This window comes from Cololabis saira, chromosome 9 (assembly GCF_033807715.1).
Source record: "Cololabis saira isolate AMF1-May2022 chromosome 9, fColSai1.1, whole genome shotgun sequence".
NCBI lineage: Eukaryota > Metazoa > Chordata > Actinopteri > Beloniformes > Belonidae > Cololabis > Cololabis saira.
In genome coordinates this window covers 17,301,104-17,428,639 of record NC_084595.1, presented here as the reverse complement: position 1 = coordinate 17,428,639, position 127,536 = coordinate 17,301,104, and the positions used below count along the sequence as shown (strand labels likewise).

The window sequence follows — 127,536 nt, the reverse complement described above, 5'->3', positions numbered from 1 at the left end:
ACTGCTATGCAGATGACATACAGCTCTACATGTCATTCCCACCGGACGACCACGCAATCCTTGTATGAATCTCATTTTGCCTCTCTGATCTGTCTGACTGGAAGTCCTGGTCATCCCTGTCCATCATTCGTTCAGCCTCAATATCAATATAAATACTGCACCTGCCACTGTTGTCCCCACAAAAGTTGCAAAGAACCTATAGGTGCCATGTTTAATGACCAGTTATCCCTCCCTGACCACATTGCCTCGGTGTCCCGGTCGTGCTGCTTTGTTCTCAAGAACATACAGAAAATAAGACCATACCTGACTCACTGTGTAGAAGCTTCAGAAAAAGAAAAGCCCATTTACACCCATAACCCCACACAGATGCTGTGGAGGGACCTCAAGAGAGCTGTGTACACCAGACATGCCACAAATTTGTCTGAACTGAAGCAATTTTGGAAAGAGGAATGATCAAAGACTCCTCCTGCAGATTCTTAAAGTTCTTGTTTGACGTTTGAAAGGAAAAAAGGTTCAAAGGAGGTTTGGCCAGTTGTTAACTTCAAGGGTTCACCTACTATTTCCTCCAGTACAGTTGAATATTTAATGGATGTGTCCAATAAAGACAGAATAAATAGTGATATTTGTGTCTTATTAGTTTCAGAACAATGCGTTTCACCGTTATTATGACATTAGTGAAATTCCAAGGAGTTCACATACTCTCCCCTGCATCTGCACATTTCTAATTTCTTCTGCTTTTGATAATTAATTGCTTTATTTTCATTGCACTTTGACAGGTGCTTCTGTGTTTGATTTTACTACACAACATCAAGCGCAAATTACAGTGGGTTGATTAAAACAAAACCAACCTACTAATTAAACCCTAAGAAAGAAAGACAGACTTGTTTCCTTTGTAAGACAAATATAATGAGCGTGCACTTCTGAGGGAATGATTGTCAGCAGAATTTAGACTTTCATATCTCACTGAATGAGATTATGAGCTGCAGAGAAATCCATTCAACACAACACAAACACATCCATCTTCCCCTTGTTTATGTATAAAGGAACCTGTCAACGATGTGTTAATCAGCTCAGCCAGTTTTCCGAGCGGTGGAATAAACCGCAGACGGACGCTTCGTCACAGGGACCCGGGGAGGGAAAATTCACATATCCTTTGTGGCCTACTTCAGCCTGATGAGGCTTCTATTTCGGGCGGTTGTTAAGACAGGTGGCATCACCTGGGAATTACCAGGAAGCCACAGAGTGGCGATAAATCACAGCCGGATTAGATTTGTTCAGCAAAACGAAGCTCGGCGGGAGAAAGGATGAAATTATTCGCAGCCATGAGGTCGAAACAAAGATGGCTTATAAAGCTGAATCGCAGGATGGTGCTTCGTCCTCTCCTGCTGTATATCCAAGATAGTAACAGCAAAAAACATCAATATTTAAGTGCATGTGATAACCAAGAGGATGGTCTTTCTTGACATTTCTGTTGTCGTGTCCAGTAAATCTCCAGGGGATAAATGCAACGGGACTGAGGCCAGGGAGGAGGTCATATGACTGCACGGTATGCAGAAGGTGTGCAGAAGTCAGTGAAGATCACGCTATGATACTATCAGAAGCCTTAACAGGCTAAAAGAACAAAAATCAGTACATTTACACCTGTGGAGATGTTTGTTGGCAAAGAAAAACCCAACAACGGTCACTGAAAGATTTTTCCTGAAAGAATCTACCTACTGTACCTGCCGACCTACCGACCTATGTACCTAACCTACCAACACACCTACCTATCTATTCTGAATTAATTTTCTTTCTACAAGTGTGATTGGTATGTTTTGCCTTCTACTTCTCAAAGTCTAAAGGGAATGAATTCAATTTTCATTTAATTTGTTAAAAATAAATGTTTTACGTCTAGATCTGCTCAGTGTTCTCTAAAACAAGTTGGAGTTAATCTAATTTGTAGGATTTCTTTCACTGTACCATACTTTTTCATGGAATCAGGAACATACGATGAACAATGCAGTAAATGGTCAGCTTACATCCGTGAGATCGATTACTGGGGAAGTTTTGTCCTGATTTAGTTGAACAAATAATTGGAGAACTTTCTTTTCCATGTTCCTGCATAAAAATGAATCTGGATCTAAATGTTGAAAATCACAAAATGTAGAAAATAGAACGGATCCGAATTCCTCCACAAAAATACTCTTTTCACACCTGCATGCCTGTGATTGATTGTCATCTGTCCCCCGTGCTTTACTCACTTTTATCAGCCCCCACAGCGTTTTTAATCGGTGTGCTGTCATTTGGCATTTTTTTTCCCCCAATTGAGCCAAGTGGAGAGAAATAAAACATCATAAATTAGCAGGTTTACAGCTCAGGGGGCCAGATGGTGTCGTTAGTTGAGGGACTCATTTTAATTTGATCAACCAGATGTTCCTTGGTTCTGCGAGTCTATTTGTGGGGAAGTGGGCCCGGTGTCGGCCGTCTGCTGGGTTAGCGAGCAGAGGGGATCAACAGGAGCCACTAAACGCTCTCCTGTACCTGGAGGCTTTCTGAGCCTGGAACTGACCTGTGAAGTGATTCTTAGTGTTTTCTGTCGTCAAGTGGCTGAAGCCGACGTCACTGAAATACGAATCGCCGACTATATCCGACGAAGCAACATCCTGCTGGTCTTGGATCAGGTGACGACACGACTGACCCTCAGAGAAGTCCTGATCTGACCTCATTCATGACAAAACCGACAAAATCCTCATAGCAAAGCTGATTAAAATTCATCCGATCAAAGACAGAAAAGCTTTGATTGGTGATTATTAGAAAATACTTCAAGAGAGTGGTATTTTAGCATTTTGTGCAGAGATTGAATCACATTCAGCAAATTATGAAAACTAATTTTCTACTTAACTGTTTGCAGCTGCAGTTCAGTTTGAGATGTTCTGAATATTTTGCAGCATGTCTGTTAATCCAGCGTTTTTAAAGTTTTAAATCTGACTAGGAGCTGTCGTAATTATCACAATCGATGCAAAAACTCTTATATCATTTAAAAAAAAAATGCAGACTTTGTTAGGAACTCCTTTGATTTTAGAGTGAGACAATTATGCAAACAGCCATTTAAATTCAACCAAACTTTAACATTTTATAAAGAAATGTATATGTTCACATTTTCCCACCATGCATAACCAGGTTTTAATGGAAGACAGCACCTATTTTTCTAAGAACATTGCTTAGGAAATAAATGAAATAAACACACTTGTGAAAGATTCAGAACAGAAAACTGCCAAAATATCTGCTTTTATCAAGGTCTGCTACCCTACTCAATGATCAATTCAGACAGGCCTGATGATTAACATGACTGCACAACTGTCCTTATACTATACCTACTGAACACACAAAGTTGAGCTCAACAAAACAAAAAATATAGCCTAAAATATGATAAAGTGGTTCATTTTCATCTGCAGCATCTGAAAACATCAGGAGCTCAGTGCTGCTGTTGGCAGCTGGACTTCCTCTCGGCTCTGCTGTGGGAGGAGCTTTGCTGCCACCTAGCGGTCACTACCAGAAAGACACGCGTTCACAAGAGTCAGCAAGAGCTCTCCTAAAAACTCGTCATTGATCTACTTGTATAACAACCTTTGTTCAACTGGTCAATAGCTGTGGTTTATTGCCCTTTTTTTCTCCAGATTTAAACATCTTTCAGCAACTTTTGACACCGTTTGACACCATGGAACACAAGTCTATGAAGTCTATGGGTGGCTCATCAGGGTACCTTGGGGATGGGGAAAAAAGTGTTTCCTATACTTGGTGAAACCCAAACTCCTGAGAACCTCAGAGTATAGCCTTGGCTGACTACAGGTGCAGACTAGTACTCTGCCCAAACAAAGATTAACAGTGGGAACACCAATGTTTTGTCTACTAGATGGACTCATCCTCTACGCTTTAAAATCATTATGCTTCCTTTGTCCATTGTCATTCTTTTGCATGCATTTGCTTGATTCAAGCTTCTGGAATATGAAGCATCTCTCGAGTCTTATTCTTGGTAATTCAAGGATCACAGGGGGAAGGTTCTTCTTTACCCACTACAAGTACAATTTAGTTTTTTTTTTTTTTAGTTTAGTTTATTTTCGGTCATGACACAAAAAAAAAATAAAATAAAAACCAAGAATAAAACTGACAACAAGAAAACGTTCAATTGTTCAAAGAAAACATAGCAAAAAAGTTTCCAGTATACAAATAAACAAATAACATCTAGACCGAAAAAGGGGTAGGCTGAAGCAAAGCTTATTATTTGCCTACCCTCAAAAAGATTAATTAAATTAATAAAATAAAAGCAAAAAGTAAGAGAAAGACTGCCCGTAAAACAAATTGCCTCTGTAGGGATAACAAACATTCCTCAAAAAATAAAAAAGATTTTTAAAATAAAGGTGCAGTCTACATGTTACCTTCATCCTTAAAAAATCAAAGCAAATCACCAATTAAATAAATACCCAAATCAACATCAAGCCACTCATTAATTTAATATAAGGAAATCATCCTTCTTTTCAATGTTTTTTTAAATAAAGTTAAAGTTCTACATAATTTCAAATCTTTATTTAATTTATTCCATACATCCACCGCTGACACTGTAATGCATCTCAGTTTAGTGTTGGTTCTGATTTTTGATTTTCTGTATATGCTCTCCCCTCTGAGGTTGTAATGGCTTTGTCTTAAATTGAACATATTTTGGATACAGTCTGGCAGCATGTTATTGTTGATTTTGAACATGAGCTGTGCAGTTTTGAAGTCCACCAGTTCATTGAATTTAAGCTCATTTGAATCTATAAATAATTGGTTAGTTGGGTGCTTGTATCCAACTTTGTTTATGAGTCGCATTGCTTTTTTTTTTAAGTAAGAATATTGGTTTCGTGATTGTCTTGAATGTGTGTCCCAATACCTCTCTACAGTATGTTATATATGGTTTTATAAAAGATTGATACAGGAGTTTTAATGCGTTTAATGTTAGAATATTTTTACATTTATATATTTATGCCAAGTGATATGTGTTTTCTAGTCCCTGTGATTGACATACCGCCTTACCTGGACTCTGCCCCCGTCTGAATGTGCTGCACCAGTGACCTTTACCTGCTGGACCTCAGTCATCAGCTCCTGTGAGCTTCGAGGTTTCTATAGATGTTAGGCAATAATTCAGAAACATGACTTACTCGGCACCGGAGTTCATTTGTCTGTGTTGATGTCTTGTTGGAGCTGCACAGCAGCTGTTGTACGCTGCAGACAGTAAGTCAGTCACAACTGCCAGCTGGAAAGCTGCAGAGTTCACCAGCAACAGACCAGTCAGTGTGAAAGGATGCAAAACAACTCCGAAGAAGCATGATGAGGTTTTTATGCACACAGTTGTGAGTACAAGCTTTTTTAGTTTTCTCTTTTTTTTTTTTTGCATATCAGGACTTAATAATGATAAATCATTAGGTCTCACCAGGTTTTAAACCTCAGATAGGAAACAACACCACATATTTCACTGACAGCTGTAAACGTTGTGGAGGAACTTCTTATTCTCAACATTGCTTCAGCTTTTTGAGGTTTGTGGGTCTTTGCACAGCTCTGACCATCCCACCGCAGCATTTCAATCCATCTGAGGTCTGCATTGACCTTGAGCCTAATTCGGCTCAACTGCGTTGAAATTTGAACTTGTGTTGTTGATTTCAGAAAAAACACACAGACACCAATTCAGACGCCAGCTGGATGAAATGGTACACGCTACAAGTTAGAAATTAGGAAATACGTTTCTTTCACGGCAAAAATTAGACTGTAAAAGACGATAGTTTGATGGTTGGTACTCGTTAATAACTGTGCTTCCTCTCACTGACCACCAGGGGGAGTGATCCAAACTTCAGACTAAGTACCAACCATCTAACTTCCAGGTTGAGTCTCATGTACCCCGTTTCCACCAAACCGGTTCCAGAGCTGGTTCTGGGCCAGTGCTGCTCGTTCAACTTTCAAACCAGCTGAGAACCGGTATTGGTATTGGTGAACTAGGATTTGTTGTAGTTCCTCGACTGACCGCTAGGGGCTGTCAATCTCCATCGACTCCTGTGTTAAAATGTCCAATTTAAGAGTAGAAATATTTACAGCCTGGTTCATAAAAACATTTTGGTCTCAAGCATTTGATTTCATACCCATGACGACTCTCATGGGGGTGCATTTATTTGCACCACACTAGGAGAGTTTATATCGAGCGATACACTTCTTTCTAATATGATAGCCATCACACAATCGTTAGCCATCACTTCCTCACCACGCTACCGCACTTCACAAAACTTCATAAATTTAAAAAAAATTATAAATCTAAAATAATGGATAAATATAGAACACTAATATAAATTATCTTCATATTAAACTGTCTAAATTATGCAACTTTCCTCCTGCAGCTATCCTCAAATCGTGAGTGACCACATTTATTTTCGTCTCTTCTTTGTTTATTTTCTTTGTTTTATTCGTTCGTTTCGTTTTCTTCTTATTAGTATCTTTTGTTTCTGAAGTTTGCCTTTGTTGAAAAGGATAGGCAAAATAAGCCATGAGGCTTCAGCTTATACCTTTTTGGTCAAAAAAAAAAAAAAAAAGGAAATGTGTACATATATATATTTATACCTGTGTGTATACTGTACATATACAGTGTGTATATGCAAACATCTTAAAATGTAAATGACCAAAACAAAATAAAAAAATAAAATAAACTAAACAAAGCAACCACCCGTGTGTTTTAACCCGGCGTCGACTGACGGCAGCTCTGCAAATACTTCGGCTGAAGGAGCTGGGAGCAAAGCTGACTGATTGACATGCGTTGGAAGCATGTGGAAGCAACATGGCGGCCCATGCAGATACAGGAGAAAGCGACAGCTAGACTACTTTCAATAAAAGACAGCACAAAGTCGTGCAGCTGAGTAGTAACATCAGCAAATACGCAGCTGTCATTGGTTTTGGAGCAAAATGTTGTTGAACCAAGCTGTGCATGCAGCCCACTCTGACGCCTGCTGCATTTGGTTTTCTACGTTCTGTACCAGTGGCAAAAGCAGCAAACATGAGCGGTACCTGCAGACCCGTTTCATGGCAGAGAGAATATGGCTCCATGGCAATTAGGAGCTCTTTGGGCATCAAACCATCTGCAAAGGGTTGTTTGGATATGCTGTTACATGTTGTTAGAATCTTGTTTTTTTTTGTTGTTTTTTTCTTTTTTTACATAATCTTTTAAGCACCGTCATCCATCCGTGTTGAAATCAGGTCCGTTTGTCTTCCTGTGGTTTATTAAAAAACAAGCTTTTCTGGTCATCAACTGGAGGTTTGAAGCTTCGAGAGCTCCTCCACAGGTTCTAGCGACCTACATTTCAGAGCAAAAAAAACACCACCATCACCTGATTGCACAACGTGAGATGAAACTACTGAAATTTAACCCCCAATGCTTCCGCTTTGCTAAGGAGGCAGGAAGCAGGTTCAGCGTAGAGTAAAAAGCATGAGGCTCATTATCACGCTGCAGGAACGGGTGACAGACGCCTTACGGCCGTTTTAAAACACATCTGGATATTGTTCTACCTGTCAGCCATGAGCAAAAAAAAACTGAGTAAGTTATAGCTTCTTATGTTTTCTCATACCGTAATAAATTAACTTAAATGACAAAAGGAGCCTGGTGCCCTTGTGAAAACAAGATAATGCACATTTATTTCTGAGCTATTGTGTTTTTGTCTTCCTCTAATGGTTTTGCCATTTTAAAAATCATACTTACGTTCAAGTTACGAATTAGGATAAAATATGAAGTGTCAGAAGTAAACAAAGTACTAGAAGATATAAAATACTGTTTATGAGTTCAGGAGTTTACTGATGATGTGCATTTATTTCTTTCCTACCTCAGGGTCGAGCCCTTTAAAAGATCCCTTCAGGGTTCTGAGATAACTTCTAAAAAAAACAACAGCTTATAAGGTTTTTGTAGTTCACCAAACCACTTGTGTCCAACATTTTTGCTCACTTCTCTTCAGTCTTCATCAGGACGTTGATCATCTGAAGGTCAGTTGAGCTTACAGAGCAAAATGCAATACTTTGAAGTCAAAATGATGAAGACAGAATAAAATGTCAGATTTAAAGTGATTTAAACAATAAGGCTTAAAGTGATACACCAACATTTTGACATTTAGCTTATATCATCCCCAGAGTTTGATAACTCTCTGATAAGGATGTATACTGTTTTCTCATCGGTGCAAAATAAACTTCCGAAAATATTCAGACAGTTCTTATTTACATGTTATGAGTTGCACATTTACATCCTGTAGAAGCTGATTTTATCTGCGCTTGGGCCTCGAACTATAAAAACACATGATTGCAACCCTTTAGTGTCCTGCCCAGTGATCAGAGTGATAGATCTCCATCCCCCTGATGATCAACTATCAATAACGACATCATATAATCTCATATAACGACAATAAAGTTCTATTCAAAACTCAAAGAAAAAAAAAAAGTAGGAATTTCAGATCAGAACAGGAGGTTCAGACAAAACTCCTAAAGTTATGGGAAACAGCCAGGTGTATTGATGAAGAAGTGGGAACGGCCCTGCCAACACGATTTTGTGGATACAACGGTTTTGGGTTTATAACTGTTCCTGTTTTATTTTGATTTGATTTAAGTCTGTGTTTTGTTATGGTTTGACTCCCCTTGTTCCCATCTGCCTTGATTGTTTCCACCTGTGTCTCGTCAGTCTTGTGAGTACTGTATATCTCGTCCTCCATCCTGTTTCTTTGGGTTTTTCCATGTTTAGATTTTATTTGCGGGTTTCAAGTGGGTTTTTTTTTTAGGGGGGGGTGTCTTCAGTTCTGTATTGAGTTTAGTTCTTTAGTTTCCCTGCTGTGCAGCGCTTTTTGTACGGCTCCTCTCCTACACTTGGGCCCTGCTACAATCTCCTTTCCGTGATACAAATGGCATCAGTCACATGTAGTTTTTAGTTTGATGGGCCCAGGTGGGAAGCCTATGTGGGCCACATAAGTGGGATCTATAAGGAATTCTGGTGGACTAAACAGGCAAGGAGGGAGGGGGAAATTAACTATGTGGGCTTCATATGAATCAAACGGTTGGATACTGCCTAAAAACCAGGTAGATCCCACTTGGGGCCCGATTTACTGAGATCCTAAATAAAGAGTACTAAATTGCGTGTGCACTGAAAAAGTTTGCGCGTGCTGTTGTTGTGTGTTTTGCGGGTGATCAACTAACATTGCGTGCGCAATTGATAACAGGTGCAAACCTCAGTATTTAAATGAGGTGTTGCGCGTCTTGCGGTTTGCGGCGCAAACTTTGCGCCATGTAGAGTCTGGATGGAAAGCAGGATATAGTTGCAAGTGCAAAATGAAATTTGACGAGTTGGAGTTATAGAGATATTAGTGGAAGAGGCAAATTGTTTTATTCAGCACCCCTGCCGTGAAAAGCACCCCCTCGTATATTCAATGATAAGTAGACCAAGAAAAAAAACAACACACTGACACTTCAATATATTTATATATACACACTCACACAAACACATACTTAGGAGTTTATATTATATATATTTACAAATATTATGGAAGACAACACAGTAAGCAGGCTATTAATTAATGACATCAATAACCATTCACCCAATTTTTTTTTTTTTACCCGAATCCATGAGCGCATTTAAACATGAATCATTAACACAAAACTGGACGCTAAACAGAACATGGACAACAGAACATGAACAGAACACGGAATGAGAATATATTTTTGTCGGACGAGGGGGTGCTTTTCACGGCAGGGGTGCTGAATACGGCACAACACCGGGGTATGACTGCAGAACAAGTATAGGCGCACAATAAGAAACACTTTTTTCTCCATGAAAACACGTGATTTATTTATTATCACAAATAAAAAAATGAATGTGCCTCCTGTGGCAACTTTTTGCTGAATAATACTCGATTTAACATTCAAATAAAATATTTCTCCTTTTGCACGTGGAGATTAGCACTTTCCTTTCGAACGTATAAATACAGACGCAATCACAATCCCCGCAATTACTTTCAGGCTTGGTAAATCTCATTGCGCATGGTAAATGGACCAATTTGCATCTTTCCCTCCCAGTATTTAGCGATTTCTGGTGGGTACGCCCCATATTGATTATTCATCAGGGCAAAAGTACTAAATGGATTGCGTGTGCTATTTTGCGCATTTGAGAGGCGCAGTCCTCTTTGCACGCTGTTAGTAGATCAGCTTGCACTTTGGTTTGCGGGTGCTGTCAAGTTTGCACACGTTTTTACACACGCAAACCTTTAGTAAATCGGGCCCTTAGAGTCCAAATGGATCAAACGTGCTCAAGGCCACCATGAAAGCTGTGGACAAACTCTCCAGGGCCGCATTTAGGCCCCGTTTACACGTAGCCGGGTATTTACAAAAACGGAGGCGTTTTCATGCGTTTTGGCCGTTCGTTTACCCGTAAACGCAGCTCAAAGCCCCCAACAACGATCATTTCTGAAAACTCCGGCCAAAGTGGAGATTTTCAAAAACTCCGTTTTCACGTTTGCGTCTAAACGGAGGAAAACGGAGGAAAACGGAGATTTAAGCTTCAGAACGTCACATTATGCACCAGAAACTCACCAGCGACCTGTGTTTACAATTAGTTTGGCCACCGTCAATATTTTCTTGTATTTTACCTGTTTTATATTCTAAAGTCACACTTAAAAGTAACTCCCCCCCCCCCCCCCCCGTGTAGCCTCCTGCTCATTCAAGCCTGTGAGCGCGTCAGCCAGCAGCATGAAGCCTGAATTATGGTTCCGCGTTAAATCGACGGCGTAGGGTACGCGGCGACGCGCACTAACGCCGTAGGCTCTGCGTTGGTGTAACGCGGAACCATAAATCAGCCTTAACTGGAAGTTACACACGTGTCATTTGTTGATGTTTTTCCAGGATTCTGATTGGCTGGCATGACGTTAAGAGCGTTTTCATGCGGGTCCGTGTAAACGAGGATTTTTTTGAAAACGTAGAGGGGAAAATATCCGTTTTTGTAAATACCCGGCTACGTGTAAACGTGGCCTTAGACTTTTAACCCATGTCGGGCTGGCTTGAAGGAGATGAACCTCTGCTGAGTCCAAAACTGACCCCTGAACCACTGACACAATATTTTATGCAGGAAAAAAAAAGAAAAAATGTTCAAGTTTAGTAAAGGGTTGTGTGGTAGGTGGGAGAAGATCCGTAGCCTACAGCAAAAGATAGAATATTACAGCTCCAGTAAATTCTGAATAAACACAGCAAACAAAAGACCCCAAAAAATGCACATTAATATAAAGCTGACTTACCTAAGGTACTTTAAATTACCACAACTGCATGTTTGAGGAGGGGCTGTCTTAAATCAGCTTTCCTAAAAGAAATACGGAGATATAACATACCCATCTAACTTCAAATTATGACACCTGAAACCAAAAAGATCAATGCATGTCTTACCCTGAATCTGTGTGTGCCTCGAACAAGGGGTGCAAACAAAGAGGAGACAAAGATGCCTTTTCTCACCTCAGCACCTCCCACTAACACACCTGCTCTTACTTCCTCTGACCCACTAGGATCTCCTCCCACCTACCACATTTGGTCCATTTATTTATACCGTATGTGTTTGTGTCACAGATGGTAAATTACATACCAATATGCATTTGTAAACACATTTTTGTCACTAGTGGGGCTCCATACTTGTACTCTCAAGTATCAAGACAATTGAGTTTTAAAGACTTAATGGATTTGTTCAGTCATCACTAAAGCTTTTATTATTAATCTGGTTATTTGAAAGCAGTTTAAGATAATTTATGAAAGTATTTATCCCAACTTTTGGGCGTTGAAAGAGCCAGACGAAGTATAATTCCTGAAAAGTGTCCAAGTGTTGAGTAAATGTCCTTTTTGTGTCTCTTACAGATCAAATGATTTCTGTTGTGAAGCTGTGTGGAAATCTTAAATTACTTTTGGAACTTCTGCAACGCAAGAGCAGCCAAGTGTCAGAAAAACGAACATAGAGTACATTTAATCTGCGCTCAACCACGTTCTAGTACAAACAGGGATGAGGCGTCTACAGTCAGTGCATTTGTGTCATCCTGGAGCTGAATGTGATGCATTGAGACTCGTCTCTGAGTGTCTGCTGTTTCTTTGTCCTCTGTTTAACTAACAGATATCTTTCTGGTCCATTGTAAACGAGGCACAGAGGCATCTTTGTGAGGCTTTGACGCAGCACAGAGTCGAGCTCAGAAACAGTCGTGAATGTCTGCAGGGACCACGGCTCTCTTGTCTTGCTGTCTTACTTCTATTTGTTATATATTTAAAGCTGAATTTTGCCCATGATGCAGCTGAAGGATGTTTATTCAAACGCTTTATTCAAAGCTTCAGGGTGCCAAAAGACATTTTTAACAGAAGTATAACTCGTTCTTAGAATTTCAGAGCTCGCTTGAAACAGTTCAGTAAAAGACGATGTCTCTTGACATTTTATCGATCATATTTCTTTGCCGAAGAAGCAGTTCAACATTTTTCAGAAGCTGTTGTGTCAGATGAACTGATGGATATCAACTTCTCTTCCGTCTTTCTGAGCAAAAACGTTGAGGCACTTCTGTAAATTCTCATCCAGCTTTGGGTTTTTGATCTTTGTTGGAAGATTAATTGATTTCAAGTGAACTTTAATGATAAAATGATAATAATAATAAACTAAAATTTTGTGTGTAGAATCAGGCTTTGAGGACTGTCAAGGGGGCTACTACATCCATCTCGCTCGTCTGTAATAAACCCATAAGTTCCTTGAATGGCCACTAGGGGCGGGCTGTTAAAGCAAGTCGGTTCATCCTCAAACCAGTCAGCAACAGTCGGTTCACTAGTCCTTGTTTCAGCTTGGCAGCCCTTGTTTTAGGTGTAATTCCTGTATATAAAACTTTACATAACGTAAACTAACCAAGTCAAAACTTGTACGGTGGATGTGTTCCAGTTGGCTTACTAATCATTCCTGGGTTGTTCTTCCCGTTTGTCCATATCTGGATCAGAAAACCCACGAGTGACATCATGGGGTTAAGTTTGGCCTGTTTTTGGACCCCTGACTTGGCTTTCACATCCGTCCTGGCAGAAATGCACAGCTCTGAGTGTGTTTGTTTTAAACCTGGCATTACCATGCTTCTCCACGTGTGTCTTGAGCGCCAGCTTGTAACATCAGATCTCACTTTCTCACCCTATAAATGCAAAAAGACAGGTACATGATTTTCACCTTTTATTTAAAGACGGTTTCTATGGCAAAACGCTTGTTGTTTCACACCTTTTAAAGTGCCCCCACCATTGTGTGAATGAGCTCATCCTACCACTGAGATCGGTTCAACGCGACTGACGCTGCTAAAAGAAATGTGGTTCTCATGTGGCTCAGGCTACCTCTGAATGTGGTTCGGGGATCATCTCTGAATGTATTAATATTCATCCTGGATGCAGTTACGTCCATCCCTCCGCCCGTCCCTCAGCCCGTCCTTCAGCCCGTCCCTCCGCCTGTCCCTCCGCCGGTCCCGCTGTGACTGGACCACTCAGAATGGATGTCAATTCCAGGTTTAAACATGGCCTGGGATAATTATCCAGAACCCACCACAGTGATGACGTTTATCTTTACGTTAACCTTTGACCCAATTGTGGAGCTCTCTGCATCTGTATCTTCCCTCCCACCTCCGTATTATAATGCTCCCACCACCGTGCTCTGCTGCAGGGATGCGAGTGTTGCTTACCGCTTACGAAACGTGACGTAAATTCCACCCGAGGATTGCGTTCATAAGACCGGATAATCTTCGTTCGTTTCCTCCTGAGTCTTCAAAGACGTCTGAAATTTAGCAAAACAATCTATTCAGAGTGGGTTTAATACGATGCTTTAAAGATAGATGTGTACCATGTGTATAAAAACTTCAAGCAGCTCAACTGGACACATGCATATCTAAGGAAACTTTTTTAGATTCTCTGAAACTGAGGCGATAGTGAGCACGCCAAACCCCAAAATAAGATATAGGAACTCAGAATCGTTGAGGCAGCAGGTTACCTTTAAAATGCTTATTGATGAACTTAAAAGTCCTACATTATAAGAGTTGAAATATTTGGATTGAGTATTATATGGCTATATATCAAAGTTCTTATTAAAGCAAATTTCTTTAGTTTGTGTCATTTTGAGGGCAATAACGTTCATGTTTCAGAGTTGCTAATGTCTTAGAAATTAGGTTTTTTAAATGTTCCTGTTAATCCTGATTACTCAGCTGCACACCCCACCTCCTCTGATTGTCAGCAGTGCTGATTCAGCAGGGGCGGTGGAGGATGACCAAGGTCACCAGAGGTCACCAATCAGAGCAGAGCTTCCTTTTCTCAGAATGACACAACACCATAGAGCCAGCTCATGCAGTGTCTTGGAGCAGCGTTGCATGCCTGCTTTCACCTCCCTGGTTCGGTTATATCAGTGCTTCTCAATCCTTGTCCTCGTGGGCCCCTGTCCTGCATGTTTTAGATGTTTCCCTGCACCAACACACCTGATTCTAATTAAAGGTCCTCATTAGCTTGTCACCAAGGTCTGCACAGCTCTGTTGATGACACAGGTACTTTTATCACGGTGTGCTGAAGCAGGGTAGCATCTAAAACAGGGGTCGGCAACCCAAAATGTTGAAAGAGCCATATTGGACCAAAAACATATGTCTGGAGCCGCAAAAAATGAATGGTCTTGTATAAACCTTAGAATGAATACAAATGGTGAAAGGAGAAATGTCGAAAAAAAAGTCAAAATGTGGAGAAAAAAGTCAAAATTTAGAGAAAAAAGTCAAAATGTTGAGATTAATGTTGAAGTACAATCTCGAGAAAAAAGTTCAAATGTTGAGAAAAAAGTCGAAATGTCGAGAAAAAAGCCGAAATGTCGAGATTAAAAAGGAAAGGAAAAAGGAAGAAAAAAAGTGGAAAAAAGGAAAGAAAGAAGAAAAAAGAAAAAAAAAATCAAGAAAAGAAAGAAAAAAAGGAAAAAAAGGAAGAAAAAAGGGAAAAAAAGAAGAAAAAAGCAAAAAAACAAGAAAAGAAAGAAAAAAAGGAAAAAAAAAAGAGAAAAAAAGAGAAAAGAAAGAGAAAGAAAGAGGATAAAAGGAAGAAAAAAAGAAGAAAAAGGGGAAAAAAAGGTGAAACATTTTTGAAAAAGCTCCAGGAGCCACTAGGGTGGCGCTAAAGAGCCGCATGCGGCTCTAGAGCCGCGGGTTGCCGATCCCTGATCTAAAACATGCAGGACAGGGGACCACGAGGACCAGGATTGAGAAACACTGGGTTATATAGAGGGCCGATGGAAAGCGGTTAAACTCCTCATTGTGAGAGATGATGGACCAAAGAACCTTAAAACATGCAGGAAAAGAAGACAATCCACAGGCCGAGTTCATGAAATACTCAACTCAAGTCCCCGGCAACACTCCCAGACCAACGTTAGAGGAGTTTTTACAATTTTTATAACTGACAGTAAAATGACGCACTGATCTCGCAGCCTTGCTGGTCTAAAATAAAACTAAACACAACAAAGCTTTAGTTAATGTTCTGTTAACTTAATGAGTTTGATGTCGTACGCATTACACTTTAGATAGCGTTTATAAGACTTCCAGCTCCAGAAATTCCCAGACAGATGGTGCTTCTTTATCAATAGATAAACAAATGACAGATGGCCATCAGCGTTTATACCCCTTCCTTGAGTCTTGTGATCAAACTCAAACAGCTAATAGTTTCGTCAGCCAGTTTAGTCCTTTCCCGTCAACATGTGAAGTACACGACCTTTCAACACATCAAACGTTACACTATCCACTATGTATGTGACAACAAAACTAAGCTAAATTTCATAAGCAGTGTTTGGAATAGTAAAGTACTCCCTTACTGCTTCCACAGGAGTTAAGAGGGGTCGTAGCCACTGGGTTGCTAATCAAAGGCTCTCGGTGAAGTCATGATCAGCAGGTGTGGAGACCTTTTTATAAAAGCAGAAGTCTTAGCAGTTTGTTGGTCGGTTGCATTCAGGTGTGTGTCAAAACGGGGGAATTGCGACAGTTACCATTTACAGTGAGAGACCTGGTAGGATCTACTGATGGTGGCAGAGCATCGCTCTTGCTGGTTGCAAAATAAGGCAAAGAAAGCAAAGAACAGCAAAAGCTGAAGCAGAAACAAGTAGGAAAGATAAAGTCATGGTCACTGCACTTCTGTTTGCTGTTTGCTTTCACTGCAATGGCAGTAATGACTAATAAGAAACAACCTGAGGCAGCTAAACAGTGTCTGACTTATCCGGTCAGGAGCAAGTTTCAGCCCTGTACAAGTTCCCAAAACTCTTAATTGCAGGGTGACTCCTTGAAACACGTATCAGCGATTTTATTAAGTTATTTAATATCATCTTTATCTGATATTGGGCTGAAACGAAGGACCTTGAGTGTTACATTTTGTGCCATCTCATATGTAAATGTGTGCTGATATGACAATAGAGCATCCTTGCATCCTTGCATCCTTGAATCCTAGAACCTGCAACCTATCCCAGACTCTCACTGATGGAAACTGGCCTCATACAGAAGTAAAGGCCCCTGCCTGGTTCACACCAAGATCAGAAAATTAATCTACAAAGGAATGACTTCAAGGAAATGAATCAAGGTGTTGCAAAGGCTCGGTCAAAGTCCAGTGATGTGAGAGGCTCATAACATCATACTGAAAGTGATTACATCAATTAAATTCTGATAAAGGTGCTTTTACAAGGTGGTGAATCATTGGGTCTATGTCGATTAACACGCTGCTCCTGCATTTTGGTTTAGTTTTGGTTAGATAAAAAGTAGTGCAGTGCAATATCTCTGCACACAAGAAGTAACAGACAAATAAATCTAATAGGTCAAAAAAGCACTTTTATGAGGCAAATCTGCAGGAAAACATATTACTAAAAATATGAATGCATTCCCCGTTAATGTATCTCTGCATGTGCACCATCACCGTCTCCTCCTGCCTCGTTCTCAAAATCATTAGTCTGTGTTCAGCTGAGGAAACAAACATCCGTCAGTGTTTTCGGAGCCTAATGGGTCCCCAGGGCAGAAACATAATCAAACACTGCTGGGAGCTCGAGGAGCTTCACGTCAGATAGAAACGAGGCCTCAACAACATTCCTCAGATGTCTCCAACATAAAGAAAACATTCTTGTTTTTCCGCCAGAGCGGGCGGAAATGTAACCTTTTGCAATTGCCGGTCTAACTGGAGATATAAAGGTCCTACATTTTTGACGGTCAATTTTAACCCAATATCACAATAAGCCGAAGGTTTCAGAGGACTGGGCTTTGAAGACCGGCTTGTGGTCGACATAGAAACAAGTGCTGGTCCGGTTTGTCGACTTGGAGGGATCGTGAAATGACCTGCGACGAGCCGTGAGCTAGAGTTAGCATCCTCAGGTTTATTCAAATATGAATGAAGATGGCTGCTTTCACTAAGCTTCAGCGCCGATCCCTTCCAGGTCAACCAACTAATTTATTCATGGCTCAGAAGTTAAGCCGAGACGGCGCTCGTGGCATGATGACAGCTCGCTGCTAGGACCAGCCATCAATAAAAGGACTGTGGCCTAATTATATACATTTGTGGCTTTATTTACTTTATCTGATGAGGAACAGGTGTCATGGATGTAGAATCCATGGTAACTCTTCAGCAATAGTCTTCTCGATCAATAAATAACCTGCCCAATAAGAATGAAAAGACTTTGTTGGAGTCATTTTAGGGTTTTCCACCTTTACATCTACAGTATTTTTATTAGGTCACAGGTTGTGTTTTCTTGTTCCACGTCACTTCCTGGGTGTCATCACTGTTTCTCACTTCATTAGTATTTCAACGTGACGATCGGGGCAGAAATGTGTCAGAACGTGTGAAAGCAGATGTATATGATATGAAATTAAGATATGATGAAAGAGAATAACCTTTTTTTTAGGAAATTTGAGAAACCCGCTGCGATCTGTCAGGAAACAGATTAGATGTGTCCAGTCATACGTGATGCGTTGACGTCAATGACAAATCAAAAAATGTGCAAACTAGAGGACTGAGTTGAGGTTTTCTCAGGAAGGTGGCTGCTTGTGGTCGACTACTCATTTAACACATTCCCCGAGTCGCGGTTAGCACTGACACTAAAGAGGTTTGGATCACGGTGGGGCCTTCCTGTCTCTGCTTCTGACGCCTTCTAGGACTCGACTTCAGTCCTAAACACCCACGAGACGTCGTTTCTGCAAGGTCAAGCCCGACTCTCGCCCCATTACAGACGGGCTACGCTTCAACAAACTTGACACGCAACCAAATCCAGGGTTTATAAAATATAAAGGTCTCTTAAAAGGTGAAACTAACTCTTTCAGGTGTTCAGATGTAAAAAAAACAACAAAAAAAGACAGAATACCATGATCTGAAAATCCCACAAATACATATTGAATGTTAAAAGTGCAGCATTTTAACATGTCATGACAAAAATACGATCTTGTCTGGAATTTAGCAGCAGAAACGTGTTCAAGACATGTTAGAAAATGTGCAGCAAAAGACATGAGAAAGTAAGGGATGCTGAAAGAAAAACCCCTGGAGGAACATCTGGGAACTAATCAGATTAATTGGCACCAGGTGATGTAGAAGTTTGGGCTTAAAATGAGCATCTGACGTCGAGTCTGTCTCAAAATTACAAACGTTCAGAAATTCCCCCAAAAAATTTTGCAAAAATGTAAAGAATACTCCTGGAACCCAAAGAAAAGTCTGTGCACACGGGCCGAGGCCGGATAAAATCGATATTGGATCTCTGAGTCCTCACTGGAGTAAATACAGGCGTGTTTCTGTTGCAGGGATTCCTTTACACTCCCAGAAAACCCGGTCACACGGCTGCACGTACGAACACCGTCGCCGAAAAGGGTCGAGGCAGAGCGGAAGATGAGGCTCGTGGGAAATGTTTATTTGTTTTTAATTTCAAGCAGATGCGACTCCTCGCTCTCTTGTTTTGTGTGTCTCCTCACAACACTCCTGGTTGCTCATTTTACATTTATTCAACACAAAACATGAATGCAGAATCTATCATTTGATCGTGTGCAGTTTGTATGTCTTGTGTGGCTTGGATCAGGTTTTTCACACATCCCAGGCATCGTGTCCGTCTCTTTGAAGCCTAATAAGCTCTCTCTTCCTCCCCAGCTTTTAAATGGTTTGGGAAGCTCAATAATTTCTCCTCCTGCTGCGACAAAACTGCCCCGAGTGTGAATGCGAGCCGCTGTAAAGCCAAGGCGGCGGCGGCGGTGGAGAACCAGCAGGCAGTGGACGACATGGAGTCCTGCCTCCGGAGCCCCGGCTACGCCCGCTCCAGCGACATGTTCACCCACATCGGCACCTTGCCCCGCAGCGAGAGGCAGAGCTCCTTCAGGGAGCCGACGGAGAGAAAGAGGTCTGAGAAGGGAGAGCGGGGAAGGACGAGCGAGGGGCAGAGCGAGCTGAAGGCGGGGGAGCGGGTCAGAGACTCCCCCCTGCTCAGCGCCCTGTCCAGCCTCAGTCTGACCAGCATGGAGCTGCAGCCGCCGCTCTCAGACCGGCCGCTGCCCTGCACGCCGAGTCCCACCCGGGTGACACCTTTGACCCCTGCACCCGGCGGCTCGGAACCTCCCGTCAGCGGCCCCGAGGCATCGGGGGGCAACCCCGACAGAGAGCTCTCAAACAAGCACGGTGGCAAGACCGTCTCCAAGCAGGATGTGTATGTGCCGATGGACCCGATATCTGGACCGGCTCCCAGCCCCGCGGAGCCCCCAGCGGAGAGGCGAGGTCCACTGGGTGCTCAGGAAACCAGCTCAGAGGAAGTGGGGGCTGTGGACAGGTGAGATCGTTTATTTATGACTCTTTCAGAGGATGCAGTTCAGAAATAGTTCCTGTCAGAATCTGAGGCCCGGTCTGTGCACGGACACGTTTTCAGTCTTTAAACACAGTTATTTTCAGCACACTGAATATGTGATCCCCATATTTATGTATTAAAAATAAAGAAACAAACAAAGAAACCAAACCCTTCCTTTCTTTGATGATTAAATCCAAATGAATGCATTTTTGGAACAAGTTAAAATTAAATGATAATAATTTATATCAGCTGGATCAGATGGGTTTTTGGACTTTATCAACTCAGCTGTTTGTTTTGGTAAATACATTAATATTTAATGTTTAAATTAGTGTTAAACTTAGTGTTGTACAATATCTTTCATCTGAGGAAAAACATATTATTAAAAGAAAATACTATACCTACTTTTCAAGAAAATGGTACGTTTATTATTTAATACTTTATTGATTCTCGTGAGAGAAATTGTTCTATTGTTAGGAGTTATTTCTCCTAAAGCTTATTTTGTTTTGGTTTTTATTGTTTCTATTTTGTTTATAATCTTAATTTATTCATTGCATTAAATATTGGATGAGAAAGAAAATGCATTTGGATTCTCCTGCACATTCTTGACAACAAATGGATCACTTAATCATGGTGATGATTCAATAGCTAAGACAACTGCCAATCAACAGTCTCCACCGCTTATTATTGTTTACCCATCTATTAACCCCCAGAGCCCGCCCCTAGTGGTCTCTTGATGAACTCTAACTTTTGTAAATTTTTCACATTAAGATTAAGACTGTTGTAAGTAGCCTACTTTACTTTCGGTGGATGAAACCTCCTAAAAATAATCAATATTGCTTTTAAATGAAGTTATAGTGACGTTTACCATGAATAAGTCCTTCCTCCTTCGGGAAAACATCCCGTTCGTTGCTAAAAAAAAAAGTAATTCTATGCAAAAACAATGATATAAATCAGTAGCTTGGTGTTGTTCGGTTTGGATAACGATTAAACGTGGTGGTAGTGAGCATGCGCAGGAGCGGCTCGCCCCGCGCTGCGCTCCAGTCCGCCGCGGTGCGCGCTGGAGGATGAGCGGAGTCCGGGACGGGAGCTGCGGGGAGAGGGCGACGCAAAGGTGAGAGAAGGTCTCCTCTAAAGCTCAGCCCGTCTTTTTATTTAAATATCAGAATCAGAACCGGACTGGGGGAAATTTGTGGCCGGCGGAGCCGCCTGTCATCCGTGACCCGCTTTTCACAGACCACCAGCGGCTCTGCAGGTCCATCTGCGCTCATCATTTTATACTCCTTTTCTCTCTTTTTTATACTCTTTTTCTCTCTTTTTTGCGTGTTTAAACGTGGACAGGGGACTTAGTTAAGCCGGAACCATAAACATAAATAAAGTCCCAGCAGGTAAAACATTTACCACTCAGCTGCTGGACTTTGGAGACGCGTGAGAGGCAGAGCTGTGGGAATGTGGACCGTCGGTGTTCTGCCAATTGCTGCTTTGCCAAAAAATGCTACCTAATGGTTTTCTACCTTTTGTAGAGCTACAATTCTACTGTGTTTTACTCCCTGGCCCACTTTCTTTCCCCCAAGTGGCCGTCATTGTAAATAAGAATTTTCTTAATGACCTGCCTGATTAAATAAAGGCCAATGACTGAATTAATATCAAATAAAGCGATAGAATTGTTGTTTTTTTTCCTCTTTATCGTATAATGTTCACAAAGTGTAATGTCATTCATGTAATGGATAGTGTATTTTGAAGGATCATATACTCAACATCCCATATTATCCATTTTACATGATTCGTGCAAGAAATGATGGTTAATCAAACTTTGAAAATCGACTGTGCGCATGCGCAGAACCACAAAGTAGCATTTCTCTGCAGGGAGCAAGGATTGGCAGAACACAGGCCCTTATGTAAGGGGAGGAATGTGATCCAGCTCTGGCTCCAGTCACAACACAGATAACAGCGTTTGGTGGAGGAGCAGAGGTCCACCAGAACCACCAGAGCCGCTCCAGTTCCCACGAACACCTGTCACCGGCTCTGAGGTGCCATGGGCCGAGACCCGACTGGACCAGCAAATTCAACCGCGTTCACGTGATTAACACCCATTAAATCACTAGAATAAAGTCAATATTGGCAGAGAAAAACTAAATTCATAAATAACATCAAGGAAAGAATCAGCAGGACTTTAAAAAGTACATTGTACATGTCGTACAACTCCAGCAACTTCAAATTACATAATAATGTTATGATAAGATTGTAAAAAAATGGGCAAGAAAAAGTCTCCAGGATACAGCCGATAAATACACCAGAATGCATATTACAGTAAAAACTACAGTTAAAACCATACACAAGACACATATTGCCCATGAACACACACTGAGAGGCTTCTTCTTCCTCTGTGGAGCAGACCAGCCAGGCTGGTCTTCAGATTTTTCTTTCTTGCATCAGCAGGTGACATGATGCTAAAAAATGAAGACATTTGCTTTTCTGTAGGACGCAATGGAATAGGCCCAACCCGAGGACTTATTCTCCCACATAACTCCTCAAAAGTTTGGCAAGTCGTCCCAAAGTTTTGATTTCACTGCTCATCTGAACTTGTGGACAACGACCTCCCAGAAATCCCTCGGATGAGGCCTAACGTGACTTGTTGGAAGTGTATTTGTCTTTTTTTAACATAAAACAACGGCTGGAGAGGTTAGCGGAAATAAAAATTAACAAAAACCCTCAAATTTAGTGTGGGAATACCTCCCGAATATGGGGATAATGAAAGAAGTTCTTCAAAATATAAACATAATTAAATGAGGTGAAGTGTGTATTAAAAAATATTTAGTCTAGAAAATGGTAATAAAAACAATTAATACACTTCACAGATCCAAACTTTGTGTGCAGAAATCATGAATCTAAAGCATAAAAACTCACATCATCCAACATGATTCGGACCAAATTAGTGCAGTTTTAAGTCAGAATGAGAAATATGCATAGGAAAACACTGCAAACATATGAATTTATAATCTCAGTTAGATGCAAAGTGAACAGAACAGTTGTGAGAAGCAGGTACTTCCAATATTACACAATCTTCCAGTTCGAACTAACCAAATAAAACAATATCAGAGTGGAACCGTCACTCAGGTCCAACAAAAGTGGAAATATTCTAGTGAACATTTGAGGGGTTTAACTGAACTTGCAGCCACTCGTCAAATCGCTCATTCATCAGCTCTGTCAGTAATATTTACGTTCCCAACAGTGTTTGAATGTTGCATCCGATAATTGCAGCATCCCGGGCTCGACGATTGCACAGTTGTCAAAACAGCGTACATGTGTAACCGAAGCAAAATGATGCAACACAAACACACGGAAAAAAATCCTAAATGACCAAAATTTCAATGCTGTTAAAAAAGTCACAGACGTTTGGCTTTAAAAGTTGTGACAGGACTGTGTTTTGTTGTCACTCAACCCTTTACTGGGCGATGATCTCTCTTGGTCAGTTTGTTCACTTTTAAACGTGTGTCTCTCAATTCAACATGGGGCGGGGTTGCGCGTGATGAGCAGATAAATGAAAAATATAACGAGGCGAAAGGGCCAAAGTAAGTGTGAGAGACAGAAGAGGGGATGGCAGCTTTAACTAGTTTGGATACTTCCAAACATCTCTTCTCATAGCCGGAACATGTTTCCCCTAAACTTAGTACTGTTTTTTTTTTCCTTCCCAGTTGGTGAACCTCACCTTCATTTGAAAAGTCAAACCGGATTACGGACCTCTTTTCTTCTTCTCCCTTTTGTGTTTATTGTCAACAGGCTTTTAGTCTGGAGAATTTGTCACTTTTGTTTGGGGTTGTTATGCAAGCGTAGAGACAGTGTTTTCCTGTCTGTGGAGATTATTTAACGGCGTCAGCTCAAGCAGCAGGACGCGCCGTAAAAGTTAATGCTGGTTTTGGGTAAGGTGTGCTTCAGGGTGGACAACGTGCCCCCTCGCAGAGAAACTCTCCTTCTCTTTACTTTTTAACTTTAATTGTAGTTTGTGTGAGGAATAACAGGGATGCAGATGTTTATAATGAAACTGAGATAAATAAGTCAGGAAGGTGGTGACCCTTATATCATATTCAAAACTGATAGCAAGCATAACACATTTGCTATTATATTTTTTAATTCTCATCTACTTTGTTTACAATGGTACATTTATTATTTATTGATTATTATTGTTCTTTTTTTATGTTATTGATTCATTGTTCTTCTGTTTTATTTATTTATTTATTTTTTTTGTGCGTATGTTCGAAATAAAAGATAATCAATCAATTGATCAATGTTAGAATATAGAAATTTTTAGTTATTTTAGTATTTTTAAAGAATAAAATATTCCTATAAAACAATGGGGTTTCAGCATTTTGGTTGTGTGGCCAAAGTATTAAATAAACTGCTGTCTCTCATAGGGGGATTAGCTCAAGTGGTAGAGCGCCTGCTTTCCATGCGGGGGGCAGTGGGATCGTAAAAATAATTATGTCACATGATCCAGTGGTTCTGAACCTCTTTTTCTTCCCTCTGTGCATGTTGCTCTGGAAGCTGACGGGAACACACATATGTCAATCAAAGTTAGCTGTAGCTACCAGCTCCTTCAGCGCCGGTATGGCTGCAGAGCTGCCGTCAGATGTCTAACTTCTCCCATGATTCAATAACCTGGTGTAATTTGGTGTGTGAAAACTGTGAATGATTCTCTTGTAGGGGAATTAGCTCAAGTGGTAGAGCGCCTGCTTCGCATACGCATGCGGGAGGTAGTGGGATCGATGCCCACATTCTCCAACAACACACCTTCCTTCTTCCCTCCAGCACCAAGGTGGTGGCCAGGGTTAATCCCACATCTGGTTATATTGGTGAGTGCATAGTGGCACTGTAAAAGTAGTTATATTTTGAGGTGGTAATTGCATAATAAACCCACTTTTGAATGACTTTTATTATGTTTTTATACAGAAAGGGGGGTGCTACCTTTTGCATATGACTCAGTTATAAAAAATTACATTACATTTTTTTTAGATTGTTTTCAGAATCTAAAGAGAGTTTGGCAGATGCCTTTGACCAAATAAAGTTTTAAGATATTTTTTTTCAATGAGTCTTTGCTGAGCCCTGCAGAAGGAGAAAAGGCTTCTAGTTTGATTTTTGCTTTGTGTGTTTTGGTCTGGGATGTTGGTGTCAGCATCTGCTGGCTCCCAATGTTGTTTTGCACAATAATAAAGGATTATAAAGAAAACCGTAGGACAGTTTCAGTCAGAGCCAGTTGTTGATTGTCACAAATTTATTGTCACATTGCAATTTGGTGCAATTTTTCTCTTTTTCCTCCCTCTGTGCATATTGCTGGGGAAGCTGACGGGAACACACTTATGTCAATCAAAGTTAGCTGTAGCTACCAGCTCCTTCACCGCCGGTATGGCTGCAGAGCTGCCGTCAGATGTTTAAGTACTCCCATGATTCAATAACCTGTAGATCGACCCGTAGAAGCAACAACATCAAGTTTCCTGTATGACTTTATCAGCGTCTCAGGTGGTTCTGGAAGAATTCTACTTGTTTCAGTATTTGCCTGCTTCGATTCAGCAGGTTTGGTCACCAGTGAGCCTCAAGATCATCGTCTTGTTGTGTGATCCCACTTTGGATGAAGCTTTATCCTCAGACAATTAAATTTCAGATAATTCAGATAATTCTGACCTTCAAGCATCACGCAGCCCTGCAGAAGGAGAAAAGGCTGCAAGTTTGATTTTTGCTTTGTGTGTTTTGGTCTGGGATGCTGGTGTCAGCATCCGCTGGCTCCCAATGTTGTTTTGCACCATAATAAAGGATTATAAAGACAATCATAGGACAGTGAAGTTGCAGTCAGATCTGGTTGTTGATTGTCACAAATTGATTGTCACATTGCAATTTGGTGCAATTTGGTTTCTGTGAACTGTGAATGATTCTTTCGTAGGGGAATTAGCTCAAGTGGTAGAGCGCCCGCTTCGCATGCGGGAGGTAGTGGGGTCGATGCCCACATTCTCCAAACATAAAGCTGCTGTAAACGGGAACCTTTGGGTCAAAACAGTCTGATATATATGGGTGAAGTTTCCAAAAGCGTTACCTGTAAAAATGATGGATGACAGCATTTTGAAACGTCTCTTTCTTCCCTCTGTGCATGTTGCTCTGGAAGCTGACAGGAACACACCAGCCATATGTCAATCAAAGTTAGCTGTAGCTACCAGCTCCTTCAGCGCCAGTATGGCTGCAGAGCTGCCGTCGGCAGAAAATCCCGTTTCACAGGTTGACTCGATGACGCCATTGGCTGAGTCAACTGTCGTATTAGAGGATACATTTATTACTTATATAAATTCTCATGATTCAGAGTTATCAGAGGAGTCAGTGGAGAGTGACTCGCTTCTGCAGCCGGCCTCCAAATGATGTCAGTGTAATGTGTCTGAACTACTGCATAACGTTGCGTAAGAGATTGAAGTAGTAAAAAAAAAAAAATTTACTTTATGATTCCCAATAGTGACTTTGGAGGTGTGTCTGTCCATAAATACGATCTCTGACATTTATTCAAACAACAGGCCTTAAAGTCAACCATCTTGTTTTAATATTTAATATACTCTAGAGCAGCATAACTCAAAAGTTAATTATTTAAAACCAGCAGTTACAAGGTGAAACACTGAGAAAATGAGAGAGGATTTACCACAGGCAGAGCTCAGTCAGCAAGCATTAGCTTAGGTAAGTGTCTCCTCGTGTTTTCTGATTGGCTGAATTCCTTTAGGTCCACAACCTGGAGACCATGACTACTACTACTACCACTACTGTCATTTAGTAGACGCTTTTATCCAAAGCGACTTACTGTACATCATGACCATATGAGGATTTATCTTAGAGCTGACGATTTCACAAAGTTCTTGCAAGCTCGGATCTGTGAAATCTCCTTGATCTCCTTCTTTGTTCAGTCCTGAAGAATACATTCCCCTCATTGTTGGAGCCTCCGTTTATGTGTAACATTATAAATCCTTATATACCCTTGTAGACGAAACTTGTTTTTTATTTGTGCATATGACGGTATATGACGGAAGTGAATTAAATATCTTGTGAGGTTGGAAAATGACAACAATACTTTTGTCTTCACACATTGGGGCGTGTGAGACGTTTCTGTGAACACTGAACCGTCGTGTGTGGTCTGTTTCTAACTTTTTAATACCACATTATCACATATAGATATATTTATTTAGTAGTGATCGGTTGGTGACTGGTCACAGTGCTCAGGGGGAAATAAAGCCGACCAATGGCTGCATTAGTTGTAAATGTTTCACAAAGAGCTAAACCTAACTTCAGTAGGGATTCAAATAATCTCATGCAGATGACTTTGAATTAGCAGTTCACTGCTTTAACTTTCTTATCTGCAGAACTTACCGACTTCATCATCGTCCTTGACGCCTGCAGCTATGAGGAAAAGTAATTCAGCCTAAAGTAATGCCGTAGAAAGGGGCTTTCCAGCCTGGTTATGTTACACTGGTTGTCTTTACTCCGCTTGTGGGTGGTTAGGTGCAGATAAGATGCAAACTCTTATGTGTTTTAATGTTTTTATTTGTTTACCTTTATTTAACCAGGAACATCCTCACCAGTCAGGAGCAATATACATTAGTCAATCTAAGATATAATTTAAAACATCTACATTCAGAGTCAGCTGACTCCAAATAATTAAAATTTGCCATAAATCCCTGTAATGAGACCGGCTCTCTGGGATTCAGGTAACCCTGCAGCTGATTCCAGGCAGAAGGTGCCGCATACTTAAACACCTTTTTTCCCCAATTCAGTACAGACTTTTGGAACAGATAATAAATAAAAGTCTGGGAGCGAAGATGATCATTTCCTGTCCTTTTTTGATGGGTATAGTTTTTCAGATAAGACGGAAGCAGTGCTAGAATGTCCTTATAAATAATTGATAAAACAACAAGTCTCTTTTTGACTTTGAAAGAAAGGTGAAACTTGATGCTGAACTAAAAACCCAAGTTTCACCTCAGTTCTTTTTTACAGATTGTTGAAAGTGTAAAAGAGAGAGAATCATCAATAATAAATCCAAGATATTTGTATCGGGATACAGACTCAATCTCATGGCCTTAAGAGTTTGAATGGATGGAAGGTTCAAAGACTTTGAATTTGCATTGGAAAACAACATACGTTTTGTTTTCATAGTTCAGAACTAGTTTCCAATCGTTCAGTGGACGTTGTACAGAGTTAAAAGCTTGTTGAAGCTCATAGAGAGCCAGGTTTGGTGTATATGCTGAGCAGTATATCACTGTGTCATCAGCGTAAAAGTGAAAATTGGTGTTGGAAACATGCAGAACAGAGTAAGGCATTACCTTCCTTCATATCTCTGCTGAGAGTTGCACATGTGTAATACAGTACAGTGCCAGGTAGACAATATGGCGGCGACCGATGCAACACCAGAGCGACTGGCAGCAAAGTGCATTAAAAGATGTATTTTTGAATTAAGAGGCCATCTTTCTCATCTTATAATGTAAATTAGCACGTAATTTAAAAGACCTCGTGCAAATTTTAAGCGCTGAGAGCTAAATAAGAGCCATTTTATTCATTAGTTGACTGATTGTTTTAATAATTGATGACCAATCAGAATAGTCGTTAGTGGTTTTAACTTCATGTGCTGGACCGTCCCTACTCATTAGCACAGTATGGCCGCATGGGAGCAGTTTTGAGTCTTTCATCAAACTGAAGAAAATGACCCCAAAAAAAGGGCTCTCATAAGCTTCTAAAAGCCGATACACTAGACAAAGAAATAAAGAAATGCTGCAAGTAAATATGCTGTAAAAGTCTTGATTCATAAGGAATTACCTACCATCATGGTCAGTAAGCGGCATGAGTGGCTCAGGATGAACATACTGCTGTTGTTATCACTGAGAGGGAAGCGGTCTGCTTTGCAACACATCAGCCACACTCGTCCTTTCACTTTCAGCCAAGACGAGATGAGCAGTCAGCATGGATCTGATCAAAACTTTACTAGGCCCACTTCCTGCTGAAATGCCATTCAACCTTAGCAATGGATTGATTGATTATGGAAGAAAACAAAAATGATTGCTTTTGAAACATTGTTGCTTTTATCACCATTAAAATTTCTACTGCTAACACGTTATGGGCTAATTAATTGTTTGGATTTACTTATAATAATTTGGCCAACATAGCCAGAGGTGGTAGAGCTACTTAAATAATCCTTTATAGAGAGGACTATGCATGTTTAAAGCATCATTACACCATTCCTGTGATTACTGGGAGTCAAATATGAAATCAATGTGTAGTATCTGCTCAAGAGTTTCAGGGGACTTAGGTCAAGTGGTAGAGCGCCTGCTTTGCATGCAGGAGGCAGTGGGATTGATGCCCACATTCTCCAATGTCCTGCTCTTCTCTTGGAGAGACACCAAAGTGGAGTTACATCTCTTTGTTTGGGCCTCATTTTCCCTCGGTGTATAATTGAACAGTGAAAGTAGTTATATGTTGCACTTGAGCATATGTATATATATATATATTTTATATATATATATATATATATATATATATATATATATATATATATATATATATATATATATATATATATATATATATATATATATATATATTTATATATATATATATATTTATAGCAAGGCCTTAACCCTAATTGCTCCATGGTTTGTGTGTCTCAGATCTAAGTCGCTTTGGATAAAAGCGTCTGCCAAATGACAGTAGTAGTAGTAGTAGTGTCCAAACTTTTGGTCTGTACTGTACATACATATATATATATATATATATATATATATATATATATATATATATATATATATATATATATATATATAAATTCCCTTTGGCTTTGTTTCTGTTCATTAGCAGAGAAAGATGCTGGATGGAAGTCCTGGAATCTCTGGTATTTGGAGTTGTACCACCGAGCAGCTTAAAAGCATCTTCCAGATCTCCTTTAATACATCCGCAGGGTGTCTGGGAGCTTTAATGCGCGTCTATCAGCCACTTCCTGTTTGTTCTACTAACATTCACAGAAAACACTGACGTTAAATGGGGAAAAAAAGGAAACTTCATGTCCAGCAGTGTTTTTATGCCTTCGGAGCCTGAATGTTCAGTTTCCATCCGTGTTTGTTTTGAGAAAATAAACATAGATGTTCCGTCCAACCCCCTTCAGGGTTTATCAACGATCTTATTAGATTATTAACAGTTTAACAGCTTTCACCCAGAAGCAGAAAATCTGAAACTAAAATCAGCTGCAGGAGTTTTGTAAACTCAGCATTTTAATGTGTGTGTGTGTGTGTGTGTGTGTGTGTGTGTGTGTGTGTGTGTGTGTGTGTGTGTGTGTGTGTGTGTGTGTGTGTGTGTGTGTGTGTGTGTGTGTGTGTGTGTGTGTGTGTGTGTGTGTGTGTGTGTGTGTGTGTGTATTCTCAGAGTTTGTGTTTGGGAACAAAAGGTCACCTCCCTTGACTCCTGCAAATATGCAACAAATTGAGAAAGAAACAGTGAGAAAGAGGAGAAAAAAAAGGAAGTTTCAGACCGCCGACACGTCTGGGAGTTTCTCTCCTTCTCCAACGCTGGTCGGCACCGGCCCGCTCGGGTGCCGGGCTGAGCTGCGTGACTCCCCGAGCCTTCGGGCCCCTGCAGGAGGGACACTCAGAGATATTCCCTGTTTGTTGTGTTGCACGTCGTTGCTGGGTGGCGTCGCATGAACGCACGGCTGCTGTCAGAGAGTTGCGTAACAGGACGGAGCAGGACGGGGTCACGTGGGGCTACAGCTCCTGTTGCTGCTCAAACCCTGAAACTCTCCTGCACTCATCTCCCAGACCTTTAGCGTCCACAGGACTGCGGCCGAGCTGAGGCTTCTGGGAGGAATGTCCTCTGGACGGATGAGACAGAACTGGAGGTTTCTGGCCGACATCAGCTCCATGTTCACCAAAATGAAGACTATGAAACCTCGAGGAGGCGTGGCTTATCTTCTGGACCTGTTGAGCGCTGAAATCTCAAGACAACAAGTTGTCCTGGGGGGAGGGGGGGTGTGTCACTAAACCTGGCCTCGGCTGCAGGTCCCGCGTCCTCCAACAAGACCTAAAGGACTCATCTTGTCTTTACCTTCCACTCGTCTTCGAGACGCGTTATAGGGCTGGGCGATATGGACCAAAAGTCATATCTCGATATTTTCTAGCTGAATGGCGATACTCGATATATATCGATATTTTTTCTGTGCCATAATTGGGGTTTCCCCCAAAGCATTATAGCATAACGTCTCTGTTAGCTTAGTTTTTTCTGAGGCAAACCCTTAAAAAAAACTGTCAGTTTTAATACAAAGCCTCGTGCCAAATGTCACACAGGTTCCTTTATTAACAGAGGTCTGCACAATATCAAAATGTATAAAACAAATGAAATAAAAATAAACTGCCTGCATATATAGAATAAAAATGATTCTTGAATAAAATAAAACAAATATCCCTTTCCTGCATAACAATTAAATTAAAATACACTGTGCAATTAATACAATGTAGACAGTAACAGGCAGACTTTTCCACTGAGGTTGACAGTTTTGCGAATAACAAAACATTTGTGCAAATCTCAAATAAAACATTCAAGTCAATTTGTCACAAAATAAGCTATATCAAAATCATAAAAAAAAAACTTTTTTTTTTTTTTTTAAATCGATATAAACGATATTGTCTCGTACCATATCGCGTTTGAAAATATATCGATATATATTAAAATCTCGATATATCGCCCAGCCCTAGCGCGTTATGTGAGGCTTCATCATGAGGACCACAACAGAGTTAACTTACAGAGACTTACAGAGATCCATCGGTTGCAGCGATCGACCCAGAATCATATGAATCACGGTCCAGCAGCTCCTCTGCGTCAGCAGCTTCCGTGGAAAAACTGCGTCGAGTGTCTGACGGTATTTGTTGGGCTGTTTCCTTGGGTCACCATGGAGATGCTGCCGTCAAGTCTAGTCAAATCAAATGACACCCCTGCAGTGATGAGAAAGTTCACCGTCAAGGTGTTTGGACAAGTCTGATCGTGATGGCTGATATTGATATCAGATCAGTTCTTGTTCAAACCAAATCTGTAAAATTAGTCGAACCGAAACAATTTAACCAAAGAAGCAGAAATGAACATTTTTAACCTGGAATAGAATTTTGTTGCCTTAATTCAGAAATGTGTGATTTGTGTGTAGAATAAAACTGAAGTATTGTGATTAAGTATTGATTTGGGTTGAAATCTGTGGTTTCCTTTTGTTTTGCAGGTGTTTACAGATGACCGACAGCAGTGGAGAGTACGTGAAGGTAAGTTTATTTTTACGCTCCTCTCTTATCTGGCTGGCGTTCAGCGTCCTCTTTCCTTCTGCTTCTTCTCTCACTTCCTCTTGTCAAACGAGGGACGGCCCTTTCTTCTCGGCCCACCTTTCTCGGTCGACGCCTCCAAACTGAGTCAGGTGGGTTCTTATCGCGATGACACAACAAAACCCAGGGGAATGGGACTCGGGGAATGGGACGGGCTTTGAATCGGCCTCGGTTGCCAGTGGCAACCCCCCTGGCCTCTGCTCGACCGGCGGCTCTGACGGGAAAGAGAGCAAGAGAAGAAGTCCCACTTCATTGACTCATAATTGGACACTTGACAAACACACTTGCCTAAATGGGAAAAGCTGGCAACCAAAGATAATGAAATTAAAGCTTTTGGTTGCAGCTTCCAGGGCAGCTTCACCTCGCGACGCGCACAAAGACGGACCGCGCACACATGCACCCGCTTACACCCGCTTACACCCACTCCTCTTTTGTTGTGAAGTGGTCCTGGCTGGGTGCCCAGCTTGTGATTCACGGTCCAGCGGGACGGGCCGAGCACATCGCGTCCCCCCCCCGAAGACTCGTCACTAAGAGATGAGAGCGCTTTCTTTGAAAAGAAAAGCATTCCCGGTCCGTTCTCAGCGTAAAACTGGTGATATACAGTAGCTGTGTGTTTTTGTTGTGCTTGTTAAAAAGACAGCAGACAAAGAAACGCTGAGCGATGACCCGTCGTCTCACAGTGACGTTTCCGTGGCAACAAGGCCGGGACTCCAGCATGGGTCTGGGTTTCGTGGGCCCCCGGTGTCGCCAGTGTGGGAACGCCACGGCCGCCCAGCCCCCCCCCCCACCATCACCCCATTCCCCCCCACGTCCTCTTTTAACACACAATCTCAAAAAAGCAGAACAGAAAGGGCTGCGGTTGGACCACACTTCTCCTTCGCCTCATATCTCTCGCTCCAAACACGCTTTTAAAGAAAGAGGCAACAGCTCTGGTGGAGGGAAGGTGGCCACGCCCCCCAAAGGTCACATGATTGTCTAAAAAAACTATGTTCTTGTTTATTTTCTTTCTCTTTTCCTTCTCTCGTCCACCTGTGATGCCTTTTCAGTTCTCCAAGGAGAAGTTCTGGTCGGAGCCGCGGACGGACAGGCTGAGGAAGCAGCTGGAGGAGGAGCTGAAGCTGAGCGGCACCAACCTGAAGAGCCACGCCTGGTACCACGGACGCATCCCCTGGGAGGTCGGCCTTCATGTTTGACTCCGTCGTTCCCAAAATGTCTTGTTTTGAAGTTTATCATCAGCGTCCTGTCTGCGGGAGGTCAGCAGTGTTGTGCAAGTTCATACTTCTCATGAACTAGTTCAAAGTTCAGTTCATTTCAATATTTTTAGGTGAAAAGTAAGAATGAAACGCAGATATTTTCTCCCACTGGACGGATGCTTTAACTCCACATGACGTTTCAAATGTGAAGTTGACGAGGCAGACGCTCGGACTTGTTTTCTCAGCGCAGGTGGACATAATTTGCACAGAAAGGTTAGTTTCCTACCGTCAGACTCTTTGGGAGACGATGTGTAAAATTCCCGCAGATAATGATAAGCGGATCATCATCTGACGGCTCGCTGACGCTGCGTCTGCAACGTCTCTCTTCACCCGTCAAGGCTGATTTATGGTTCCGCGTTAAATCGACGGCGAAGACTAAGGCGTAAGGTACGTGGCGACGCGAACCATACGGTCCACACGCCGCGTACCCTACGCCGTAGGTTCCGCGTTGGTGTAACGCGGAACCATAAATCAGACTACATTCGTAAAGACTGCACCAGGCTCGTCGAGCATTTTAAATGTGCCGCCCGCTGGTGAAATGAGAAGGATTATTCCGTAATAATTGGACCTAACCAGTGAAGCTGCAACTCACATAATCTGAACAGTTCAAATTCCAGTTCATGATCTGCAGAATGAACAAGTTCAAGTTCTTTATTTGTAAATACGTTGCGTTCAGTTCAACGTTTTCACAGAAATGAACGTGTTCAATTAACGTGTTCATTTGAACGCGTTCATGCACAACACTGGAGGTCAGAAGGTCAGATCAGGGCAAACACTTGAAGTGAGACACGAAAACAAAGTGAGGTTGTTCATGTGTCTTGTGTGAATATATCTAACCACGAACCCGAACCCCGAACGGGGTCGTGAGAACCTGGTTTTCTTCTCTGCGGTGTCACTGGGAATCCGACCGACGCTTTCTGCAGAATTTCACCTGAATGCTTCAAAGTGTGTGGTTATTTATGGATCATATGTGATCATGTTGCGCTGAAAGTTTCCCGTTAAAGTTTCCCGTCAGTAGTGAAGGGTCCAGATTAAATGTCCCTCTGAAAGCACATCCTCAGTCTTTACCAACTATGAATGAATAGAAAACCTTGTTCAAAAGTCCCCCAGTTGCTGAGATTGTGATGGAAGATTCCTTTCTGCTTGTGGGACCTTTTAAAAGCTTCCCAGAAATAAAGATTACCAATAAGCGATCCGCCGACAGATGAGCCGTCGGTGATCAGAGACACCACAGAAGGGTTTCAGTTCCTGCAAAGACTTAGATGGCATTTGTGATTTACTTTAGTGAGATGTACGGTACATTAAAATAGTGCCATGTGTGTGATTGACACCTAGAGATACCTGAACGACTGGACCAAAGAGCCACAGGATGGTCTGACAAGCCTCTTGAACCCACTTTGTGCCGGAACATAAACGTCCCTGGGATATTCTACTTCCTTTTGGTCTGGACCGGTGTTGATACGTAGTACGAGCTTTAAGGCTTGAATCATTGAATCATCACATCTACTTCCTACTTGGATGGATGGGTGGATGGATCATCCACCCATCCATCCATCCACCAGTCCAACTGTTAAGCACCTAGATAAAAAATATTGATTATAGAATATAAAGAAAGGAAGAGAGTCCATACTGATGCAGGCCGGCTCCACGTCGCTAGACCCGAACATCTGCTACAGCTAGGGCTGCAACTAACGACTACTTTAATAGTCGACTAGTCACCGACTATTGAAACGATTAGTCGACTAATCGGATAATTAGTAATTTTTTTTAAATTTAGTATGAGGTTGCTTTAATTATGTGGCAAATGATAATAAACACAAGAAAGATGGCACTAGAGCCCTGATATAGTGGGACTGGTTTCTTCATCCTGCTCCCGCCCCTCCCGCAAAACTCATGAATTCATGCCCGCACGGCGCACAATAGAGATGCATTGATTTAGTGTCTTCTCCCGTCCCGCAAGAGAAAAGTCCAGACAAATCTATCTGATTTATGTTAACATCATCATTGTGGAGCTTGATGGATAATTGACAGTTCATAGGCACCTGACTGAAAGTTAGATGCAAATTCATCATTGTCATCAGCGCACAAGCCTTTTTTCGCCTTTCGCGCTGCATCAATTATGTGATTGAGGTTATAACGAGAGTAGGCTGTGAGTGGCTCAAATAATACTAATAAATAACATAAAATAAACAAAGTTTAGAATGAAACAAATTAATTTAACAAATGAATCGCTTGGCCATTACATTGCTGTGGAGGGAGAGAATGCTGCTGACCAACTGCGGTCCCAATCCCATGCGTCTCTCTTCCAAGATGCACCACAGACACTAAACGCAGTTTCTCCAAATATCTGACTTAATTTAATACTTTGTGAGGCATAACGTTAAAGCTTTCTTTTAAAGCCAAAATACACTTAATATCTTACCAAGGCGAGTCCGTTTCGTTCAGCACTCGTGCTTTCTCTTCAAATGCATTACCGACGTGCTCCCGTGAAAAGTAACGTCAGCTTTGCAAACCTTTGCAGGAATTCATTGTCGACAATTTTGATTATCGATTTTTGTCGACAACGTCGACGAATCGTTGCAGCCCTAGCTACAGCCTGGTCAAATGGACCAAACAGTCTTCTCATCTTCATCTTCAATAGGGCTGAAACGATTCCTCGAATAATTTGAGTAATTCGATTACAAAAAATTTATTTGAAAATTAATTTTCTCTGCCTTGAGGAATTGTTTAATTTCACCAGCTCAAAGCAGGGTGTTTCGCCCGGACTACGTTTAATGCGGCACAACGCGCTGACGCCACGCTAGTAAAGGTAGAAGAAAGATGCAGCGGATATGTTTGGTTTTTGTAACATGCCATGCTCAGGCTTATATATATATATATATATATATATATATATATATATATAAAGTGCTCAGACAGTCTGCAATGGCCCAGACGGGAGACACGTGTAGCTCAGTGCTTAACTTTTATTTTCAATCCACGCTATATTCTTCTGGTCCGTTCTCCTATATGTTCCCCCTCTAACCTGGTACATACATAGGTTCCTCTAAACATCTGTTCCCGCTACAGTTTTAACTAAAAGAAAATGTGCTCCAATACAGCAGCTCTCTGAAGTTTATTTTGAACACTGCCAAAACTCAAAATCTTATACTTTAACTTAAAACTTAACTAGAACTTAAAATGTGCTTGACACAAATGAAAGTTCAATTGAAACACGTGGGAAAAACACCTAACCTTTTAAGTAATGTGTGTTATCAGGTGTAGGTTAGAAATCAGAACATTTCTTGGTAAGATCCTTAGTTTTTTGAGTGAAGGCAGTGAATTTGGTGTAAGTTCAGGGTTTTTAAATGCACAGCCATGAACCTACTGGATTATATAATTTAGTCTTAGTAATATCAATTAACATCTAACATCTTATGTATATTTATGATTGCTCTTTAACTAAACAAAAATATGTTTTATCCGATTACTCGATTAATCGATGGAATTTTCAGTAGAATACTCGATTACTAAAATATTCGATAGCTGCAGCCCTAATCTTCAATTCTCCAACATTTGGACACCTTTGACCTCGGACAGAGTGAAAACCTGTCGATGGGATCCGGAGATTTGAATCGGGTTCGACCCAGTAAACCCACTTCCATCATGACGATTGATCTACTGTAAAAAAGGGTGTATTTCAGTGTTTCATCGTGGATCATAGAACAGGAGCCGCTGCGTCTCTGCAGGTGTCGGAGAGCCTGGTGGTGAACCACGGAGACTTCCTGGTCCGGGACTCTCAGTCCAGTCGGGGCGACTTCGTCCTCACCAGCCACTGGGAGCAGAAAACCCGTCACTTCCTCATCAGGAAGACGGCGGTTCCGTCCGGCGAGACCTACACCCGCGTCCAGTACAGCCTGGAGGGCGAGGCCTTCGACTCGCTCCCGGCCCTCGTCCACTTCTACGTGGGCAGCCGGGCGGCTCTGACCCGGTGGAGCGCCGCGCAGATCCAGCGGCCGGTGAACAGGATGGTGCCGCTCAGCTACCTGGAGGCCAGCCTTCATACCGACGTCGGACCCAAGTCCTGCCGAGGAGGCCCGAAGGACGACAGCAGGAGAGACCAGTCTGTCTGTCCGAGAAGGTGGGCTTTTATTTCACTGGAAATTTATCTAAGCTTTGTTTTCTTTTCTTTTACAGACGTTAGAGATGAGAAAAATGTGATTTTTTTTTTTTTTTTTTTTTTTTTTTTTTTTTAAAGATGACTTCTGATATAATGCACTAGAATGTTATTAATTTTACTTTTGACAGTTGAAACATCCAAAAACACTAAAGAGGATAAACTAAACCTTTTGAGAGGACAGACGGACAATTTCAGACTGCTTCTTCCCCCTTTAACCCTCATTTTTTTCATTGCTGCTAGTTTAGTTATGCACCTCAGTTTAGTGAAAGAAAGTCAGCAGAATTATTGTTTGAACCCAGATGATGAGAAAACTTAAAATCTTACAAAAATGGTTTAACTTTTTTTATCAAATACGCTTACGAATGGCCTTTTGAACATTACTGGCCAGAATACAGATTCGGTTCATATGGAAAGACCCTCGTCCTCCTTCATACTTGTCCTGGATTAGTCAGAGAAGATAAGGGTTTACTCTGAACTGAGGTTCTACATGACCTGTCAACCTTATTGACCTTTGTGAGTCAACTGGAAACCAAAAATGTAATCCTCTTATTTGTATTATCGAATGTTTTATCTCTACCTCTGTTTATGTTGTTTGTATTCTCCAGACTCTGGAACACGTGTAGCAGAAATTAAAATCCAGCATTTCTGCTCCGGGAAGTTTGCTTCTGTTTCAACTCAAACAAAAAGAGGACGTTCACTGAAATCATTAATGATAAACATTCTTGCTCCTTTCTTTACGATTTTAGTCAAGTTCAGGTATAACTGATAAAAATTAATTTGGCAGCAACATAAAACACAAATAGTTTCCTCCTTGCATTTATTTTTATTCATCTGAAAGTAAAGAGAGAACAACAGGACATGTGAGAGTATAATCATGTTCACTTCTCTCGTTCCTCCTGCAGTCCTTCCTCTCTCCACCAAGAGGGGGCAGACGTTACCTGGGAACAGGACCACGCAGCCCTGACGGCCGCTGAGGGATCGTCCCACATCACTCCGTGCAGCCACAGTGAGTTTAGACTTAAGCATAAACTTAAAAGCAGCCTTTTACAAAGACCTCAGAAAGGATTCACAATAACACAGAAAAAAAAGAGAAGTGAGGGAACTCCAAGACTTCTGTTGGTATAAAATGATTAAATCCTCCACTAGTGTTATAAATAAACCAACAACTTATTTTCAGTATACTGTTATTTCCTTAGCAACAATGGAGCCAGTAATACTAATAATAATAATAATAATAATAGCAATAATGATAGTAACTTGTCCAGTATAAATACCCCGTTACTGCTTCCATAGCACTGAGGAGGATAAGCTGCAGCCAGGCGTTGCCAATCATCAGTCCCTTATGACCTGATCACCTGCAGGTAGACACACTTCTATGAAACCAAGCACTCTGGCAGGTCTGTGTTAAAACAATGCTAAAAAAGCAAGACATACAGTAAGTTTTGGTCTTAGAGAAGTCATTGTCACATCAATCTGGAATCATTTATGAAACCATTTCCAAACAATTTGGAGTTCGGTGTTGGACAGCGAGAAGAATGTCGTCCAAGCATAAGTTATAAGAGCCGGACAACCTTCCCCAGCTTTCTGAACAGGCCAGGGAAGCAGGCTGGAACATGCCCACCTTAAGTCAATCACAGTTAATCTCCATTCACACTGCAGGTCTTAATGCTCAAATCCCTTTTTTTTTTTTTTACCACAATCCCAATTTTTTTGCATGGTCTATCACATTATCATTTTGATGTTTAACGTCTTTATTGACATTCACAACAGGAGTATACATAAAGTGAGCGCAGTGTATACAATAATGATTAGATGTCGTATACAACATTAATACACAAACAAACAATCAAACACACCAGGGGTTGACAGCAGGACAGAAAAAAAATTAAATAAAATTTACTCAGGAAAAATATTGTACAGCTTACATAGATCATAAGTTTTAACAGCTTTTTTATTCTCACGATCACAGAGGGAGGAGGTGTATTGTTTGGTTTCTTACCAGAACATTTAGATTTGTGTATGTAAAATTTTGATAAAATAATTAGCAAATTAATCAAATAAAATTGGGAATTCAGTTTATTATCATATTCAGTATAACCAGACAAAACATTTTTCCAGCCTGGTGTGTGGGCAAGACCACACACCAGGTAGCTGTAGCTGCTACCGCTGTGAAGAGGTACGTGTGGATGAAGAGTGGTGGGGGTCGTGACGTGGGGGTCTTCACTGATGCAGAGTTCATCCATCATTTCAAGATGTCCAGGAAGACTTTTCAATATATCTGTCAGCACATCTCCTCTAGACTTTCAAGATATAACACTCGTCAAAGAACGTAGTCATTTTAGCTTGGCTAACTAAGCTTATACTAACTTATGATGCTGATAAATATTACTTTATATTAATTCTGGTCAAGTGTGTCCAAACATCCCCATTTCAAACTTCACCAATGAAACCACATCTTAAACGAGTGCTGCCAAAGCAGAATACTAACTTTTAAAAATGACTGTACAATCAGTCCGGAGACTGCAAGTGCAGGTCCAACACTTTCCGTTTGCTTACTTGGCTAAGCCTCCGGGACTCACAAATGCAGCTGATTATTGTAGGTAAAATTATGAAGTGGATAAAAACAAGTTTGAAAATCCCTCACGTGATTGTTTAATTAAGCTTTCAGTCAAACACAGTAACAACAGGATCAGGACCAGAAAGTCTATATTAGGAGTGAGTATTGCCAGGGACCTCACGATACGATACACATTCCGGTACCTGAGTCATGATTTGATCTGATATTGTGATTTCCAAATTTTATGATTTGGTCGTAATGGAACATGATTTATTATTTGAAGAAAAAAAAAGTTGATATTACATTTTTGAATATCAACAGGGGTGATAGCGCTCCGGCGTCACGCCGGATTTCCGGCATACCGAGGTGTTTGCGAGAAAAAAATAAATAAAATCAGGTTTGCCGTTTATTTTTCTTATGATATGAATTTTTCATATACCGTAATACTGGTGAGTAGCGCACACAACGTTGGGAGCGCGGCGCGGCGGAACGTAGCGCCGCTGGACACTGTTTGTGAGGGGACTTTTTAGCCAGTGAGCAGAGCCGGCAGGGAAAAGTCAACAGTGCCGCGTGTCCGCGTGTAACCTAAACCATGGCCTCAGCGCCAAGTGAGGCTTTATAAATATATGGGCTTTATAAATTTATTAAATATATGAGCGCGGAGTCGGCGAGGAGCCGGGCGCACAGTGAGTCGCGCTGTGAAGCCTGATTTATGGTTCCGCGTTAAGTCGACGCAGAGCTTTCGCCGTAGGGTACGCCGTAGTTCGCGTAACCCACGGCGTAGGGCCTACGTTGGTGTAACGCGGGACCATAAATCAGCCTTAAGGCTTAAACCACACCTGCAGCCCATCAGTTCATGAGGATGAGAGGTTAAAACAGCGCGAGTTGTTCATTGCTGGTTCGTTTTGTTAACTCTGAGAGCTTTATTGGTTTGTTTGTTAGCTTGCTGTTTTTTGCGTGTTTTTTTTCTCTCTGGGAGTTATTTATGAAGAAGTTCTGAGTTCCAGTATTCGAGTTGAGGGGAGATGAGGGGTGATGTGATATAAAATAAATAAAAACGGTCCAAATCATCCCCCCTGAAATAAAAACGGTCCAAATCACCGCCCCCTGAAATAAAAACGGTCCAAATCATCCCCCCTGTAAAACTGCCATCCCTCCTTTCCATCCCTTATGTCATTTCATCAATGAATGTGGTTTTACTGATATTTCAACATTTAGAGTCATCACCAGAAAAATAACACCAGAAAAATAACTTGTTTGACAAATTTCACCTGTTTCAAGTAAATTTTCACTTGAAATAAGGAAAATCTGCCAGTGGGACAAGATTTATCTTCTTATTACAAGCAAAAAAATCTTGTTCCACTGGCAGATTTTTCTACTTATTTCAAGTGAAAATCTACTTGAAACAGACTGATTTATTGCTTGTGTAGTTGAAAAATACATGAGAACAGGACCTTGAAAAAAAATAATCACATATTAAATCGTAATATTGAGGAAAAAAATCGCGATTATTTTCAAAAATCGTTCAGCCCTACATTAGAATCATAAGTGCTGCCACCTCATTGTAAACAGCATCATTTTGTGAGGCCAAGCAAACCTGTATTTATACTAGTGTTGACATTAATGTTTTTCTACAATCTTTCCTCCTCATGACAGTAAAATAGTCCATTCAATTTAATGAACTATTTATCAAAATGTTGTCCCAGGGAATCACACCCCTGGCCTATGTTGTTCAGTTGTCTCATTCTGTTTTCTATGGGCTGCATGTGGTGAGCTTGAACAACAGGATCATGGGTCAATTTACACCAGACTTACACTTTAAGAGGACAAAAAATGAAAATTGTGTTGATCGGGGCATATATCTTGGCTTAGGGGCTCGCTTACCTCCCAGGGAAAAAAAGTTCAGGCTCAGGATTTTTTTTTACTATCACCCCTGTATCAATATTGAATCGGCCGGCAAAATATTGCGATATATTGCCTTATTGATGATTTTGCCTACCCCTAATCCACACGTGAACTGATGTCATCAAACAGTAGTCAAACCTAAAATAAAGAGCACAAACTCAAAAGATTAACTTGTCGACTGAAATCACACCAGATAACGGAAACTCAGACTTCTGAAACAGTTCTGTGTATAATTTTATTCTCTTAACAGGTTTCTATTTATTTATTTTTTTTAATTGTGCAAGTTGTAAATTAACTTAAAAAATCTTGAGAAAATGTTTTTTTCCCCCGAGGTTAATAAAATCCTTTTGTTGTAAATGACTGGTAATAATATATTTTAGCAAATTACTGTATGTATATCCATATCTAGCACTTGCCATAAATTGCGTTCATGGATCCAGAATTGTGGAGAATTGAAAGTGCTGGGTCAAACTGGGCTCTGCACAGCGGTAGGACATCCAGAATCAGAGTGGCCCATTTCCTCATAAATAAAAGGGTTTCACCAACTCACTTTCAGACTGACTAAGGAATAGATCAGCACTGGTGTCAAATGTTAAGTTCAAACAAGTCCCGACAAACTACTGGAATGCTTTCTGTCAGTCATCACATCTGCTTTTGTACGCTTGTTTATTATATATTATTTGTTAATGAACCGCCTGCCTAAGAACAGAAGATAATCTTTTACAGTGTTGCAGTGTTATTTCCAGCCAGAGGTGTGTTCATTTTCTCAAGTATTGATAATATATGTGACGGCTGATATGATGTCTCTTACACCGTGAAGGTCCAATCTGAGTTCAGTAAATGCTAGCTCTGTTAGCTTGGAATATGCTTGTGCCATCAGGGAGGACAAAATCTGATGTTGAAAAAAATATTGATTCAACTGAAGTGAGTCCCAGGTCATTATACTGCCACCGCAGCCACCGCAGCCTCCAGATGTGAGGCATGACAGTCCCGTCATCCGTCTGAGCGTGCGATGGGGTTGATGCTTTCAGAAAGTCGGGCATTCTTGAGCTGTGGACAGTAGTAGAACGTTTTTCTCTCCCTCCTTATTCTAATAGGTCAAACACATCTCAAAGGACCCATAGATGGTGGATCAGTGACACATACATGTATGTGACACAGGTGTCTATAATTATAATAAAACTTAACTCAACATGGGCTCCTTTGTAAATATCGGACAAAAAATGGTTTGAAACTTGAGTTCTGGTATTGGTGCAGAGACCAGTCTAAGAGCAATGTAGAGTGCAGGTCTATGCATTTTTGACTGTTTCACCACATCATCACTCCTTTTTAACTTTGCTTCCATAAATTATCTTCCGAAAGAGAAACTTAACTGCAGAAATAACAACAGTAAATGTAAGCAGGATAACTGCGAGCAGAAACGCCAACACGTCGATGGAGTAGTACTGGATTGTGGACATCTTGTAAGACTCAGTCCTCAGGTGCGCTGCTCCTTTGTGTCTCATGACAAACTCGATCCAGAACACAGCTCGGTCCAGCGGATGCATGGGCTGGTCTCTGTGCAGGCTGGACAGTTCCTTCATCTTCTCCCTGTAGGATGGTTGATGGAGAACCTCTTTCAACGCCTCCAGGAAGACGTCTTTGTTCACAGCTGCAATGTCCAGGACTTTGGCCACCCCTCTTGCTTCCATCCTGAAGAAGTTGTCATGCTGGTCAAACATTAAGGGCAGGCCCACTAAGGGCACACCGTGGTAGATGGCCTCCTGCATCCCATTGGTGCCTCCATGGGCAACAAAAACTCTGGTCTTGGGGTGACCCAGGAGGTCATTTTGGGGTAACCAGTCCATGATTAAAGTGTTTTTGCCAAGAGTGGAGGGTTTCTTGCCTTTGTGCCTCCAGATCACCTTCTGGGGGAGTTGAGCAAAAGCAGCAGCAATTTCCTCAGCAATGTCTTCAGGAAGTTTCTCCACCAGAGTCCCCAAGGTCATGACAATGACGCCATGTTCACCAGAACTCTGTACGAAGTCCTCAAGATCTTTGGGCAGAGGCTTGGACGCTCGGCATTGAAATCCCGACATGTAGACGACATTTGGCATTGTGGGTCTTGGGAACTCAAAGGTGAAATCGTTTCTCATCAGCCAGATGTCTGCAGCCTGAAACAGCTCCATGTAATGCACGTCACTGCCGAAGTGACGATGGACGAACGGTTTGTAGTTGGGTTCTGTAACGTACCAGATCTGTATACGTGTGAATAAGTAGTAGATCACATTCTTGACCCGCTGGGTGAAGGTCATCTTATCAGTCAGCTCTGAACCTGGTATGGGGACATAAGAGAGTGGGGAAGGAGCAATCGCTTGATGCCCCTCCCCCTGAACAGTCCATCTGACGTTAAAGACAAGTGGAAGACCCAGACGGTGACCCAGAAGCACACCCCCACCAATTGCAGGGTCCGTTAGAACTAAATCAAATTTGGCATCACGAAGGCTCTGCATCAGTTTGGCATCTTCAAACATCTCTTCCACCATCTCAACCACCTGCTTGTTCATCCGATAGAAGTTTTTCATGACATCAATCTCCAGAGACATGCGGGTCCAAAACGAGGCACCCTGGCGTCGCAGGTTTAATGTCTTCATCACGTATGACCCAAAGTTTTCCTTATCAAATCCAGCAGAGCTGTTGATGGTGATGGCTTTATAGTGAAGAGAGTCGGGCTTGATGTACCAGGAATCCGATGGCCGCAGAACCGTGATCTCATGACCTCTGGCGTGAAGCTCCTCAATGATGACCTTCATGTTGATCCAGTGGCTTCCATCTAGAGGGAACACCAGGACCTTCCCTCCATCTACCAGGGCTGGCGAGCAGAGCAGCACAGCAAATGTCACCAGGGCTGGTTGGTACATTTCTGAAAGAGATTCTGACAGGAGATGTACAGATGTAAAAGCTGCCCCTCTCAACAAGGACATCTTTATTGAAAAAGAAACCATAACCATATAAATACCTGCTAATTTCATTAACAGTGGTCAGGTCAGCTTGACATAGTTATCACACGTATGTTTAATATTTAACTTCTTCCACCTATTTCTTCTACTTGCAGTGAAGTTTGAATCTCGTCTGTCTCTTTGGATGATAATTTCTGCTAAATGACTGAATTTAAATGCAAGATTAGTTTCGGAGTATCGTGTTCGGCACAGTTACGACCTTTGAAAGATGGCAGGTCCTTCAGTCACCACAGGATCCAAGTGATGTTTGTGTGACATCTTTCAGGTCATAGGCCAAAGTGGATCCTTGCCAGAACAAAACTGGTTTTGAAGGACAAGGCTTACACCCACACAGTATTTTCATTGTCCAATCCAACTTAAAAAATAGCTAGACATGTAATTTTTCACTTGATATCAAGTTTCAATGCTTAAGTGAAGCATTAAGTATTTAAAACAATTACCTACAACTTGAAATCTCTTTTTTTTAAATGGTCTAAACACGTTTAGATATGTAAGCTGGAACATCTGATAACAGAGGGGTCTGAGTTAATCATTCATTCATCTGTATGCAAACATTGCTTCAGTTTATTGTATTTTTGAATGCATGCGGACTTGTTGTCTTGCAGTGGTGCAGATTTTTAACTCGCATTTGGTGTTAGATGTTATCTTTTTGATATTTTCATTTGCTGTTTTCCTGCCTGCCAAAGGCAAGATGAGGATGTGAGGTGGCACAGCAGGAAGGGTTTTTTATATGTTGGTTTTATGGGTTTGAGTCTTTACAAAACACATATTTCAGTTGTTTTGAAATGTATTTTAATGTATTTTAACAGTGCAGGAATTTCTGACAAAAGAAAATGTTCAATGTCTAATACAGGTACAAAATGTCAATAAGAAACACATGAATGTAATGAAACAGGTTATTTTTGCGCTCGCTGTGAAATACCTCACCAGGTGATGAGAACATGAGTTACAGCTTTTGAGATCCTGCAAAATAATAGACGGACAAATGAACTAAACAGTGATGTGTTGAGGTAAGGAGACAGTGTAGGACATTCCAGCTGCACTTGTGTGTTCCAGTCATCACTCCTTTTTAACCTTGCTTCCATAAATTATCTTCCGCCAGAGAAACTTAACTGCAGAAATAACAACAGTAAATGTAAGCAGGATAACTGTGAGCAGAAACGCCAACACGTCGATGGAGTAGTACTGGATTGTGGACATCTTGTAAGACTCAGTCCTCAGGTGCGCTGCTCCTTTGTGCCTCATGACAAACTCGATCCAGAACACAGCTCGGTCCAGCGGTTTCATGGGCTGGTCTCTGTGCAGGCTGGACAGTTCCTTCATCTTCTCCCTGTAGGACGGTTGATGGAGAACCTCCTTCAACGCCTCCAGGAAGACGTCTTTGTTCACAGCTGCAATGTCCAGGACTTTGGCCACCCCTCTTGCTTCCATCCTGAAGAAGTTGTCATGCTGGTCAAACATTAAGGGCAGGCCCACTAAGGGCACACCGTGGTAGATGGCCTCCTGCATCCCATTGGTGCCTCCATGGGCAACAAAAACTCTGGTCTTGGGGTGACCCAGGAGGTCATTTTGGGGTAACCAGTCCATGATTAAAGTGTTTTTGCCAAGAGTGGAGGGTTTCTTGCCTTTGTGCCTCCAGATCACCTTCTGGGGGAGTTGAGCAAAAGCAGCAGCAATTTCCTCAGCAAAGTCCTCAGGAAGTTTCGCCACCAGAGTACCCAAGGTCATGACAATGACGCCATGTTCACCAGAACTCTGTACAAAGTCCTCAAGATCTTTGGGCAGAGGCTTGGACGCTTGGCACTGAAATCCCGACATGTAGACGACATTTGGCATTGTGGGTCTTGGGAACTCAAAGGTGAAATCGTTTCTCATCAGCCAGATGTCTGCAGCCTGAAACAGCTCCATGTAATGCACGTCACTGCCGAAGTGACGATGGACGAACGGTTTGTAGTTTTGTTCTGTAACGTACCAGAGTTGCATACGTGTGAAGATGTAGCAGATCACATTTTTGACCCGCTGGGTGAACGTCATCTTATCAGTCAGCTCTGACCCTGGTATGGGGATATAAGAGAGTGGGGAAGGAGCAATCGTTTGATGCCCCTCCCCCTGAATAGTCCATCTGACGTTAAAGACAAGTGGAAGACCCAGACGGTGACCCAGAAGCACACCCCCACCAATTGCAGGGTCCGTTAGAAATACATCAAATTTGGCATCATGAAGGCTCTGCATCAGTTTGGCATCTTCAAACATCTCTTCCACCATCTGAAGAATGGCTTCATGTATCTTATAAAACTGTGTCATTAAATCCAATTCCAGAGACATGCGTGTCCAAAATGAGGCCCTCTGGCGTCGGAGGATTAACGTCCTCATCACATATGACTCAAAGTCTTCCTTATCAAATCCAGCAGAGCTGTTGATGGTGATAGCTTTGTAGTGAGGAGAGTCGGGCTTGATGTACCAGGAGTCCGATGGCCGCAGAACCGTGATCTCATGACCTCTGACGTGAAGCTCCTCAATGATGACGTTCATGTTGACCCAGTGGCTTCCATCTACAGGGAACACCAGGACCTTCCCTCCATCTACCAGGGCTGGCGAGCAGAGCAGCACAGCAAATGCCACCAGGGCTGGTTGGTACATTTCTGAAAGAGATTCTGACAGTAGATGTAAAAAGTAAATGAATGCTCTCTACACTTAGTCATTTGAAAGAAAGAAAGTTTATTCTCTTTGACTTCAAGGCCTTACATATCAGGACTTATTAAAAGACATATTAGCTCCTTGTGCGGTATAAAAATAAGGTAAATATGTCCTCAGACTAGGGCTGTAGCGATACACTGATCTCACAATACGATACATGATATTCAGCTCACGATATGATATATATCACGATATTCAGCCAACGATACATTTACATAATTTTTTGAAAGATTAAAAAGGAACAGAGTGGTTTTGGTGACTTCTTGTGAGTGTTCTGTTTACTTGGATTGAATTAATTGAACCGAAAACTAAAAACATAATTTACACTATACTGTATATATATATATATATATATATATATATATATATATATATATATATATATATATATATATATATATATATGTGTGTGTGTGTGTGTGTGTGTGTATGTCTCTGATTGGACAAAGTCTACAACTTGCAAATGCTGAACAAGATGAATCAAAGATATATTGAGAAAATGTGTTCTATTTATTGAAACAGTGCAAACTGTAGTTTACAAGCCTCTGAAGTAGTTAAAGTGCAGTATTACAATTACTGTAACAACAGAGAGTTAAAAAGTGCAGCAAGAGGCCTGTTCTGAGCAAATTCTTTGACAGCTTTTTTAGCTTGTCACTACAGTATGAGGTAGCTTGTCTAACCAACAAGTAAACATAGTACCATGGCTTCAGTCAGTGCATTATTATTAGGGCCCGAGCACTTACAGTGCGAAGGCCCTATTGTATCTGTAGGAATTTTTTATTTATTAATTTTTTTTAATTTCTTTTTCTTCTGACGAAAGGAAGCGCTTTTTTGCCCCCCTAAACGTGCCCAAAAAGTCACCAAATTTTGCACGCAAGCCAGGCCTGGCGAAAAATTTGATATTTAATGGTTTGCATTAATGGGCGTGGCAAAATGGCTCAACAGCGCCCCCTTGAAAACTTTGTGCCTCAAGCCCCACGATACGGTTTGACGTACATGCACGAAAATCGGTACACACCTGTATCATGGCGCAACTTAAAGAAAAGTCTCTTGGCGTCATGCCCGAAACCGAACAGGATGTCGGCCATTTTGAATTAGTCGTGTCATTTTGGCAAAATGTATGCCATTCCTTCGAAAGTTAATTCAGCCCGAACCGTAACGTGCACCCAGGTGTGTTATACATCAAAATGTGCGTCTCCATCCTCCGACACCACGCATGACTTTTCTCTTTCAAAAGCGTTACCGTGGCGACGCTAGACGCCAAAAAGCGCGCCCACTCTTCATCTGATTGGTTCAGACAGAAAAAACTTTGCGCCTCGAGCCCCATAATGCGGTTTGACGTACATGAACGAAAATCGGTACACACCTGTATCATGTCGCAACTTAAAGAAAAGTCTCTTGGCGCCATGGCCGAAACCGAACAGGAAGTCGGCCATTTTGAACATTCTGAATTAATCGTGTAATTTTGGAGCAATATATGCCATTCCTTCGAGAATTAATACGGCCCGAACCATATCGTGAACCCAGATGTGTTATACATCAAAATGTCCATCTCCATCCTGCGACTACGCGCATTACTTTTCTCTTTCAAAAGTGTTACTGTGGCAACGCTAGACGCCAAAAAGCGCGCCCCCCTTCATCTGATTGGTCCATATTTGATAGTTCCCCAAAAGTCACCAAATTTTGCATGCAAGGCAGGCCTGGCGATAAATTTGATATTTCATGGTTTGTATTCATGGGCGTGGCAAAATGGCTCAACAGCGCCCCCCGGAAAACTTTGTGCCTCAAGCCCCACAATACGGTTTGACGTACATGCACGAAAATCGGTACACACCTGCATCATGTCGCAACTTAAAGAAAAGTCTCTTGGAGCCATGGCCAAAACCGAACAGGAAGTCAGCCATTTTGAATTAATTGTGTCATTTTGGCGCAATTCATGCCATTCCTTCGGCAATTAATACGGCCCGAACCGTAACGTGCACCCAGGTGTGTTATACCTCAAAATGTGCGTCTCCATCTTGCGACTACGCGCATTACTTTTCTCTTTCAAAAGTGTTACCGTGGCGACGCTAGACGCCAAAAAGCGCGCCCCCCCTTCATCAGATTGATCCATATTTGATAGATCCCCAAAAGGCACCAAATGTTGCATGCAAGCCAGGCCTGGCGATAAATTTGATATTTCATGGTTTGCATGAATGGGCGTGGCCTAACGGCTCAACAGCGCCCCCTAGAATACTTTTCTCTGCCATAACTTTTGAATGGTTTGACATAAAGAGTCGTGGGTGGTGTCATGGGACTCGGTATTGAGTCCTTGACCATAATTGGTGAAAATTAGCCCCGCCCCTTCTTCTGATTGGTTGTCCCGATTTTCTGCTATAACTTTTGAATGGTTTGACATAGAGAGTCGTAGGTGGTGTCATTTCTGATATGCTTATGGGGGGCGGTGGCTGTGAGTGCGAGGGCCCGTTCATCGCTGCTTGCAGCTTTAATATAATATTGTAACTAATATGAGCTAAAGTTACAACATATTTGCATATTTTTTTAATATTGTTTACATGATATGAAATTAACACCAACAATACAATAAAACCGTACTGGATTTATAACCTGTCTGAAATATGATTTATATGAAAAAAACAAAAAATACAACTCTAAATTTGTAATATTGCTATCGAATCGGCTGGCAAAGTATCGCAATATATATTGCCATATGCAATTACAACGTATGGGAGCCCTGCATGGGCTGACGTTGAGGTGTATTTCTTGGAACATCCACCTTTGTCAAAAACAGTAATTGTCTTGAATCTTTTCCAACCATCAATAATCTTTCAGTGTACAACGATGGACCCAAAATGCTAAGACAAGGCCTTTCAGCTTTTCCAGGATTGATGGTCTACTTCTCGAAAGGTCATTACTGATGTCTTTCCTCCTTCACATTAAGACACACCTGAATGTTCCAGACCAGTAAAATGCTGTTGATGTCCTTAAGGACACATAGATGGTCTGGGGATTCATTTCAGAATCTAGTGTCTGACGAGCGACTAAACCGCAGTCGGTCACATATGAATTTTTTTTGTTCTAGATAACTGGTCTTGCACCTATATCATGCATTTTTAACCGTATCTAGGTTCTACAAAGTGCTTTACCTTGTGTTTTTCATTTACCCATTCACATAAACACATTTGCATTACATCAACACTTCTGTTATATATTAACTTTAATGAAGCACCGTCTTGATTTTGATGATTATACCTTTATGAGGTCATCTGAGGGCTATGTGGGGTTCCGTGTCCTGGCAGAGGACACTTAAACTTGTTTCTGGGCCAAAGATCAATCTGTCAACCTTCCAGCTGGAGGACAACCGACTCGACCCTGTCACGGAGTGGTTGATTAGGACCCAAAAGCAGGAGAGACACCAGAGGCAAGAGTTCCAAATAAGACAGATCAGGGGCCGGGCAGACCGGCGAGACCGATCCGGGGGCCGGACTCAGGGCCGAGCTCTCGGCAGAATCTGTGGCAGGGGCCTGGCGCCGGCTTGGGCACAGGCAAAGGAACGGAGACGGGCTGGGGCACATCCGGGACCACCCCTGGACAGGAGGGGGTTGCCGCAACCGCCTCCTCTTTTGCTGGTATAGAGCTTGAGTGCTCTTGGGCATGCCTAAATTCCGCCGCGTTCCCCAGAAGGGGACTTTTCTGCCTCCCGGCGTAAGTACTACCAAAGACTAATGTATTCTCCTGCAGGGTCCTGGCTGGTCCGTTCTGTCACGGAGTGGTTGATTAGGATTCAAACGCAAGAGTTCCAAAAAGGGTGATTTATTATACAAAAAAAAAAACAAAAGCGCCGCAGAGCAGGGTTGACCAAAAACACAAGCGCTTATCAATAACCTGGACAGGACACAAGGAGGGTGAAAACAGTACAGACCAGCAGGGAGCAAGTGAAAGACAAGACAAGATATACACAGAAAGCTTGACGAGACACAGGTGCAGACAATCAGGGCAGATGGGAACAAGGGATGTCATGACAAAACTGAAACACAAGGGTTTCAAAATAAAACAGGAACTAAATACAGACCCACAGAGTCCCAATATCCCCAACTTCACACACTGAGCCACAGCTCGCCTCAAGCTTAGAGCATGTTTGGTTGTACATGTAAACATTAATATTTTGTACGTGTAGCCCTGTGATGGACTGGTGATCCGTCCAGTGTAAAACTGCCTTTTACCCAAAGAAAGCTGGAAAAGGCTCCAGCAGACCCTTTTGGCCCTGACGAGAAAGATGCATGTGATGGATGGATCCATTGAAATGAATGGAAGTAGGAATGCGTAGCAACACTCCTCAGGGTTCCTCTGAGCAGTACAGAACACACAACACACGAGTGCAGCAGTGCTCTTTTTATGTCTTGTTCTCTTCACGGTCAGCAGGGTCGGGGATGACCTTCCTCCAGATTTCAGCTGCCCCAGTTTCTAAAGGGGAGGTAGCCGAGTGGATGCAGGCGGCCCCCTCTGCTGCTCCGATCCCCCTGAGCGGCTGCTTCACAGCCCCCCCCCCAAGCGCCGAGCTCTACGTCACGAGTACTTCTAAAAAAATGCTTCACACATAACCTTTTTTCTTCTTCTGGGAAACCAATCAGTAAGAACACACATACAAAAGGTCAGAGCTCAATGTAATTGTCACAATTTTAAGTAAACCCATATTTTTGTGAAGTAACACTTGGAAGGTATCTCAGTGATATCAGGGAGTTAGTAAGTTGTTATCTGCCTTAACATGCAGCAGTAATCTACTGCTGCTGGACTCAGTAACTCAGTGCTCTTTGCAAACTTTCATTTAAAGGCAATTACCTTGAATTTGGAAAAGAGTGATGGGTGGAGCTCCCATATGTCAAGCCATGTTAGAGGTATCGTGTCCTTCAGTAGCTGTCCGTCACAAGCACGATTTGAACTCTGGATCGCCTTCCTCCTCCAAACCATGGCCCTATGCGTCTTTTTTGTTTCTTCCGCCGACAGAAGTTCAAAGGCTTGTCTGATTTATACACCATACGACGCTGATTTACTGCGTTACGCTGCACTGGTGGGATTTTCATTGAAAAAGGAAATTAGTGTCCAACTGAAGTCTTAGTATTTAAGACGCACGTAAGTCTATGATATCAAAATTGACCAGTGATGTGTCGTCCGTTAATCAATCTCATTCATTGAAGACCGGAGGAGTTGAGAAGGAGCGAGAGCCGGACTGCGTACGTTCACCACTAGCGGCCACTGTTGAGGACATCGTGGACTCGACTCTGAGCGACAGCGCTGGTTGAACACGAGCGAGTGAGAGATGCTGAATGGTGGTGAACTCGGACAGTAACGGCGAGCAGTTAGTGGCTGAGCAGAGTGAACAATTTCAAACTAAACTGCCCTTTAGACCAAAGATGAATCCCTTGTTTTGTCTGCACATGCTCAATTGGTGTGTAATGTTTAGGGAGTTTTACTAAAGGCTGTGAAGCCCTAACAAACCTTTGTAGATACTTTCCACTAGCACCTACTCAGCCCGACTCGCCTCGTCCCGCCTCGTCCCGCCTCGTCCCGCCTCGTCCCGGCTCCACCCGCTTTGGCCTCGTTTGTTTTTCCACAGCCAGGTGAGAAGTGGGCGGGTTGGGGTGAAGCTGCTGTGACGTACTCGATTGCGCAACCGCTTTGTTCATGTCGGCACCTATCAGAAATCAGCTGGAGCCGCGAGCGGCTGAGAGTAAAACTCTTCTCTCGTCAGCCCCCAGGTTTATGAACATCTGCACCTCAGAGTTGGATCACCAAACAGACGTTTGCGTTGTATAATAAAACAGCCGCGAGCTGCGAGTCTCTCTCGCGCTGATTCCCGCTTCCCGATTCAAACGTCTGACGGCCCCGCCCCCCGACCAATTAGTGGCGTGGAGGGTGGTGACATCAGATACAGTGCTGGCTCAGCCCGGTTAGAACCTCGGCAGAATGGTTACAGAAAAAGTATCTGCTTGGCAAGAGGGGGGCGTGGCGGGTAGAAGCGAGCTGAGTAGGTACTAGTGGAAAAGGGCCATTGGAGGCTACATGGACATGATGGTGTCTTGTGGTCTGAAAAAAAAAAGACTCAAAGGCCCGTGGAGAAGATTACCGGTATATCCTGTTATTTCTGTCTTTCTTTCATTATTCCCACAAGTTCAAGCTGAATGTTTTGCTTTTGTTCATTATACACTTCATTATACGCTGAAATATGAACTGATGTGAACCGCTTTGATGTAGAAAATGCTAAAGACGAAACAAACAAGCAAAAAAAACAACCTGTCGGCCCCCTTGAGAACAAAGACTATTTGTGAGAAATTCAGTAAAGTGCAGCCAAAACAAACATGTGAGGCCCCTCCACGAGTCTCCCCAAGTAGGATTTCAGTCCCTCCTCTAAAACTTGCATAACTCAGATTCTCTAGAGCTAAATAACAGTTTCCTGATTACACAACTACAATGAGGGAACATCTGTCACAGAATCCCAGGAGGGTAACGAGGGCTATTTGCTTCCAGTAGACGCTCCTCTCAGGTTTCAGCGCTTTGTGTTCCTGTTCTGGCGTTTCCGAGGACTTAGCTCCTCACATCCCGCCGCTCTTTGTGTTAACAAGCCTGAGGCTGGAAAGGAGCTCCACTCAAGTACTTTATGTGGCAGTTTAATAGATGTTTTTAAAATGATTTTTTTTTTTTTATCTGCAAAGTTAGTTTTGTCGTATAAAAGCTGTTGCCTCCCAGCAAAGAGGTTCCCAGTTTGAGCTTCACCTTCTCATAGATCCCCCACCACAGTCCAAACACATGTATATGGGGTCGATTTGTGCACGTGCACACACACACACTGTTTAGTCTGAAATACTCAGGATATCAGAATGCTAATGCTTATTTCTCTGCAGAATAAAAGTTTTTGTTATTGAATTGTCTGCAAAACCGAAGTTTAATACAAACGCACATTTGCTTTCCATTTTTAGCCCTCGAGGAGCAGATTTTTTTTGCAAACTTAAAGCTGTATTGTTCTTTGCCAAACAACAATTTGATAGATTACATAATTGTTCTTACAGCTCCCCAGAACAAAGTAGGATTTGTTGTTAACCTGTTTATAAGCTGAGGGGTGGGGGTGGGGGGGTTATTTTTGTAGAGCGCATACATGTTCAGTCTTGATTCTGTTTGACAGAAACATCAGGAAATTGTTGTTTGTGTCTCTATGAGACCACGGCGCACATCTGCAGCTACTCACAGTTTGATCCCCCGTGACTGCCTGTGAAACATCACAGACACAAAAGCAGCTCCGCTCAAACATCTGCAAACCTCTCGGAGCCTCTCCTGAACAAGCAGCCTCTTTTTCAGTGCTCTCGGTTATTGTAAAGTTTCATATCAACACTCACCGCGAACGTCCCGGCAAGCAGCTCTGTCACGCTTCTGTTTGTGCGTCCAGCTTCTGGGAATGATTGACTGCAGCTGGGCTCCAGCTCTGACTGCCGGACGCTGGGTGGGCGTCGCCGCTGAGGTAGCTGGGTGTGTGTGCTTTACAGCAGCAGCAGCTTGAACTCAGAGGTGAACTGAGATTTGCTCACATGTTGAACTCTGAGCGGATCTGTTGATGTGGTTCGGAGATAACGCCGACCTGTGTTGGCTAATCTGAAATTGCTGATGTGATCGTGTCAACAGATTCTCAGAATGGTGGATGTGTTCCCTGCTCGATTTCACGACTTCATCTTAAATGAAAATTTTAGGGTTAAAAGAAATAAATAGGTATAAATAATGAATATATGTGAAGTTTCAGGTAACACTATAATACCAAGTGTATAGTATTTGATGCCTGAATTTCTTCAAACTTGTTCTCTCAACCCGATTATCAAACAACATTTTTTTTAATAGTCATCATTAATGTTATATGTTATATTATGTTATAATTTCTAAACTGTTGAAGACAAAAAATACATACAAAGTCAAATGTGCCTCACTTTGTCCACTTGTGTGGAATCATTTGTACTTATACAGTAATACTGATTTACTCAGATGCAGATTGAGCTAACCTTAATGGTCGTTTTTCTGCAAACACGCATCCCATTTTAATTTAAAAATACTTTAATTTTGGAATTCCAACCCTTTTATGAGCTTTACTCAAAGGGTGGAGACCATAAAAATGAACATACTCCCAAGACTTCTTTTCTTGTTTCAGGCTCTCCCGGTGGAGATACCCACAAAACAATTCTCTGAGTGGGACAACATTATTTCTAGGTTCATATGGCAGGGAAAAAAAACCCAGAGTAAGGTTTAAAACACTACAATTATCTAAAGAGAGAGGAGGTATGGCAGTACCAAATTTAAAGGATTACTTCTTCGCAGCCCAAGTTAGACCATTGATAAATCTGTGTAACCAAGATTATCACGCCAGGTGGAAATACATCGAGCTATCACTCATTAAGGACCCCCCGCTCCAGGCAGTACTGGGTAATAAGGATCTGGAAAACTATGTAAAGAAGCTGCAGAATCCATGGATAAAATTCCAAATTAAAACTTGGAACTCAATTAAAGATACATATAAATTGCATGATAAATTAGGAATAATTAGGTGGTGCGCCCACGACCCTGATTTTAAACCGAATCAATTGGACCTTAGATTTAAAAACTGGGTAACTAAGGGAATAACAACATTTTACTCAATAACAGATAAGGGACATCTTAAAAGTTTTCAGACTTTGAAAAAAGACCATTCTTTGGAAAAGCAAGATTTCTACAGGTATTTACAACTACGTAATTACTTTGATAGGGTAATTAGAAACTATACAGTAGATCCAGAAGACCCAGTGCTGAAAGAAATATTACGTGCTTATTCATCAGAGCGAGCCAAGGGCACTATATACAGAATATATAAGGGCTTTATGATTAAAAAAACCTACTCCACAGACTACATTAAAGATAACTGGGAGAAGGAAGGTAATTTTGAAATTCCCAAGGAAGAGTGGTATAGTTGTTGTGAGTTTCAGTGGAAATGCACCAACTCGCACACATGGAGAGAATTTGCATGGAAATGTTTAATCAGATTTTTTGTAACCCCTAAACAGAAAGCTCACTTTGCAGGAGGGGATTCACAATGTTGGAGAATGTGTGGGAGCCGGGATGCAAACCATTGGCATATATTTTGGGAATGTCCAGTAATTGTAAGTTTTTGGTTAGAGATGCACAAAATATTAGAAAACATGTTTAATATGAAAATACCATATCATTTCAAAACTTTTATACTGGGAGAAACTGGTTTTCTCACAGGACATCTCAGCAAATATCTATTTGGTGCTCTGATTTCTGCTGGTAAGAAAACCATCACACGTCACTGGCTGCATCCCGACCCCCCCACAATGGAGGAATGGACTGATATTGTCAACGAAATATATAAAATGGAAAGGATTACTTTCTCACTTCGGCTACAAATGGATAAATTTACAAGGTCATGGTCAAAATGGGTCTCCTATATTCAAAAGTCACAATTATCTAGAAACTGAATTACTTGTCTCCACTCACTTACTTTCTCGATCATTTCTCTGTTGGTTTGATGGACTGCCAGGTTTCATGCGTTTTATACGTGCATAATTTTATGTGTGTGTGTATATCCAAACCCTTATAATATCGTAGTTTGGTCTCCCTGCAACTGAATTAAGTCGCTGTTACAAGCCCATACATCCCGTTTTGATTCATCATTGCTCCCTTTTTTTTTTTTTTTTTTGTGTGTGTGTGTGTGTGTGTGTGTGTGTGTGTGTGTGTGTGTGTGTGTGTGTGTGTGTGTGTGTGTGTGTGTGTGTATGTTTGTCTTTGGTTAGTTCTGTTTGTTCGTTTTACCTTAAAAAATATAAATATACGCAGGTTTTGTTTCTTTCAACATTACGCAACTATAGGGCAACAGCTATGTTTTGACATGCTGATGTTTTTCTTTCTCCCTGACAAAATTGTAAACCAATTGTACATCAGCAGTTTACAGTCCATCTGGGAATAGACCAATAATGTTTTTTTAACTGGGAATTTTTTATTTTTTATTTATTTTGCACATGAACACCCCCAGCATCTTTGTAAAAAGTATGTTTTATCTGGAAAAAGCAGAAGAAATGGCAAAGCCATCGATTTGTTAGTAAAAAGTGACTTCTTAAATGGAAACACAGCGGTACGTGTCTCCCGCTCAGACGACATCAGATCCATCGGCAGGAACAAAAGTCGCCCTCAGCAACAGGAACAATGGGGAACGGCAGCTTATCTTGAATATGAGAACATGGAGTCTTTAAATTCACACCACATGTCCCGTTAAAGTTAATTATCCACATGAGGTTCAGTCGTCGCTGACAAATTTGTTGCGTTAGCAAAGAAAAAGAAAGCAGAAATCCTCCATCTTTGGAAAAGAAATCACATTTTTGTTTAATGATCATCCTAAGGACAGTTTGTACCTTTCAAGGACAGTTTGTACCTTTCAAGGACAGTTTGTACCTTTCAAGGACAGTTTGTACCTTTTCAATACACTTATTGTTCAATACGGAGTTAGCAGGAATACATTTTTAGAGTATCAACAACTTAAGGCCATAATAAATAAAACATACAAAATTAGTCAATTAAACTTACAACTTCCCGCTAGGATAATAGATTTATTGAATCTAAGCACTTTAAAGTTGTTATCAAAACTCTACAGGTTAGTGTCTAAACTGGACGATTCAGTCTCTCCCGATTTCCAAGTGGGAGGCAGACCTCTCTTTTAATACTGATCAGTTTTCTTGGTCACAAATAAGTTTAAATACGTTTACTATGACTAAAAACCCAAACTTACAACTTATACAGTACAAAGTTCTTCATAGAATACATTATACTGGACAAAGGATGTTCCAGATGAGCTTTGTCACCTCTAATATCTGTTCACAGTGCACAGAGAACACTCCTGATAATTATATGCATGCTTTATGGTTCTGCACACCGGTACAGAGGTTCTGGAAGGAGATTTGTGAGGATTTATCCACATGGATCAACTACAGAATCCCAGTGTGCCCCACGGTATGTATATTAGGTCACCTGGGAGACATTGAAATAGAACCTAATTGGACACACCGGGTCCTCACTGCCTTATGTATCGCAAAGAAAACCATTCTAGTAAATTGGAAACAAATATCCAGTTTATGTATCAACCATTTTAGGAATCTTTTATCAGATCATATTAGTAGTGAGATAATGTCTGCCTCCACTGAACAACATTTGGCTGAATTGCACTCTCTCTGGTCCCCGATTATTGGCTTCGTTACCTAGTGGGGGCGGGGGGGTGGTGATCTCGTAGCCCTTGGGGTTGGGGGTCGGCTTGGGGGGTCTGGGGCGCGGGCCTCTGGTGGCCCCTGGGGGGCGGTGGGGGGGGCCGTGGGGCCCTGTCCCTGGCCGGTGGGGGCCTTGGGGGCCTATGGGGGGGGTTACCTCATGGCGGTGGGAGGGGGGTGGCTGGGGGGGGCTCGGGCCAATAAATAAATAAAAAACTCCTAGAATAAAAGTACATAAAATCAACATGGTGGTCATAAAACAACCGTTTCACTACTGAGAGAAACATGTGGGTTTTAAGTTTGCTCTTATAAGTGTTGATGGAGACGGCGGGAGATTGGTCCAGAGCCTCGGTGCAATGGCCTGGAAGGAGCGATCTCCTCGCGTCTTACGAGGGACCATGAGTAGGCTCTAGTCACATGACCTCAGCCTCCGAGATGGAGTAGGGGGGCGTAGTAGGTTCTGGATTTAGGAGGGGGCATGACCATGTAGAGCTGTAAAAGTCAGCGCCAAGATTTTAAAGTTAAAACGAAAAGGGACGGGGAGCCAGTGAAGATGTGAGCCCTTCTATCAGAGCAGGTCAGCAGCCTTGCTGCAGAGTTTTGGACTTGCTGAAGACGAGACAGTTCCTTCTTGTTTAAGCAAGAAAACAAACAGTCAGTTGCAGTCGTCCAAACGAGACGACACAAAAGTATGAATAATTAGCTCAAGATCAGTTTTAGAAACAACTGTTCTTAGTTTGGAGATATTCCTAAACTGGTAAAACAGTTCCTCATCAGCTGTTTGGAGTGGTGTTGTAATGACATGTCTTTGTCAAAGACAACACCAAGATTTCTTAGGCTTGACTTAAATGAGACACTCAAATCACCTAAAAACTGGCTGATAGCTGGAATAACATCATCACCAGCACCTCAGCTTTATCTGAGTTCAACTGAGAATTTGCTCCGAGCCACTGTTTTATCTGTACAAGGCCTTAAAAGAGCAGTACAGCTGGATATCGTCTGCAAATAAATGGTATGAAACATCAGCAAACTCCTGGATTTTCTTACCCAACGGGGTAACATAATAAAAACAAAAGTGGACCCAAAACAGAACCCTGAGGTACTCCGCACAGCAAAACAGTTAGGATATGAGATGGAGTGATTAGAATAAACCTAAAAACCTCCCCATGACGTTACCTTCACGTTTGCGTCAGACCTTTTTTAAGGATGTAACTTCCTCCTCTTCCTTTCTTCCTCTCAGCTCCACAGACCGGAAGCCCTTGCAGCAACAGAGCGGCCAGCGTGACTCCGCCCACAACCGTCTCCAGGCGTTCGGACCCCGGAGCCCTGTCGTCTCCCAGCAGCACCCTGCACAGACAGCAGCTCGACAGCCCGCAGCTGCCGCCAGACCAGCCCCTCCCTGCCCTTCAGACGGACACGGAGCTCCGCCCCGGCGCCCAGAGCTACGTGGAGCGGCTGCAGGCGGATAAAGGCGGTTCCAGCTCCGACCCGCTCAGGGCCGAGGACGGACATGTGCACTTCTCCCCAGTGGTGGAGACGCTCTCGTGTTTCAGACCCAGCAGGTACCGGTCCCAGCTGATGCCCGGGGAGAACCGGCCTCTGGAGGCGTGCGTGCTGCGGCGGGTGAAGGAGCTGCTGGCGGAGGTCGACCCCGCGGCGGCGGCCCGACACATCACCAAGATCGATTGTGCGGTACGCCCTCATGCTCCCCCTGACCGCCCAGTCGAAGCAGCGATGTCAGAGCTGATTAGGGATGGGAATTGATAAGATTTTTCCAATTCTGATTCCATTTTCGATTCTGTTTAACAATTCGATTCTTTAACGATTCTCTTATCGATTCTCATTTGGAAAAAAGGAGAACAAACAGGTCGATTAGCATCAACTTTGTTTTATATCTTTGAACAAAAAAATACAAGTGAGGTCAACAGTAAGGTCTTAAGACGCCCCCAGCCTTGGGCTCCTCGATTTGTTTTGAAAATAAATATAAAATAATATATAATAAAATAAATATTCTTCTGTAGAAATTAACTAAATACAACAAATGATTCTGTGGCAATTACACAAGAATGTTCAGTAACAGGTCCACCTTTTTTCATGTTGCTAGTGTTTCCTCCCTTTGTTGAAATGTCCACATTGCAAGTCGTCCTTGTTTGGTAAAATATAACCAAACTTTCAAACATTTATGCCGCCTTGTCGCCATATTTTCCTGCTGGGCGCGAATGCGCACGTTGCCCACTGGAATCGATAAGGGAATCGTTTGCAAAAAAGGCAAACGATTCCAAGGAATTGAACCACTGGGAACCTGTTCTCAACAAGAACCGGTTCTCGATTCCCATCCCTAGAGCTGATCAACAAATCTGTCGTTTTCAGGTGGCAAGAATTCTGGAGGTGACGCCGGAGATGCAAAGGATGATGGGAGTGAGTTCAGGGATGGAGCTGCTCACGCTGCCGCACGGACAGCGGCTGAGGCTGGACCTGCTGGAGAGGTGAGAGCCGGTGTGACGGAGCCCGCGGGGGAAACCCGTCTCACGATAACGGCGGTGTCACCCCCGTTCTCCTCTCCGCCGCTCTGCAGGTTCCACGCCATGGCGACCATGTTTGCTGTGAACGTGTTGGGCTGCACGGGGACGAACGAGGAGCGGGCCGCCCTTCTTCACAAAATCATCCAGATCGCCGCCGACCTAAAGAGCACCATGGGCAACATGTTCGGCTTCGCCGCCGTCATGAGAGCGCTGGAGCTGCCGCAGGTGAGCGCCGGCCTGACAGGCGCCGCTATCTTTACTGATAACGGCGAGGACGCGAGCTCCAGCAAAGGTCACATGACGCAAATGAACCGAGATGCAGTTGTGAAACATCAGCACGTGATGCCTCTTTAATATGTCATCTTTCTCTAACCCAGAGGTCTGCAACCTTTATTATCAAAAGAGCCATTTTGCCCCACTTCTACAAAAAAACAACAGAAATGCATTAGTAGGCGTACTTTGAAATAAATTAAACTGTGAACTGTAGACCTATTTAAGTCTATATTTGCGTAAAAGTTAAATAAAAACTACCCCAACTTTAATATCAATAAAAATTTTAGCTGCAGCTTTAAAAATAAATATAAAATAATAGAATTAATTAATTAATTAATTAATTAATTAATTAATTAATTAATGAAAATATATTTATTTCGGTCAGGTCATTCATAATGTAGACACCAACTGAAAGCATTAGTTCACATAAAAAAAAAGAAACCTAACCGAAAAGGAATAGGCTGAAGCTATTGCTTATTTACGCCTACCCTTCTCACATGATCAACTTATTCAGATCGCAACATACAAAACATAATACAAAAAAAATAAATCATATTGTTTACACAATCCCGAACATAATTCCGTAATAGTATCATCTTCTGGATCCCTCATATTTTTCAAACACATTAAACTTAAACAAACGTTTGACTGCATGAATCGACTGGCACATCTTCAATTTTTCATCAAGTGCATTCCATATATTTACACCCCTTACAGTAATACATTGATCTTTAATTTTAGTCCTAGACTTTGGTTTTTCAATCATATGTTTCCCTTGAAGCTCATATCTACTTACCCTTATTTTAAACATGCTTACAATTTTACTAGGTAACAATCTGTTGAACACTTTGTACATTATCAATGCTATTTTGTATTCCACTAAATCCATGAAGATTAATTAATAAATTAAAAAGATTAATAAAAGAATAGATGCTCTGATATTTTTATGAAGGAATCTTTCATATATTCTCCGTCTTTACGACCTCCAGAGCTGTCACAACACCAGCAGGGTTGACTGTTAGGAGGTAATCCACTTCTTGAAAGATAGTTTGCTTTCTTCAGCTTTTCGTAGCAGTTCCAGTTCAGTTGGGTATTTTTCGGCAAATGCAGAGGTCTTGTTTTGGAAGTGTCTTTCAGCGTTACATTTCTTGTTGTTCGATATCTTCTCACCACATGTCAAGCACCATCCATCCATCCATCCATCCATCCATCCATCAAATCATCAATCCATCCATCCATCCATCCATCCATCAAATCATCCATCCATCCATCCATCCATCCATCCATCCATCCACTATCTTTCTCTTGTCCATTGTCATGCGTGATCAAATCAAACTCTTGCTGGCCCATTTTGTTTCCCAGGTGTCTCGTCTGGAGGAGACTTGGATGGCGTTACGGCAGCGACACACAGAGGGCGCCATTCTTTATGAGAAAACTCTGAGGCCGTTTATGAAGAGCCTAAACGAAGGGCGAGGTAGAGAAAAACCAGTCCAAATCAATGTTAGACGGGACTCCAGCTGGAAAAAACCAAACAGAGGTTTTGATTCTGTGTGTCTCAGAGAGTTGTCCGTTGTCCACCACCACGTTCCCCCACGTGCTCCCAATCGTGAATCTGCTGGAGAAAAGCATGGTGATGGGCGAGGGGGCGGAGCAGTGGGAGACGATGGAGGTGGGAATGGATGTCGTCATGTTTCACCTGGGAGCGGCGAGGACCGTCGCTCAGCTGGGGGGCATCTACTGCTCCAACGCTGGAAGCAAACTGCAAGGTCAGAGACTCAGAGGAGCAGATTTATTTCATCATGTGAAAAAGAGAGTATGGGTTTACAGAACAACAGAGGAACCTCTGATGATCAACGTGTGGCATTAATCCATGTCAGTACCTTTCAAACCTTACCTGTTCAGTTTTTTCTTATTTTAACATTCACCGTGGTTACTGACACATGGAGTCTTAAATGCATTTTTACAGTAGACTCTTTGTCAAGCCCCGCCCTCGTTGCTAGGTCGGACAAAACTGTCATCTCTCCCGTCCACTTCCATTGTAAAAACAGGGTTTTACATCACTTTATTTCTAATTATTGGACCAAAGAAAATCAACAGCCATTATATATAAATAAAAAGTACTTCAGGTACGGTGTAGTGAGTTTAAAAACTGAGGTTTTTGGCAAAAACAAGTTATTTTGATGAGTTTAGCTGATAGCACAGTGGAAGGTGTGGCCTAGAGCCCTGGGCGGGACTGTTTTCTTCATCCCGCTTCCGCCCGCTCCCGCTGCATTTCTGACCATTACCATTAACCATTAACCGTGCGTGTTACACTCCTGCAGTGTTTATATCCACTCCCGCCTGCAACTGCAAAACTCTGCCCACACAATAATAGATGCATTGATTTTGTGTCTTCTCCCGTCCTGCAAGAGAAATGTCCTAGACAAATCGGATTTAATGTTAACATGATAATTGTGGAGCTTGATGGATAATTGACAGTTCATAAGTCACCTGACCAACAGTTAGATGCAAATCCATCATTGTCATCATCGCACAAGCTATTTCCCCTTTTGCGCACGCATCAATTATGATTGAGGTTATAGCAACGAGAGTAGGCTGTGAATGGCTCAAATAACACTAATAAATAACAAAAAAATAAACAAAGTTAACGAACGAAACTAATTAATTTAATAAATGAATCGCTTGGCCATTACATTGCTGTGGAGGAAGAGAATGTCGCTGACCGACTGCATTCCCAATCCCATGCGTCTCTCTTCCAAGATGCTCCACAGACACTAAACGCAGTTTCTCCAAATATCTGACTTGCCTTGCTTTGTCTTTGTTTTGTAAAGACCTTGTCAGAGTCAGTCAGGGACCCATCAGAAGGCTGACAAAGGGTCAATTACTCTGTATATTGCTCAGTTGATGGGAAGATTGGTGATGTTTCACACTTGTGAATAATCTTTGATCACTTCAGATTAGAAGACAAAACAAAAGGTTTGCTTTAATGAAGGCCGACACACCTGCAATGATCCAATCACGTGCCTTTGGCTTCTTAGTTAGCCTTCGAACCTTTAAGATAAAAGGAGGTAGCTTCACAGACAGGAAATAACTGATATTCCTTATTCCTTATATTTTGAGCCAAACGTGAATAAAATGGGCAAAAAAATCAAACACGAATCAAATTTAAAAAAAAATGTCTTCCTCTCCATCATGCTAACAGAGAATTACATGAAAAAACAGACAAAAATAGATAAATATGAAAAAGGTTTTATGACCATTGATCACTAGAAGTGACGTTTTTGATCCTTTACCAAATATTTAAACTCTAAAACGACTCATCAAAAACAAATCTTTATGAGATATCACCAAGGTAACGTGAGCTGTCAGTATTGGGGCCTCTAGCCTGGGTCCCTCTAACACTGACGGACACTGACGATGAGGTGTGCTCTTGCAGGTTTCCATGAACAGGCGGAGATCCAGGAGCTCTTCCTCACAGACTTTCAGCTGAGGCTGCTGTGGGGGAGCAGGGGAGCCGAGGAGAACCAGGCTGCCAGATACTCCAAGTTCGACCAGGTCCTGACCGCCTTGTCCAACAAGCTCCAGCCCCCCGTCCGGCGAAACTAACCCCAGGCGACGATCTTAACCGGGATGAGCCCGGCTCCGGGCTTCTGTTGGACACGGAGAGTTTCTTCTGCAGGTCTTCTGACTAGACTGAAGTCGGCCCTCGTCTGCCCAGAAGAGACAAGTGGGAAAGTCACTTCTGCAACACAAGTGTCTTCATGCATTAATCAGAAAAGGTTTAAATGTGAAAGAAATGTTCCTCAAAAGGTGCATTTTGATTGCAACCGCCTTTTTTAGTCATGAGGTTGCTTTTGGCCTAAACGGAGCTCCAGGGAAGGTATTTGTTTTACTGTATTTGTAATCTCAACAAAAGGTACTGATTGAGTTATATCTTTCATGCAAGTTGTTCAAAAGAAAGTCATTACTTCTTGCAAACAACTTTGGTTGAAGGAACTTGAGGTTGAATGAGGATATGCAGACAAATGGAGTGAATCACAGAAATAAAGCATTAATATCTAATTGTTTCACTGCTTTTTATACTCTTAGGATGAAACAAACACACCAAGAAGCGCAGAAATGTGTAACAAAATAACAGATTTGAATTAATACTTCCTGGTTTGACTCCACTGTGTGTGTAACACTCGACCCAGTTGACACGTTCACAATTAAAGACTTTGTTTGTCTAATCCCCCTTGTGCCATACGCCTCGATGGAACTGTAAAACATTCAAGTTGAAAATATCTTTTTAACGCGGCACATGTTCAGAGGCCTCAGCAAATGTGGCGCTAGTTGATACTGGGGGGGGGTGTGTTAGGTAGTTGTTCTCACTGAATGTCAGACTTTCAGACCTCCAACAAGGGAGGAGGTGTTATAGCAGCATTTTAGATTTGGTAGATTAACAAATTAATGTTATTTTACCCATTTTTTTTAAAATTCCTATAGGTAAGTTTCCTTCATGAGGAGCTCCAACTCTCAATGAGCTTTGTAAACATGAGACAGAATGTGGTACCGTCACCAGGTTCTGCTGTAATATTGGAATCCTGCAAACGGCTCCCGAGACGAGGCTGTGCCTCAGTCCGGCAACAGATATGATCTGTGTGGATGTTTGGATCTGCCTGAAGGCTGGACCTTCTTTTAAGCCATACGGTACAACCCAGTAACATTTCCCATCTGTTCCACTATCATGTGCTAATTGTGTTAGCATTTACTTGTTTCAGGTGAATATTTAATGTAATTTTTAATCTTTAACGTGCTGCACTTATTGCTGAGGTCGGTACACTTATGAAAATCGTGTCTTTTTTTTTGGGGGGGGGGAGTAAGTGAACTGAATCTCGCTGCAAGTATGGCACGCAGCTCCGGTACAGTTTCTCTGTTAATTTACATGGTTTTAATGTCTAGTATTTATCTGTATAGTCTGCTGTAACTATGAATAAACATGTTTTCTTCATTGAAAAATAAGTTTATTTGAATAAAACTGCCAGTCAGCAATTTTCCTGATGCCTTTTCTTTGACCTTCTTCACTACTTCAGATAGGGGTTGAAAATTATTAGATTATTGGGGTTATATATTTATAGCTCCGTTTCCTGTACCTACCTGGAACTGTGAAGGCTACGTTAAACAAAACAAAGCAAAAACGACTCAGATGCACCTCAAGCACATTTGATTCGCCTGGATATTTTAAGTGAGACAAAGAAAGGCTAGTATGTACAGTATGTGTGTATATATATATATATATATATATATATATATATATATATATATATATATATATATATATATATATATATTAATAAAAATAAATATATGACATTAAAATCATATATCATATGTATTTTATGTCAAAAAATGCACATATATATATGCTTTAGGTTCTTACCAGCATGGTATTAACCATTAATGTATGTGCAGACAAGGGGAAAAAAAAGGCTTCCATAAGGTTACCATGGTAACAAATTGACACACTGTGCATCACTTAAAGTTGTTTAACTGAGTGCAATAAATCAAAGAAATAGATGAGGGAAAAAAAGAACTAGTCTGAAGTCATTTAATTTTGACAAAACAAGTTTTAAAAGTAAAAAAAAACTTTGATCATCATACTATTTGTTTCAAAGTTAAACGCCTATTAATTATATAGGTCGGATATGGATAAACACTCTCAAGGCCATCTTAATGAGAGCAAGATGTACCACAAGCCTGAACTTTGTGACTCATTGTTTTAAGAATAATATGAAGAATAAGAAGAAAACTGGAAAATTGGTTTTAAATATTGATGAACAACACTGCATCACTGCTCTGACTGTTTTAACACCAATAGCTCCCTCTTCTGTTCATATATATAAATGTATATTTATATATGTTTTTCATATACTAGTTTATATGAATATATATAATATAATTATTATATGTATATACATATATATGTATGTATATATATATATTTATATATATATATATATATATATATATATATATATATATATATATATATATATATATATATATATATATATATATATATATATAGTATGGAATTGTAACGAAAATAATATTGATTGATTGATTGATTGATTGATTGATTGATTGATTGATTGATTAACCATATTTTCCAAATATTACATTTGATGAGAATAATATAACTTTTGGTGTCAATATAATAAAGATTCAGCCACGACTTTATTTACAACACCCTTTCTGGACTGTGATCGTCCAACGTGTCCAAATCATATTATGCCGAACCTTTTGGGAGTTGTAGTCCTGTTTGTAGGCAAGTCTCGTTGTTAAGGACGACTTCCGGGTGTTAGAAAAACTACAAACTGGTCCGTTCTCCGTAAGGAGATGGTGCAACCGGGTTTACTGTCCGCCAGCCGGCAGCGAAAATGTTGTCTGTCTTGTCTCTCCTGCTTCTATTCGCTTACAGTCCTGTCGTCTGCGTTTTCCAGAAACTTTACTGCACAATATCAGAAAGTTGTGAGTGCGACTTTAGGCCGAATATCAGAGGTAAGATTTTTGTGTTTCTTTAATGTTGATGTGAGGCAGAAGCCATTGATTAGCCTCTGGCTAGCTGGGCAGCAAAACAATACTGATAGTTCAAACTACTGATGCTTAGAGTCGGAAACATGTACTTTATTTTCTAATATTGTTTTCTAAATTTCATTCTAGCTCACGTAATTCTAGATGATCAAATCAAGGGTACTATTGTAGTAAAACACATTTATTTTAACTGTGGTTACAAAACAGGAAGTTCATTTAACAATAGGTTAATTAGTACTATTGTACTATTAATAGTGCAATATTCTTCATATAAACTGTCCATGTCTGAAAACGATGCCACTCGTTTAAAGTTCAGTCTGATGAACACTGACATGGTCATTTTGGGACGTCTTGGTGTTATCAGGGAAGAAAAGCATCTAATGATGGAAAAGCCTGGTCATGGAGTCTATTCAGGGTCAGCTGACCAAAATGTTTTGTGCACATAACTTTGCTGAACCTTGACCTGACCAACCGAAGCAACCCCAGATCATAATTATTTTTTCTGTCAAAGCAATGTTTTTGATGTATAACTCACTCATAGTTCCATACATGACTTATTGTGTGGAGGTAAGGGGTAGCACCTATAAAACAAATACAAACCCTTTTTTCCTGTTACAGAAAAGAGCATTAAGGATAATTAGTAGATCTGACTATTATAAACCAACAAATAATCTTTTTATTAAATATAATACTTTAAAATTCCATGATATAGTAGAGCAGAAAACTGTTTTATTTGCCTTTAAAGCCCAGCAGAAACTGCTTCCAAACTACATTCAGGACCTGTTCCAGATAAAAGAAATCCGCTATGATCTGAGGGGGAAACTCATGTTTGAGATGACTACAGCAAGAACTGATATTAAACAGAGATGTACGTCAGTTAAGGCTAGAGAAATTTGGAATAGTTGTAATAACAACCTAAAAATGTGTCGTTCTATCTTCAAGTTTAAGGAAATGTTTAAAGAAAATACTGTAAATCAATATAAACACTATAATTAGGGGTGGGTATTGGGAAGGACCTCACGATACGATACGCATCACGATACTTGAGCCACGATACGATACACATTGCGATATCCCGATTATGCGATGTCCCGATTATTATATTCTACATAGTTCACCGAAAAATTTAAAAATGCATTACACATCTTAAAATCCAAGTTGTATATATGTACATCAGATGATAGTGATGGATCTTAAAATCCGAGTTGCACGTTCATCAGATTATAGTGACAATTCTTGGGACAAACTGAGTCAAAACAATGTTTTATTATAACTATACAAGCTAAAGTTACAACATATTTGTATATGTTTTTCATATTATTTACATCATATGAAATTAACATTAAATTTAGTATGAGGTTGCTTTAATTATGTGGCAAATGATAATAAACACAAGAAAGATGGGTACTAAAACCAAGGACAGGCACAGTGATCAGTCAGTATAGATATAAATCCATAAATAAATAAACCTCTGTCCATTATTTTTAATTTTTTAAGGACAGGCAATTGTGTTATATAAAAAATAAATTATAAATTGAAATAAAACGTGAAATAAAACCTGAGCTCAGTGCAGGGCCCTCCCAGGGTTGGTAGAGAGTGGCAATGCCCAGGACTGTCACTTAGGTAAGAGCACTGGGTGATATAATGGGAAAAAAATCGGGGATTAAAAAAAAAAAAAAATAATCGATATTCAAATTTTGAATATCGATATTGAATCGGCTGGAAAAGTATCGCGATATATTGCCATATCGATATTTTTGCCCACCCCTATATCTTACCTCGACAAAGGGGACTGGAGAGCCGGGACAGGTGCGTGGCTGACTAAAACTAAAGCTGTGTTTTGGGAACCCAGGGCATCTTCAGGACACAAAACTTATTTTTTCTCACTTCACTGATCATAAGAAAAAAGGGTAGGCCCTATAAGCTACGGCTTCAGCCTACACCTTTTCGGCAAAAGAAATGTTTTTTTTTACCTTTTCATCTTGTTCTGCAAAAAAGTGTGTACAAGCCGAAATAAAGATTCATAACATAACATAACATAATACTGCCCCCGCAGGTTTTTTTTTCAAATGATCCGCTGCTCTTCTTACTCTGGACATCTGGACTCAGAACTCTCAACTTTTGTATTTTAGAGTCGAGTCCGCAGGTATTTTGTTTTCATAAAGGCTGAAGATCCCAACATCCCGGACTTTTAAGAGTTGTTTAGCACCAGTCGTTTGGCTTCTACTCAAACTGTATATGTTGAAATTCTCTATGATACTCAGTGTTATTTTCCAAATGTCCATCTTAATGCTGGTTGTTTGCATTTATTTGAGCTCCCATCACTTTCATTGTATTTCTGACCAGGGAAAGTGTGCTGGGACTCCTGATGTTTAATCACGCAACAGAATCAACAACATACCTTGTGGTGACAATCTCAAAACAAAAACTTAATTAGTCACCTGCGGTGGTTAGAAATGTCCTTTACGCATATTTCAGTCCTATTAATTACACTGTCCAGACGTGGTTTCTCTTTGGGTGACGTTCCCATTTATTGCACAGACTTAGTTCAGATGAAGGAAACTTAAATATCAAATGATGTTGCTGGCTTGGACACAAATCCTGGGTTATGGTAAGAACCATGTGCCTTCACCGCTCTGCCCTGACTGCTGATAACCACCAACCTTTCACCTGTGAGTGCAGCTGCTGATTACCTGTGTGACTGACAGCGTCAGAGTGAGCCCTCCCTCCTCTAGTGGCAAACAAATAAATAAAACCTAAACTAAACACATACACAAACAATTAAACTATGAAATGGCTCCTACAGACCGGCCCCATAATTGTATTGGTGCACTTATAATTACATAATAACATAAACTATCAAAAGGAGCCAAAAGAGTGTGTGCAAAATCTTAAATCTTCTTTCTTCGTTGGCCAATGCTGGGACCTTTTGGATTTGAGTAGCAGAATGTGATTTGGTGTTAGTGCTTCCAAGTTATTAGGGTCATCTTGAACAAAAAATTCTACAGATTTTTTTTCTGTAATTTCTTTGGTATCCAGCTTTATTTGGGGGATTTCTCTCATTTCTGGAAGGTGGTTTGTCCCTCTTTTCATCCTTACATACTTAATAAGATTGCTTGTGTTGTTTTTTTTTTTTTGCAACATTCATCCTACGTCTGGAAACTGCTGCCTTAAATAAAGAGCGTATCACAGTTTTTCCAGCCTAAAATTTCTGGACTCGCCAGATATCCTAGAGCGCTGCCTCACCCCGATTAATAAAAACTGTCCAATAATTAGTCATGTGATTAAATGTACCAACTGATTTATGTAGGCAGTCCTTTTTTCCCGTTGCATCTGCATAAGTGAGTCAATGTGGTGGCGACTTCTTTTCAAACTCAAATTTAACGCCTAATCCACAACTTTAGTCGCTGTTTTTTTGGTAGGTTGTTGAAGCACTTTATATTAATTATATTCTATCATCACACCATTTTCTTTATTTCCCGGTGAGCAGACTTGGAGTGGGACCTCTACAAGAATGTCTTCGGTCAACATCTGGCTCAGGACATCGTGTCAGAGGAGGTGACAAAGTTCCTTCAAAATAAAAGCCCCGACCAGCCCCTGGTGTTGTCCTTCCATGGCTCCTCGGGCACCGGGAAGACGCTGGTCAGCTCCATGCTGGGAGACCATCTCTACGGCTCGGCCATGAGCAGCCCCTTCGTCCACCAGTTCATCCCCACGCTCCACTTCCCCTTGGCCAAGCGGCTCAACCGGTACCGGGTGAGTCAGCGGCTTTAGATGAATCTCTGAGGTAGGAATGGGCGATATTTTACCGTTCACCATATACCGTCAAAAAAATTCCCCACGGTAAGAATTTGACATCTCGCGGTAAAAACTATAAATTCCTGTTGATGACGTTTTTGTGTTACAAACATGGCGGAAGGCGGATCTGAGAGCGAGGAGCTCGTTGTTGAACGAGGCCCCAGCTCCAGCTCTGGAACTGGTTTGGATTTAAAAAGAGAGACGAGGAGCAAACATCATCTATTATATGCAGAGTCTGCAAAAACAGAAGGAAGTGGTTGTTACATTTTGATATAACTTTTGACTATTACGAAAAAAAATTGCAATAGTATCTAATTTGTGGCATGTTCCAACCACAGGGTAATTTGCACATTTTATTTATATTAGAAAAGGTCATCACTGATAGGATTTTATTTTCAGTGAATTTTATAAGCAAGGAAAACTTGAAGGACAATCGTACTTTTGCTGTTTGCGCTGTTATCCCACTGTTTAAGTCATACAGTTTGAATAAATGTTGAATCTGTTTCATTTGAGTCATTACAGTTTTGCAGTACAGGTGTACTAATTTAATTGTTTTTTTTAATTCAATTTAATTGGTGTAGTTTAGTAGTATTTAGTATTCTTTTAGAGCAGTGATTTGGGGGCTCCAAAGACTGAATGTGGTGATAGATTTATAGTTACAAAGGTGGAGTCGAATTGGTATATTTTTTTTTTATCGTCATTTTTATCATTATCGGGATAAATGCCCGAAATTATCGTGATACATTTTTTAGTCCATACTGCCCATCCCTACTCTGAGGAAACTAGTCCACTGGACTAAAGAGCCCCCCCTTTGCTCTGCAGAGGGAGTTGAAGAGCTGGGTGCAGGGGAACCTGACGGACTGCGCTCGCTCCGTCTTCATCTTTGACGAGATGGAGAAAATGCCTCCGGGCCTCGCCGACGTTCTGGAGCCCTTCCTGGGTCCCTCGCACGTCGTGTTTCGAACCAACTACCGCAAGGCCATCTACGTCTTCATCAGGTACGAGTTCTGTTAGATGAGGTCCGGTTCTGCCTCCTGCTTCAGAGCATTTAGAGAGCAACAACGTGGTCATCGTGTGATGTGGGTGCTAGTTTCCTTGTGTCGTGTGTTTCCCCGGCAGCACGGCGGGAGAAGAGGCGATAAACAAGGTGGCTCTGGACAACCGGCAGGCGGGGCGGGAAAGAGAGGAGATCAAGCTGGCCGACCTGGAAGAAGCCATCGTGCAGGAGGTGTACAACCACAACACGAGTAAGAGGCGTTTATTTTTTTGTTTTAATATATTTTTATTAGGGGGCAAGGCACAGTACAACAGGAATAAAAAAAAAGATATACAGTCTACCTCCTAGGATGTTTTTTTTTTTTTTTTATTCAAGAACAGAACAAAAAATCCACACAAAATGACAAATAAATGAAAATTATTTTAAGTAATATTTAAGTATTAAAGCTACACAGTATAAATTAAAAAATAGATGAATAAAAAGGGGGAGAAAAAAAAAACCCAAAACAAAGGAAAAGTAAATAAATAGATAAAAAAGGAGGAAGAAAGAGAGGAATGAGAGAAGAGAGGGAGGGGGGATCCGTCAATCAGGGGGCAGGGACTGGAGAGAGTGGAAGAATGTAAGAAAGGGAAGCCACTTATTATAACATTTGTTACAACTACCCTTCAGTGAATATCTAATCTTTTCCAGCTTCAGAAAAAACAGGGTCTCGTTGAGCCACTGAGTACTAGAAGGAGCCATAGGCCCAATCCCAATTCAACTTCACTCGCCCTTCTTTTCTTCCCTAACCCCTAAAAAAGAAGGGGGAGATTTTAGGGCACTTGGCCCAGGTGCCTGTCCCATTCTCCCACTCCCCCTCGTTTTCATCCCTAACCTGATCAAGAAGCAGAGAGCCAAAAGCTGTTTTAATTTCAGCTGTACCGCTGTTAATATGGCACTTTATTAAGTTTTAATATTTTTTCAGGTATAAAGGTAACCTTAAGATCCGCAACCGGGGCTCAGTTTATCCAAATAACGCCTGTTAAGAAATTTGACCCGATGTTTTCGGAGATGAGAAGAGCCGCCAGCCCCGGGGAGCAGCCTCAGCTCACAGCCCGAGAAGAGACGTGTCCGCCGGGTCAAGCTGCTGCGTCAGCCCCGGGAGAGAAACTCTCTCGATGTACTGGACCGTCGTGGTAAAGAGGGAGCTGAGTCGAAAGGCGAAGCTCTCGATTTACCGGTCAATCTACGCCCCTACCCTCACCTATGGTCATGAACTTTGGGTAGTGACCGAAAGGACAAGATCGCGGATACAAGCGGCCGAGATGAGTTTCCTCCGCAGGGTGGCTGGACGCTCCCTTAGAGATAGGGTGAGGAGTTCGGTCACCCGGGAGGAGCTCGGAGTCGAGCCGCTACTCCTCCACATTGAGAGGAGTCAGCTGAGGTGGCTTGGGCATCTGTACCGGATGCCTCCTGGACGCCTCCCTAGGGAGGTGTTCCAGGCATGTCCCACCGGGAGGAGACCCCGGGGAAGACCCAGGACACGCTGGAGAGACTATGTCTCTCGGCTGGCCTGGGAACGCCTCGGACTCCCCCCGGAAGAGCTGGAGGAAGTGTCTGGGGTGAGGGAAGTCTGGGCATCCCTGCTGAGGCTGCTGCCCCCGCGACCCGGTAACGGAAAAGCGGGAGAAGATGAGTGAGTGAGTGAGATTTCTGTCTGCCGGCTCCGGAGCTTGGGTCCGCGTTAAATCGACGCAGAGCTACGGCGTAGGGTACGGCATAGGGTACGGCGCGCGTCACCGCGTACATCGACGCAGACCTTACGGCGTAGGTTACGTAACCTACGCCGTAGGCTCTGCGTTGGTGTAACGCGGAACCATAAATCCCTTTATTCTGGCGTGATGATCGGCAACTTTATCTGAAAGTGTGTAAATTACCCAGATATCAGCTGGATTACTTTGTGGTTTCTGAAAACTATTATATCAGAAACATCCAAAACAAATCTGACGAGTCACAGGATTATTTCTCTCTATTTCTCTGAGACGAGTCTGCCTGTTTGCCTTCGGTCGGCGAGTCAAATCGACGCAGAGCCTACGGCAAAAGCATTCTGGGAAATTTTCATACCCCCTCGCTCGCCAAGTCAGCATCTGAAATCCCTCGATTTGAAGGGGCTATTCTCAGCCCCTAGCCCAAATAACAGGGCCCAGTAACAAATACCAATCCCTGCTGTCAAATGCAACCGATCCTTGTTGCGATTAATCTCCTGGCTGGCTCTGATGGTTTTTGTATTTATCAATAATTAATCTTACAGTGACTCAGCGAGATTGGAAGCTGCTCCGGCCCCAGAAACTGTCCCGGCAACGGAGACTGACGTGTTTCTCTTTGCAGGCGGCTTCTACCGGTCCAGCATCGTCCAGCAGAAGCTGGTCACGCGCTTCGTGCCCTTCCTGCCGCTGAGCCGCTGCCACGTGGAGCGCTGCGTGCGCTCGCAGCTCTGCCAGCGGGGCTGGTGCGGCCGCGGCGACGTGGTGGAGGCGGTGGGCCGGGACATGATCTACGCCCCCGTCCCGGGACAGTACTTCTCCACCACGGGCTGCAAAGCCGTCTCCGCCAAGATCAACTTCTTCCTCTGAGAGGAAATCTCGCAGGTACTTGATCGATAGAGAGATGCAGGTGACTCCAGAGGAATCAAACCGAGTCCCCGCTCCTGGCTCACAGGCAGTGCCTTCACTGCAGGGAGGTGAGTGGTGGCAAAAAGAGAGCCTGTTGCCCAGGTAACCAGCTCCTCCCCCCACGGAGCCGAAGATGAGTCCACCTGCGCTTGGAATCATGGGAATTCAAACTGTTGAACCTCTGCCAGTGTTATTGAACCGGCAGCCTCAGATTTACCACGCTACCATGGCGGGTTTTCATTTTTTAAACCCCGCAACAAAATAGAGGACCTCAGCCTGCCTGTTTTTAAAGATTTAACTCTGTTATTTATCACATTTTAATTTATTTTCCTTCTTCATGAACCATCCTTCTCGCCAGTCGCTGCAGCAGGTTTCACCTGCAGCTCCTGGAGACAGTGCCTTGCTCAGCAGCTCGCCGGACGATGACCATGCAGCTTAAACTCCTTACTTTTGAGTTTCTTTTATACTTTTAGATGTTTATTGAAAAAAAAAATGGGAATCATATTCAGAACGTCCTCAGAGAAATGTTTAATGATTGAATGTTTTAACAGGAACAAGCACGTGTTGGTAGCCTGTGAGGGACTCGATCTCAGCTGATGTGAAGAGAAAGATCCTCGATAATACAGCTGAAACAAACAGATTTTTCTCTGTCTGACAGTAAAATTGAGGAAACCTTTCCTTTTGTAAAAAAAGGAAGATTTGTAAAATGTCAAAATAATGATTCTTTTTTTTTTATTATTATTATTGCTTCGAGTTCCGAAGTTTACTTTTATTATTTGGGTAAAATTACCTTTAACGCTCTCAAACTCGGATGGTTCTGGTCGCTCCTTCACAATCTTGTCAGAGTTCTGGCCCCTTCCTCCTGACGGAACCGGTGGAGCCGGGTCCAGTTTGCCTTTTTTAAGATAAGATAGTCCTTTATTGATCCCCAGAGGGGAAATTCTGGTGCTACAGCAACTCAAAGTCGGACAACATGAACTCAGACTAAATGAACGATAAAGATAAATTATAAGTATGAAAAATTTGAAAAAAATCAAATACAGTAAAAAAGTAACTGAAACTGAACAAGTGTACTTTAAACTGAATAAATGTACTATAAACATAGTAAGTACAGTATAATAAATAGTGTTATGCTAATATAGTATGATGGAATAGTGTGTAGTTGCAGTCTTATTATAAATAAAATCAAGTCCAAGTCCAGCAGAGACAATGAAAAACGGTGGGGTGGGGGAGAGTAATGTGAGTGGCCGATCCAGAACCTCCACTCTGCTGTTCTCAAACCTCCTAAACTAACCTGCAGGTTTGGTCAGAGTTATGGTCCAGTTTAAAGACTCATCCACACTCGAGCTTTTTGGCTGATGTCTTAAGATGTTGCCTCAGTTTATCCACACAAACTATATTTTAAATTTCAATTCAATTTTATTTATATAGCGTCTAATACAACAAAAGTTGTCTCCAGACACTTTCCAGAGACCCAGAACATAAACCCCCGAGCAATTATTACATAAACAATGGCAGGTAAAAACTCCCATAGTGGGAGAAAAGCCTTCAGCCAAACAGTGGCAAGAAAAACTCCCCTTTAGGAGGGAAGAAACCTTGAGCAGGACCAGGCTCATAAGGGGGGACCCTCCTGCCGAGGGCCAGACTGGGGGTCGGGGACGGCAGCAGCACAGCAGGCAGGTGGAAGCAGCAACGGGGGTGGGGACCATAGGCCAGCACGCAGCTCCTGAAGCTCCGGCCCAATCAGCAAGTCCCAGGTTGGGGTGCAGGGTCGGGGAAAGGTTGAGAAGGGGCAGGGAGAGGAGTCTTGACGGACAAATCTCTCCCCCTCTTTAAAGTGCACCGGCCCCTCCTGTAGCATGATACTGCCACCCTCGTGCTTCACAGTTGAGATGTTGGACCCCTTTTCCTACACTGTTGGGTTTTAGTCTCCACTTCTTTGCTCCCATGTGCAGCTGCAAACTGATGATCTGGCTGTTTTATATGTCGTTTTTGGAGCGGTGGCTTTTACTCGCTCATCTCGGTACAGAATGTGTTTTTACTGCGGGTATTGATCTTCTTCACTTTTTACAAGATCCACTGTCGTTCTTGGGTTTATATTTACAGTTTTCAGATCAAAACACCTCTGAAAAGTCGGGATGACTCGGCTCCCACGCTGATTTTACTGACGTCTGAACAGATGACCTGCTCTGCAGTTGTTTTCCTGGTTTCTTGTGATTTTTATTTATTTTTTCCCATGATTCCCTATTAGGCCTCTTTGTTTGAGGACAAATTTTTAAATATGTCCATCAACTTGTCCATCAACTTGTGTATGTAAACTTATGAGTGAAGATGATTATATTTAAAAACATCTCTGCGCTTAAGACACAGAAAATGTTGAGAATCCTTATTAACCTAAAGGAGGAAAAGTCTCCTCAGCACTACCGTCAGACGCGGAGAAAGAAGTCTGTCTTATTCTAAACAGTTTGTAAGCGTCTGGTGACTTTTCTTTGGTCATAGATCAAATATATTTTTGTTTTATTGATGATACACGACTCAGCTGCATCTCGAGAGGACTGGAGAAGCGCCGCATGTGGTAATTCAGCTCTTTAAGAGTCCAATCAGACTAAATGATGGCCATTTCTCTACGGACATCAAAGAATGACAGAGGTTCATCATTTAAAATGCCTTTAGTTAAGGTTTGCCAACAAAGAAGAGGACTAGTACTTCACTACGCCTGCCACTAGGGGACAGTAAAGACCTCATCTTTCCAGGAGTGGAAGCGCTGCTGCTTTAAACTCCTGCTTCTGTGGAAGAGGCTTCTTCAAACGAGTTTAACTGTTTGTTATAGCTGGTCAGTAACAACTGTGTTTTTGAAAACACTCCAAGTGCACTTTATGGAGTTAAACATGGCTCAGATGTTTCCATCCTGTCATTGTCGTCCTATTGCTTAAATCAGTGGTCTCCAGTGGTCTCCTCAGGACAACCCCGTCCTGCGGGTTTTAGATGTTTCGACACACCTGATCCTCCTTAACGGTCGTCAGCTCGTCACCGAGGTCTGACATCGGTGTCAGGGCGTCCTGAAGCTGGGAAACATCTGGAACATGCAGGACCGGGGGTCCCGTCCCGAGGACCCGCGTTGGACACCACCGACTCCAATGATGAAGTGTTGCCAAAAAAATGTAATTGTTTGCAGCTAATAAGTGATTGTAAAACATGAATTATTTGATGTATTAAATGAATTTGGTTAAATACAGAGCAGATCCTGGTTAACTGAGACAGGCCAGCTGCCTGGGCCCCGGACAAAATAATCTAAGATGGGCCCCCCTGCGCCCGGATCTCTCCTTCTCCCTCTTCCTCTCCTCTCCCTCTGCTCTTCAGGTTTTTATACAAGCAAGGACGTTAACATTAGAGCTAGCCAGTTAGGTTAAGTTACAAGGTTGGTAAACGTTGGCTGTGCTGTTTCTTACCTTGCTCTACACTGACTTTATTAATTCCAGCTTCAGCGTCACCACCTTTTTAAAATATTTGTGTAGAGAATCTCTGAGGCCTCTATTTTCTTCTTCTCTTCTTCTCTTTTCTCTTCTTTTCTCTTCTTTTCTGAGCACCGGACTTGTGCTGAGCGGACATTTTGACCATTCTAATGGTTGAATTAAATGATAACATCAAATTTTGATCAGCGGCCAAACCATTTTTGTGTTGGGGGTTCTTGACCACAAGGACAATTAGGAAGAAAACAAATAAGCTTTTATGTAACTCAAATACTACATATTCTTTCCACAAATAGGCATATTTTGAAACATTTTGAAAAATGATTCCATTATTCAATGAGAATTTAAAACATTTTGAAAAATGATTCCATTATTCAATGAGAATTTAAAAAGAAAAAATTATTATTATTTTTTTATTTTTATTTTTTCCAGTTCTGGGCCCCCCACCCTGGGCCCAGGACAACAGACCCGTTTGTCCCCCCCTATCGGCGGGCGTGAACTGAGGTAGTCGCTAAACGTCATGTATGGCACCTCATTTTAAAATGAGTTTAAATTATTGTTTGATGAATCAGAATCGGGAGCAGTGAAGAGGCCACGTAGCAGCCAGGAGCGTCCGATCAAACGCACTTGATTAATCAATTATCGGGAAGCCTTAACATGTCTTTGTAGCACGGCGAGTGACACGGGGCCCGACCGACAGGATGGAGAGGACACAGAGTTTAGTGCAGAACCCTTTATTCGTCAAACACTTCCCAAACACCGCCACACGTGCACAAGCACAGCTCCAGCTTCAGTCTGAACCATCAGTCTCAGCAGCAGCTTCTCCTCTTATAAGGCTGGCAGGGTGGAGAGGCTGACGGGCCACACCTGTGTCCCGTCAGCCTGAGTGGCTGCAGCTCCTCCACCCTGCCACAGTCTTTAACTGGAGAAATGAGGAGAACTCAAGCGTGTGTGTTAACCCAATGTTAAAGAGGAAAGACATCAGCATTGATCTTAGAGAAGCGACTGTTGCGACTCATCAAGCTGAAAATGGTTTAAGTGTAAAACGTGGAGGACGGTTCCCAGTCTTCAGAGGACGTACTTGTCGGTGAAAGTTGCAGTACAGAGCAACAGGCCGGGACTCAAACCCGTCTGTCCGCTAGAGTAGTCCAGGTTGGGAATCAGCACCAGCTAACGGGCACATTTTTGCTGAGATGTGGTTGTACATGAAGAAAATGACCTGTTAGACGGTTAGACCTCCTGAAGAGATGGATGTCCTCGTACAGAACATGAATACTTGTATTTTAGTTACCGTATTTTCTGAACTATAAGTCACAGTTTTTTTCTAGTTTGGCCGGGGGTGCGACTTATACTCTGGAGCGACTTATGTGTGAAATTATTAACACATTATTACCGAACGAACTGCAGCTGACGATGAGTCTGACGTAAGCGACGTAGAAGAGGAAGCGCCGCATCTTCTACCTCCGGAGTTAGCAGAGTTAAAAGTGACACCGAGGATGAAGATTTCATTGGATTTTAGTTATTTGGAGTGACACGGATGGTTTGATAAACTTCTTAGCATGTTATTTATGCTATAGTTATCAGAATAACTCTTAATATGTTATGTTAACATACCAGGCACGTTCTCATTGTGTTATGTAACGTAAGCACACCGTACAATTATTCAGCCTGTTGTTGCCTCTATTCTATTTTTATTTTTAATTACCTTTCAAGATCACATGTCTGTTCTTGGTGTTGGATTTTATAAAATAAATTGACCCCAAAAATGCGACTTATACTCCAGTGCGACATATATATGTTTTTTTCCTTCTTTATTATGCATTTTTATGGCTGGTGCGACTTGTACTCCGGAGTGACTTATAGTCCGGAAAATACGGTAGTTTCTTCTCATCAGAGAATGACAGTTTAAAACTGTAGATCATCTGGTGTTGTACGTCTTAAAACCTCATAAGTATCATATTAGGTTTTTTTATTCTTATTATTCTTATTGTTGCCTCCAGGTCGGTCCTGTTGAGACACAATCACCTCTTTTCCAAAGGAAGCCTGGCCGAGACAGCAGTATAAAACAAGTTGCAACAATTACAAAACACACAGCAACACAGATAAGATAATTTACAGAATAAAAGCAACAGGACTACGGCTCCGGATTCACATTAAAACAAGAACTGGTTCGATATGAAGCTGCTCCAATTTCTCTCATGCGGGTTTTTAGAGATACAAGGTTGATGAGCTCCTTTAACTTTCGAGTTTTGAAATGGTATTTCATAGAAAGCAGCCAACTGAGACGGCCACCAGGTTTCTCCACTTCAGACTTGTCGTTTGGATTCAGCCCCCCCACTCAGAGTCCCGGAGAGGAAGAATCTCTTGAACAGGAAGACGTGACCCGGAGAAGCAGACTCACGGAGGGAGGACATCTCCCTGGTCTCACGGCAGCGGGGGCGTCCATGCACAGGAGCACAAAGACGTTGACCCATAAACCGTCTCTCACCCGGGGGGTTACCTGACAACCGTCATAATGTAGACAAGTTAAGTAGGCTCTAATTATACTCAAGTTCCATCTAATTAATTATAATTAAGTTATTATCCAAGTCCAAATCAGTTCTGATGAAAACTACCAAACAGGGAGTCATTTGAATTATTTTAACCCCTTAAATCCCGTACTGTAAATAACAACTGTGTATCGTTCACCTCAAAGATACATTTTGATTTGAATTTCGAACTTTTCCTAAGAAAGAAATCTTTAAAAAAAAAGTATTTCCACATGAAGGGACTAGGGTTGCCACCTTTCAGAAATAGAAATAAGGGACGCCCTGATTTCAGCAGCGCAGGAGCCAAAAAAAAAGCCCCAAAACTTCTAAACTGAATAAAAATGTGTTTATTTTATATGAAAAAACAAAATGCTTTGATTTAAAGTTTAAAGTGCTTTAATAGCATTGAACTTGCATGACTGTACAGACAGACAACCATATAGCAGCTGAAATAGCCTCCTATGCTACGTATGTCCATATCAGCCCAGATGTAATATAGCCTATAGGTGAAGAATATGGTGTAAAAGTTAATTTATTTCAATAATTCAACTAGAATATGGTGTAAAAGTTAATTTATTTCAATAATTCAACTAGAATATGGTGTAAAAGTTAATTTATTTCAATAATTCAACTAGAATATGGTGTAAAAGTTAATTTATTTCAATAATTAAACTATAATATGGTGTAAAGGTTAATTTATTTCAATAATTCAACTAGAATATGGTGTAAAAGTTAATGAAAATACGGTACAAATCGTGTCCCGTATTAGTTCAATACGGGACGCAACATTTTGTTCTCAAATAAAGGACAATTCCGTATTTTACGGGGCGGGTGGCAACCCTAGAAGGGACGCAACAAAAAATGGAGGTAAAATGACCCGAAAGGATAAAAGAAAAAGGTCTTGATGACCTTCAAGGCTTAAACGTCAAAATCCTTAAAGGCTGTCAATATAAAGGTCTAAAATGACCCCTCAGTTCAGCCCTCAAAGGTTTTCAATAGTCCTATATATCTAGAATATTTAAGATGTGTTTTAATCTCATATGAGACCAGATCCTTTAGTCCGGTTGGGTCTGGAGGCAGTTCCAAGCTTTAGGTCTGGACCTCAGAAGCATCTTCCTCCCAGTGGAGGAACGCAGCAGATTGTGTCAAGTCTTCCCCCGTTCCTAACATGCAGGAGGTGAGAGTGGAGAGTAAGAAAGTAACTAATTAACAGAGAGATATAAACCTCCCGCAGAGACGGACTCGGGGAGGACGGCCATCTGCCTCGGCCGGCTGGGGGTCTGAGAGGATCGCAGAGAGAAGCGGAGAGATTAATGGAGGAATATATACCCACGACACACAAAAGACAACAATGTTAACGCAATAATAACGACTTATTCGTACGTGAAGAGTAAACAGAGAGGAGAGAAGAGAGCCCAGTGCATCATGGGAGGTCTGCCAGTAATCCAGGCCTGTGGGAGATTTTAAAGTACAAGCTAGAAAGGGAAAGTTTTAAGTCTAAACTTGAAGAAGGTGAAAGTGTTTTGAAAAGAAGAATTTCTGGACGGCGGGACGTGTCGTAATCTGTGGCTGAAATATTTAACTTTTTTGGCTTTTATCCATTTGTTATAGCAGCTGTGATTTAGTTTTCAAGGTAATTCACGGTTCTTAAACAGTTTTATGTAATCAAACAGATCCCAGAAGTTAAACTTTGTCCTAAAACAGTTCAAGATAGATGCTACGTGAAGTGAAATTTACTTTCTCGTGCATCCCTGAGATTTCTATCATTTCCATTAAGATTAGCAATAGTCATCTATTCAAACGCTCATCTCTGAGGAGATAATGTGATTAGATTTTGATTGTTACGTGTGTGAATGTGACTTTTAGTTCATATCAGCTTGCTTCTTTGCAGAAATGTGGTGGACAACGGAGACCAATCACCGACCCGGAAGACCTCTGACCTCCGTTCATTTCCGCCGGAGACACAAATAATTTCCTGCTCGCTGAGATATCGGAGTCACCGCTCCGTCAGTGACCACATTTGTTGCTTACACACAGAAGCCTGACAATCTTCCGACAGCCACTGGCGTGGAAGAAAGATGCTTAATGGTTCATTACTTTATAGCAGTTGTCTGGAAGAGGATGACTTAGCAGAGAGTCAAAAATGGCACGTATAGAAGTATATCGACTGAAATGAAGTAGCTCTCAGTCTGATATATGCAGGGATGAAACAGTCTCAGACTAAACTACAGAGTCGTGAAACTTCATCAAGATTTGACTAAACCAAAATGCTGCAAATGTTTTTGAAAAGTACACCCAGGTTACATGCACATCTATATCTAGCTATTGGCAAACATCCAGCTAAGGATTAAACTGGAGGTTCAGAGAAATCCAAGTAAACAAAAAGACAATCGATTATTGAGTGAGGTGGTTCGACTCCACAACGCACTTTCGTGTTCTTCCAGTAAAAATTAGTAAACAAATTGAAGGAGGACAACATGTGTAAAATATGGAGGCTAACGATGCAGCAGCTCTGTAAATGTCATACATACTAAATTGATCATGTTGCAGGTGAGATGCAGAAAAGTCTCCCTCTTCTTCTTCTGTTACTGTGTTGTTGTGATGCTGTTAGGGTTGCCACCTTTCAGAAATAAAAATAAGGGACGCCCCGATTTCAGCAGCGCAGGAGCCAAAACAAAAGCCCCAAAACTTCTAAACTGAATAAAAATTTGTTTATTTTATATGAAAAAACAAAATGCTTTGATTTAAAGTTTAAAGTGCTTTAATAGCATTGAACTTGCATGACTGTACAGACAGCCAACCATACTAGTAACTGAAATAGCCTCCTATGCTCTGTATGTCCACATCAGCCAAGATGTAATATAGCCTACAGGTGAAGAATATGGTGTAAAAGTTAATTTATTTCAATAATTCAACTAGAATATGGTGTAAAAGTTAACTTATTTCAATAATTCAACTAGAATATGGTGTAAAAGTTAATTTATTTCAATAATTCAACTAGAATATGGTGTAAAAGTTAATTCATTTCAATAATTCAACTAGAATATGGTGTAAAAGTTAATTTATTTCAATAATTCAACTAGAATATGGTGTAAAAGTTAACTTATTTAAATAATTCAACTAGAATATGGTGTAAAGGTTAATTTATTTCAATAATTCAACTAGAATATGGTGTAAAAGTTAATTTATTTCAATAATTCAATTAGAATATGGTGTAAAAGTTAACTTATTTCAATAATTCAACTAGAATGTGGTGTAAAGGTTAATTTATTTCAATAATTCAACTAGAATATGGTGTAAAAGTTAATTTATTTCAATAATTCAACTAGAATATGGTGTAAAAGTTAATGAAAATACGGTACAAATCGTGTCCCGTATTAGTTCAATACGGGACGCAACATTTTTTTCTCAAATAAAGGACAATTCCGTATTTTACGGGACGGGTGGCAACCCTAGATGCTGTAACTGTTGTTATTATCTTCCAGAAGGGGGTCCTGGGGCGGTCAGTAGCTCGGTTCAGCGTGGGTCGGTGTACATGCTGGAATAATCTTGGATTAGGACGAACTATCTGGCACTAAAAGCTCGATCTCAAGAGCTTCAGTTCAGCCTGGCTGAGGTGTAACACGGCTTTTAAAACTTTAATATCGGTCGGATTAAGGAAACAATTCGACTTTCTGTTAGTGCATGTAAACATACCAGTGGCGGCTGGTGCTAACAATTTTTTGGGGGGGCGCAATTGACCTTGGCATACATCGGGGTGTAACGGTACACAGAAGTCACAGTTAGGTACAAGCTTGGTACAATGGGGAAAAAAAAGAAAGGTAGAAAATAATATTTTGGTCCTTTTAATTTTGAAAAATTTAACCATCCAACAATGGCCTATTGGTCATAAGTTTTAGTGAAGCAGTTCAGTTCTGCTGCAGTGGAAAAAGAAAAGTGAACATAAAGTCGGGGTTTATCAATTCAACAAGTCCACTGTTATTTTGTTGTTTTTTTCTTCCTGGTTTGGGTTCAGTTTATTTTACACATCAGAGAGAAGAAAAACTTTTAACATTTCCATTGTTCTGTCTGGAATTTATATTAGTAGAAAAGATTGTGAACTACCTGTGTACGCAACTGACCGGTGTCCCATAATGCAGTGCGACACCGCAGTGGAAGCCGCCCACAATGGTCCCATCCATAATCTAGTTCTGCATAGTCATGCTGACCGCTGCACCAGTGTGACAGTGGTCACATGACCGGCTGTAGTTACTTTTAAGTGAGAAGTCAGACTTCATACACACACCTGACTTCCAGAGCCTGGTGCACCACAGGGTTGTGTGCTGGGCCCCATGTTGCACTTATAACACAGTCGACTGCATTATCACACTGAGTTTGCAGATGACGCAGCTGTACGGTCTGATTACCAATGGTGATAATGCGGCGGTACGAGGAGGAAATCTGTAAACTGACTAGCTGGTGTAGAAACAACCGCCTCTACACACTAACAAAGTCATCACTGGCTTTGGGAGACGTCTCGCCTGGCCCAGGCTACACCTTTACTCCCATCCATTTGTATTCTTGTCCTGCAGCATCCATTGGTTCTGCCCGAGTCAAAAGCACCCCATTAACTCTTTGTATTGAAGAGGATGTGTGGCGTAGTGTAAGGAAACACCACGAGGTTCGTGCAACGCCAAAGGAGAAGAGGTGGAGAGCATCTCTAAAGCAACCTAAAGCCTTTAACCACTGAGAGCCTTCAAACATACTGTTTAACTAATGGCACTTTTCCACTAGTACCTACTCAGCTCTACTCAACTCAGCTCGGCTCGACTCAACTTGGCCTGGTTTCTTTTCCATAACAATTCAGCACCTGGAGCAGAAGTGGGATGGTTGGAGTGAAGCTGCTGTGACATATTTGAATGTGTGGTCTAAACGAAGAAGACAACAACACTAAAGATGTAGAACCTGGAGGAGATGATATATGTGCTGCTGGGTCTGTGACTTGTCTTCGATATCAAGTAAAAAAATGAGAGTGAGAGAAGCTTCAAGCGGCAACACTTTTTAATTTTTTTTAGTTTGTCTCTGTGCTGCTGAAAAGTCAGTTGGGAGCCGCGAGCAGCTATGAAGTGACAGAGTTCCTGGTGGATCTTGTCGCTCCTTATTGCCCCGTCTAGATCCCTTTTTAATTCTCTCCTCAGCCACCAGGTTTATGAACACCTGCACCTCAGAGTTGGACCAGAACAGACTTCTGCGCTGCCATTACCTGTCGAATAAAATGAACAAGAAGCCATCAGTCGCTCTTTCCGCCTCCTGACTCAGACGTCTGACTCCCAACCCCCCGACCAATCGGTGGCTTGTAGTGTGATGACGTCAGATACAGCCGACTCAGCCGCTTTGAACCTCAGCAGAGTAGATACAGAAAAAGTATCTACTCTGCACGTTAGACCCCTAGTGGAAAAGCACCAAACCGAGTCGAGCCGGGCTGAGTAAGTACTAGTGGAAAAGTGCCATAACTCTTCCTTGGTTTCTTTGTAGGCCACCACTGAATGTCCATTGTTGGATGTTCGCAGGCTCTCACGCCGGTTAACCTTTAAATGAAATGTACTCTTGGACCGCTCCCCTCATATCTCTGTGACCTCACGGTTCGTCATCAGAGTTATTACGTCCTTCGTTCGCAAAGGTCTTCGAATGAAAACTTGGCTTTGGAAAGAACCTTTAAGATATGCCGCCCAATCATCCAGAAAGATCTGAAAATGCTTCAACGACTTGATAAGTTTTTATCAGATCATTGAGTCCTGGCAGAAGAGGATGCCCAAGTAGGTCCACCTTTTAAATGTGGGGATCTGGAAACTGTACTACAGTTCTTGTTAAGCCTGTGAAGCCTGAAGAATTACATACTGTACTTACGTAAAGTTTAACAGCGATAAACCAGGACGCAAGGATCCTAGTATGAAAGAAAGAAATGTAAGCAACAACATGCTGTTTCACACTGTTGTATTTTAGCAATAAAGACCTTTCTGGAGCACAGAACTGCAGGTCTCAGTCAGACCGTGTACTTGGAAAGACCAGAACACCCCCTTTATCAGCATTCAACTTCCTGCAGTGGACAATAATCTGGAAACATGGTCTGAAGAAAAAAGGCGCCGCTTCGCCTCCTATATATCCCACCTCTGACCAGGATCTGGGGTGATGACTTCATCAGCCCTCATTCTCCGCCCTCCACCCGCCTCGCCGCCTCCGCACCGGCGACCTGAGGAAGAGGAGGGGGTCAGAGGTCAGCTCCGAGGCCTCTTCACCCCCAGCTTCTGTGGCTGCGTCGCCATCTCCGTCCTTCTGGACGATGAGACGGACATTAAAAAGGTCTATCGGCATCTGTTTTCTTTTCTTTTTTTCAAATTGAAAACCCAACTAAAGTTATTTTACCCCCACCCCTTTATTTATCAGCCCCTGCTGTAGAAACAAAACACTTTCACCTCCCTGTTTACCTCCGCACCCTTCCCTACCAGCCCTCCTCCTTCCTCTCATCCAACAGAGGTGTTGTTGGGGGCGACAATGGGACGCTGCTCCCCCCCCCGTCCGTCCCCCCCCAGCTCCACATCTGTGAGTGCCCCTCTGTCTCCTCATTCTTCTCCCTAACCGCTCCATTATTGGGGCTCTTTCACTTGTAAATGTGGCCAGCGATACTTCTGATGGGTCTTTTATATGCCGGCCGGGGTCAGGGGAGAGGTAGGGGCCGGGGGGGGAGGACGGTGGGCGTCGGAGGGGGTCATCGTGGTCGGCGGAGGGGGGGGGGGGGGCTGTTTCAGGGGTCTTGTGCTGGATTTTTTTTAGCAGGGCAGAGTGCGAACACAATTGTGACAAAGAGTTAAATCCTTTTTTTGTTTGTGCAGTCATTTGGGACGGCCGAGCTCTCGCTTCACATTCCTGCAGCCACCCCCCCCCCCCCAAAAAAAAGCAGAGACCAGAGGGGATCTGGACAGGCCTGAGGTGGAGGGACCGCCACGGTGAAAGCGGTATGCAGAACCTACAAACTCATTTAGACATATTAAAGTCGACATATTATGGACGAACATTTACAGGCCTGAGAGCATATATTTGTGTCTAAACATGACAAAACAAAAATTCTGTCAGGACACAGACCTATCACTTTGTCTCGGGCCCTCGGAGCCTAAAACTGTTCCACCGGGCCACTTGGGTCTGCAGGGTTCTGTGACATCACAGAGCCAGATCTCCACTTGGAAAAAGGGCGGCACCAAGCTGTGCGACTGATCTCCGAGGAGGCATCCCAAGAAACCCGTGAATGCATGATTTAAAACCAAAGCCAAACGTGTCACAGGCTTTTCATTAGGACCTATGAAAATTGCATCAGCTTTTTAAAAGAAATGCACATACTGTATATGTCTCATTTAAAGGAGCTTGAGGCAGGATTGAGGCAGGATTTATGAAAAAAATTCATATACGTTTTAAGTTTTCTAGTAATAATGTCAGATGAAGCGTTCCAAACCCAAAAGAATGAGCCCTCTAGCGTATCTCTCCGTTGCCTTGAACAGGCTGTGTGCTGCCAAATGTGCTGCAATTGTGCCCGGAATTTCCCGCGCTGTCCTGCGGATGTGACGTCAAATGACGCTGCATGCGCGTTCTCGGCGGCGCACGAGTAAACTGGAAATTGGATACGCATTTGAGTCATGGAGGCAGCTTCAACTTGAATTGGGACTGAAAACAGATGCTGACATGGCTCATTTCCTACTGACCAGGTAAGATAACATTGTAAGTCATATTTAGAGCTTGATTTGAAAATCACTTGAGATTACACACGCGCTCCCGTGCCGGCTTCGCTGTTGGCTGCAGGAACCCCGACGGTCGTCCTGGCGCTAATGAGTCTCATTTCTTATTCTTGCCTCATGCTCCTTTAAATGATGTTTTCTGTTGAACTAAACACAAAATGTTTATACTAAGTGTGGCAGGGTGGAGGAGCTGCAGCCACTCAGGCTGATTAGGGCACAGGTGGGCCCAATCAGCCTCTCCACCCTGCCAGCCTTCATAAGGCATAGCTGCACAGCAGCAAGGGCTGGTCTCCCTTGGAAGCTGTTGAAGCTGGAAGCACGTGTGTGTTGGTGAAGCTTAAATAAAAGAGGGTCTGCACTGAACTCCGTGTCTCTCCATCCTGTCGGTCGGGCCCCCGTGGCACTCGCACTGCTACACTAAGAAAATCAAGAATCAACAATTGTTAATGTCACTAAGCAGCCATACTGTTCATACAGTTGGTGTCCTGGGTGGGTAAGTGGGGTCTGCGGCTATACCTCCCTCCCTTGGACAAGACTGTCCTATATTGATGTGGGAGAGGACTTCCCAGAATCCCCTGTGCTGTCTCGACTACACGGGCCATGTCCAGTCCTCTTCCCCAGCAGTGATGTGTTCATGGACCCGGTGAGGTCAGATGTGATGTGGATCCAAAGGAACTTGAGGTCGTCCACCTGCCTCCACCTCCGCCCCATGAATGAGGAGAGGGGTGTCCTGTCCTCCTGGATCTTCTGAAGTCCACGATGACCTCCTCGGTCTTGTTGGATCTCCTCTCTGCAGTGAGTCTCATCGTCTTCCGATGTGAGACCCACTACGGTGGTGTCAGCTGCAAACTTCACCAACAAGTGAACTAATAGAAGACGTCATTCGCCTGCTGACTAATATTGAGTCTTCTTCTCCTCAATTTCCTCCAGATTGTTAAGATTTAACGACCTCTGTGGCGTAATCATGGACGATAGAAGAAGAACTGGACAAGACCACCTGTGATGTCACGAGTAGGTTTTCCGAAATGTTCTTTGCTCTCCGTCCTAACGAACATCCGCTTGGACGGGTCAGGGAGAATGTGTTGTGGCTCCTGGCTCCGTCAGTCGAGCCGTGGCAGAGGAGCCGCTGAACCACAACCAACCGAGCACTGGAACTACGCAGGTTTGGGCGGAGGATGTGGATCCTGCAGAAAGACGAGGCTGCCCCCCCCCCCCCGCAAAGCCCTGTGAATGTAGATTTGTGTGTAAATGAAAATATGAACTAGGGATGATCCGATCCGATTCTGAGTCATTTGATTTTGAGTATCTGCCGATACTTTCGTAACACGTTAAAAAAATTATCAAATGCAAAACAAACAGATCCAGGTTGTCCCCTACTTTTATTTTATTCTTATTTTATCATTAAGCACTTAAGCAGAGCAGTTCTCTTCGAGGTAGCTTGAACAATTAAGTTATAATAGTGCAACTATTAACTAGTAAAAATAGTGCAAATTTAAACATAATTTTAATTAAATAAAAACAGCAGCTCAACTTAAAACACACAGCAGGCATGTAAACAAATAAGCAAATAAAAGTGCAACAGTGTCATAAAGTAAGGCCGGTGATGTGCTTTTTAGACTGAACTCTTACTTCTTACTGTCCTTTTCTGGCTTAAAGAATAACATTTTTGTGTTTGAAGGGACCTATCTTCCTCGCTGTAGCAGGGTGTCCATCACGCTCGTGCACGCAAAGTCGACAAGAATGCATGTTGTCACGCAACATCACGTGGACCTTTTGCTTGTTGATAAACCGGTTGTTTGGCATTTTTTCCATCGTCTGTTTGATGCGCCAATCAAAATAATGAGAATAAAATGTATTTCCGATCCCTGATCGGGATGCAACGTCCGATTTCAATCAAGTCTGAAACAACGTGATCGGCACCGATTTCCGATCACGTGATCGGATCAAGACATCCCTCATATGAACAGACAATGATTTGCAAGTCTTAAGATCCCTGTCTACGAACACTTCATCATACAAAGAAGAAGCCATATGTAAACACGATCGTTTCTCCGTGGCAAGGCTGGCAACAAAGCAGGAGACAAAGAAAAGGAGAATGCAGCAAAAGAAGAAAAGGAAGAAGAAACCTGGATGGGACAGAGATGTTTCGTTGCTTTTTTAACCAACACCACAGTGGTAGCGATGGAGATGAAAAGAAAACCCCTACTGGACCCCTTCGTTAGTGTAGTGTTTGATTGTATTATATTTTCACAATTAGCATCTCGTTTTAGATCCGTCTTGACTTCTTCCAGGCATGAAAACAGCTCAGTTGAGGACTCGAGACTGGAGCGAGCCGTCATCTCCGGTTGTTTTTTCTTTCCTTTTCTTTCTGGGCCACATCACAGATGAGCGGCACCTGCAGTTGTGGGGACGTATTACGTTTCGCACATGTACACTCCAGTCGGCCGTCGGGCTGGTGAGTCCCGGCCCTGATACACAAACAAGGCCTGGACCTCCTCGTCGGTCCATCCATCGTTTTTTCTTCCTGTAATCTTCATCTCTATCGAATGTACTTGCAGTTAAACATTTCCGGTCCAGTAGCTTCAAAAAGGTTTGTGTGATTTATGTCTTATGGCACTTTTCCACTAGTACCTTCTCAGCTCTACTCATCTCAGCTTGGCTCGACTCAACTTGGCCTTGTTTGTTTTCCATAACAATTCAGCACCTGGAGCTGCTGTGACGTATTTGATTGTGTGATCTAAACGAAGAAGACAACAATTCAATTCAATTCAATTCAATTTTAGTTGTAGGCAGGCAGGCAGGTGGAAGCAGCAACGGGATTAAGGCGGGGGGGCGGGAGGGGGGTGATCCGCAGGCCAGCACGTAGCTCCCGAAGCTCCGGCCTGCAAACATGCACAAAAGAGAAAAAAAGGGGGCCAGCACAAGAAACTACAGGAACGATGGAAAAAAATTATGGCTATGAGATACTTTATGAGATAAGTTTAGTTTTAAAGGTGGAGGTGGTAGTAAACCTGCACTCCGAGAACAGAGAGCTCTGCCAGGAACATAAGGCACTATCAGGTCTTGCAAATAATGCGGAGCTAAGCCGTTTTGGGCTTTATACGCAAGTAATACAATTTTAAATTGGATTCTGAATTTTACGGGTAGCCAATGGAGCGAGGCTAACACTGGAGAGACGTGGTCTCTCCTGCTGATTCCTGTCAGCCCTCGTGCTGCTGCATTTTGGATCAGCTGGAGCCTATTCAGCAAATTACTTGACATCCTGCTAATAACACATTACAGTAATCTAGTCTAGAAGATACAAATGCATGAACTAGCTTTTTTGCATCACTCTACGAGAGGATTTTCCTAATCTTTGCAATATTACGGAGATTGAAAAATGCTATTTTACAAACCTGATTACATATGGTTTAAACGACAAATCCTGATCCAAAACAACACCAAGGTTTCTCACAGTTGCACTGGAAGCCATCGCAACACCATCTAATCCCTTCCTAAAATGCTCTGGACCAAGAATGATAACCTCTGTTTTATCTGAATTTAGAAGCAAGAAATTTCCGGACATCCAGTCCTTGATGTCCCTAAGACATGCCTGAAGTTTAACTAACGGTTCTATTTCATCCGGCTTCATAGACAAATAGAGCTGCGTATCATCAGCATAGCAATGAAAGTGTATGCCGTGATTCTGGATTATACTTCCCAATGGCTGCATGTATAAACTGAACAAGATTGGCCCTAGCACTGAACCCTGCAGAACACCATAGCAGACCTTCGACTGTTCTGCAGAAACCTCGTGTACATGAACAAACTGGAACCTGTCAGATAGATATGATTTAAACCAACGTAGAGCTGTCCCTTTAATCCCAACAACATGCTCTAACCTGTGCAGTAAGATGCCATGATCTCTACAGTGTCAAAAGCAGCACTGAGGTCCAGTAGAACCAGTATGGAAACTAATCCCTTATCTAAGGCCATAAGAAGGTCATTTGTGACTCGAGCCAGTGCTGTCTCTGTGCTATGATGCATTCTGAACCCTGACTGAAAGTCTTCAAACAGATCATTTCTATACAAATAGTCACATAACTGGCTTGAAACTACCTTTTCCAGAATTTTAGATACAAATGGAAGGTTGGAAATTGGTCTATAATTAGCTAAGATGTCTGGGTCAAGAGAAGGTTTTTTAAGTAAAGGTTTAATTACTGCAACTTTGAAAACCTGTGGTACATATCCTAAGCTTAGGGATAGATTAATTTGGTCTAGTATTGTCGCACCAATAAGAGAAAAAACCTTTTTGAATAGTCGAGTCGGGATGGGGTCTAACATACATGTGGTTGACTTGACTCTATTGACAATTGAGGTCAGCTCAGGGAGGTCTATAGGATCAAAACAGTCTAGAGTCAAGTCAGAGCCTAGGGAAGTTGCTAAAGCTGAAGAAACGCCCACAACCGGCTGGTTGATTTCTTCTCTAATTCTCATGATTTTACTGTTAAAGAAGCTCATAAAGTCCTCACTACTGAGAGCTGCAGGAATGCACGGCTCAACAGAATTGTGACTCTTTGTCAGCCTGGCTACAGTGCTGAACAGAAAACGTGGGTTACTTTTGTTATCCTCTATCAACGTTGAATAATAAGCTGTTCTGGATTTGCGAATGGCTTTTTTATATACTATTAGAATATCTTTCCATTCACGATAGGAGTCTACAGACTTACAAGAGTGCCACTTCCTTTCCTTTTTACACACGTTTTGTTTCAACATGCGGATATCTGAATTATACCAGGGAGTTAAGCTCCTGTGGTTAGAAACCCTCCTTTTCAAAGGAGCAACTTCATCTAAAGCTGAATGCAACAAATCAGCAGTGTTACTAGCAAGGAAATCAACATTCAATTCAATTCAATTCAATTTTATTTATATAGCGTCTAATACAACAGAGTTGTCTCTAGACGCTTTACAGAGACCCATACCCAGAACATGACCCCCGATCAGTTATTACATAAACAATGGCAGGTAAAAACTCCCCTAGTGGGAGAAAAACCTTAAGCCAAACAGTGGCAAGGAAAAACTCCCCTTTAGGAGGGAAGAAACCTTGAGCAGGACCAGGCTCATAAGGGGGGACCCTCCTGCCGAGGGCCAGACTGGTGGGTCAGGGACGGCAACAGCCCAGCAGGCAGGTGGAAGCAGCAACGGGATGACCAGGGGTGGGGACCGCAGGCCAGAACGCAGCTCCCGAAGCTCCGGCCCAATCAGCAAGTCCCAGGTTGGGGTGCAGGGTCAGGGAAAGACTTGTGCTCCGTAATGCAAGCTACAAGCCACCCACGACCACCTGCAGGACAAAAGAGAGAAAAGGGAGGAGAAGGGGGGGCCAGCAACGGGATGACCAGGGGTGGGGACCGCAGGCCAGCACGCAGCTCCCGAAGCTCCGGCCCAATCAGCAAGTCCCAGGTTGGGGTGCAGGGTCGGGGAAAGACTTGTGCTCCGTAATGCAAGCTACAAGCCACCCACGACCACCTGCAGGACAAAAGAGAGAAAAGGGAGGAGAAGGGGGGGCCAGCAACGGGATGACCAGGGGTGGGGACCGCAGGCCAGCATGCAGCTCCCGAAGCTCCGGCCCAATCAGCAAGTCCCAGTAACATCAGCAACATCTGCAGAGGTAGAACCCAGGTCACTGCCCTTGACTACTTCACTATTTTCCACTGTCACAAGATGAGCACATGGGCTCCCTAAATTTAGCAATAGCTTCATCAGACAAACATCTGCTAAAATAATACCTCCTATTTTGCACTTCATCGACAATATTAAATTCAAACGTTATTAAATAATGGTCAGATAAAAGGGAGTTTACAGGTGACACCAACAGATCATCAGTTTCAATACTGTAGGTGAGAACGAGATCCAGAGTATGATTAAAACAGTGCGTTGGTTTGTCCACTTTTTGTGAGATACCCGTTGATTCTAGAAGAGAATTGAAAGCTAATTTAAGATTATCGCTTTCAACATCCATATGAATATTAAATTCACTATGATGAATTTATCTGTACTGATCTGATCAATAATCCAGATAGGAAATCTGAAAATTCAGACAGACACTAGAGTCTAGATAAGCGCCAGCAGGGGGCCGATACACTACCACTAACAAAACTGGCTTCTCTGATTCCCGCTCGGGAATTTCAGACTAAGCGTGAGGCTTTCAAATGTATTATAATTGCACTTAGGTTCAGTTTTTGTTCTGAGACTGGAGTTATAAATTGCTGCGACTCCTCCGCCTCGGCCCGTGCTTCTAGGAATATGATGATTAAAGAAGCCGGGAGTCGATTCATTCAAAATAACATACTCTTCCTCCTGTAGCCATGTTTCTGTTAAACAGAAAATATCACTCCTGCTCTCTGTAATTATAGCGTTTACTAACACAGACTTGGAGCTTAACAATCGTATATTAAGTAGTCCGCATCTAATTTTTCGGTCTCTTATTGGTACCAAATGCGCATTGGTTTAAATTTTTACAAGGTTATTTTGGTTAACGCCTCTATAACGCCGCACCTGGTGAACTTTTGGAGGGGGGGGAACTGCAACCACTTCTATTTTGCTAGGCACCTGGTTAGAGTCGCCAATATCATGTAATCCTACAGTTTTAGAGTTGCCAATTACATAATGCAATCCTACAGTTTTATTGGCAGGCATTGGTCCTCGAGAAGCAGCAGAGAAGCGTGTAAGACTGCAGCTCTGCATCCTGGCCTGGACCCTGCATTTTCAGCGGGAGGGTCTAATAAAACTGGCCAAATTACTAGAGACAAGAGCTGCACCATCCCGGGTGGGATGAATGCCGTCTCTTCTAATCAGACCAGGCTTTCCCCAGAACGTCTTCCAATTGTCAATGTCAACAACACTAAAGATGTAGAACCTGGAGGAGATGATATATGTGCTGCTGGGTCTGTGACTTGTGTTCGATATCAAGTTAAAAAATGAGAGTGAGAGAAGGTTCATTTGGCAACCCTTTTTAATTTTTTTTTGTTTGTCTCGGCACTGCTGAAAAGTCCATTGGTAGCAGCGAGCAGCTATGAAGTGACCGAGCTCCTGGTAGATCTTATCGCTCCTTATTGCCCCGTCTAGATCCCTTTTTAATTCTCTCCTCAGCCACCGGGTTTATGAACATCTGCACCTCAGAGTTGGACCAGAACAGACTTCTGCTCTGCCGTTGCTAGTCGAATAAAATGAACAAGAATCCGCCGTCAGAGTCTCTCTTTCGCTGATGTCACATCCTGACTCAGACGTCTGACGACCCCCTGACCAATCAGTGGCATGTAGTGTGATGACGTCAGATACAGCCCGACTCAGCCGCTTAGAACCTCGGCAGAGGAGTTACAGAAAAAGTATCTACTCGGCACATTAGACCCCTGGTGGGAAAGAACCAAACTGAGCCGGGCTGAGTAGGTACTAGTGGAAAAGTGCCATTAGATACCTCACTTACCAACATTTTTCACCTTGTAAAGGTTCCTGAAACCCCTTTTGCAGGGCCGTTCCTGCTAACGATACCCCCCCCCCCCCAGTGGAACGCACCTTTATACTCCCATCCAGACAACGTTTCTGTCAGGGGACAGCTTGCATATTTCAGCAGGACGATGCTAAAGCTCATCCTGGATCCATCACGAGGCTTCACAGGAGACGAGGCTGCAAAGGCATCAATGTCATTTTCTGTGAAATGGCAAAATGCCTCGGTTTCAACATCTAGCATGTTGGGCCGAGTAAACGAGCAGCAGAGGCCAACAGCTTTGTGAGTGAGGCTACTACACTGCAGAGTGGACCGCTGCTGCAGACAGCTCTTGAGCCTCGCTGCTGCATGATGCTAGTTTCAAAGGCTCTCATTGGTGGTTATGAAGTCCAGTGTTTGGACCTTTCATTTTGGCAACCTCTGCCCAACCCCTGGTTCATCCAAAGAAATAGGTAAATAGGTGGAAGGAGCAAACCTGGCTTTTGAAAATGCCCACCGTAGCTCCGTTAATATGATCTCAGAGTGGTTCTGACTGAATCAGCCATCCATCATCCCGTCAGGTGAGGATTCAGTGGTACCGGTCAAAAAAACCCAGCATGTTGCAGCAGCCTCATCTTTAAAATGCGGTTGACTGTGCGCAGTTTGGCCTTAATTGATAAATCAGAAGTCGAATTCCCACCGAGGCATTTGACCCGATAGTTTGCAATGTAGCTGTCGTTAAGATGACTGGAGCCAGCCCCAAAAGATTGTGGTACCTTTTTCTTTAGCAGGACACAGTAACGGGCCGCGCTGGAAATGAGTCATCTTTGCTTGTTGGCGGCGTCACGGAGTGGATGGCTCAGCGTTCTGCTTCCAATCATCTGCTTCACAAACATGCAGCAGGACTGTGGTCTCCAGGACAACCGATGGGGGTGGGGTTGGGGTGGGGGGGTCATGTTGACCTTGGCCTCAGTGCGAGTCAGATGGGGTATGAAGGCCACTGGCCATGAAGGAGGAGGAGGATGAGGAGTAGGGAAGGATAAAGACTGTGACGGCTTTCGTTCTCTTCAAACTGCGAGTGATTAATGACAAAACACCCACACACACACACACATGCACACGCACACACTCGGAGCACACAGCTGACCCCGGCGAGGCCGCTGTTCAAACATCAGGTCTCGGGTCTTTGACGTGGTCATTTTCCCAACCCCTGTGATTGATGAGCGATTCCTTTCCCACCACAAATTATGGTAATAACGAAGAAAGAGACGAGAAAGTGGAACGCTGCAGCTGCTCTGCTCCGATCCAACCGAACAACCATGTTTCAAACGGCCTGATTAAGATTTTAAGCACAGATGGTGTTTTTTTTCTCTTCTTTTACCAGCAACATCCTCTTGCAGTGCAAAAATAAGATTTTAATGGTGTCAGCTATCAATAACACATCTGCTTCATATATAAAGAAATGACCACATGCATAAAGGTGGTCATATACTGTATGATGACTATAGTGACTATATTTTTGCACGTTTTGGTCAAATTTGCAGCTTTACTGACTGATGTTCATTCATTTCCAGTCTTAATATCTAAACTCGCAAGTTATATTGTTGTGCTGCCCATAAAATTCAGTTAAAGACTGAAATTATCAAATCAATGACTGTTGAAAGTAGTCATATTAGTGAATGTTGCAGACACCTTTGTATGGAGGTTTATGGGTCAATGACGTGACGCCTATATTTTCTGAAAAACAGATTTTTTTCAATTCAAAAAAGGTTTAAATGGATAAGAAAATACCAGATATATGACTGACCTTTCCCACATATGGACTCACTTGAATTTTACAAAAAATACTAGTTATTTGGGATTTTGTTGTTGTTTTAAGTGTCAAAATGTCATGTGGTGCGACCGTCCGACCATGACTCTTGTTTTGAAAACTTTTTTTAAAATCACTCTAAATGTATTTAAATCAATCTTCTGCCCGATCTGGCATGATTTCAGAACTGTCTTGTAGTGTGTAAGATTGCAACACATTTGTATTTATATTTCCATCATATACCAACAAAGTTTGACTGATTATGTCCATTTTATGAAATATAATGTGGCGCGACCATTAAAAAAACAAACATTTTTGTATAATACGGAAAACTTGTAAAAAAAAGATGTAAAGATGTTAAGGAAATTAATTTATTTTAATATGAATCATGGTTGCACCACATGACCTTTTTTAAGGCTAGCGCCAATTCATCTTGACAAAAAACTCAAAAAATTGACCTGTTGAAAATCCTTACTTGTCATTGACCCATATACACATGTGACCCTCTGTACTAGGTTTTGTTCTTATTCTGTGTATTGTTTTATATAGTTTCTATACTTTAATGTGCCGTCTGTTTGTAAGAAATTAACTACAAAAGATTCAAACTTCAGAGATTTACAGCTTCTAAGATTCAAAAGCTGTATAACATTTCTTTCATGTTATTCATAAATCCTTATAAGTCAAATCTTTAGTCTTGTTTCAGTCATGATAGTACATAATTAAACCCTATACTTACTAAATAGTAATGTTCCAAGTACAGAGCCCTGTGGAACACCAGGCTCCACTCCAGTGTATGAGGCCGTAACCAAACTAGTAAGTAAGGTTCCTTTAATACTAATAACTTTTTCAAGTGTCAGTCAAAGGATGCCATGATCAATCTAGTAGGTCCAGAAGGGACACCAGTCCACTGCCTGAGGAGCTCATTTCATTCGCCAGCGCTGTTTCTGTTTTATGATGCAAGAATTAGCTCTGTGATTAGCTGGCACGCCCAGATCAAGACTGTTTTTTCCTTAAGTGGAGGTTTAATTACAGCGACCTTTAAAGCCCGTTGATGGATTGTGTTTCTGCCACCTCAGAGAGCTCGACGGGACGGAAACAGTCCAGATACAAACCCAGTTCAGCAGTCGTTTCCAATGTTGCTGCGTTCAATGAAACACCCGGATCAGAAGAGCAAACCTCTGACAAAGATCTAACTGAACTGAGAAAAGATCAAACTAAACGAGCGCTCTGATCTGAGTGATCAGGTTCTACATCACAGCTGACTGTACCCCCCCCCCCTCGGAGGATAAGATCTGGACCGTAATCAGCAAAAAGACTCCCTGCTGGTTCTCCATGTCAGGAAAATGCAACCTCTGATGAACAACTCATAAATATTTTGCAGTTTCATTAATTATTTAACAAAAATGAAACCAAACAGGGGAATAAAAAATAAAAATACAAAAATTGGGCAACACCAAGTACCCACTTCCAGAGGATTTAAGATGGTAAGCTGCACGCCGGTGCTGCTAATCATCGACCCTTGAGGAACTGATCACCAGCAGTGATCCTGAACAGAATCAGGCAGTTTGCTGGTCAGCAGTGTTCACACAATACCAGGAAGGAAAGACATCAGCAACGTTTTCAAAGAGGTTGGAGGTCATGCCAAATACAAGACCTGAGAATAGACTCGGAGACCAGAGGGGGGTGCGGATGGAGACTAGTAGACCTGATGATGATGGTGGACCGGCAGTCAGGGAGCCAGGAGCTTCAGGTGGATGGCATGACAGATATGTGAGGGGTCGCTGCTGGATTTATATCCTATTTAGTTTTAATCAAAAACAAAATGACGGGCCCGAAACGTTCAAAGTCGGTCTTTACAACCTTCAGAGTTGAATTCCAGTTTCTAAGTTTTTAGTTTTTGGTTTAGTTTATGTCTCGGTTAATATTTCACCAAAGAAGACAACATGTCACTCGTCTATTCTTTGATGGCTTTTAGCTTTAATTTCTCCAGTTTTTTTTTATAATACAGGGGTAACCTTTTATATATATATATATATATATATATATATATATATATATATATATATATATATATATATATATATATATATATATATATATATATATATATATATATATATATATATAAACAGGAAATAAGGGTTTTTTATCTTAAAACCAAATGTATTTTTCTTTTTTCTTTTTTTTCTTTCTGGTTTTTTAAATATTCCTTTTTCTTTTTTTTAAACAGCTAGGCTGTCTGAAATTTTGCCGGAATCTGGAATCTTGTTGATTTCTTGATCCATCAGTTAGACGCCAATTAAATCTCCAGGAATCATTGATTCCTCTAACTACCAGGACAAAAAAAACTAGTTTTGATATTTGAGTTTGTGGAAAACAAACACCTCAAACTAAAGGGAAGCACCAGGAGGAGGCGGGACGGCGCTCTCAGGATCCCTGAATCCAGAAGTCCTAAACAGAGAATAGTGGATCGTAGGCGGTAAACTCCTTCAGGCTGCAGGGACCCGGCAGTTACGATTGGTTTGGTGGATGATATCTGCACCATGGATTCAGTTCCTCTGAAATGAACTGAAGCAACGTCGTGAAGAAGAGACAGGTCAACACGTGTTCGACTGGAAGAAGCGTGGTTCTGTTAACTGTTTCACTAATCAATAAAAATGTTGAAACAAAAAAACAAATAAAAAAATAAAGAGCAATCGATATTCCTCCTCTGTAATTGGACTAATAAAGCGTTTTCTGCTGCTCGTTCCAGGAACAGACGACCACAAAGACGTGAACTTCCTGCTAAGATGCCCGACACGCTCTCGTCTGGGCGGCCGGTAAATGTCGCCCAGAATAAACAAGGCGGCCGATTGGCTGCAAGGAGGCGGTCATGTCAGAGTGTCGCTGCAGATGTGGTGCAGTGTGTGTGTGTGTGTGTGTGTGTGTGTGTGTGTGTGTGTGTGTGTGTGTGTGTGTGTGTGTGTGTGTGTGTGTGTGTGTGTGTGTGTGTGTGTGTGTTCAGGGCCTAAGATGGCAGCCATCGTTGAGCCACTAGCAGCAGAGCGGCGGTGATGGTTTCCAGGAAGTGGCGGCCTGCTGCCGCCGTTGATGATTATGATGCAGTTTGGGCTTGTGTGCTCACGTGTGAGTGGCAGTGGGGCGGGGGTTGTCGGGTGAACATCATGTGGACACTGCAGTCCCGGTCACCCCCCCCCCCCCCCCCCCCCCCCCCCCCCCCCCCCCCCCCCCCCCACACACACACACACATACACACAAACCAGAAATGTTAAGCCCCCCCACCGTCACCAGCTCTCAGCGAGGTTTCGGACGTGGTGGCGACGGAGGTGATGAACGTTTCTGAGGCGGCGAGGGTTCTGCTGCTGGACCGTGTGTGTGTGTGTGTGTGTGTGTGTGTGATGGGAAGGGACGAAGGAAAGAGGGAGGGAGCGGAGGATGCTGGGAAGGAGGTCGTGATGTGACGTCACCCCTGTGATGCTTCTCCGCCCACATCCGTTCCCCTCCCTTCATCTTTACCTCCATCCTGCTTGCTTTTTACTCTGCGGCGGCGGCGTGTGTGTGTGTGTGTGTGTGTCCTGCTGATGACACAGCCCTGGTCATGTGACCAGAGGAGGAGGAGGAGGGACGTGAACGAGGAAGCTGCAGCCAGTCGTCCAATATGGAGGCCGAAACCAGAAGTTTAGAAACGTTTTAACGTCCATGAACACATTTATGTTCATTTAGTCGCCCCAAACACACACACACACACACACACACACACACACACACACACATAGAGGCAGACAAACAATTGAGGATGTTCCACGGCGTGGACAGGGGACACCTGAGCGAGTGTCCACAGCTCATCAGCAGCATTAAACGTGTCCAGGATCCCTGATCGTTACACCGCTCCGCTAATTGTTTCCTCGAGATATTGCTGCCGATACTGATCGATTGATCGATTCTGCTCATTTAGGGGCCCTCAGCAGCGAGGAAGCCTCTGGCAGAGCTGGTAGAGCGAGCAGAGCTGCAGCTTCGTCAGCACTTCTGCTGCAGAGCTCTCGTGTGTTTGTGACGGGCTGCTGGATTTTAAATCGTATTTAGTTTTTTATCAAAAACAAGTTTACAGACCCAAAATGTTAAAAGTCTGTCTTTACAATCTTCAGATTCGAGTTTTTAGTTTGGCGAAACATGTCTTGGTTAATACAAGACACTCATCACACATCTATTCTTTGATTCTCCAGTTTTTTTTTTTATAATACAGGGATAACCTTATATCCTATATATATATATATATATATATATATATATATATATATATATATATATATATATATATATAACAGGAAATAAGGGTTTTTTAACTTAAAACCAAATGTATTTTTCTATATATATACTGTATATATATATAATATAAAAAAATAAAAAATAAATAAGGAAATAAATTAAAAAAAAACAGCAAATAATAGGCACAGGAAATATATTTGATTTAAAAACGAAATGTATTTTTCTTTTTAGATGTAGTCTTAAATTTCGTAGTGTTTTGTTTAATATTCCAGATTGACTCAGTTTTTTATTTTGATTTTTGATTTTTTTATTAAATATCTGGACTGTGTCTGAAATTTTGCCAGAATCTGGAATCTTGATCCATCAGTAGATGCCGCTTAAATCTCCAGGAATCATTGATTCCTCTAACTGCCAGGACAAAAAAAATAAAATTAGTTTTAATATTTGAGTTTGTGCAAAAAAAAATTTTACACCTCAAACTAAAGGGAAGGACCCAAAACTTGATCATTTTTGACAACAGAAGCCAAAACATCTGTCATATTCTTATCTGGGCATCAGATCATTTAATTTCCAGACTTCTACTTGGGTGGTGCAGCCAGCACCTCCATGAGGTTTTAATCCCCTGAGCTCCATCCCCGAGCTGCCCGACTCCTCTCACAGCGGATTACAGCAGCAAATTAGCCAGAAGAGAGGCGACGCTGGTGTGGAAACCAAACAGACCTTGAGCCTAAAACGAGAGGACGCGGACGGAAATGGAGCGTTTGGTTGGCCGCGCCGCGGACCCCGCCGGAAACTCCTGATGTCTCACAGTTCACACTTGTCTTCTAAAACAGAAACAAACAAAGTGGAGGCCGTGATACTTTAAACCAACACAAATGAGCTTATTTAGAAATAAATAATTACAAATGTTGACTTTAAATGTATGTCAAATTATTCTTTTTGGCATTAATTTAATTTTCACTTTTTTTCTTGGTGCCTTTCTTTCAAAAGACACCAATTCAATTAGAAAGATTTGCAAAGTATATTTTCTTTTTCTGTGAGGAATAATGAGCTGAAACAAACCTTAAAGGATCTAAACACAATAAGAGTTGGAAGTCAACAATTAACATTTACTCACTTAATTCTTCCCTCCCAATTTTTTTGCCTCCTAAGTCATTTTGATCTCTGATAAATTAAATGTAAAGAAAAAAGTCTGCAAGATGTAAAGGAAAAGGGCTGGAAAAGAAATCAGGAAGCATGAATAAAAGAAGAAACACATGGAGGAAAAATATCAGTTTCTTCCAACGATAATTTTCTTTTATTATTCTTTGACAGTAAAATCAGGACAAACGAATTCAGTCTTTATTGGCTTGTAATGGTGTCCTTTATCAAAAAGATAAAGGGCTTGGAAAAGGTCACGGTTTGTTAAACGAAATTAAAATGATACATTCCTGGAGAATTATGCAAATTATAATCCCCAAAACAGCAACAAAAGGCGGCAACAAAGGCTCACCAGTGAAGCGACAATAAACCTCTGGGAGCTGTTTCAGATGGAAAAGTGAGAAGAAGAAGGAGAAGAAGAAGAAGAAGAAGGAGAAGGGAAGCTGTGCAGCTTCTCCGGCAACTTAAGAAAATATCCCAGTTTGTAAAATAGTTCATAATATATCTTTATTTCTCTGGTTGACCTCCTCCTCCTGCTGCTGACCTCATGAAACCAGATTCGGAGTTAAAGGAGCCAAGATGGGAAGAATTCAAGTAAATAAAAAGTAACTGGTGTCACATGAAGGTGCAGGCCCTCTGGAGGCCCGAACCAGAACCAACATGGAAGCAGAACTGAAACAGAAAGGTGCTCATGTGCTTGAGGAGAGAGTCACAAGCGGCTGATGAGGTGATGGAGGCGTCAGGAGCGTCAGGAGCGTCAGGAGCGTCCAGCAACAGATGTCCAGGCACAATTCTCGGCGTGGATTTGAAATTTCACAAGAATTGCGTTTGGACAATCAGCGGCTAGAGCTCAGAAAGCCTCACAGGAGTCCGAAACCAGAACCCTAACCAACAGAAAAAACTCGGACTTTCAGAGGAGATAAATTATTAAATAAGTAAATAAACATAATGGTTTTTTAAAAAAAAAAAAACGTCATGTGTTTACGCGCGAGTCTTGAGATTCACGCGAGCTCGTTCATTTCATCCAACTATACCAAATCAGACTCCGATTCATCCGAAATAATCCCCAAAAAAAACAAAACAAACAAAAACTGCAGCTGCTGGTCGAAAAAATAAAAATAAAAATAAAAAAATAAAAAAAAATCACGCACAAAACGGAGGAATTCCGGGAATCCAACTCTTCTCCGCCATATCTGCACCTGTTACGACGCATCTCTTCTCCTCCATCCTCCATCCATCCATCCATCCTCCGCCTCCTGCTCCAGGCGAAGAAGAAGAGGAAGATTCCAGATAAAAAGAGAAAAGCTGTGGTTTTGGGGCCGGAACCGGCTTTTTTCTCCATGCAGGCTGCAGCCGTGAAGCGTCCCGCAGCTCCGCGCCGCGCACCTGCTCCTCCGCGTGGACTTCCACGACAGAAAAGTGGAGGCATGAGAGGGAGGGATGGAGGGATGGAGAGGGAGGAGGGAGGGAGGGCGAGGAAGCCCTTCCTCCCTCCTCCTCCTCCTCCCTCTCCGGGCTGGACGCAGGGAGGAAGGGAGGCGCGCAGAGCCGCCGCCGCGGCTCTGCGCGCCTCCCTTCCTCCCTGCGTCCTCCTCCATCTCCTCCTCCTCTCTTTCTCCCTCCATCTCCCTCCTTCTCCCGCACTGGCTTTTCTGCGGCTCCTCCAACAATGAGCGCCGGTGCGTCCGTGACACCAGCTGCGGACGGAGCCGCTGCGCTCCTGGTACTCACGCGTGAGGGATGAGAGATGCTCATTGTACCCGGAGGAGAAGGAGGAGGAGGAGAAGTAATGAATACACACACACACACACACACACACACACACACACACACACACACACACACACACACACACACACACACACACACACACACACACACACACACACACACACACACACACACACACACACACACACGCACAGAAACCTCTTAAAGTAACAACGCGCTCTTTTCTTCTCCATCTCTCCGTCCTTTTTCTGCATTTTCCTTCTTCATGTCTGTTAGAAATGTTCCTGTAATAAAACAGTAAACAGGCAGCAGGGTTGCCTTTATGTTACCGTAAAATTAACATACTGTCACTAAAATGTACGGTTTTACTGTTAATGAAAAATACAGTATGAACTGTTTTTTTTATTTCTTTTCCTGTCAAAAAACAGTAAACAACTGGCAGCAGGCTTGCCATTATGTTACTGTAAAATTGACATCTTACTGTGATTCAATTTATGGTTTTGTACTGTTCATGGAAAATACAGTGAACCATTTTTTTTTAATTACTTTCACAGTATTTTACAATTAACTGATTATTTAGTTTGTATTATTTACAATCATTTTAATAAACTATTTTCAAAACCTAAATGAATACTGACAGGTTATATATACATAGTCACACTACATACAATAACATACGATTAAAGGGACTTTTTAATACGTTTTAATAGACCTCGCTGATTGTAGGCTTCACAAAATCTCTGTCCAAACCTGCTATAAACCACAAAATGTCCTTTGTGAATGAAGATCATAACCACAAATTTTCCAATCATTACAATGTAAGAGAAAAAAACACAGCTTCTTATTGCACTTTACTTTTTTAATGTAAAGTTGAAAACTTCATAATACAGAACAATTGTTAACAGATAAACACTCTACTGTATCTCGCGCACGACCCGCACACGCGCGTGCCCTAACAGCTCCGCGCGTGACGTCATCCCTCTGCTGAGACAGTCGGAGATTTCCCTCCCCGATGATCTGATGCTGGAAAACAAACGACAATAAACAATAGTTACGGACTCGCAAAGATGAGAACTTTTAAGAAATTAAAATTAAAAAAACATCCATAGTTCTGAACAAAAGTTGATGATTTTCTGACCTACTGCCGACATTGAGATATTAAAACCTACTATTTTTCCCAGAGAAAAATATAACCTCTTCAAGCATGAATCAGTTTTAGAAGAAAGGGAAATAATTTCCCAGATATGCTGCAATTATTTCCTGCGAGACATGAAATCAGTAGCAGAACTGATTGTGTCTGATTGTATTTTGAACTTTTCATTTAAAAGGGAGAGAAACGCTTTTTACAGTTTTCTTCCTCAATTGTATTCAAATGGAAACGCCTGCTGCATAACGCCAGATTACTTTTATCTAATGAATACAGTTTAGTTTTTTTGTTGCCGTTTTTATTTCAGTTTGACGTGAACAATTAGTAACTTCGTTGTCGTGGTAACCTGTTGTGTCTCACGTAAAATGTCCGGGTGGAAAGGAGGAATTTGTTAATATTTTTAATGTATTTGCTTATTTTCATCTTCTCTACTGGCCACTACACAAACCAGACCAACTGCATTCTGCAGGTGGTGCTAATTTCCCACCCTGGTTTTGGTCACCAATGCAACACCCACATGGGGACTTCCTGCAGGTTCATCGAGTATTTCATCATTTTTTTAAACAAGAATAAACAATATGTGTATATATATATATATATATATATATATATATATATATATATATATATATATATATATATATATATATATATATATATATATATATATTCATCGAGTATTTCATCATTTTTTTTAAAGAAGAATCAACTATATATACATATATATAATAGCATATTAAAACGAAATATATATTTTGACAGACCTGAAATATTTAGGCAACAATTAAAAACATACAAATGTCAAATGAAAGTCATACAAATTAATTCTATAAATATACATAATATGAATATGAATTTATCAATAAAATATAGAAATGAAGTTTAAAAAAAAAACTGAACATCAAAAATATTTGTGGCTATGAATGATTGATCGATTATTGCATAATCAATATGTGTAATTGAATGAAAAATTAATAAAATAATAAGTCAAAATGATATTCTTACAAAGTACAGTTACTTTTCACTGAATTCATTTGATTATGAAGAGAGTTTCATCACACGTGCACATTTTGGGTCTAAAATATTTATTATCAAGGACGTTTCTTCCCAATGAGGACGTGAAGGTGCTGGAAGGCCCGGCGAGACCCACGTGGAGGGATCGGCATGTTCAGGGTCCGACTCTGAGCTTCCTCCAGGTTGGAGACGACCTAAACTGCTCATCATCAGGGAGACGTCCAGGAGGCATCGGGACCGGACTTCCCTTTCCAGTCTTATATTGTAGGTATAAAACACTGAAAAACCTAGAAAGTGACCATCAAAATCCCTCTCTGAACTCTTTTTGAACTCTAGTTTGGTGGAATCATGGTCAAAGGTAAAAAAAAGAAAAGAAATCTCATTGATTTCCAATCATTAAATCAATGCAGGTCGCAGCAGAGGTCAAACAAAGGAAATAGATGAGTCAGAAAGACGTTTATGAACTCTAACAGCTGTTGGTTTGTGATTATCCTGAACCTGCTGGTATGTTTGATCAATGACTCTGTAGATACACGTTTACCAGAGTTTACTTGTCTGATGTTTTTGATTTAGTTTGTTTTATTTGTGCTTTGGCAGGAGCATCCCCCCTGAGGATCCAGGTCCTCAGGGGGGAGTTTTTCTTACCACTGTTTGGCTTTAAGGTTTTTTCCCGCTACAGGAGTTTTTACCTGCCGTTGCATATTTGATATCTGCTCGGGGGGTCATGTTCTGGGTCTCTGGAAAGTGCAGAGAGACAGCTTGTATTATAATAGACGCTATATCAATAAAACGGATTGGAATTCAACTGACATCCTACCTCTCGTGGAGATCCCAGTGTTTTTCACCGCGACATTCTCCTGTTCGACTGATTTGGATCCTTTTACTCTTTTATTAAAACCAAGAAGGACTTTTTTATACTCCCGCCTTTTGGTCTGAGTTTGATGTGTTGATAGGAGTTTGATTTAGAGTCTGCTTGGTCTGATCTGAGGTCGGGATTCTGTCGACCCGTGTCACAGCTCAGGCTGCTGATTATTTGTGACTTACCCAGTTTTTTATGGTTGAAGCTAAATCAGTTTGGGATGAATTGGGTTTTGAGTCTAATGTGGTTAATATGGTTAAAATATCTTGGTTAGGTTTGAAGCTTTTAGGTGATTATCACTAAAAGGCCAATCAACGTTTTGGGGGATTAAAATACCAAAAATCTAAAAAAAGGGCTTCATTTTTCTGCAAAAGCCTCCTCTGGGTTTCCCATCCTGCTCTCACTACTAACAGTTTTGTCTTTTTACATCTTTTTACTGTCCTTGTAAGCCGCCCTGCACAAGCCAGCAGCTTGAAGCGTCTGTGAAACAAAGGTTAAAGGATAAATCACCCAACAGGCTCTGCCTCCGTCTCTCTCGCCGGACGTGTCAGCGGTTTCCCCTCTGCAGGGTGAGCTAACATTTCCGTTGCTGGGAGCATCTCTGCATGTTGGATGCTCATTTGCCTCTTAAAGGGCCCCGCTGCTGCCTTTTCAAGGCCCTGTAAGAATAATTTAGTGCTGGAGGCCCACGATCACTGGAGATTATGGCTATGAAAGGGGAAAAGGACGCGTTATTAATGCTCACTCATCAGAAAGAGAAGAATGAGAGAGGCATCCCCAACCGGCCCAGATTCACTGCAACGGCTTCAGCGTTTCTGGGACGTCACGAGAGGAAAAAGACTGAAATTAGAGAAACTCTGGTTACACTGAGGAACACTTAGATGTTTCCACCGACAAAGAACCGGCTCCAGGCCAGAAAACCTGGTTCCAAGGTAGCACCAACTCTTTGCTGGGCTAGAGGAAAGAACCGCTTACGTAAGCGGAGGGGGCGGAGTTATTAAGACCAACGGCAATAGCAAGACTGGGAGACGGAGACATTTTCAAATAAGAATAAATCTGGATGCAGCAAAGCAGCCATGGTCTGAGGAGGAGACAACCTGTCTTTTAGAGATGTGGTCCACGCATGGATGTATTATATTAACTGGATACCGGACCGGAAAATGGCCGCCGTTCATTTCAATGGAAGTTGCTCGCCTGTTGCATACGCTGAAAAAGTTCCTGACTTCCGGTTTTACTTCCGCGTTATCGGGCCCATAGAGCATGCGCAGTTGAGTCACCTCCCATCATGCCCCGGGGCAATGAGAACGAGTATTAATATAATATGTATTAATATAATATATTAATTAATGTATATTATTACATGTATATTATTACATATATCATTAATGTATTAATATAATATAATGATATAATATGTATTAATATAATACATCCATGGAATGCACGGACACAGCCGTGACGTCACGCCCAGAAAGAGACTTTTCTTTGACTTTTCTGGCCGTTATAAAACATTTTTGACGGATATAAATTCCATGACTTAAAAATATAGAATACAAATATTAGTAATTAATGGTGATTACAGCTGGAGGTGTCCTGTGAACAGTTTTAGAGGCTTCTCTTTTACTATTGTGGTCTATGGGAAAAAAGCTTTCTGGTCCCCATGGGATTTTTTGTTGCAGTACCGCGGCTGGCCACTGGGAAAAATCGGCGTGCCTGCTGAGTGCGAGACCCGGGGGCCTGGGATAACGGAGGAAGTCCAGGTGAAACTGGAGGGCGTTACGCGGAACTAGCCCTTATTAGCCTGTTTTTTGCGTCAATCCAAACGCAACAACTTAACTCACGTTTACAGTGACGTAATGACGTAGCTCCCCTTAGCACCCGAGCTATGGAAAACAAACCGGTTCCCAGCTGGTTCCCAAGTTGAACGAGTTGTGAACCAGAAGCGGCCCTGGAGCCGGTTTGGGGGAAAAGGGATGATGAAAAAACAAATGTTGAACAGGTCTTAAAAACTGAAAAAAGCAGAAGAGGCAGATATTCATCGACACGGCCAAAGTTTCTAACAGCCGGTTGATAAAGTTTGTACGGATTACTGGTTCCAACAAGGTCCTTGATTGTACAAGAAAACATCACAATAAGGTAAAAAAAAAAACACAAGAACACAGACAGCAGTGCTCATAAGTGGATTTATTAACATTCCCAACTTCTATTATAAATACTAGATTTAAAGACAAGACCAGAAACAGTCATTTGCAGTCAGTTTGTAAAAGTTAATGCCCCCTCTAGAAACCTCAAGGTCCCAGAACCCTCTCCTTTATTCAGGTTTTCCTTATTTATAAGTGTGTGTTCACATAAAAGCAACAGCATTTTCAATGTGTCCTTAATTTGTTTCACAAAAATGAGCCCAAAAGCAGCAAATCATGCAATACTGAGTAGCTACCCCCATCGACCAGAAGCTAGCAGGAAGTGGTCACTTCCTGTGTGTCTATCGGTCCCTCTGAAGCTCTGACCAGTTCTTCAGGAGACCGCTTCAGTTCCTAGTAGGTAGGCTACTGGTCCCACCACTGACTACGTTTACATGCAGTCAAAATTCGGGTTATTGCTAATATTCCGGTTACTGAAACATTCAGAATATTCCGTTTACATGCCTGAGCAAACAGGGTTATCCCTGTATACATGGTAATTAATCATTCGGGATATCCCGATCAAACCAGCGACGCGCGGAGAACGTGATGACGCCATTAGCGTCATTTCCGCTTCCTCTTCCTGTATCCAAATTCAAAACAAATGCTGCTTCGTGCAACTTTTCGCTCACCTTCATTTAATTCTCGCTATCCCGGTACTTTCTACCGTCTAAAAATGCCAAGATGTTCATATCCTTCATTAGATGTATGAAGTGATTAGTCTCCTCCTCAATCCAAAAGTCTGGCGTGGTCTTGCGTTTCGCCGTGTTTAGAAGAACTTCCTGGACTCAAAAGATCAGGATTCCTTGCGAACAGAGCATGCGCAGAAAACAAATTCATGTTCCGTTTGATCGGGATATTACGTTTGGCGTTTACATGACCGAATATTCGGGTTTTAAAAGGAGTAACCCAGGGGTCATATTCGGGTTTTTAAAAACCGGAATATGAGCAAATTTGGGTTATTGGTGTTTACATGGCCGTGCAAATTCGGGTTATTGCCAATATTCGGGTTTTAAAAGGGTTATTGAGTGCATGTAAACGCAGTCACAGTTTCACGTCTAGACTTGGACTAAGCCGCTTCACAACCTTGATGAAGCTTTAGATGTTGGTGTTTGGTTTTAGACCAAGGCGGAGCGGTGCGTCACCTCATCGCCCCAGAGAACATTGTTCAGGATGTCTTTTTTTCAGAAGCTTGTTTGTTCAGAAGCAGTTTTGTAAACGTGCATATTCCTTTTTTCCCCCTTTGTCACCTTTATAAACAAACTGTACGAGTCCAGTCTTTTCCAGTGAATGGGGATCTGACCACATGTACGCGGTAGCCACCTTGACTGTTTTTAGCGTATGCGTTAACCAACAGTTACCAACAAGCGAATCAGCTGAGATGCATGGCCTCCCTGCTGACTTCACTCATGACGCTGGGCCATGTGGGCAGGTTCGTTGCACTCTTCCAGGTCTTCATACTTTCTGCTCAGCAGCCACAACAAAGTTCAAGATTACGATTACGGATGAAGAACTAATAATTGCTCCACATTGGCTGAGCCGACCGTCAATCAATCATAGAAAAATGCATTTATTGCTTTATATCAATTTTACTGGCGTGGTACAGAAAGATTTATCCCCTTCAGAGTTGTCGTGGATGTGAAATCAAACAACTGAGACAAAAATGTATTTATTTTTCTAATCAGGCTGTAAATATGTTTACTTCTGCTCCAAAGTTGATCATTTTAACTTGGGAGTCAGTGGAGACCGATTGGCTGCTGGATTCAGCAGCAGAGGGACGTAACCAAAATTTGACACCAGAGGGGTATTCCAGGAAGCAGGTTCAACAAATTCCGAGTTTAAACCTGAACTCCGAGTTGACTTAACCTGAGATAGGAAACTCTGAGCTTTCGGTTCCAGAACAGCGGATATGAGTTAGTTCAATCAACTCTGAGTTTGTTAAGCTCGAGATAAGCGCGTGCGTGAGGGATATAAAAAGCATCATCAGTAGAGCCCTGATACAAGGATTCACCATGGCAAGCGGCGACAACAAAAGATCCACATACTTCTTTCTTTTTTTAAACTTTATTTAACATTTGGATTAATTATGCAAGTTCATCTTAAGGTAAAATATCAAATCACCCTACCCTCTTATAAATCTGTATAAAGGAAATATTTGACTTTTTTTTTTACTCTCTCTTTCTGTCTTCTGCTCCCTCCCTCTCCTTTTTGCATTTGGACTTTAACTGTTTGAAGTTAAACTCGGATGTCCCAGGGATATTGTTGCACTGACATAGTGAATAAAATACGTTGCGTTTGTTAGATACGCCTTTTCTGCTCTCTAACTCTGCCGCTTGCTGTCCGTGGTGCAGAAAACAGATATTGCGTAAAGGCCCATTGGCTGAATTGACGCCACTGAGGGAGGAGACGGAGAGAAACTCAGGCTTTATTGAAGTAAACCTGCTAGCGAGCAGGTTAGGTTCAGAGGCTCAGTTGCCGTAGTAACTGACTCAGAGTTTGAATTAAATCGCTTTCTGGAACTGAAAACTCCAGATTTCCCTGATCTCAGGCTTAACAAACTCAGACTTTTCACTAAACCCGCTTCCTGGAATACCCCTCTGACCTGATGTGATTTTATATATATATATATATATATATATATATATATATATATATGCATGTCTATATATGTGTATGTATATATGCATGTGTGTGTGTGTGTGTGTATATCAGAATCAGAATCAGAATCAGAATCAGAATCAGCTTTATTGGCCAGGTTCGAACATTGTCCAACAAGGAATTTGATTCGGTTATTTCGCTCTTTGGTAGTAAAAAAAAATAAACAATAAACAAATGTGGTATTACTATATACATATAAACATTTTAACATTTTAAGGTGCAGCAGTTTGAGGTAGTGATAAAAGAAGGATAGTTCTGAATAAAAATAAGAATAAGTATAAGAATAAAGTATAAGTATAACCTATATACAATTTTAACAGACAAATTATACAGAAAATACAAAAAATTATACAAAAGGAAGTACAAAAGTGAGAGGTGCAGCAGAGTGAGGCAGACATGATTATTAAAGAGGGTGCTGGATGATTTTTATTGCACGTGTTTGGTTACTCTGAGACTTATTATTTGTGGGAGTTCATCAGAGCAACCGCTTGCGGGAAGAAACTGTCTTTGTGTCTGGAGGTTTTGGCGTACAGTGCTCTGTAGCGCCGTCCAGAGGGGAGGAGTTGGAACAGGCGGTGTCCCGGGTGTGAGGGGTCTGCAGAGATTCGACCTGCCCGTTTCCTGGTCCTGGACCGGTACAGGTCGTCGATAGATGGGAGGTTAGTCCCAACTATCCTCTCTGCAGTCCTGATGGTCCGTTGCAGTCTGTGCCTGTCTAGTTTGGTGGCTGATCCAAACCAGACAGTGATGGAGGAGCAGAGAACAGACTGGATTATTGCAGTGTAAAATGTGATCAGCAGCTGCTGTGGCAGGTTGAACTTCCTGAGCTGCCGCAGGAAGTACAACCTCTGCTGCGCCTTCTTCCTGATGGAGTTGATGTGGGTGGGCCACTTCAGGTCCCGGGAGATGGTGGACCCCAGGAACTTGAAGGAGTCTGTGGTGGAGACGGTGCTGTTGAGGATGGTGAGGGGGAGGAGTGGCAGTGGGTTTTTCCTGAAGTCCACTGTCAACTCCACAGTCTTGAGCGGGTTCAGTTCCAGGTGGTTCCGACTGCACCAGTGGACCAGCTGATCCACCTCCCGTCTGTACGCGGACTCGTCACCTTCCCGGATCAGGCCGATGACGGTGGTGTCGTCCGCGTACTTCAGGAGCTTCACAGACGAGTCCCCTGAGGTGCAGTCGTTAGTGTATAGGGAGAAGAGCAGTGGTGAGAGGACGCACCCCTGGGGGGCGCCAGTGCTGATGGTACGGGTGCTGGATGTGATGCTCCCCAGCCTCACCTGCTGCCTCCTGTCACTCAGGAAGCTGGTAATCCACTGACAGGTGGGGGCAGGCACGGTGAGCTGGGTGAGCTTCTGGTGGAGGATTGCGGGAGCGATCGTGTTGAACGCCGAGCTGAAGTCCACGAACAGGATCCTCGCATAAGTCCCTGAGGTGTCGAGATGACGCAGGATGTAATGCAGTCCTATGTTGACTGCGTCATCCACCGACCTGTTTGCCCGGTAGGCAAACTGCAGGGGGTCGAGCAGGGAGCCTGTGGTGTCCTTCAGGTGGCTCAACACCAGCCGCTCAAAGGTCTTCATGACCACAGACGTCAGGGCGACCGGTCTGTAGTCATTTAGACCAGTGATGGTGGGTTTCTTGGGGACTGGGATGATGGTGGAGCGTTTGAAGCATGAGGGCACCTCACACAGCTCCAGGGACCGGTTAAAGATCCGTGTGAAGGTGGGAGCCAGCTGCTCGGCGCAGACTCTCAGGCAGGAGGGCGACACGCCGTCCGGGCCAGGAGCCTTCCTGATCTTCTGCCTTTTGAACAGCCGGCACACGTCTTCCACAGAGATCTTGAGTGCAGGCAGGGTCTTGGGTGGGGGGAGGGGGGTAGACAGAGGTGGGGGGGGTTGGCTGAGGTGAGGTGTGAAAAGGTGGGCAGTGGGGGGGGATGGGGGGGATGGTGGAGGTGTAGCCGCAGGGGGGGAGGAGGGGGATGGTGATGGTGGAGCCGCAGGGGGGGAGGGGGTGATGATGAAGGTGATGATGATGATGATGATGATGATGATGATGATGATGATGATGAAGGTGATGATGATGAAGGTGATGATGATGATGATGAAGGTGATGATGATGGTGATGATGATGAGTCGAACCGGCAGTAGAAGTTGTTCAGCTGGTTGGCGAGTTTGTGGTTGCCTGCAGGGCGTGGAGCTGGTCTTTTGAACCCCGTGATGTTCTGCAGGCCTCTCCACACAGACGAGGGGTCAGGGTTGGCAGAGAGGCGATTCTGCAGCCGTTCGCCGTAGGATCGCTTCGCCTTCCTGATTTCTCTTGTCAGTGTGTTTTTGGCCTGCCTGAACAGGGCTCGGTCGCCGCTCCTGTAGGCAACCTCCTTGTCTTTGCGTAGTTTTCTGAGGGTCGGAGTGAACCAGGATTTGTTGTTATTGTATGTGCAGAACGTCTTGGTCTGCACACACATGTCCTCGCAGAAACTGATATAGGATGTAACAGTATCAGTCAGTTCATGGAGATCTGAGGCCGCAGCTTCAAAGACACTCCAGTCGGTGATCTGAAAACAGTCCTGGAGCTCCAGCTTTGACTCCTCAGTCCACTTTTTAACAGTATTAACTACAGGCTTCGAGGTCTTTAATTTCTGCCTGTAGGTAGGGATGAGGTGGAGCAGACAATGGTCAGAGTGACCAAGAGCTGCGCGGGGAACAGAGCGGTATGCATTTTTTATGACGGTGTAACAATGGTATATATATATATATATATGTATATATATATACACACACATACACATACATACATACATACACATACATACATACATACATACATACGTGTGTATATATGTGTATTAATGTAATCTATCTAATCTAATCTCAAACTCCTGTACAGTGATCATGGATGTGAAATCTACTCATTGAGTCCAAAACTTTTATTTCTTCTGTAAAGTTAGACATTTTAACATGCCAATCAATAGTGATTGACTCACTTTTGGAGCCCTAGTGGTCAAGAGAGGAACTGCACCCAGTTTAACTTGTTTCTCTGCTGCATAGTTCATGTCCTGCCACAGTAGTCCCATAAAAGTTAGAGTGGTAAACTTCTAAAAAAAAGTTTTCCTCCTCCTTCCTCCAAAAAAAGAAAAGAAAAAAGGGGCGTATCCACAAATTGCACGCGGTTTGGGATCCAGTGCTGTCGGACTGCAGGCACGAAGCCGTCCGAAAATATCCATCACCTATAGATGAACACTAATGGGGCTCTTCAAAATTAGGCTTCTCACCACAGCTGGAGTCAGAGGCCATGTTTTGTGCTGCTGCAGAGTTAGTGGGAAGACCCCCCACCGGGCAGCTACCCCCGACTACAGAGAACTGGGGGGGGCTCCCATTCCTGAATAAATTTGGGGTCTTCTCAAAGACCTGGGCGTTCAGCCTGCTGCTGACCTCTGTCCCCCGCCGGAGGAGCCTCCCAGAGCTGACCAGCGAGGAGGGGCTGGGAAAGTGGCCTGATGGAGGCGAAGGGTGGATCGCCGGGGTCACGGCAGCAAAGGGTGGGAGGTTTTAGGAGGTGGGGGTGTCACTGAAGTTTCCTCTAACACACACACATCCACAAGTGTGTCCCTGCCCATTGTGACCCGGCGCGGCAGCAGGACAGAAGGCCTCACACAAACCGGGTCTAAACAATGTTTGCCCCCCCCTTTTGTTTCTCGCCGGCCTTTTCTTCTGCAGCTCCATCGCGATCTACCGGCCTCCTTTGTATCGATCCTCATTCAGCGGCCCGTCGGCCTCTTTCCGCTGCTTTTTATGCTCTTTTGGGATTTGGTTTTTCTTCTCGGCCCACCTCCCCCGCCGAAGCATCCGTCCGCCCGCTGGCGGTCTCTGCAGTGTGGGAACGCCAGCGCCTCTCGATGGGATGCTGCTCATTAAAAGACACCTAATTGATTAAGAGTCTAATTAGCGTGACAATCGCGGGGAAGGAAATCAATATGTTTCTAGTCGAGAGAGTCCCGTCGGGGAGGATGAGGAGGACCGTGAGGTTTGGGGGGGGTTCACCACGTGGAGGCTCACGCTCTCGGCCACAAAACACAAAAGTAAACAAGGTTTTATTTCAGGTTTTATTTCCTACGGTGTCAGGACACCGTAGGAAAGGTGAGGATTAAAGAACCGTTGGGTGATTCCTCGTATCAATGCTGCTTCTAACAAGTCCACCAATATCTGGGATCACGTTCTCGTCTGAAAAGATGACCGGACCTCTTCAAAACTATGGAAGTGTTCAGTCAGTGGACGGTCCGGACACACGTGAAGCCACACATTTTTAAAACAGATGTTCAATGTGGTTTAGCGTCGTCTTGCTGAAAGATGCAAGTCCTTCCCTGAGAGGGAGACCCCTGGATGGGGGCGCACGTGGCTTTAAAGGCACCTCTGTGCCCCCGTCGGAGGTTCCTCCTCCTTTTGAGCTTGTTTTTAACAAAAAATAAAAGTAAAAAGCATGACGATAAACCCGGAGACGGTGATCTAGTTTCATCACAGGTGAAGGAGTCCAGAGTTTCAGTTTCAGCTCTGAGCGGCGGCCGAGTCCCCGGCCGGTGCTCGCCCGCCCCCTGCTGGAGGGGAGGGGGGCTGCAAGTCCTGCTGGGAGATCTGGGAGAGGAGCAGCTCCACGCTCTGGACCAGAACCGAGCCCAGAACCTTCTGCTCCTCCGAGGTGAACCGGCTCAGAACGTGGCGCTCCACGGACGTTTTCCCCGCGGGCCGGCTGATTCCCACCCGGAGGCGGGGCATCACCTGCGGCAGGGAGAAGACGCAGAGGATCTCAAGTTCATCTCGTATTTACTTTTATCTCACATAAAGTTACTTTACCAATAGGAGCATGAAGTGGTGTGTTGACACACAAACAAACACTTACATCAGTGTGAAGACAGTCGACACATGAGCGGACGCCGTTATGACCTCTGTGGCCCCGAGCAGGATGAGAAGATAAAAGAATAAACGTCTTAAAGTTACAACCCAGTCTCTAATAAACACAAGAATACTTTAGTTCCGGAGGTTAACGTTTACTTTTTAATTAATAATTAGTAACTAGGGGCTCTGGATGGCTCAGTGGCACCATTTGTGGAGGCTGTAGTCCTCGTGAGGGCAGCGCAGGTTAGAGTCCCGGCCTGTCGCTCTGTACTGCAGTGTCCCCCCCCTCTCTATACTCGTCTCCTGCATACCTACTTTCTCTTTTTTTTTTTACCTTGTCTGCACACATATTAATGGTTGACACCATGCCGGTAAAAACCTAAGGCACATACATGTGCATTATTACTATATTTAATATATATACGCATACATACGCATGTACACAAAATTTCGTGAATAAAGTTTATAAAGTCGAAATTTCGAGAAAAAGGTCGGAAAATGTTGAGATTAATGTTGAAGTACATTAGCATAGCTACTTTCTCAATAAAGGCCACTAGTGCCACAAAATCCTTAAAAAAAATAATTAGCAACTAGAAAATTATACATTTTACGACATTATAAAATTAACAATTAGAAAATTCGTAACCCTCCATGTCTAAGGACTGATTTTATCCACCGCCCCGACGACACGCGTGCTAACGGGTCACAAACACACCTGGCACTTCCTCCTCTTTTCACAGCGATCTTCCCCAGAGGTTTGTCTAGTTCATCGTGGACCAGCAGGATGTCCTCGGGTTTTATGCCGTATTTACTAGCTGGAAAGGGACAGAGACAGATTATTTAAAGCTTTGCGGCAAAATCTTGGTTGTTTTTAAACAGTTATGAGAAGCTTCACTGGTACGTTCTGTACCAGGAAAAAGGTCTGTGGGATGGCAGGAGCACCAATTTCACGATTTATTGTCAGAGTATCAAGAAATTAAAGCGTAAACTAACATGACCCCCCCCGGAGGACATGAGCACATGAGCCTGGGCTCATCCTGGACCGGGGGTCTAGTTAGATCAGAGGTTATCTCACTCGCCTCTCACGGTGACCTCACCTGCTTTGGCCACAGACACCCCGTTGACGTTCATCAGCAGCCTGGGACGGAGCAGCACCACATGCGTCTGTTGGACCTCTGACAAGATGACTTCACCGGACACGTACTTGTCGCCACGCCAACGGTCAGCCACCCCAAGCCGGGCGGCAAGTGCGCCGAGCACCGCCATGCCGACGTTGTGTCTGGTACCCTCCATCCCCGGGTTCCCCAGGCCCACCACCTGACCCGGGACACACACAAGAACAGCCGGTGACCCACAAGTCCTCGTTCTGATTCCTGAGAGGATCTGACCGAACCAAACACTCGTTTTTAAACATTTTCTTCATCAGCAGGAACCAACATGGTTAAAGTGAAGTCAAACTTGTGAGAGCTGGATTCAGATCCTGTTTTTCAATCATTTTCAAATCTCATAAATCCATATTTTATTGAGAATAAACCAACGAAAACAGATCAAATTCAAACACATCAACTCCACAGAATAATCAGGAGCAAAAAAACAAGCCGGCCAGTCAAACAGTATAGATCACATTAATATCCCGCACAAGGTTGTATTTAGCTGAATGACAATTATGCCGAATTGTAAACAAAACAGAACAACAAAAATTCAACATTTTAATTATGGTATGCATACTTTGGCCAAATCTCAAAAACTCTTAAATTCAATGTTTTTTACATGCAGTTTGGTTTGATGGGACTGACAATCATTTTTCACAAAACACATCCCTCAGATCTAACAACTTAAACACAGTTATAGACAGAGGTGTCAAGTAACGAAGTACAAATACTTCGTTACCTTACTTAAGTAGAAATTTTGGTTATCTATACTTCACTGGAGTAATTATTTTTCAGACGACTTTTTACTTTTACTCCTTACATTTTCACGCAATTATCTGTACTTTTTACTCCTTACATTTTAAAAACAGCCTCGTTAATCTATTTCATTTCGGCCTTTAAAAAAAAACTATCCGGATAGATTGAATTTGGTTGTGGCACAGATGTTCTTGTCCAGTTTTGTTCTTACAGATTCCTGCAACTAAACTTGGATGTTAATTCCAATAAAGGTTAGGATAAATGATAACATGCCTCTGAAGTTTGACTTTTTGCACCATTACAATACTTATAGGCAACTAGTCATCATATCTTCTGCTCTCTGAAACACATGTTAATGCTCAATAGTACACATATATGGTTCTTTAATATATTTGCAATATACTAAGATGTATTCATTTTCAATGGCTTTTGTCCTTAATGGCTTTTTCCCCCCTTACATTACTTTTACTTTTATACTTTAAGTAGTTTTGAAACCAGTACTTTTATACTTTTACTTGAGTAAAAAACTTGAGTTGATACTTCAACTTCTACAGGAATATTTTTAAACTCTAGTATCTATACTTCTACCTGAGTAATGAATGTGAATACTTTTGACACCTCTGGTTTAAACTCATACGAGGGGGTTGCACTTACCAGCTTGCGGCGCGCGTGCGTGTGAACCTCCGCCTCCGTGCCCGTCGCCGGCGTGAACGAGCCGCCCAACAAAACTCGGTTCAAAACTCTCGTTAAAAGTCGTCGCATTGCGTTAAAGCTCAACAACCTACACAAAAAAGTTAACAAAAACCAAAAATATTGACTAAAAAACGACCTCTTTACCGTTCGGCTCATGAAGTAGAGCGTTTGTTCTTTACGATTAGTTAAATTTCAAGCTTTAAGGTAATAAATAGGTTATAATTACTGGTTTGGGGTTCATATAGTAGAAAACGCCTCTCAAGCTAGATTACTTTCGCACAACAATTAACTAGCCACGTTTTTGACATCCTTGGAGAAGTTAAAGTTTTAAACAGCATTTACATCTCAGTTGTGTGGAATTACCTGAGAGCATGCTGCAGTTACTGTACCTTGTTGGTCACTCAAAATAGCATGATAGGGCCAACAAAAACAGATTAAAACGACCACAAACCGTAATGACACCAACGTCGATAAAACAATCAAGTTCAGTTTTGCCTGTGAACTGTTTTCCTTTTTAAATTATTGTTCTTAAACGTCAGCTAGTCCTCATACACATGTAAACCTCCTGACATTGTGGTGCTCCAGGAGGGAGCCAAGATGGCGGTGGCGTAGGTTGTTCGGTGCGCAGTTTCTCCGTCAAACAACTTGAGGCTTTGTGAATAGGCAGACAGAACATGCGGTAATTTAAACGTTTTTATGATACAAAAGTGACTTTAATAAGTTAATATTTTGGTGCCAGGGTTAAAAACCTGTGGAAAAAGTAAATAACTTCGGGAACTACGTGAAGGTAAAAGTTTGAACACAAGCTTGCTAACGCGCCAACGGACGTTAACATCAAAGAAAGATGTCTTCGAATGCTAAAATGAATGACTCTGAAAAGTCCGCTGAAATTGCTGCGACAAGTGAGGAGGACATAGAAATTACCCCCGAAGATACAATGGACACACTCTCGGTCCAGTCTGACACTCAAGCGAGGAGTGCTAACAAGAGGAAGAAACGAGACTTCAACGGTGAAAATGCAAGTGTGGATATTTTGGCAGCTATCCAGGAGCTCTCTGTTAAACATGACGAGACGTACCGTAAGATTTCAGTGATTGAATCCACGACGGAAACAACGTCTCAACACATTGAAAAACTCTCTCATACAGTTGAGCAGCTTGTGGTTGATATTAATCACCACAAAGAAATTTTGAAGCGGACAGAAACAGACATTGAACAACTGAAAAGAGAGAACCGGCTTTTGAGAGCAGGAGTTGCTGAAAACAAGCGCTACAGTTACAGATGGGCATTGAAACTACACGGAGTAAGAGAGGAGGTGAACGAGGACGTGAGAAGAGTGGTGATTGACATCCTCGGGAAAGTGGCTCCGGGACTTCAGGAATATCTACAAGAGAGTGTCGACATTGCGCATCGCCTTGGTCCGAGGAGGAAGGACGGGTCCCACCGGTCCCTCATCATCCTCTTCGCGCTGCGCCGTATGCGTGATGCTGTTTGGAAAAGTGCCAGGGGCTGCAAGTACCTGCGGAGCAACAAGCTGCGTCTCACCGAGGCGCTCTCTCCAGAAGACCGACTGGCCAGAGAAAAACTCTGGCCACTTGTGGAAAAAGCAAGGAAAGAAGGTAAAAAGGCGTCCTTCCTAGGACCGTATGCTCTGATAGAGGGGAAGAAAATTGACCATTTAGACATTGAGTAAGTCAGATAAATGAAGAGATGTGTCATATAGCCTACTGCACGCCTCCAGGATGGTTATAAAAGAACTAATAGACTTATTGACTATAAACTATTAACTCTGGGGGGTGACATGATGGTTGCTTCTTCCAAACATTTCACATCTCCAGGAAGATTATATCTAGGTCAGAGATGACCGAAGCAGATGTTTCCACACTGAGCTTTAAGAGACTCCTTGTAGTTGAAAGTCGTTGTTAAAACCACCAGCAGTTACATTCAGTGGATTAATTCCACATTTCTATACAAGTCTATACAAATTGTTTGTTCCAAATGATTCTATAAGATATTCACACTTTTGCCTTTTCATAACAATTCATTGTGTGTTCATAGCTTATACAATATATTCATGATATTTAGTTTATATAACTTACAGTTAAAAACAGAAGGAAAATGTGTTATGTTAAAATGGCATTATTCTGGGTTTAACTAAACATCTTTAATTGTTATTGGTTAAGTCAGTTTTAACTAAAAACATTTATGGTGCCTAAATGTAATTTTTCTATAGTCCAGGGCTCCAGACTAACTTTTTTCACTAGGAGCACAGTAGCCCCTAACTGAAAATTTTTAGGGGCACAATCAGAAATTTTAGGAGCGCACATCGTTTATCGACACGCTAACCAAATGTTTACATTTCTACTACATTTCAGTGTATTAGTAATACGTATTTCATAATAGATTAATGAATTACCACAATGTGCTGTTTCAAATGCAGTGTTACATTTTATTGTGCATTTTTAAAGATGCCGCAACATAAAGTAAACTGACAGCACCATTGCTGTCATTATATATATAAAAAAAACATACATTCACATGATAAAAAAAGTGCTTGGTAACAAAGTGCTTAGTAACCTTTCAGCCATGAATGTAACTGTTAAACACAGTACTTAACAAATGTACAAATATTGGGGGTACTGGCCAATAACATTTCCCTACTTGTGTCTTTACTAAAACCCTGAACTTACACCAGTCGACCAAATTCACTGCCTTCACTCAAATAACTAAGGATCTTACCAAGAAATATTCTTATGTCTAACCTAAAAATGCCATTACACCTGATAACACACATCACTTAAAAGGTTAGGTGTTTTTCCCACGTGTTAAAATTTAACTTTCATTTGTGTCAAGCAAATTTTAAGCAGTGTTCAAAATAAAATTATGAGACCTGCTGTATTGGAGCACATTTTCTTTTAGTTAAAACTGTAGCGGGGACAGATGTTTAGAGAAACCTATGTATGTACCGGGTGAAGGCTGATTTATGGTTCCGCGTTACAACAACGCAGAGCTCTGCGTCGATTTAAGGCGGAACCATAAATCAGGCTTTAGAGGGGGGACATATCGGAGAACAACCAGAAGAATATAGAGTGGATTAAAAATAAAAGTTAAGCACTGAGCTACATGTGTCTCCCGTCTGGGCCATTGCAGACTCATGGCCTGAGCATGATGTTACTAAAACCAAACATACCCGCCGCCTCTTTCTTCTAACTTTATGTGCGCGCCGCGGCGGCAGCGAGTTGTGTCGCATTAAATGTCGTCCGGGCGTAATACCTGCTTTGAGCCGTTTCTATAATACATCCATGCTTTGAGCTGGTGAAATTAAACGAAAATAAATAAATAAATAAATAAATAAATAAATAGATCCCCCAACTCATTCCCTTTCACACTCATTGGCCTGCAAATATGGGGGTTCATTGAGGCACTCCTTCCACGTTTAACGTGTAAAAAAAAAAAAAAAAAACACTGGCAAATTTACTGGTCGCACGTGTGCGAGTGGACATGAAATTCAGTCGCACATACTCAAATTTTGGTCGCAAAATGCGAGCATTTGGTCGCAGTCTGGAGCCCTGTAGTCACAATTTTGTTTTGGCTGTCTATCACAGCCTTGTTTCAGGAATTTAAAACACACTTTAAAGTCCTGGTTATCTATTTGTGAGAGCTACTTCATTCTTGTATTTCTGAATTTTTTTTAAATTTTTTTTTATTTTATTTATTTATTTATTTATTTATTTTTTTGATGGATCTTAAGTTTGATTCTTTAACGGTTATGTCATTGAATGTCAGAGGTATACGTGATTTGCTGAAAAGAAAAGCCACTTTTCTATTCTGTAAAAGTAGTGAGGCTGACCTAGTATTTTTACAAGAAACACATTCAAGTGAGTCAGATATAAAGTTTTGGAAAGGGCAGTGGGGAAATAAGATTTACTGCAGTCATGGTACCAACCGTTCTGCTGGAGTTTCTATTTTTTTGCATAGATTTAAAGGGGAGGTCTTAGAGGTGGTGTCTTCACATGATGGTAGATGGATTCTTGTCATCTTGAAGCATGATAATTCAAATTTTATAGCATGTAATATTTATGGGCATAACTCTCATTCGTCCAATAAGATACTTTTTTGTCGGATAACCTCAAAAATAAATGAACTCTTACACAAATATCCTAACTCTTATGTAGTATTAGGTGGTGATTTTAATGAGTGTCCTGATGATACATTAGATAGATTCCCCCCAAAGCTCTGTCAATCTCTTGTGAGCGACAATATTGTTTCAAAACTTTGCTCGGATCTCTCCCTGACTGATACATGGCGGTTTTTCAACCCAGATACACAGGATTTTACATGGTCTAAGAGTAACCTTACATCTAGATCTAGAATCGATCTTTTTTTAATTTCTTCCTCTGCACTTCAGTATGTGAAAGATGTCTCCCATTCTTTTGCCCCTTTGTCGGATCATAAGAAGATCACATTGAAATTAGGGAGGTTAGAAAACACATCTAAATTACGAGGATACTGGAAATTTAATAATGCCCTCCTTAATGACAACTGCTTCAATGACAGTATAAAACATCTTGCTAGTGAACTTTTTAATAACATTAGGGGCAATGAATATACACAAAAATGGGAATACTTCAAATTTATGACAATAAATATTGCTGTAAAGAGAGGTAAAGAGTTAAAAGCTCTAAAAAATAGAACTGAGGCTGAGTTACTGAGCAGGATTGGTCTCCTCTTATCTAAGCCCAGTATGTCTTCTGAAGAGGAGTTAGAAGTAAAGGAGATACAATTAAAAATAGATCAGATTTACATTGAATTAGCCAAGGGTGCATTTGTAAGATCTAGAGCCAAGTGGTTGGAAGAAGGGGAAGCAAACTCCAGCTATTTTTTTGCTTTGGAGAAAAGGAATGGTCAAAGGAAGTCACTAAGTATGCTAAATATTAATGGTAGTAATTGTATGGACCAAAAATTAATATCTGATTCTGTTTTTTCCTTTTATAGCAATTTGTACAAATCAGAATTCAACAACCCCTCTTGTGAAATGTTTATGGATAAAATTAAAAAACACATAGTCACAATTGATGAAGACTTGAAAAAGACTTGTGACTCTAATCTGACCAGAGAGGAGATCAAAACTGCTCTTTTCTCAATGAAAAAGGGTAAAGCCCCTGGTGTAGATGGGCTTTCAGTTGAATTTTATGTTCACTTTTGGGATATCATTCAGGAACCTCTATTTTGTATGTACTGTGAGTGTGTTGGTCAGGGACAGATGAGTACAACTATGAAACAGGGTGTTATCTCGCTAATCCCAAAGCCAGATAAAGACAATTTATTGATAGAAAACTGGAGGCCTATTACTCTCCTTACTATTGATTACAAAATTCTGGCCTCAGTTTATGCAACTAGATTAAAAACAGGTCTACCTCATATTGTTGCTGAAACACAATCAGGGTTCATTAAAGATAGACACATAAGTAATAACATCAGACTTATTTTGGATCTATTGGACTATGCAGACTCAATACACTCAGAAGCGTTCATTTTATTTTTAGACTTTTACAAAGCCTTTGACACTATAGAGCATAAGTTTCTTATAGAATGTCTTAAATTGTTTGGTTTTGGAAGTCAATTCATTGATACTATTGAAATGTTTTATAAAGGAATTAATAGCTCGGTGATTATCAATCACAACACCTCGAATAGATTTGATATAAATCGCGGCGTAAGACAAGGATGTCCGATCGCACCATTTCTCTTTATTTTAGTTGTCGAACTATTGTCATTAAATGTAGTACATGATGAAGAATTTAAGGGCATTTCTATATTTAATAGAGAAATAAGAATCTCTCAGCTGGCGGACGATACAACACTTTTCCTGAAAGACAAAGAACAGTTGGTCAAAGCTTTTGACTTAGTTACACAGTTCTCATTAGCTTCAGGTCTGAAACTCAATGTATCCAAATGTGAATTATTACCCATACATAATTGTGTTGATACTTTCATAGATAATATCCCTGTAAAAACCACAGTCAAGTATTTAGGCATTCAAATAACAAAAAATTTAATAGCAAGGCAACATCTCAATTTTTCTGGAAGAATTAAAAAGACTAGAGATATTTTTAACCTTTGGCTTCAGAGAGACTTA

The 127,536-nt window shown here is 42.2% G+C and overlaps 5 protein-coding genes and 1 non-coding gene across 7 annotated transcripts; 3 read left to right on the top strand and 3 right to left on the bottom strand.

Moving 5' to 3' along the window:
* Positions 1–7,510: 7,510 nt before the first annotated feature.
* Positions 7,511–66,872, top strand: sh2d3cb (SH2 domain containing 3Cb). Of its 2 annotated transcripts, XM_061730626.1 has the most exons (12): positions 7,511–7,585; positions 19,168–19,837; positions 32,112–32,151; positions 33,255–33,383; positions 37,190–37,581; positions 38,523–38,626; positions 60,301–60,752; positions 61,431–61,546; positions 61,636–61,807; positions 63,218–63,329; positions 63,415–63,621; positions 65,292–66,872. In XM_061730626.1, the coding sequence occupies exons 1-12, from the start codon at positions 7,567–7,569 to the stop codon at positions 65,459–65,461; spliced, it is 2,583 nt and encodes an 860-aa protein (XP_061586610.1). In that variant the 5' UTR covers positions 7,511–7,566; the 3' UTR covers positions 65,462–66,872. The 2 variants fall into 2 exon arrangements, with proteins under 2 accessions (XP_061586610.1, XP_061586611.1); XM_061730627.1 differs by lacking the exons at positions 7,511–7,585; positions 19,168–19,837 and adding an exon at positions 20,890–20,963.
* trnaa-cgc (transfer RNA alanine (anticodon CGC)) lies at positions 25,781–25,853 on the top strand. The gene has a single exon. It is a non-coding gene; the product is annotated as a tRNA-Ala (tRNA).
* LOC133451512 (UDP-glucuronosyltransferase 2B31-like) lies at positions 38,457–55,255 on the bottom strand. Its single transcript, XM_061730629.1, has 2 exons — positions 55,167–55,255; positions 38,457–44,996 (listed from the first exon to the last, which is right to left on the bottom strand). The coding sequence occupies exon 2, from the start codon at positions 44,980–44,982 to the stop codon at positions 43,402–43,404; it is 1,581 nt and encodes a 526-aa protein (XP_061586613.1). The 5' UTR covers positions 44,983–44,996; positions 55,167–55,255; the 3' UTR covers positions 38,457–43,401.
* On the bottom strand, positions 45,578–55,281 carry LOC133451511 (UDP-glucuronosyltransferase 2B31-like). Its single transcript, XM_061730628.1, has 2 exons — positions 55,167–55,281; positions 45,578–47,735 (listed from the first exon to the last, which is right to left on the bottom strand). The coding sequence occupies exon 2, from the start codon at positions 47,719–47,721 to the stop codon at positions 46,141–46,143; it is 1,581 nt and encodes a 526-aa protein (XP_061586612.1). The 5' UTR covers positions 47,722–47,735; positions 55,167–55,281; the 3' UTR covers positions 45,578–46,140.
* A 1,392-nt stretch (positions 66,873–68,264) lies between the features above and the next one.
* On the top strand, positions 68,265–79,105 carry tor2a (torsin family 2, member A). Its single transcript, XM_061730624.1, has 5 exons — positions 68,265–68,395; positions 71,919–72,184; positions 73,049–73,224; positions 73,346–73,473; positions 75,591–79,105. The coding sequence occupies exons 1-5, from the start codon at positions 68,275–68,277 to the stop codon at positions 75,833–75,835; spliced, it is 936 nt and encodes a 311-aa protein (XP_061586608.1). The 5' UTR covers positions 68,265–68,274; the 3' UTR covers positions 75,836–79,105.
* A 37,723-nt stretch (positions 79,106–116,828) lies between these two features.
* ptrh1 (peptidyl-tRNA hydrolase 1 homolog) lies at positions 116,829–121,606 on the bottom strand. The gene is made up of 5 exons (XM_061729884.1): positions 121,359–121,606; positions 119,895–120,114; positions 119,513–119,612; positions 118,802–118,847; positions 116,829–118,680 (listed from the first exon to the last, which is right to left on the bottom strand). The coding sequence occupies exons 1-5, from the start codon at positions 121,551–121,553 to the stop codon at positions 118,450–118,452; spliced, it is 792 nt and encodes a 263-aa protein (XP_061585868.1). The 5' UTR covers positions 121,554–121,606; the 3' UTR covers positions 116,829–118,449.
* Positions 121,607–127,536: the final 5,930 nt, after the last annotated feature.

Coding starts and splice junctions, on each gene's coding strand:
- sh2d3cb (XM_061730626.1), top strand. Junction 33,384..37,189: donor ACGGACGCATCCCCTGGGAG/GTCGGCCTTCAT, acceptor GCGTCTCTGCAG/GTGTCGGAGAGCCTGGTGGT. Junction 37,582..38,522: donor CAGTCTGTCTGTCCGAGAAG/GTGGGCTTTTAT, acceptor TTCCTCCTGCAG/TCCTTCCTCTCTCCACCAAG.
- LOC133451512 (XM_061730629.1), bottom strand. CDS start 44,982: ATGTACCAACCAGCCCTGGTGACATTTGCTGTGCTGCTCTGCTCGCCA.
- LOC133451511 (XM_061730628.1), bottom strand. CDS start 47,721: ATGTACCAACCAGCCCTGGTGGCATTTGCTGTGCTGCTCTGCTCGCCA.
- tor2a (XM_061730624.1), top strand. CDS start 68,275: ATGTTGTCTGTCTTGTCTCTCCTGCTTCTATTCGCTTACAGTCCTGTC. Junction 68,396..71,918: donor CTTTAGGCCGAATATCAGAG/GTAAGATTTTTG, acceptor CCCGGTGAGCAG/ACTTGGAGTGGGACCTCTAC. Junction 73,474..75,590: donor GGTGTACAACCACAACACGA/GTAAGAGGCGTT, acceptor TTCTCTTTGCAG/GCGGCTTCTACCGGTCCAGC.
- ptrh1 (XM_061729884.1), bottom strand. CDS start 121,553: ATGAGCCGAACGGTAAAGAGGTCGTTTTTTAGTCAATATTTTTGGTTT. Junction 118,848..119,512: donor AAAAGAGGAGGAAGTGCCAG/GTGTGTTTGTGA, acceptor TCGGGGCCACAG/AGGTCATAACGGCGTCCGCT. Junction 118,681..118,801: donor TCGACTGTCTTCACACTGAT/GTAAGTGTTTGT, acceptor TCCCTGCCGCAG/GTGATGCCCCGCCTCCGGGT.